The sequence below is a fragment of the Simochromis diagramma genome, unplaced genomic scaffold, assembly GCF_900408965.1.
Source record: "Simochromis diagramma unplaced genomic scaffold, fSimDia1.1 OVJJ01000501.1, whole genome shotgun sequence".
In the NCBI taxonomy this organism is placed as follows: domain Eukaryota; kingdom Metazoa; phylum Chordata; class Actinopteri; order Cichliformes; family Cichlidae; genus Simochromis; species Simochromis diagramma.
This window is the reverse complement of record NW_024387320.1, coordinates 535,274-679,452: the sequence shown is the minus strand read 5'-3', so window position 1 is coordinate 679,452 and position 144,179 is coordinate 535,274. Positions and strand designations below refer to the sequence as shown.

At 37.7% G+C, this 144,179-nt stretch overlaps 3 protein-coding genes and 1 long non-coding RNA gene across 6 annotated transcripts; 2 read left to right on the top strand and 2 right to left on the bottom strand.

Moving 5' to 3' along the window:
* Positions 1-17,559: 17,559 nt before the first annotated feature.
* On the bottom strand, positions 17,560-27,117 carry LOC120717589 (FAST kinase domain-containing protein 5, mitochondrial). 2 transcript variants are annotated; one of them, XM_040005699.1, is made up of 2 exons: positions 26,331-27,117; positions 17,560-21,975 (listed from the first exon to the last, which is right to left on the bottom strand). In XM_040005699.1, the coding sequence occupies exon 2, from the start codon at positions 21,961-21,963 to the stop codon at positions 19,546-19,548; it is 2,418 nt and encodes an 805-aa protein (XP_039861633.1). In that variant the 5' UTR covers positions 21,964-21,975; positions 26,331-27,117; the 3' UTR covers positions 17,560-19,545. The 2 variants fall into 2 exon arrangements, with proteins under 2 accessions (XP_039861633.1, XP_039861632.1); XM_040005698.1 differs by lacking the exon at positions 26,331-27,117 and adding an exon at positions 22,472-22,601.
* LOC120717590 lies at positions 25,680-29,422 on the top strand. Its single transcript, XR_005692237.1, has 2 exons — positions 25,680-25,921; positions 28,007-29,422. It is a non-coding gene; the product is annotated as an uncharacterized LOC120717590 (long non-coding RNA).
* Positions 29,423-53,035: 23,613 nt separating this feature from the next.
* On the top strand, positions 53,036-138,969 carry gpc6b (glypican 6b). Of its 2 annotated transcripts, XM_040005632.1 has the most exons (10): positions 53,036-53,552; positions 74,827-74,985; positions 85,742-86,133; positions 90,512-90,677; positions 106,497-106,627; positions 107,268-107,411; positions 108,397-108,426; positions 134,012-134,148; positions 135,178-135,353; positions 136,653-138,969. In XM_040005632.1, exons 1-10 carry the CDS (start codon positions 53,402-53,404, stop codon positions 136,859-136,861), a joined length of 1,695 nt encoding a protein of 564 aa, XP_039861566.1. In that variant the 5' UTR covers positions 53,036-53,401; the 3' UTR covers positions 136,862-138,969. The 2 variants fall into 2 exon arrangements, with proteins under 2 accessions (XP_039861566.1, XP_039861567.1); XM_040005633.1 differs by lacking the exon at positions 108,397-108,426 and having other exon boundaries at positions 53,039-53,552.
* A 334-nt stretch (positions 138,970-139,303) lies between these two features.
* On the bottom strand, positions 139,304-143,831 carry dct (dopachrome tautomerase). The gene is made up of 8 exons (XM_040005634.1): positions 142,833-143,831; positions 142,257-142,556; positions 141,769-141,869; positions 141,119-141,285; positions 140,805-140,984; positions 140,574-140,709; positions 140,271-140,472; positions 139,304-139,715 (listed from the first exon to the last, which is right to left on the bottom strand). Exons 1-8 carry the CDS (start codon positions 143,116-143,118, stop codon positions 139,540-139,542), a joined length of 1,548 nt encoding a protein of 515 aa, XP_039861568.1. The 5' UTR covers positions 143,119-143,831; the 3' UTR covers positions 139,304-139,539.
* Between the last annotated feature and the right edge of the window lie 348 nt (positions 143,832-144,179).

Sequence of the window (144,179 nt, the reverse complement as noted above, 5' to 3'; positions counted from 1 at the left end):
GAAAAAAAAGCTTCACACAACTCACCACCAAACTAAAGGTCTTTAGAAATAATTGATGTATTCCTTCTCGAACATAAACTGCCATTTATCTATGTCCAATGTGCTGTTTAATAATGTATGCCAGGGTAATGTCCGTTTTAGACTGACTTCTAAAGAAATGGCATGCTGTTGGTGGGATAAGGTGATATTTACAAGCCCAGGTTTTGCTTGGTATTGCCAGGATATTTGCAACAACTGGAAACAGTATGTCTGAGACAGGCTAATATTTATGAGGGTTTATCCAGGCTTACGACTGCCAACCTAAGAAAAGTGACAAAATCCTCCCTCATCCTCCCATTAATAGTATTCACACTAAACAGAAGAGTGATATTTTACATCAAGAAAAGAGAAAAGCTTTGGCAATGGGCGAGCTAAAATCCGGTCCTGTGAAAACAGTGAATTTATGTTTTTAGGAGGTTTTCATAGCTCTTGAATTCTAACAATGCCAGACTTGCTGGCTGTATGCATAATATAATTCTCTGAGATTTCCTGCCAAAACGAAACAAATTAAAATTAATGCACTTTTTAAATGTGGGTTCCTCTGACTAACGTGTTTTTCTCCTTCAATCCCAAGCATACTGCATACTTCTGCTGCCTGCAGAGTGGCTCATCTCACATTAACCTCTGTCTGTGCCCCGATATTCAACCACTTCTTTTTTTCCAGCCCCTTCTCCTCTTGGCTCTTCATTGCATCAAGGGCATGTCCTCCTCTATATCTTGGCCTGAAGTGCTGCTGTAATTGCTATAAGAGAATGGCATGCTTGTTGACCTGTAATTTATAGCAACAACACACAAGCCATTGAGAATATCCCTTATTATGTAATGAAGTATGTCACTATACTGAAACATCTTCTTTTTGTTTGTTAGTTTCATGATATATTTATTTAAATGCAGCACACCAGCATGAGCCACTACAAGAACGTCTCCCAGTGATTTGAAAAAGATGTGACCTGAAAGGGCCCTGTTCGTGTATCCTCCTTCAGTTGAGGAGAAGGAGAGACATAAACCTCACAGTGAAAAAGCATCCGTGTCTGAACAATGGTAGTGTTCTTAAGATCAGACACTTGCTTCTACAGAAGCCATTCAAACAAAACTGTAGGGCAAGATTATGCATTTTATTTACAGTCTGGTCTACTTTAAATGGGAAACACACATTCTCTCAGCTAAAGCAGTTTGTAATCATATTTATGATTATTTTGCACAGTCTCTTCTAGATGTGTCACACTTCCAAAATTTAAAATGTCAAGATAAATCTGACTTGGCTGTGAAACTGCTCATTGGAGCTCTATGATGCGTGAGTGGACTATTATAGATTGCCCATGTACTGTGGCACTCTGAATTTAAATGCAGATGTACTTCTTCACTGCTGCATATTTCCCTCTTCTCCTTCCTGACCATGCCATCGAGTCAAATAGACAGCTGGGGGAAGTAGCTCACCCTTGCCTTTAAATGTGTGATTGTTTAGTTTGTTTTGACGAGTAACAGTGAATCAGATCAAACATTTTTAACGTTGAAAAGACTAAGGCCTCTCACATACCGTATGCCTTTTGCACATTTCTCCTTGGACAGAAAAACATCACATTAAAAAGTGCACTTAATAACTGTGTGTAATATTACTCCAGTTATGCATTCTTTATAATAGGCTAACATTCAGTCCATAATTAAACCCTTAATTCAAACCTTCAAGTGGAACATTTTGTACCAGATTTATAAAGTGATAACAGCTAAACCTTAGAAAATTAGTGTCACAAGGCTGTGCTCAGATTTTAATCTCTTTAAATGATGAATTCCCACTGAGATGCTTCTCTTTTGCAACAGAACTGTTAAGTCATCACTGGATTTTTCTTTTTTATTATGCATAATGTCAAGGTTTTGTGGACAATTCAAAAGAGACTTGATCTGCAGTATGAAGGCTGGGTACATTACCAGCTGGTACAAAGGCCTCTTATCTCACCATTATGCTTAGAGGTACAGCACAAGTAGCCTGGGTAATGAACTGACTTTTGTGGTTTATCTTCCATTTATTTGGTGTTATCTTTGACATAGTTTGATGTTGTTTCATTATAACCGAGCCACAAACCCAAAGCAATATAAGCAAGGGCAATATAAGAGCTAATCTTCATTCAAATTCCAATATTTTTGCCGTGGAAAAGGGTCAAGTACAACGAGCTGCTGTTCCTGTTGAGTAACACTGCAGCTGAATAGATACTACAAGTCACAACTAAAAGTGTTGGGACGCTAAGATTTAAATGAAAATAATACAATAATTTGTAAACCTCATACACCCATATTTTGTTCAGAGTGAAAAACAGAAAATATGTCAGCTGTTTACTGTAATACATTGTGCTATTAAATGAAAAATATTAACTCAGCTTGAATTTGGCAGCAGCACACCACAAAAATATTAAGATGGGGGGGGGGTAAAGAAGTAACAGCTGGAGGAACATTTTACAGTTAATTAGTTAAGTTAATTGGTAACAGGTCAATTACATGATTAGGTATAAAAATAGCATCTTCACTTCTGTCACTGCATGAAAAACAGGAATGATTCTGCATGGGAATCACTACATGGGCTCACGAACACTTCCAGAAATCATTGTCAGTGAGCACGGTTCACCATGCCATCCACAAATGCAGGTTAAAGCTCTGTCATGCAATGAAAAAACATATGTGATCCAGAAAAGCAACTTCATCTCTGGGACAAAGCTTGTTTAAGATTTATTGAAGCCAAGTGGAAACTGTTCAGTGATCAGACAAATTGAATTTTGAAATTCTTTTTGGAAAGCAAGACAAAAGCACATGCTGCATGGCTTTGTGGTTGAAGAGTCTGGGTGCTGGCCTGCCTGCAGTCCGGGCCTTTTACCAGTTGAAAATATTTGGTACATCACGAAATGCAAAATATGCAATGAAGACCCAGGATTGTTGAACAGCACACCATTCCTCTCCCAGAACTCCATCATCTGGTCTCTGCACTTCCAGACTTCTACAGAGTGTTGTTAAAAGAAGTGGGGATGCTACAGAGTGGTGAACATGGCCCGCACTCAAATCTCTGGAGACCTGCTGCTGCCATCAAATTCAAAATGAGCTTTTTTTTGTTGTTTTTTTCTTCAGTGTGAACATTTGCCATGCTTTCTTTGTTCTTGTCACGGTTCTGGGTCAATTTTGACCCAGCTTTTTCTGTTTCTATTTTGTTTTTCTAAATATATGATTTGTTGGGGTTTTGAGTTGTGCTTTTGTATTTAGGGTTATTCTTGGTTTTGTTCCCTTTACATTACTTGGTGTTCTGGCCTTTAGTTCAAGTCACTGTCGTCTCTGTTTCATGTGTTATATTCTTTCAGTCAGCCTTCTGGAGTGTAGTCTGCATTTTTGTGATTTGTTTCATGCTTACTGTTTTATTTTGTAGGATTGTGTCTTATGTCAGTGTGTCCAGCTTTGCTCCTCCTGTCTCGTTAGTCCTATTTCTCCAAGCTGTGTCTCCCTCCTGTTGCCCATTCCCTGATTACCACCCTGTGTAAATTAGCCCCGTGTTTTCCTGTGCTCACTGTCACGTCGTACCGTCAGACTTGCCTGTGTGTTTCAGTCTCTAGTGATTCAGTGTCAGTTCATGTTTTGTTTTGTCACCAGCAATAAAGCTGAGGTTTTTGAGTTTCAATTTAGTGTCTGAATCCTGCATTTGGATCCACCTCTCCATCCACCTGCACACAGAGCCCTGACAGTTCTGATATAAATGAATTATTGCTTTGATATTTGGAAATCACTCCAATCTGTTTTTATCAACTTTTTGCACAGCATCCATATTTAAATTGTGGTTGGACATATAATGTACACATAATCCCAATTTCTAAGTCATGTTTGTTCAACATTGCATTTCAAATTTTTTATGCATAATATCGAGGTTTTGTGGACTCACAGAGCAAACTTGATATACAGCATGAAAAAAGAAAAAGAAAAAAAAGTATGGCACACAGCAGCAATTAACAGCCTCCTATCTCAGCAGTGTGCTTAAAGGTAGAGCACAAGTAGCTGTAGATTTGGGTTCAAGGGTAGTAAAATGGCTTGTGTAGAGCATCTTTGCTTTATCTGGTGCAAATTGCATGGATGAGGGGGCTTCCTGAATCTTTTACAGAGTCATGTCTTCTTTAATTATAACCAAGCTGTAAAGTGAAATCGGGCAATATAAGGATGGGTCATATAAGAGCTAATAATTACTGAAACTGCAATATTTTGCTCTGGCACAGGGTCAAATAATGCTACACCCACTGATCTTGCTCAAGGACACTGCAGTTGACTAGACACTATGGGTGACAGGAGAACCTACTGTGGCCTTCATCTCCACATGTTCTTTTGGCATCTGGTTCAGTAATTTCACAGCACGAGGCATGGCTTAAAAAAACTGCAACATAACCCCTGGCATGTCAGACACAGGCTAGTGTCCACTTAAATCACTGTTCTCTTCAAGTTGTTTCATAGAAAAAAATGTAAACACCTTCTAGATATTATTCTGTTTTCATCTCTTTTTTTATCCATGTGTTGCAGTTTCTGAGCTATTTGTACTTAACCTGACTTGGTACAAAATGTAAGAGCAATTCAAGCACCAACGTTAAATTAGGTGTCACTGTTATTTTAATCATCATCATATTTTTGCGAACAGCATTTCTCAGTGCACTTCGGTCACTGAGAAAGGCGTATTTATGTGAGTGCCACGAACACCGGAATAAAGTTGGTGGCTGAGATGCTTTTATATTTAAACTTGAAGATAATTTTTTAAACAGTGTATAGTTCAAGGCATACTACTCAAAACTCTCGTGACAGGCTTATGGTGTACTGTGGTTCCTAAAAGCACTTTTCTGTGTTTCTGTCTCTCTTCCCTCTGAGTATCCTGTGGGATTTACAACAAGCTACAATGGATCCAGACAGATGGCAAGGTGGGGGTGTTGGGTAACCATCTACTGAACCCCAGGGAGTACTGCCATATACAAGCTGTCAAACAAATGTCTTCACTCAGAATTTTATTTGTTGTACTATAATGAGATCCTGAATGTGATGTTAATTTTGCACAATTGCGCAGACATCCAAAAGAAAGTGAATGCAGTGTTATTGCCTTATTGTGTACTCTTGTTAAGAACTTTGTGAATATACTCCCTTATTAATTATTTTCTTGTTGTGCCAGCAGCATTTTCATATCCTCTATGAATGCATCAGGGCAACAAGGCCATCAGGAATTTCCATAAAGTAAAGAAGCAAATAGGTCATGAATAATATTAATATTCAAAAAGAAGCACTTCAAAGAGTGCTAACCCAGTGCCTCAGCATTAACTACATTTGACCATTCATATCTTCCCTCATTAACCACCCTGAGAAGCTTTATTTGCTGAGGGCTGTGTACTGTAGGCTGGTGGCAAGTGCATCAAAACAGTTCTTTCAAGTTTCTCCTTTGTGTTAAGTATCGTGCAGCTACACAGCTCTTAACAAGTCAAAAGACTGAGAAGGCCTTCTGAAAGCATGTGTCAGCTCTGCTAATACTGATGAAGCTCATAACAATTTATGTAAGACACAACTTCAGTGGTTCACTGTTGACTGGATAATTGACAGGCTATTGTTGGTTGACTGCCAAGATTTCCCAAGAGATGTGTCAAATTTGTCCAGTCAACCACTAAAAGACTTCACATATTTTGACAAGGATTGTTTCTTTTTTTTGACAAAAGAGTATGCTTTTAGAATACTTGGAAAGATGTCATAAGAACACAAAACCTAAACAAACAGCAGCCCGGAAGTGTGTCATGCTCTTTTGTGAATAACTTTTTTAACAGTATGTGCTTTCAACCTCAACTTTATATTCTCACATTCAAAACTCCATCATCTTAGTAAATCTTACCGGCTCTCATTTGTTAAATGTTTATTATGTATATTTGCTTTCTTTTTTCAGTAATATGAGTGTCTATCTGTACCATTACTCTCATATTATCACTTCCGCTCCAGCCTAGAGTGAAAATGTGGATATTTAAATGATAATAATGAATATTTTTGAAAAGGCTGGTGTTATTGTTTTCTAGGTTGCAATGTTAGTGTTATAAATCCTTCAGTCTACCGCTTCTCTAATATTTTTCACACATCCATGGTCCTCAGATGATGGATTCTAATGAACTGTGTGGTTTTTGTGTGTGTGTGAAGTTTTTGCCCCCAGAGTACAGGTTTTAAATTGACATTTGTGGATTGATTGACTCTAACAGCCTCAACAGACAGCCAATAACTTTCATACGACACCTTTGTAACAATTATAGCTAACGGATGTATTTTGTGTTGTGTTGTGCAATCATTTACACTTTACCTGTTAAACACTGACATGTTAGCATTGTCACTGTGTGCATTTTTCAGTAGCATTTGCCGTAAAACACAGCCATATAAAGATTATCATAGTTACAGACTCCAAGTCTTGTTCTAACATGTAGTGTTTGCAGAGTGGAGAATTGCTACTGAAAAATGTTTCTTATCTGAGTAGTGCTTTGAACAGCATTAACCCCGACATCTATTTCTCCAAGCAGAGCTTGATTATAAGAAGCACCTGTAGCCGATAAATCTGTCTTGACTTTTTGGTCTTATTCTGGTTGCTGATGGCAGTGATGGTTGCAGGTATGTGGAAAATGGATTTAAAGTGTTTAGAGTACATTTAGAAGCTCTCTTGCTGTTACAGTCTAATCCTTATGTTCGTGAATCAGATTTTTCATTCTCTTTGTGACTGTCTTTAGCTGCTAAATGCCTGCCTGTGGTTAGCAGGATCACAGCATTAAGTTTGGGACTAGTCAGGTGGACCCAGGAAAACAATTCTTTTTCTACTCTTTATAGATTTCCCCTGCTGCTGTCTTGTTTAGACCTTGTTTATTGTATTTCACCTTTATTGTGTTTTAACTTGATTCTTGTATTTGTATTGGCCAAAATACAACCACACAAGTGTTTTGTATTTTAAACTGAGTTTCCCTGTCTTGTTTTGTTTATTTGGCTTTATTGGAGCTCTCAGTTTGTCTTTATCTAGTTTTTCCTATTATTACCATAGAGGGCTATGTTGTTGGAACGCTGGTCATATTTAGTGAGGTCCCCTTCCTACTGGGCACTCTGTGCAAATTGTCTTCTCAAGTGGCCCACAATTAGTTGTATTTATATAGGCAGACAGACAGACAGATAGATAATAAGGGTTCTTTTCCTGGGGTGCAGTTCCCCAGGCAGTATTATTGGTCTTTCATTTTTTGTTACTGTTACTTATTACTGTAACAAGTAACAGTAACAAAACAACTGAAAGACCAATAATACCATAGCCTCTTGTGAGGCTACACGACACTGAAATGATTGTTCACATGAAACAACAAAAGAAAAAGCAAGCAAAAAATAACTGGGCTATTACAAAAAAAAATGACACATAGCTGAGGTTAGCACTAAAATGGGTAAAAGCACATTAAGAGAGAACATTGACAATCCCTGCTGAATCCTGAACACAGCTGGATCTGCAACTGCAGCATCAGCGAACAGCAACTGAGGTGACTGCAAGCCTGACACCACACATCCAAAAAACACATAAAAATCAGGACAATGTTAAGAATAATTCAAAAGGATGTGAACTGTAGTTAAAAAAAAAACGTTTTTTGAACACTTTAATTAAAAGGCTTTAGGATTACATGTCTCCCAAGGCAAGTTTGTGGACTCTAGATAGACCCTTTGAAAATATAGTAGATTTGTATTGCTGCACACACAAAGTAGTAGGCAGGAAAATTGATATTTGCATACACTTTGGAACATCAAATCCACCTGCTGCAGCTGAAACCATTTTGTTTGGTCAGAAGACACGCTGTTTTATGTCGATACCACATTCAGCTTCTCTGAATGGCAAACAAATTAAAATGCAATCGTTTTAAACAGCTGTTGTAATTATTAAAGCAAAACCTCGGCAATGTGAGACAACAAATCAATCCCTACACTAGTTTACAATATGAAACCCATAAGAGCTTGGGTAAATTATTTAAAGGCACTATTTTAGATCTCACAATGTCTGTTAATAATTCATCACATATCCTGCATACTTGAAAACACCTGAGTTTGTGTGGGGCTTTACATGCGTATTCAAAATTCCAGATTTGACACAGAAATGCAGCTAAAAACAGAAGACAAATGTCTTTCTTGTCACTGGATGTGATGAGCATCTTGTGCGGTGAATGAATCGAGGCCTCAGATGAGCAGATTACTGAACTAAATTCCCTCCTCCTCTTCTCTTGAGTGTTTGCGGTGCTGATAGCAATTGCAATCTTGATGGGTTCTTGTTCCCACAGCAAGATTTCTCCCACTAGTTTTAACACAGTTAAACTCCCCACCTAGCCACTGGCTACCAGATCAAAGCAACATTCATTCAGAGGAAAACAGTCAAGCGTGGAAAGTAGCTGCTGTAGAAACACACACCACTTCTTTTACAGTACGCACTACATTTTATAATTAGAACAGAGGATATTAACTACATTAATCAAGGTAATCCCGTGCTCAACCAGCACCTGCTGGGATGATTGCAGATGGCAGCAGCAGGTTTTGTACACCTTGCTGTTTAAAGGGTAATAATGGATCTGTATCACTGAAATACTGGGTGGTATAACTTAAATTCAGGTACTGCAGAGGAAAAAGAAGAACATGGAAAAGAAAGAAGTAGCAGTTTCTCTGGATCAAATATTTCAAAACTGGAAATATATAATGTAGTATAGGTTCCTATAGGGTACAGTGGAGGAAACAGAATTGAATTGCATGGCTCTAGGTGTGAACGTGAGTGTGACTGGTTGTGTGTCTCTCTGTGTTAGCCATGCAACAGACTATCGACCTGTCCAGGGTGGAACCTGCCTGAGTATAGGAAGATGGATGGACATTTCACTTCTTCATTATTCTTAAATACAGCGCTATGGAGGGCTCCTAGTGCTGTTCACAGAGTAAAAAAACCACCATATTAAACTAACATAATCATTTTAAAGGAACTAGTAATTTGTGCTTTGATTCAGAACAGTAGGGTAATATTAAGTTGGGCTTTCCCCTTGTTTTGCACTTAAATTTCACCACATTGGAATACTATTTATTCTTCCTAAGCTTCAGTTTTGTGTGTCATTACTAAACCCTGAAGGTGCTGGTTTAAAAGAAAAATTATAAACCTCTGAATGTATTGATATTATTTATTATTTTTTGTCAATTGCTTAAATATATATAATATAGTTCAATCTTTAAATATAACGTGTTTTTTAATAATTAAAAAAAGCTTTATGTTATATGAATGAACTGCATTTTGCATGCATGTGTTTCTGCCCCTCTCAAAAAACCTGAACTTTTCTGTTCGTGGTGGATGGCAACATCAAATATTGACATTGTGCATTTACCACACTGACATCCTTGGAAATCTGACATCTCCTGTATAATTAAGTTGTCCAGATTAAAGGAAGGAATGAATCCTAATCAGCAGCAGGATATGTTGATAAGCATTAAAGACAGAAACTTGAAAACATCTGATCAAAAGGTCCAGCAGCGTATCAATCCTTAAGAATGACGCCAGTAACTCTGGATTTGCATGCAGTCAAATCTATTTTAAAAACCGGCTTTACAGGCAATTTTATAAAGATGCATTGGCTTGGTGAACGTGCAGAGAGTAAGGGAACAAAAAGAAAAGTGACTCCCCCCCTCCACCCCATTCTGACAGAAAAAATGTCTGTGCAATACAAGACAGCTTTGGAATAGAACCTGACATTTATAGCTAACCTAAAATTATTTTTTCAATCTCTTTTTTGAATGTAAATCTTCCTTTTTTATGTTTTGTTGTTGTGTCGTGACACCTGTCCCCCCCCTTTTGCTATATCCTCTTATTTACTGCTCACTTTGGCCTTTTTGCTGACTGACCACTCATTTTATTCATTATTTATTTTCCAGTACGACAGTAACATTCTGGCACCCACTGTTGCACCGCAGGAAAAAAAATTGTCCTTCTTGCACACCACTTCATTCAAAACGCCCATTAGTCATTGCTTGCCATCAGGCGATAAGGTGGATATAATTCAGGAAGGAAGCAACTTGTTTTTGATTTAACTGAGGCTACCCTTTAACGGAGCTGCACCGACAATACAATACACTCTCACACTTTACATCCTCTATTTCTCACAACGTCAAGGTCATGAAACGGAAAGGCTCTTCAATAATGTGCAGCAGAGCACAATGTTTTGCAATTGTCAAAGCAATGTGAATGCGCTACAATGTACAACTCATCACTTATTTATGAATAGAAGTTGGAACACTGGAAAGATTTTAAATTCCACTAGCCCTTTCATCAACTGTCTACGGCAGCATACTTCTTGATGATATAATGCAAGCAAGGACAGAATTCATTAACCAGCAGCGGTGGGTGTAGCGTTTTCAAGTGTGTGTTTATTAGTGTGCTGCTCTGTCTCTGTAATTACCCCCCTTGCACATCTCAATACCTGATCCCTCAGTGTTAAAGATAATATAATTAATCATTACGCAATTGTTAGCGCATCACTTTAAATGTGTCTATTAGGGTTACTGGGGTATAATTACATGCTAAAATATGAATTTCCATCAAGCAGAAGATTGTTTCCTTATGCTTAAAAGCATGCGGACAAGTTTAATTTCCTCTCAAAGGTTGCATGTTCATTAATCTGTGGTGGACCACTAAAGAATAATATACCTGTGCATTGCATGAGACAGATTACCGTGATGCTTTTGTGATGTTGTAATTCTATCCTCATGCAAACACAAGTTGAAGTCCAAACAGCTCATCCATTGAAGCCGAGAACAGAGAAAAGGGTTTTATATCACAGACATGTAGGATTAAACTTTCAGGGTTCTATGTTTGCTTCAGTTCATGATGTTGCAACATTTCATCATCACTATGTGGCATTTCCCCCTTCTATTTATGACAGCATTAATATTTACAGTCACAGTGATTATCGCTAGTTGTACATCCCCCTCTCTGCCTCTGTGTCCTCTGTAATCCCTTTCCTTTTGTCTCTTGTTTTGTTTCCCTGCATTGCTTTTTCTCTCTCTCTATGTGAGTCATAGCCATGGCACTCCCTTCAACTTTCCCCATTACTGTTAGTGGGGGAACTGTGCCCTGAGGTCTTCCTGCCAAAAACCTTTTTAAATGTTTTTTTTTTTTTTTCGAATAATATTTAAAACTTTTCACTTTTTAAATTATATTCTCTACCAGTTTTTAGAATGGTATCTTTTACACAGCAATTGTGCAGCATTCTTAACTAACTTATAAAAATTAAAATTAAAATTAAAAATTCTAATATACTGATCTACTACACTACTGACAGGACATTTTTAGGCAGCTCCCAATGATAATAATGATGCTGCCATTCATATAGTGGATTGCATTTATATATATATTAATAAAACAAGCATGGTTAATAAATTGCTCTTAGCATCAGGGGTTTTATGCCATAAATAATTTTTAAGAACATAAATAATAGCATATGCTGCTAGCAAACATGTTCAATCCATTACATCTCTGCAAACATTAATTCAACTGAATACGTATTGCAGTGTTTCTTTCAAAAGCAATCAAATTACTTGGATGGCTCATTGTAGTTTCTAAGAATAATTCAGGAGAATAATTGCAGATTCAATTTAATGGGTTGGTTTGTCAGTGGACCCTTTAGTTAGCAAGCCTGAGGCAAAGGCCCCATCATGTGTCCCAGAATTTCCCAAAGCAAGTTAAAGAACTATTTGCAGCAAAGCAGATGAGAAACATGCACGGAATGATTTCTGCTTCTTAACCACACAGAGGCAGTGCACCAAAACATCAAGCAAATAAAGTAAACATTTTACAGTACACACAGTGGAAAAACTAGACTGCCACACACCTGGACCAAAAGCAAAGTGGCAAGAAAGCTGCCTTTACAAGCACTTCGCAACAGTGGGAAGGAAAAACTGCCTTTTAACAGAAAGAACTCAGGCTCAGAGAGGTGCAGCCTTCTGTTGTGACTCCTTAGGGACAAAGACAAATAATACTAAAATGCATTATCATTGCAACAGTTACTACAGTCATTTTTAAGTGTGCTAAGATGAACTTTAAAAATACTTAAAAAAAAAAAAAAGAGTCAAACCTTCCAAGTGCTCTTGGCAGAAAACACTGACAGAAAACTTCTCCCATGTATCTTGATTCTCATTAACTCATCACCGGCAGTATATCTAACTCAGCATTTCAGTCACTCTCTGCTGCTTCCTGGCTAAGTGATAGAAACTGCAGGTCTTTCTGCTTGTCTTGATTCATTTTGTTCTGTTCTTTTTTTCTTTTTACATTTGAACAATTCTGTTAGATTACTCCACCACCTCACCTGCCAGTCCAGCCAAGCTTCTCCACATAGTGACAGCTTCTGTCCTCTTCCCAAGTCTCAGTTCTTCTGCTCCTCTTCCTTCCTTGTCATGGTGACTCCTGCCACCACCATCAGCCCTGTGAGCTCTGCCAGTCCCGTTTCATCTTCAACTCAGCCACCTTAAATATACTGGGTCCAGAAATTGTCACTGACTTCAACACACATGACATAAATGGAGTTCAAGTTTGTCAAAAAGATAAATGGCACACAAGCTTTTGGGTGTCAGCATTCATTATATTTTGGCGACAAAGTGCCTTCAGTATTTCAGCATTTATTTAAAACTGTAAATTGTAAAATGTATACCTCTTCAGTCAAAGTGCCCAAATGGGACACCAGAAATGTCACATTTAGAAGCAGTAATGGTGATAAATGCACTGGCTAGTTAAACAGATGGCATGTGAATGGTATATGATTCCTTCACATCCTTTATCTGAATCCTTTACGTGGCAACTTTGAACCAACTCACAACAACAGAGTGAGCCCTGGAAACAACAAGATTTTCAAAATGAGAGCGTTGCTGCAAAGTTCAAGAGTTTCAACTTGAATGTTTATGATACCGTAGTGATGAGTAGTATTTGGAAGGACATTTTGCACATAAATAATTAATTGGTAATTTCATTGACTTTTGAACATCTCTCAAGGACTTTGATACTTAAAACCTGCAAGTGATCTTTATCCTTGTGTATAAGCTGTTGGTGCACTGAGCTTTTGCTTAATGCGCCCAAAGTAAGGGTGTCATTGATTCGTGCCAAAATTGCAACTCCTGTTCTGTTTGTTGCAGCCGTTTCTCATCTCACCTTCACCCATCCTGCACGATAAGCAGCCCGAATCCTGATATGTGTCAGGCTGAAGTTTCAGTGCTGTGACTCAGCTGTTGTTGAAAGTTTTTAGGCCCTGTTAATCGAAAGAGAATAACTGAACCCATATAACCACGTAAAAAATACATCAGTCTTTTAATTCAATGTGAAGCTTATAAGCTCTTGGATTTGTAGATATTGCTTAAGGCTTTATGATTTCATTGTTCAAAAGCAACAAATGAAAATGTCTTTTACCTTGTGGCAGTTAAAGAACTCACAAAATCTGGTGTTCCAAACGAATATTTTTTTAATTGACTCAATTGGCTTTAATGCTTTTTTTGTTCATTATTCACACGGCAGTTATCTATGTTTTATATTAACAATAAAAATAAAAGGCTACATGTAATATAAAAGATGTCACACCAATAGATAATTATAACCAGTCTCCAGTTCCCCTCAGGTCAAAGGAAATTTTTTGGATCTCTCAGCTCACTGACTGCTCTCCTCACCCTTGGTTCCTGCAGCAACAGTCATCTGTGCACTGCCTGCTTCGTGCCAAAAGGCAGACAGGCATACTTGGTAACAAGCTGCTGAATATATGAAGACTTAGGAGCATGTGTGGTTCCAAGACTATTTTTATTTCTAGAGGAACTTGAACAAACCATGAGCTGCATGCTTTTTTGATAAAAAAGACACCGGCTTTTGTCACATCATTCACAAAATATAGGCTATGTCTATCACTTTGTTGTAATCATTTGTGTGTGGGTAGCCAATTTTACACCCATAAAGTGGCAATCTTCATCAGTGTTTACATAAATGGTATTAAAATGGGGATTTGAAATCGCTTTATTAACAAACAAACAAAAAAAAAAAGTTTCAGGGCCGTTGCAGTGCAGTAAACCAAAACTGACCTTGAAATTCTTTGTGACGTGCCAGCCAGAATTTGCATGATTACGAAGTTTTATAATGCCATGACCCCTTTGCAAATGCCATGGTGCGACTGTATTACAGTGACTCTGCTGTACAGTTCCACTGACTTTGTGAGCTTGCATCAATCCTGCTTTGCGCTGTAATGATCTGTGTGACCAAGTGATGAGTGTAGAGGGACAGCGTCGTGCTTATGCAACTCTGTTTGCGCAAGTGTCATCTTGAACTTATCTCTCACAGGGAGGAAGACAAATAATATTAATTAGCATTGAAACAAAGAACCATTTTCCCCCAGTACCTTACGCTTTTACAAGCTTGCTAAAAATAGTCCCTGCTGTATGATCAAGGAGATTTTAATTGCAACAGCATATGCTTTAATTACAGGAGTTTTTCATTTGCAAATGTTTATTCCCGATGAACTTTTGAACTGAATAACCAAGCTGCATATTATCATTGTTTTGCTTCTCTTGTTCAACTGTTTCCTTGTAAAGGCCCTTCTAGTCATGATGGATCTTTTCTTGGGCTACTTGCAATCTTTTTCTTTGGAAAGGAACAACTAACTGCTACCACCATACATGAGAAACTGACCTAATAGAAATCGTAGCATCCCAGAGCTTTGTCATGTCAAAGGCTGAAACAGAATAGTATCACCTCTTGTTTAGTGATTATTTTTCTCTGTCCATGTGAAACTAAAGCAGAGATGGGAAATATACATTTTACCAGAGGGCCCATACTGACATAGCTAAAGTAAAATTAGAGCCACACATTGTGTAAAAGAGCATAACATGGAATATAGCTACAATGACGATATAAAACAATGTTGAACAACATAAAAACCATCCATCTATATCAGCAATTAAATTAGGCTACATCTTGTCAGTTCTGTGACTGTTACACAGGTGGATGAGAAAAACAGTGGAGTGGATTTGAGTATAGCCTCATTCATTAGCCTCAGGATTTCTTATCATAATCAGGCTTCTTATAGATTTTTTGGAGGGTTGTTTTGCTTCAGTTTTAGAATATTCCTGGGGACGATTTAAGATGGTCCGTGGGCCAGTGCTGGCTTGTGCAATTGCATGGCTTAAAGCTTGTACAGCCCATGAAAAACATTCTCTTTATTTTCTTAGGGATAAAAACGAAATAAATAAATAAAAAATAAAGAGAAAATAAAGAAAATTACACCACACATCAAACAAAATTCACCATGTTCTTCAGGCGAAAACATTTATCTCCTAATAAATGTGGAGCCAAGCAGCAAACCCTCACCTCGTTCACTTTTTTTAAGGTCTATCAATAGCAGCTGAGACGAGGGAGGAATGCAAACACACTATCAGCCGTGTTCCTGAAGCAGTTGGTTAAGCGCAGTCTATGTGTTTGGAATCTTAAAGGCAAGGAGCCACACGTGCTATTGAACACTGAAGAGGTCAGAAAGGAAGTGACAGTGAGAGAGAGTGATACAGAAACACTTAAGACACAGGCAGTATTTAGTCCTTTCAAAACTGTGATGGGGATCATTTGACATAACGCCGCAGGGGAAATCATTTGCATATATCTGGTTAATCCACACCTATTCCCCTCACTTGACAATGTCAAGGAGACAATTCAAGACTCGAGTCTATGAAATAGATTTCTCCCTTGGCTAGTAACTGTAAGGTAATTCATCAATTTTTAAAGAATATGTGACACTAGGATTTGTCTGTTTATACTGAAAGGTAAATTAAGGAATTATAGCAGACAGAGAGTACTATGCCTATGTTGAGATAAGTTAAGAAATGTTGATGGAGCTTAGGCTACTTTCAGACTGCAATGGATTAGGTTGAGAAAAGGAAAAGAATTGAAATGCAAATAAGACGGGATTACTGAGAGAGCATTCACTCTACCAGAGCCTCCTCGATTAACTGCTGAAATACTGGTTGCATTTGAAAAGTGTCTAAGCCTAATGATTATTCTCTCGTTACTTACTTTTGTTTATAGCAGGGTAATGACTCAATAAATATCTTGTTATTGGTGAGATATGAAGAAAGAAATAGGAGAATTTTTATCACTTTGCTTTGACTGTTACTCAGAATTCATTGTGCATAATCATCCAATCTAAGATGATAATAATTGTACTTTTTCCACACAATCTATTAAACTGTGTCTCTGTGGCAGAGAGCGCCTATTTCTGAAACACGTTTGCACCGGTTAGGGTTAACCTGAAAACATTATTTTCGTTATCTCCTTAGATGGATAAAGGATTTATTTGACTATCCAATGAGTTACGTTTGAATCCAGAGAAAATGGTGCTAAATGAGAAACTGAATCATATCAACTTCAAAAGCATGCTTCCTGCAACCCCAGAACTGTGAAATTTGTAGCTGCGGGCATGGCACTGACTTGAAAGTCCCAAAATGTGAATTCTCTTTATAGTTTTTTCAGATCTGTGAAGAAAAGGGAAGGTATTTATTGACTCCTCTCTACCTTATGACAGAACAGCAACTCCCTTTGAATGTGCTTCTTTTATCTTTGATGGGTGTGTAGATTGGGTATATTGTTATAAGCACTATGTGCTGTTGATCGAATGTAAATACATTTTCCTTGTGTGCTATTTTAACTTTAAAATTGTGTTTCCAGTGATCTTATGACATGCACACATTGTATTTTAATTATTTATTTAATGTGAGTGTCTTGCAAATATTCAAATGCTCAAAAATATCAAGCTGCCATGGAAATATTGCACCATTGCTACTCTGTCAGAATGTGATGTTTCCTAAGGGAAGAATGCTCTCTGCTGGCAAGTTTCAGGCATAGCACAATGCTCTCCCTCCATTCATTCACTTCTAATTCCCCCTGCAGGAGGCAGTGGCATAAGAGTGGCCTGCTGCGTCCTCCAGCTCCTCCTGGGACATCGTCAAGTGCTCCCACACATGCAGACAGATGTAGAGTTGATTGAATTTGTCTTTTATAGTGCTCATTTCCGCCCCTGTCACCCCATATCACTCTTCTCTCCCCAGCAAGTGACTTAAAGGATGTGACAGAATGAGAGAGAAAGGAATTAGGGCACTTGCTTGTGGCCTGAGCTTCACTTCAGGTTTATTCTGTTTTCCCCCTTAATTCCTGAAGCGGAAAAATTCAGATAATCACACACTTCAATTTTAAATCTGCTCAGTGCATCTGGGAATTATTACTGTTAAAATATTTCAACCAGCTGTGGGGTTTTTTGCCTTTCTTTTTGGCACTGTCCAACAAAGAGTCCTTGAAGTGGCTTTGTGTTTAGGGCAGCTGGCAAGATTAAAGCACCAACAACATCTTCAGGGAGCCACAAAGAAAAGGAGAGATAGAACGGGAAGGAACAAACATTTTAAGAATGGTCAGCACACCTGCAGTCTCACCACACAAGGGCTCATTTCAGCTTTTTTTTTTATCATGTTCCTAGACACTGATATGTTAGCAAAAACGGGATGGTTTCCGGCATTGCACTGATTTCCATGCATGTCGATAGATTGCAGGAATCAACTTGCAAATTCGTACAACATATATCCAATATGAAAATACTCACAATTTATTCATGTTTTATTAATAATTTTTAACCGTGAAAAGTGATGCATACAGTGTTTTTCCATGAGTGGGATTTAGGAAATTGCATTGAAATGCCATACTGTCAGTAGCAAACACACTCTTGAGTTACAAGCAAAGAAAACAGGAATGTAAAAACTCTGCAATAAAAAAAATCTGTTCCGCAAGCAACTCAGTACTACTGCTACACCACTTTGTGTTTACAGCTACAAGGCAAGAAAAGGTGTCACAGAAAATAGTTCTAACAATTTCTTTCATCCTTAAAAAAAAACATAATAACAAACATGACCTGCGGAGCAAAGCCATTTTAGGATAGCTCGGAGGAGTCAAAAGTAGCTGAATTTGAGAACATGAGTTCTATTAGGAATAATTTCCCAGGTTTAGTGGCTATGTGACTAGTTTATGACTTGTAGACTCAAACTTATTTATTAGGTAACACTGGCTGAAAATTCTGAGCAGCGCTAGATTTACATTAATTCTTCATATTAATGGGCAAATGCTTAAGAATGGTGTATCCTACTACTCTAAAATGTCGTTTTTAAGCCAATCAGGAAGGTGGTTGCACAAATCGTGGCTTAAAAGCAAGTGAATATAGTTGATTTCATAGTTATTAAGCAATTGCTGAGCAGCTAAAGGCTATACATTTTGACTTACTCATCTTTTACATAACTGTACTTAATGTTCTATCCATACAGGTTAATTTCATTCAGGGTCTTCACTCACTTTCAAAAAAATAAAGTGTATTTTATTGACAGTTTAGGTCCATCATCATTTAATGATGCCAGTTTGTCTTGTTAATCTTTTGAACTTTGTTTAAATTTTACTTTAAAGTTGTTGTTTTTTTAAAGTTGAACTACAACATTATAGAAAATGATATCCAACATGAGGCGTTCTTTAAAAAAACTCACCAAAGATGCAAAAGATAATTACATCGCCCACATGATGAATGAATCATAGCTGAATTTCCTACTTTCATGTTGTTTCCACTTAATTTACACTGTAAATGTTTCTAGCATTTGTTTTTGTATGTATTTCTCCTGTTGTGTATTTATTCTTGTTGGCTTTAAATGGGACCTAAAATTCTGTTTGACCTCATGTGAACGGGTGTGTTGAAATGACAATAAAAACCCTTGAATCCTTGAACACTTTTTAATTCACTGTCACAATAGTCTTGAATAAACAAGCTGCTTGCATGAGCAGAACAGTTTTGCTAAGGAAATGAAAGAAGACCCAGATCCATGTTTGAATTTGAAAAAACATGTTAGACATAAAATGCTGTTATTTTTGGTTTTCATTTGCTAAAAGGTTGTGGCATCCCATTTTAATCCTGTCTTTATTAAGTTATATAACAAGTTTTGGCTTTCCAGGTGTCGTAATACAGATTCCTAAACAAGCATTGCCTTTAATTCTGTATTCACAGTGACATATTTAATGTGCAAACTGGGCAGGTTCACACTTGAGACAGAAGAACTGACCTCTGAAAAGACTATCATCATTGATTTGAATCAGGAAAAGCTTAACATTTAAGTAAATACACAAGAACATACAAATGTTAAATGTATTTTATACTACGGCCAGGCATTGAAAAGCTGATGCTTTAGTTTTCATGTCAAGTTTTTACAGTCTTGAAATGTAAATGTAAAAATATATTTTTACAAAAATCTCAACAAAAAACATTTTTGCAATACAAAACATCTTTTATTCTGCAATGTGCAGATATTTTGCACACTGTAAAGATTTTCCAGAAGCCTGGTGGTTATATAGTTTGCAACGGACTCCACATTTTCTCCACTTCACTGTGTCTCTTACAGGTCTGAGAATCATTATAGATTGTCGTAGAGTTTGCAGTGCAGATATGCCAGCTTCTCGGCTCTGCTTTTCCTCAGCAATGGAAACCACTCTTGATAACTAAGCTCTACAACCCTATAGCCTGCTATCTTTAACTGCCTTCTCTTCATGGCATGAAGTCCCAGGAGCTGCTGTGACTGGGAGCAGAAGTGGTTCCTGTTCGAGACCTGTACTGCAATTTTGACTATCTCATTGGAGTCCTTGCGAGAAGACCCAAGGTGACTGGGTTTGGTCAGAGTTTCTATAATATCAGTGGTCAAGTCTAGCACTGTGTCAAAGAGTCTCCCACTTTCATCGGGCCGTAATCTTTGAAGAGATGTAGTCTTCACTTTAGGTGATTGAGCCAAAGGCGCTTTTGTGTTGTTTTTATTTATCAACTGTGCTAAAAGTTCATCAGTTACTGTAACTCCTACATTTAATTTCCCCCAACCCTGATTAGAAGGAAATGTGGATGAGCTTTGTTCTAGAGATGCTTGGTTCACAGGTACAGGCTGCCCAGTGGAGTTGAGGTGCACTTCCAGGTCAATGGAGCGAGTATGGGGAAGGATCATTCTTTTACATACAAACTCCTCTCCACCAAGCAGATCTTTCAGAGCAGATTCTGCCTCCTGAACCTCAGGTTTCTGGCAGACATCTGACTGAGCAAACTTCCACAGCATTTCTGTAACCTCATCTCGAAGTTCACTGCTCAGTCGAGGGCCAGTCCACTGAGGCAACTCCAAAGCTACAACTCCATCTAAAGTGAACAAATCCTTCTTCAGCTCAAGCTGTGTGCATTTCAGTGCTAAGTTGACAAAATCAGGGCTCAAGGCTAATGCAATTAGGTCCTCTGGGAACTGTGAGACAAAGGCCAAGCCTAAAAGACCAGTGAGCAGATGCTCTGGGTATCGTTGAAATTCAGCTTTCCTTTGCCTCAGGGATTCTGTAAGACTTGGATAGAAGCTTGGACTCCGTGATGGGTGAAACCCTAATGTGCCATAAGCCCACAAGAGTTTGCATGAGTCTTTACTTCTGCAGTGTGGCACTAGCAAGGGTACTCTGTCAGCGACAGCAGTAAGGATACTGTCATTACTGTAATGAAGAGCAGAACAGGTCAGTGCCACGTGCATTAGCCCCTTGACACCCATTCTGTGGGCACGCTTAGGAACTTCCTCTGCCATGGCCTCCAGCCATGCCCTGTGATATAAATAACTGAAACGCAGGTACTTCAACACATTCACCATGGCAAAGTCGCTCATCTCCTTCACAAAAGAGAGTGCTTTATCGACAATGCGAGTCACTGCACTCTCAGATATTGAAGTTTGGGATTTAAAGAGTCCTAAGCATATAACACCAACCTCCTCAGGTCGCAATTGTAGCAAATGATGCATGAGAAGCTGCTCCAGAGGACGGATCAAGTCTTTTGGACACTGCCTACCCTCTCCCAATATATACAACAGTTGGACCAGCTCGGGCACGCCCAATTGTCCCAGATGCAGACGAACAGAGTCATAGAGGTGCAGTAGGAACTGAGGTGCCTGCTTCCCTATACAGCGCCACAAATCAGCAGCTAAAATCAACTGATGCAAAGTCATCTGACTGGACCGGCGACTCAGCTCAGTCTCGTACAGTTCGAGTACAGTGTGGGCAGAGGGCATGCCCAGCCACACAAACGACTGCAGCACCTCCAGCAGCTGAAGTTGAGTAAAGTGGCGAAGGTGTTCCACGGAATATCGGAGGAGCATGATGAAGCGCTGGTCACTCCTCACTAACGGCATCTTGTCTGGGTGCAATCGACTGAGCTCCATAAGAAACTGAGACACATCAGATGCTTTCATGCTGCCCTTTAAAACAGCCACTTTTTGGAGCAGCTGCATTGCCTCCTCCCATTTGAGTGGGTGAGGTCTTTGGTTAAGGTCTAGGCTCATTGAGGCATACTCTGGTCTGCATTTGTGGAAGGCACGCGTCTCTACTTTAACATCTGGTAGTACAGGTTTTCTCTGGTAAGAGGACGCTGAGGGGATCTCTGGTTCAGAGCTTTTATTGAAAGCCAAGTCCAGAAGAGTGTTCTTTGAGCTGGAGAGGTGTCGTGAGCAACTCACACTGTAGCGATTGCTCCGTTGCCAGAAAGAAGGTGCGAGAGTGGGTAGACACTGCTCATCTTCATCGTTGTCTGTTTGGCTATGGGAGGCTGCAGAGTTCAATGCAGAGTGATGATATGAAGAAGGGCTGTAACGGAGCCTGTAACCTTCTAAACATACTTCATTGTGCTGCGACAAGATTCTCTTTTCCTCCAGATCATCAGCTTCATCCTCTGGTTTGATATGCACATGCTGAGCCCTGGCAAAGCCTTTTCTCAGGCCTGGGAGGTGGCGTAGCCTGGGCATCCAGCGACACACCACACAGGTAGCCATGGGTGTACCACACTAGAAAACATAGCAAAATACAGCAAAACAAAAGTCATGTGCCAAGTCAAGTAATGTGCCAAGCAAAAACATATCTTACAAATGAATAAATTATACATTGTTTGTATTAAAACCACAGTTAAAAAGATACAGATTCATACAGATGAGCTTCCTTGTTAATTTTTAAAGGTTGAAACTTTAGACACAAACATAAAGCTGCTTGTCAATCGTGACATACACTATTTTTTTGTTATGGTGGCTATAATAATGCACTTTGTAGCTCTTTCCGAGACTTACTACAATACATGATATTTCTCTCTTAAAATTACAGTTTAAACTAAACGATAAACCTAAATTATTTAGAGATTTACATGTTAAAGTAGTCTGTCCATCTGTAAACCAACAGAGGTCAGACACGTTTTAGAATGAGACAGCAGGAAACACGATGCTAATTTAAACTACACTAAACTAAAAGTGCACAAATCTGTATGTATTTTAACCAGATCGTTGAACTGACCTTTTACGATCCAAAAGCAACACGTGCAACGGTGAGAAACCTCAAGAAATCATGGCAGGAACACACAGCATTAGTCTGTTAGAACGACTCTTCTGACAGACCTACGGCAACCCCACCGGAACTCGTGAATTTGATTTTCAAAATAAAATAAACTTTACATTATCAGCTACATTGTTATACGCATACATATTCTAAAACAAATTAATACATCAATTTGAAATATAGAGCACTGTATTAGCACGCCGTAATTTTAATTTAATCCTTAGATTTAATAATAATTGCCTGTAAAAGTACCGTGTCTGACTGTATGATATTATTATGGCAGGTGGATCTAACTTCCGTGGAGAGCAGCGTGTGACCTATGGCAGCTGGGTAGGTTCAAAACTACTCATTCAACGAGCCGCAATGAGAACACATCAACAATAACACAAGTTGTGTTAACTGAAACTAATTAATAATAATTATTACATTTGATGAAAACAAAAAACACCCTACCTGACCTAAGATGTTCGCATACCATAAAAACCATTCTTGTTTAAATCTTATTTTACATCAGTACCCAGTAGTACATAAATAAATGTGATTCTGGAACTAAGAAACAATATAGATATACAACATTTTTTGTGATAATTACTTTTATATTTTATGTTGATTCAATGGTTACAGTACTGTGCAAAAGTCTTGAGCTACCTTATTTTTTAATTCGTTGCTAGGAAATGGGAAAGAGCTTGAAAGTCAGTATTTGGTAAGACCAACTTTATGCTTCAACACAACTTGGACTATTTTTTTTTCTTATTTTTTTCATGTACTGTTCATCTGCTCTAACATTTTTAAGGCCTGCCACTTCTTCTTTTGTGTTCCAAGCTCTTTGGGAGTCAACTTGTTAGTGCAAAAATACTATTTTATATTTTATGTTTTTATATGGCAGATATTATTTATAGATTTTTTTCATATTTATAATTCAACAAAAAAAATGGGAACACATTCTGTGTTTTTTGACAGGCTTCTAGTAAAGAAGAGGCAGAAAAACAATTTAAAAGTTCTTTGCTAAGTTGTCTGTTTTTTGTAGATACAAAACTGCTTCAGCCTTAGAGTTTGGTAACTTTTTTTTATGTTGGAACGATTCAGGACGGAACTGAAAATGAATAAAAAACATCCAATGTTCAAAGAAAAATTTTAGCATATCTTCAGAAAACCTGGCATTTAATTCATTGGAAGCAAAATATTAAGAAAAAAGGGGTAACTCTTTTTCGTATTTGTTGTGTGAGAAGCTGAGCTATCAAACTAGGTTATACTGTAAAACATGTTTTATTTTTAAAATCTATCAATTTTTTTATTTTCTTTTTCCCTTTCTGTTTATTTAGGTATGACCCACGTTAATTATTATTGTCCTGTTTAGATGTTCCATATTTTATTCAAGTGTGTTTATTCTAATATTTCTACACATAATAATTTCTTAATTCCAAAATGTACTGCCCAAGTCTAAAACAAGTTGTATATCAGAAGATATGTAAGGGCCCAGACACTTGCTGCCATTTGAAGTCTTTAAGTTTTTTCACTCTATAGATCCTGTCTTGCTCCTCCTTACTGTTGTTTCAAATTTTTATTCTTTTATTAATAAATTTGTTAATTTCTTTTAAAACAGCAAACAATTCAAGTTCAGTTAACTTGAATTGCTTGCTTTTTACAGATAATGAAAATGACCAATCTAATCAATTTGATTTAAAAAACAAAACAAAAAAAACCATAAAAGTTGGTTGAATAGAAAAATATCTGGTTTTGATGTTTTTCTTTCTCTTAAATGCAACACAACTTGTTTCTGTGAAAGATTCATTCCTAACACTAAAACTGTCTAAGATTCAGTTTAATTATAAAATTGTGGTGAGTAAATTCTAAGTGTTTTAGTTTAGTTTTATCACACTTAGGCAAGCTCGCTGTCACATTTTTACCACATGAGATTCTACATATTCTCTTCAAACACCTCGATTTTAAACAACAGTTGTTGCTGTTGGTAGTTTTTGAAGATTTCCACTATATGCTGTATCCATTCTATGCCTGCAAAAAAACACTGTTAGCAAAATAAAAGATTGATTTGTAATGTTGCCATCCCCATGTTTTTGTTTGCTTGTTTGTTTTTGGAATCCTCAAAGTGAATTTTAGGAAATGTTAAATATGTCACAGAAATAACAGTTGAAGTTAGACTTACACCTCTTTGAAATAGTTATTGTATCTATTTTATTTGTTGTTTTATTTTTCATTAAAGTGCAACATCATAATCGTTCATATGTTTTCAATGCAATGCTTTCTGTCACTGAAATTTACATTTGCATTTCTTTTCTGTTTGAGCAGAAAAGGCAACTTCAAAATCTGTGCCTCCATTGTGTGACTTCACACATGAATGAATCCAGGGGTTAGAGGTGAACTACACTGACCTATGGCTATGTGCAAGACAATTCTCTCATTTCTGCTGGGAACACTTCTTATGTCCTTTGAGAAGGTATAGCCCCAGCAAAAGACACCAAAGACACCATGTAGGTGGCCTTTGGATTCCCTTTGTAAAACTTGTTGCTGACATTAATGAATATTTTTATGTTACTAAATGTTACAGTTCAGTTGTATGCAGAAGCATGGTGGTATAGTCTTTCATTAAAACTAAAGATAAAAATCTATTATAATATCTTTTTATTTATCTAATATTGTAAATAATGTCAAAGAAAAAACAAAACGAAAAAAACTAAAACATAGAAAGTCGAAAAATTTTATCATCATTATTATTCGTTTCATTTCTAGGTTCTGTTTTGGTTACACTGCGTCAAATTCTGGTCAGCTACAAATCTGAAAAGCCATCCCAGAAAATTTCCAAAATAATACGTTTTATGTAGTAAACAGATTTAGCACACAGACGTATACTATCATCCAGTTTAAACAAATTGAATACATTTATTTCTCGTTCGATCGAATTATTTTAAGAATGTATTAAATCTCATAAAACATTTTATTCCACGTGTAAACATCACCAAAATCAAATTAGAGAGCCTTAAGGCGTCCCGTCCAGTGATTATAATGGGAGGCAATTTGATATATTTTTCCCCTATTGAAACGGCTTATCTATGTAACCATAGATAAGTTGTATAGCTACAATATATGAATTAAGTGGGGAAACTTCAGAGTCCCACTTGGAGAGGAAGTAGAGGATTTATGCTAATGAAGGAGTTGAAGCTCCGCTACGCTGGCTGGGAACCGCCCTTCATTCACCACATGGTTAAAAGGAGAGTCTACTCGCGCCACTTTCGCAATCTTACTACGATTCCCAAAATCCTAGCAAATCATAATAGTAGCACATGGTTGTGCACTTTTTTGGAGGGGTTACACGTCTTAGCCGATGTTTAATCTGTGAAGTCTGTGTTCTTTTTTTTAAATTTTGCAGATGTCCAAGAAACTGGGTAAACGGTAAGTCTGAACAAGTGAGTGAAGATGGTGGATTTTTTTTAGTGTCTTATAAGGCGCGTGTTGTTGGCAAGAAACCTGTTGTTAGCCTTTTTTGGGAGATGCGGTAAACGTCGGGAAAGTGAAATGCGCTGGGTTGACTTCGGTACGTGTGTGCGCTCTAACGTATATGCGAGGAGGGGAGAAGAAAGCGTTTTAATGGTCAAGTTTCCACATTTTTAAAACCAAATGTTGTAGGAGCGCATGGCAACCTCTCCTCCATGGCAGGAGAATGAGGGAGATTTGAAAAGCATGTGTTGCCGCTGCTGTTGCACCTCTTGTCGGTACCTCGGGGAAGTGGTCCACACTCGTAAAACGATAAAATTAAATAACCGCTACAAATTTTGGCAAAAGCCCCAAGTTGTAGACTCACGTGCCCGCGCTGTCAGCCGTCTGTTTGTAGAATTTTTAAGTTTTCAGTCATTTCGGGTTGCGGTGGTGTACATTTAAAAGTGCCTCCAGAACAAAGCAGCAGCAGCACATGGGGTTCTAGCAGGCCGCGCGCCTTTGCTATCCCGCGAGCTGCCGAGTTAGCAGCTAACGCTAATATGCCAACAAAAACATTGTGTATTCATAATAATAACATAATTGTCACTAGCTTCGCGGGCTCTCTTATGTTTATTCAAACGCCGCTGTCAGCGTTTACAAGCACCTGGGAGCACGTGTACTGATCTCTAATTAGCATGTGTGAGTTAGCCATACTGAAACAACTAAGTTGGCTAAGACAAGGGGCAATACAATGCTTAGAAGTGGACGGGGAGTGGAAGCGAATATCCAAACATTACCAGCATACTTCGTGAGATTACTAGGGTATTGGATTAAGTGTTGTCTTTAAGGAATACTGATAGGTGAACAAACTTTAATTGGATAATTATCTAAACAACTAAACACACTGTAGCAAGCTACACGCGTTAGCCTGTTTGGCTAGCGCATGCTTACAGCAGACTGTTTTGATGGAGCCCTCGCGTAACTACTAGCTTGTGTGCTGGATTCTGCGTTTTAAGTTTGGAGCAGTTGCGGTTTCACGCGTGGTCCAGACTAGTCATTATAAGCGGACGCCTCACGTGCGGCCAGTTTTAGCTGCGTGTGTGTGCACGGACACTGTAACATCGTCGATGTAGTCCCATGTGCTGTTCTTGCAGTGGCTATTAGGTTTTTTTTTTTTTTTTTTTTAAAACTGTGGACTCCTGGGCGCCATGTTAGCGGGTGGGGGAGGGGTACAGAAATGTGGCTGGAGTACAAGTGTTGGTATCCATGAACAGTCCCGGTTCAGACTCCTGATTTATCATTTAGCTTTAAGGTGTTCGAGGTTATTGGCGTCTCTGACGCCATCATCTCGATTGCCATGCGGGAAGCCTGGCTGCTTGAGATTAATTGGAACAGAGTTTTGGGTTTGGGGGGGGGTTGTAAACGGACGCATGGTGCATAGCTACTCTTGAATAACAGTTTTTGCAGAATGTCCTGAACATTATATTAATGCAACGATTGAAATTGAGTGGGGTGTGCATACAGAGGGGGGAAGTCTTTCACGGAACCTCAAAATATGTGCAGTAATGGCGAATAATTGTCCAAGATTTACAAGGACAATTTAAGCACTCAATAAATGTGCATGTATTTGTGTAATTAAATTAATGATTTCTCCAGCAACTTAAAAAAACTTAATGCCTAAAAGGGTTTATAATATCTTGACCACTAAAAATCGTCATGAAGTTTAGCCTTACAAGGACCATTGTAGTTGGGAGGGAAATGGTCTTTTCTGAGTGAGTTCATACACCACACTAATCACAGTACTCTTTGCCCGTTCAACTTTGTCAAGACTCTGCAGATGTATGAGATCGTTACTGTATACTGAGTTTGATCTTTTGAATTTTTATTAGAGAAAATTACCTACGTCAAAACCTGTCAAACTGCAGCTAACCTCTAACATTTGGTAAACCACAAACTGATAAATGTTAGGCTTGAGTTGGGTATAAACTTTCTTGTACAATGTCTTTGTGTATCTTTTTTGTTATTCCTACTGTTAATGCTACATCTTATTTATCCCTACAGAACCCCATTCACATCTGTCTCCTGGGCAGTCGTCACTGTGGCTTTAAAGGCACAGTAATGCAGTCTGTGAGGAGAACGTCACACGAGCAGTTTACAGTCACTGTAGTGCCAAAGTGCTTACAGTGCAGGTAGTTTTGTTCAATTCTACTGCAGTGAAGGCACTTTCAGCACTCTTCTGATAATATTAACTGAAGGAAGCTGACTTGTTCACAAACACAGCCTTTATGTTGCAAGTCCTAAGTAGACTGAATCCACATACACTTGTAAATAGACATCTGGCAAGACCTTGTCGTCTTGCTGTGAGGCTCAGCCCCCTGATGTTCTGGAGCAAAGCAGCTGTGTAAGAAGCAAACATGCTAAATGGTTGTTAGATGTTGTATATCCTGTCACTGTGGGAAAAGTGCACAGAATTGGAGCAGCTGCTGATTTGTTTTTGTATTTTTATTTTGCTTTATGTATGAGGAGAGGAGTCTTAAAAAATTGTTACCTGGCAAAATGTGACTACTACTAGTGCTTATGCTAAGGTGCATCTAGTGCAGATAGTGAAGTAGACTAGCACCTACTGCCCTAAGTGCTCCTTCTGGCATAAGGGGCTGGGACTCTCATCTGCCATGTATCTCTGTACATGTGAGAGTGAGAGTTTGGGTTTTTTGAAGTATATATTTGCATGGACACTCTTAATCTTAATTGTGGCTGTCCTCCGTTAGTTTTGCATAGTTGCGCTGCAAGAAGAAATAAGTTGTGCAAATCTATGCAAAACTGACGGTGGCCTGCATTTCCATCAAAATCCTCTTTGCGCATCGTCTATGAAAGAACAGTCAGTCTGGTTTCCAGTGCACCTCTGTCAATAATGTAAAGACAAGGTTTCAGTAGTATTAAAGTGCTTATAGTGCAGGTAGTCTTATTACTGTTTAAATTCTACTGCAATGTGAGCACTTAAAGTACTCCTAGACTACGTCGTCTTGGGAAAACTGCAGGGGTAGCTTATGCACGTGGGTCTCTGGTTAGTTTTGCTGGTTTGCTTTCAGCTTTTAAATGTACTGCTGTGCAAATCCATGCAAAACTGATCATAGAACTGAAAATAATCTATCAGAAGTGATCCCTTTCTGTGCAGGTTGGGAGAGGTGGCAATGCTCTGTGCTTGTGTGGTATTGCACTTGTCCCGGCCTGTTGAGGACACTGGGAATTGTTCTGCAAGTTCTCCCAGGATACTTTTTTAAAATCTGAATTTGATTATCTGTTTTTTTTTTTTTTTTTTTTTTTTTTTGATGCACACCTATTCCTAACAAGCTTTTAAACGTAGGTCACTTGAGAGTTGAGGAAATTTCTTGCTTAGAGCACCTTGTCATATATCTAAGGAAATATTTACTCTGTATAATGTAAATACAATACTTTATGAATAAATACTTAAATGACTCCTTTGTTCAAGTTTTTCTTCAAATATGTAATTCATTGTTAGTTTGAGCTTACTTTCAAAATGAGTTTTTGCTTCATGGCACGTCTTAACTACAGGGTGTACCAATTTCAAAGTGATTTAATCCCACAGGGGTCCTTCGGTAATGATCGCTACACACACTGTCAGAAAAAGGGGTTTCATGTGTTTCACGCAGTTGCCAGTAGGTTGTATACCAGGAGCAGCTGCATTAACTCCAGACATGCTTGCAAAAGCATGGAGCAAGTTTGTCTACATGTACACTTACCATGCATACAGAGGGGTACACACAAAGTAGTTTTAGATGTCTACTTGTTTAGAGAAATATGTAAATGGCTGTAAAATTGCATTGCCTTACAAACCTCCTAAAACTTGAGCTTAATATTTGTTCTTTGCCCACTGATTTGTGGTCTTTATGCAATCTGTTTTACAAGAAGTAAAACCATCAAGTTAGCCCTGTAATGACATGTTTATCATGCTTGCGTTCTTGAGATTTTTAAGTTAGAAATATATATATTTTTTTTAAAACTGTCTTGAGTAATTGCGCGAACATGCCATGCAGCAAAAGTATGTATACTTATAATTGCCAGAAGCTTCCACAAACACTAAAGTTTCTCAATTTAAAAAAAAAAAAAAACAAAAAAACAAAAACGCAATTCTGGCAATTACTTCATAGTTCAGGCTTTTAAGGGTTCATGCAAATTCAGTAGTTATATCTACCTTAAATGAAAACTAGATGAAACCAGTAACCTCTTTAATAAAAATTGGACACTTAAAACACAAACTTTGCAACTTTTAAATCTTCCTCGTTTTACTGAGAGTCTTAACATGGAAGTGGTGTCTGCTGTCAGTGTTTTGATATTTGTTGGATTTTTATTATTTGGGGAGTTCAAGTAGAGTTTGCAGTTTTACCATCCTCCAGCAGAGGGAGGTAGCTGTGCATTTAAGTGTTTGCTGGTCAGTGTAAGTGGCCCTGTACTGTACAAATGTAACACATTTAAACTGGAGACATGCAAATTAATAACTCCAAATCTGAAGAAGCATGCGCCCCTTAATGTTCTTAGTTTTCACAAAATTAAGACGATATTGGGTTTTATTTATTTTTTGGTGTCTTGTTCTGCAACGTTTTCTTTTACCTAAACCCCATTGCTATAAATAAGTACTGTGTTAACTGATATCAACTGAGTGAGCGCTCCACTTGTCCTACGGTTCCAAGATCTAGCAGACTTCTGGTCATTGAGCAGAGTTTCCATTATTTGGCATTGTATGGTAGGCTGGCAGAGGGAGCCATTCACTGGAGTGTTCATCTTTCATTATCATGTCCTCTCTACTTGACAGACAAGATAAATGGGAAGCATCCAGAGAGGACATGAACTCAAAGATGCATTTCTGCTTGTCAGTCCGTGCAGATTGCTCTAGCAACCTCTATTTAAGTTGATGTCGAGAAAGTCCTATACCTTTATTAGACACAGAATGCTGCGTGACTGGACTGTCGGGTAAAAAGCAACCAGTGCATTTAAGTTTTTGTCCAGACTTTGAGATCCAACTATAGCTATGGAAATTAAAATAAAACACCAGAAAGAGTACTCGCAATAAAGTCGTATAACTATTGTTTTTTTGTTTTTTTTTTTGCCATACAAGCATGTTGGCTTGTTCCTTGTACAGACTGAAATATTTAGCCTAAAAATTGCTAGATGTTAATACATTTTGACAGTAGCCGTTTCCAGAGGATGAATCCCATGACCTTGGCGGGTTTTGACTCTTCCCTTGAATGCTATCACAGGTTTTATAACTTTGAAATTTGCACAACTTGTCAGAAACTATCTTGGATGAAAAATGGCACTTGTGGTTTTCTTTGGTAACCATTAATAAATGTTTTTTTTAACTTAATTGTAAAACTGATTCCAAAGGACTTCTGCTAATTTGCATTGTGCCTGGAAAGGAAGTTTCCTTATTTCTTCAAATGCAAATGTGATTTTAATATAGTATGACATAGTTGTAGTATGGCAATAGCATGATTTGATTATTCGAGGATGGCATTCAAGTTATCAAATGTTGTTACTATTAGAATGGGAAATGAGTGAATACCTGCTGTTTGTGAAATATAGCAATTGGAAATTAACATATCGCTTTGCAGTTTGCACCTAATCCCCACAGTACAAAAGCTCTCTCTCCTGGATATACCAGGCTTTTTGTCTTCTTGCTTGATTGCATTGTTCATCTTGTAGACCTTCTTAATCTGTATTCAGAGTTCAGCCCCTCTTTCTTTCCCTATCGCCTCATTTATGGAAAGAAATGATAGAATTTTTTACTAGCCCCTTAACCCATTAAAGAGGTATTTTTCAGTCCAGGTTTATTGCATTTTATTGTGAACGGTCTTGCCCTCACTGTCCGCTGCATGAGTAGAAATGACACAGAACACAATACTCAGGAAGACGTTCATTCACTCTTCCATTGTGCCCTCCTTGCGCTTGAATGCCAAATTAAATTCAAGACAAGACAAAAAATAATAATGATAATAATTAAAAATTCCATATGCCATGTTTCCTTGAGGGTCAAAATGGGATGGGAGCCTTTTTGTACCCACTTAAATTATTTTAGTTCCCTGGTGAAATTATTGTAGTAAATTTGTCAAGGATAACAGACAAAGAGAATGTGAGCACTTGAGTATGAGTCATTTTTCATGGAGGTGGGTTTTTCCCTTCTTTTTTCTTTTTCTTTTTTATCAGTGTTTAATACCCCCCAGCTCTCTCTCCTGAGCACAAACTCTTGTCCTGATAGCAGTTCCTAACCCGGAGCCATGTGTGGCTCTCATGAAGGCCACAATTTAGCAGATACCAATGTGATTTATGTCTAAATCCTAACCTGAACAGGTCTGTAGAGGTACTGCTTTCATGGTTATCAGTCTGAATTATTTTAGAGAAACCTAGCTGGCTCCTCTTAGTACCTATAGGGCTAATTGAATATTCAGAAGGGACCCTGTGTGTGTGTTGATGTTATGTCTCCGGGGGTTGTTTAATTCTGCTAACAGACACAAAAAAGCCAGTGTGAGCCATGCTGCTGAGGCTGCAGTTCACTGCTGACATTCACTCCAGTCGGGGTCTGTTCCTTCAGCTGACCTCTGCCTGTTAACTATGGCTCTATCTCAAGGATCATGCCCGACCGGAGTATGAACTCCAATTTTACGCATGCATATTGCACACCACAGCTGTCAATTTATGCTAATGTGCTTTTGAATCAGCCATGAAAAACAATTAATTTTCTGAGCAGGTTGAGGAGGAGTTTTCTCAAGGAGCTTGATCACAATCTTTAGTGCTGGAACACTTGCTGACTATGTGGCTTGTGAAGTGAGACATCGACTGAATTCAGTGTCTTTTTAAGATTGCAAAACAATATCTAGTTTGCTTGATATACTGTACTGTTTATTTTTAGACCTGAAACGATCTTAGCTTATTTACGGCCATATTATCGATATGTTATTTTGGCGCTGAAAACAAACAGATGTGGGTCCAACAGTATTGTGTTTTACAGACACTGCTTGGTCTATTGCTTTGTGTTTAAAAGTAAAGAGATAATCATAAAAACCTTTAATATAAAGTTAATATTATGTTTTACTTTAATTGTCCTTTTATGACCAATCATGAATATTTGGAGCAATGAAAATGATTTGAAACATGGATTTTATTTAATTGAAGAACACATACAGGGCGGTTTAAGGATGAATATGGGAAGCTGTGTGTAAAGTAGAGGGCACAGAACGCAGTGTGTGCAAGAGAGAGCATAACTGTGGCTATTCGGTGAATTGCTAAAGCACACAAAATGTCTTTAACCAAACTGCTTTCATGCTACCAATCTCTGACCTATTTTCACTCACTCTTGCTGTCACCTGTCTCTCATTTCCTGTCCTTAGGGAGTCAAAGTTCCCTTTGGCTTGAAAACCTCTCCAATCTTTTTTCATCTGCCCAACTAATTTCCAGTAGGTCAGCCAGTAAGATGAACTGGCAGAGGTTTCAGTGCCGCAGATGTTAAAGCATCAACTGCTCCACAGTTTTCTGGCCCCGAAGTGTGAGAGGCAATTTCAGGGTTATTAGTGAAGTGACAGCGGTTTTACTGTATTTCATATGTACATCTCCGTGGACACACAAAATCTGAAATTGCATCAAATGATGTAATGTTTTTATGTGTTTTTGAATACAAATGAAAATCAAAAAATTTAAAGATGCTTTTTATGGTGCCAACGCAGTGTGAGAGCTTTATCTTGTCAGGATTATTTTTTTATTATGTATTTAAAGAGGCTAAACTAAACTAAAGAACAAATAAAGTGACGCTTCGGTTTTGGTCATAAAGGGAGAAATGGTGTGGTCAGTCCCAAATAGTCCACCTATACCAACTGTCTGATGTTCAGTGTTATTTATTAGTAGAAAACTTAAATTTTTGTGTTTGCAAAGCCTATTAGCAGTTTTGTTTTTTGCAGGCTGGAGCTTTTTTGATTCTAAACAACTGCTTGCTGCGTTTGGAAAGAGATTGATGAAAGCAGTGAGACTTAACAGTAACACTGTGGGTTGTAAACAGTGTCTGTAAACAGACACTGAGCTAAGCAACACTAAAAGACCACTGAATTAAGGAGAACCACAGAGTTTGGTGGGAAATATCCACATACAAATACTGTTTGACTTCACTAAGAACATTATGCATTCCTATAGCAAATATGTGTTTGGTATTTTCTAATTTTTATGTATTTATTTAGCTAAAGGTTGCACATTAGTATTAGCAGGATGAATGAGAGTGATATACTTCCATGATGGTTGAAGCTGCGTACAGTGCATCCAAAAAGTATTTACAGAGCTTTACTTGTTCGACATTTTGTCAGGTTACAGACTTATTCCAAATTGATTAACTTTTTTTAATTCAAAATTCTCCACATAATCCCCCATAATGACAAAGTAAAAATGTTTGCTTGATATTTTTGCAAATTTATCAAAAGTAAAAAATATATATATATAAAAAAAACCCAAAACATTTACATAAGCATTCACAGCCTTTGCCATGACACTCAAAATTTTGCTCAGATTTCCCCACTAATCATCTGTCAGATGTTTCTATAACTAAGTCCACCTGTGGTAACTTCGTTTGATTGGACATGATTTTTAAAGGCACACACCTGTCTATATAAGGTCCCATAGTTGACAGTGCATATCAGCAAAGTCCAGGAAATAGTCTGTAGATATCTGAGACTGTATTTTATCAAGGCACAGATCTGGGGGTGTATATAAAAATTTCCGTAGTAGAATGAAGATTCCAATGAGCACAGTGGCCTCCACCATCCATAAACGTATCATCCATAAATGCATACATGTACATATATAAATTTGCAAGGAAACATTTTTCACTTTTTCATTATGGAGTATATGGTGTGTAGAATTTTGGGTTGAAAAATGAATTCAGTCCATTTTGGATTAAGGCTATAACATGACAAAATATGGAACAAGTGAAGTGCTGTGAATACTTTCCTACACTGTAGGTAGTTATTATAAGTAGTCCTGAAATTTCATTTTCCACAAGAGAGCAAGAAAAGGAAGACCGGTACTGGTTTAGCAGTTACAGATCGGAGCCCTTACAGTGACATTTAGACAGTCTGGTTCAAGATTTTTATAGTATTTTGTAAAAAGACTGGGTTTTATGTGGTGAATGATTGTATGACACGAAACAGGAAGCAGGTTGTTTTCCCAAAAAAAATACAGCAATTGTTTTTGGAAGGTTTCTCAATGGTATATGGTGCATCAAATGAAAGCTAACAGAGAAATCCATTCAGTGTTTTTCTTCTATGAACTCTGAAGTAAAAATTCTAATTATAACTAAAACCAAACTGTTTAATGGCAAATGCAGTTTTACATTTATTACACCATTCCACTGATGAGATTGAAGCAGCCTAAAACACTGTCACATGTTTATTTGTGATTGAAACATTAGATTTATTAGCACAGGATTACACAGGAGTAAATCACATTTTCTGTTCTGTTTTCTGTTTACTGCATGAGCCAAAAGCATATTCATCTTTTAGAGACAAATAACACTAGGCTTGCACATCCTTGTGCAGGGTGTCTCATGGATTTATAATATTTTAGCATACTATTTGTTCTAATCTACACCACTACTTTTGGCCAACAGCACTGATATAAAAGGCAGAACACCTGGTGGCTCAGACAACTGTGCCTAGAGACATACATTTTTATTTATTTATTAAAATCTATTTTCAGTCAAAGAATATTAAAAGGACGCAGTTAAGTCATTTCAGCCCATTGCTATCTTGTATAACAAAAACATGAAATACAGCATCTCGATTAAGGTACACAACCATTTGTTCTTTAAAGCTCTTTGACACATATGCCCCAGTCTTGTGTGTTCTGCATGTTGATTTGCCACAATGTCTTATCTACTGACATTTGTCATCCTTTGTGTTTATGCATGCTATATAAAATCTTTGATACAGAGATATCTAGGAAATACAACCTTTTGGTCTAAGAAGTGTCTTGTTTTTTGGTTGTTGTTAGGGTTTTTGTTTTTTGGGCGGCTCAGAAGACATATTGCTTTTTTTCTTCCTCTGTCTTCTTAGCAGCGTCTCATTAATTAACAAGTGATGTCAAGGAGGATGAGAAGTGGTCGATAGCAGGAGGAGAAATGGCAACACTTCATCTTGTACTCTTGCCAGGATCATGGATAAAGAACAAAGTGTTTGGCATTAGTTCTATTAGCATTAGTTTTAGTATAATGTTAATGGGTTTTTAGTTTATTTCCAGTCTTTTATAGAAGTGATCAAAAAAGTGAATTTCTATATTTGGTATTATGCAGTATACTTCTAACTGTACACTGGTTCATCTCATCGTGTAAACAACAGTAACTTACTTACAGACATTTAAATGTAACCTAAAACTGTCACTGATGTGATTTCTACATGTAAATGCATATTGCTGAAGACAGGTTTGATCATTTCCAGTAATCCTCCCACTTCACTTGCACTGAAAAGATACATTTACAGTTCCGCTGTGGCCAATGAATCATATAATTTGTCATCACTGAGTGATTCCCCTCTGAGCTAGTATTAGATTACTACGTCTCCTAATTACTCAGTCTGAATTTGCATAATATTTCACTTCTATCGTCTGAAAGTTTACAAAGTAAAGCTGCAAGCAATTATCTGTCACCATCTTCAGTCAGGAGAATTGACTGTTTGACCCTGCTTGTACAAAAATCACACTTGACACCCGTACTCCTGCAGGCAATGTCAAATGAGACAGCTGGGGCTAACTCAGGATGACACACATCACTGACTACTGCTAAAGATGTTCCATTTGTCAGAAATAAACTAATATTTCCTTTCAGCAAAAGCTCCCTGCTCCACTACATTTCATATTTGCTGCAAGGCAGTGCTGAATCTATGCTAGGTATGAAAGACCTCCTGTGGTGCGCAGGAGGACAACCAGGGTACCGTCATGCCCTTTGTCCTAGATGTCTTCTCGCTTATGTTCTACAAAGAGTGTGCAAGAGATTTAGAGCTTCTTGACAGTTTTAATAAGAAACTGGCAATGCTGCCAGACTGAATTCTGACAGGATTTATCACTACTGAGATAACATCAAAATTCATTTACACAGAAATTGCGATTTTAGAAAAGTTGATCGCGTCTCGCCTTAACGGCACAGTGCTCTTTGCACAACATATGAAAATGCAGTACATTGCTATACAAAGACCTCTACCCTGTAATGATGCATCACTGTAAATAATTGAATTTGTTTCATGCATTTCATTGTAATGAAAGAACAGAGGAAATCAAAAAGGAGTGTGTGGGATTACACAAAAACAGAGGTATGGAGGTACTATTGGTGAATTAGTGGGTGGATTGCAGGCATATCTAAACCAGCCGTGCATCAACAATTATCTGTTTTGGGTGGCTGAGTTCAAATTAAAAACAAAACACGTTGTTACTATTAAGGAGGATTTTCGTCCCTAATAATACCTGCCCATTCAACAGATGAGCATCACATTAGTGTACAATCACAAATACCAATATCAATATTTTTTTTCACATTTGAAAAAAAATTCTTTTTTTTCTGAAGTTCTGCAAATAAAGAGTCCCTATCTTAGCCTCCAGCATCCCAGTATAGGTTAAACTGGCTTTGAATTAATGAGCTGGAACAACTACAGCAGCGTCATTTTGGTAATGGAGTGTGGACAGAGAGCTCTCACATTGTCTCAGTGTAACAAAGCAAAAAACCAAAGAAACCAAATCAGTTTGCAATACATTGGCACAGAAAGGTACAAGAAGCCACTGCATTGCATGATTGAATACTTCTGCTTTATTTTAAAGGGTTGTTTTGTACTGTGGTAACAAAATCAATTATTAATGTAATAAAAAATATACTATTAGCGAGCCCTAAAATTACAAATAATGATAACTTAGTTCATATTACAGTGCTGCTTTTAAATTCACAGTCATTTGTTTGTTTGTCTAAGTGAGGATTTAAGTTACCTGATATTTTTATTTCTATGCCATGCTTTTTTAGAACCCTTTATTTTATACAACAGCTTCATTTGCAGTCTCAAAGTAATAGTAAAGTTAAGATTATTTCTGCCTCCTAACCTAAAATGATCTTAATAGGCAATAATATCCACCATTTTGCTTTAAACCCCACTTTAAAACACTACCAAGCACAATATTGTAAGAAATTTTCATTAGGATGTACATGACTTCCTCAGTAGATGTCTGCTCAGATGCATTGATTTGCTTCCTTAATTAGCTAGTTTACTAACTGGCTCATTCATTTCAATTACTGTCAACAACAAACTTCCAGAAATATTGATAATACCCAATCTTAGCTACAACTGGAAGTCAATAAATGGATGTTTTACGTCTTAATTCTATTATTTTCCTCTCACTGAGTTACATTCTTTTCTTTGACCACACAAACATGGGTTTCATCTTTTCATGATCTAGCCTTTGGTTTACATTTACTCCATAATCCACAAAGTGCAAGATACAGGAAGTAAAACTTAAAAGAAAATGTGTGCCATTTTATTTTGGCTGATTCAAAATCCAGAAACTCAAAATAGAATCCCAAACAAAGTCCAAAAGGCAATCAAACATAAAATCCAACAGAGTATCACAAATATCAGAAAGGAATAGTGGTTTAAAAATTGAATTCCACAGGGCAGAAAAGTTAACATAAGACACTGGGTGGCTATAGGACAAAGCTAAACACAATCAAGACAATCAACAGATGCTAAGTAAAACTCAAAACATGACACAAGGAGCACCAACTAACAGAGAAAAACAAGAAATAACAAGAAAACCAACTAAATGCAGACACACGGAAACACACTTTAACTGGATGCAAAGGAAACCAGGGCACGCTAGAATGGTTAATTCAAAACAAAAAAGAAAACTCAAGGTAGTACATAAATGCAGAGTGTCAAATTCACTGAGGAATATCAGGAAATGGATTGGGACTCATGTAGCACCTTTCTATTCAATTTGAGCACTCAAAGCACTTTCTGCTAAGTCTTACTCACCCATATAGCACTTTTTCTGACATTCACTCACACACATTGATGGCTGCATCAGAGCTAACTACTCGTTCAGCATCTTGCCCAAGGACACTTTGACATGTGGACTGAAAGAGCCAGGATCAATCTATCGACCTTCTTATTGGTAGGCAATCCACCCTACTACCTGAGTCACAGTTGCCCCCAGAACTGGATAAATACTTAACAGTGACTACAAATACAAATACAAAAACTAATACTCAAGACTACTACCACTATAGATATAAGAATCACCAGAAAATAAAAGTTTAAAGCTGTTTATATAAGGGTATACCCATGTTTCCTGTAGTGCGGTGATTATGACAGCATAAAGAAGATCATTATCCAAAGTTATTCGTCTTGTATTTAAAGTAGGAATATGTTTGTGTCTCTAGCATAAGCTATAATTTGATTAAAACTTTGGACCACACTAAAACTCATAACATTGAGCTGATAGTGCTTCAAACTTGTCAAGTGTATCAAGGATCAATCCCCCCCCCAAACCCCCATCCATTCAACTTTCATTCATTGAAAGGGTTTTTCATTTTTGTTGCAAGCAGTTTGATGTTTGAAATTGAATGCATTCTTGATGAGGGAAGCTGGGAATTGGCTGGCTGTCAGATCAGCACTATTATCTGCCTTTTAGGTTTGAAGCAAATTAGACTTGGAGTCCCTAAGGTGCCTGGACCCTTGCATGCTGGCAGTGTTGAATTCTCTAAGCGTGTCACTTCCTTGATGGAAATTCACTTTAATCAGAAGAAGATTCACAGCCCCACTAGACTTGTTCACAGCTTCTAGATTTGTTTTCAGGGCATGCCAGAAAGCATTTTTTTTTTACTTGAAACTAAGAAATGTATGAGTGAGAAACATATCTGACCAGTCAGTAATCTCAAGCAGGCCGAAGAAACGTTTATTAATGAAAAATCAAACAAACCAAAAGATGGAGCTGATAGGCCCAAAAATGACACAGACATATTTTGATGCAACATGCGCCTACTTTATAACAGAAATGCCAAACTATGATTGTAAGAAAAGGGAGAATAAAAAAAGATATATAATTTAAAGGAAGATGTGCACAATCATTGTCTGACATAATAATAAATGTATGATAACACAGTTAATGGAGAACCATTTTTATGGACATATTTGGCAACACCAAATACTAGCACACAGGGGACTGGAAATGTCTAGTTTAAATTTTGTTTGTATTTTTTTAAAAAGTTTCAGAAAAATTCAGGCCATTTCCTGGATTGGAAGCTAAATTGTCTCGTTAGTACATCTGCAGCATATGTCACCAAGTTTTCTAAGGTGGTCTTTGATGAACCATATATGTTGCTGTTTTTCCTTTTCTGACCTCATTCAATGAAAAGGGACATGGTCATACAGTGCAAATACTCCTAGGGAGAAAGATTCAAAAGAGTAATCGCATTCAACCAAGTGAATTTGCCTCTGATATTAAATCACATGATTCAACATCAAAGTTAAAAAACAAAAACACAAAAAACACAAACATGATGATAACATGATCACAATGACAGTTTGCACTTTGGCACTAAAAGCAAAGTACAGAACAGGCTGATTGGAATGAATTATTGAATTTGACCAGAAGCAAATACTAGGCAAAAGCTTTACAGTTTATTCTGTAATACCTTTGCTGTCCTGCTCCATCCTTGTCTTCAAGGAGCGTGGTGCAGCGTTTAGAACTGTCACATCACCACAAAAAGTTTCAAGGTTTGAACCTGCTGGCCAGTTTGGGGCCCTCCTGGTCGAGGTTGTTCTCCCTGTAGGTTTTCTGTATTCTGCCTAGAGTTCAAAGACATTCAAGTTAGGCTATTAGGTGATTCCAGCTGTAGTTGTTAATATATGTGCATGGATGATTGCTCATCCCTCTTTGTTCACCCTGTGACAGACTGGCAACATCTTCAGGGTCTTCTAGGGTATGCCTAGTATCAACTGCATCAACTCTAAAGTGGATAAAGCCGAAGATAAATTGATAATAATTATTGTCAAGGTTTATTTTTGGTTGATTTTGTAGTTGTTGTTTTGTTTTGTTTTGCTTTGTCCAGAGACCACGTTGGTTACTGTCAGGTTTGGATTACAGAAACCCAATGGCACTAACCGTGCAGTAGTGTCCTTAAATTGGTTAATGTGATATTTGTACATCATCTGTTGATTTTTATGTGGATAAATTCGTGAGAACCTGTCTGCTAATCAAGTTTCCCAGGAGGGACAAAAATAAATTAATGAAAAGAAAAAAAACACAGTCCAACAGCAATTTTTATATAGTCACAAAGTTCAGTTATATATTTATGCTCATTGGCACAAATTCTCCAAATGTGTTTCTTGTTCATGCAAGAAACCTATCCATTCAATGTGCACTGCCCATTCACTTCAGAGACACACTTTTGACACACTTTTCTTTGGTGTTATTTTTGCTCATTTGCTGTTTCCTTACTTTTTTCACACACCTCTTGATTAGGGGCAGGCAGGATTTGGGTAAAAATACTGCTATTACTTTAAAGCTCATCTTTTTAGGTTGCCTGGGTGATGGGGAAAAGCACATCCCCAAAAACATGGTGCCGGCATGAAACATACTTCCAATTAAAATACATTAGTTTCAAAGTCCTGCTGACTGTCACAAAAAAAGAAAAAAGAAAATAAAGACATTTTATGTCCATGCACAGTAAAAATAGATCACATTTCCTCCTGTTTTCATGACTTTGTGTGAGACCAGGCTGCAATAACAGTCGTAGAGAAAAGGCTGTGTCAGGCTGACATTGATTGCTGGGCTGCTTTAGTGTAAAATACATGATTTTTAAGTGCAGCGATTCGTTTTCTTCTTTTTTGGATTTTGCTTCTTGAAACCTTGGAGGCAAAAACAATCCCACCCACTTTTTTACACATGCTGTTTTCCACTTGTTCCTGTCTCTGTCACAATTCAAAATAAAGCACACGCAATCAGTGTGCTAAGTTGGACATTTTATGATCACGGTTTGGATCTTGGTCTTTCTTTGCTTTCAATCATCTTGTCTTATCTGAAAGTCTAAGCCATCAGGTGTGTTGTGCCCCACAAATTCCCACAAGTAATTGGACTCTCAGTATATCTCAGTATGTTTTCAGAACATCTTCCAGGCACCCAGAATAGGCCAAATCATTATGGTTTCTGGCAGATACAGAGCTAACAAAGGATTAAACCAGAGAGGAGCCAAGGAGTGTCGGGATTTGGTTTGTTTGTCCCAGCTGTGCTGTTTACAACCCCCTGTTCTATAGTCTACTTAAAGACAGCCCAACAGACATCAGAGAGGAGTTGGTGTCCAGGAGTTTTGTCAAGCCTGTCTCCCTCATACTCATCTGCAGGCTCAATGTGTCCGCCTTTGGAGAATGATTGACCACTAGCCTTAGATTGAAATTGATTGCATAAGGGCTATAACAATGAAACGCCTTTGGTATTCTGGCAGTAGCAGTGGAAGAGTGTCAGAGGATTGGGGTACTGCTGTCACTAGAACAACAGGGTTCTTTATTAGCGTATTGTCTAGTGGTCAGATTCCTAAGATCAGAGTGAGCCTTTGATCTTAGAGATACTGTGCTGCTAATTGGGTTGTATTGATCCATCCAGCGCCTGCCCATGATGGCACAGTCATGATGAATGTCAGTCTGCTGTGCTGAATGAAAAACTGGACTAACCAGCTTTGAGTTCAGCTGGGTTGTCTGATGTGCGGTGCCAGGTTCTAGACAGAGAAGAATCAAACATAAGTGGCAGAAAAGACATCATTACCAGTCTGCTTTAAAGTTTTTTGTAAAACTTGTTGCAAGGTTTCAAACTTCTCGGGGTCCATATCAGTCTTGTTGTTGTATAATAAATCTTAAGCTATTCTTCTATGAATGTTCTTGAGAAATAGGCCTTGCATCAGAAGAAAAAGGTTAATTATTAAAATTATGTTACCACATTTTCAAGCAACATTTTCTAATAGTTATAACAGTAATTTAAACAAAAATGTGGGGGGAGGATGTAAATATTTGTTATATTGCCAAGTCTGACAAATATTTATTCCTAGCAGATTTTTTTCTACTTGCCTCTGAAATACAAATCTATTTGCAAAACACTGAAATGATTGATGAGAAGATTAAAGAGTTCTATCTAAGGGAACATTAACATAACCAAGTGTATTAATTTTAACAGACAGCACTTTATATTCTGCTCTTTTGCAAAAGTTGGTTGGTTTGCTGCTGTATTATTCTGACATTGGTGCACAGCTACAGAGTTGTACAACCCCAATTTTTATTGCACATTTCTTTTAGTTGCTCTGAGAAATTTTCAGTACATAATAAGTCAGCAGGGTGCATGTTTTCAAAATTTCCAAGACATTCACTCCAGGAAAACTTAAATTACATAAATGTGCTACACACTTTGGATTATTTGGTAAAATGGTAGATCCATACCATTGAGGCTGACACAGCCTTCATCGAAGAGTATCTGCTACTGATTCATTATGCTGCATTAAATGCCCATGGAGCAGGAAGGGGCAAAGCTTGAAGGATTGTACAGCATATTAAATTTATCTTGGTGAACCTCAGTAGAATGAAGATATCCCATGAAGTTCAAAATGAAGATATAAAATCACAGCTGAAAACAATGGTGTTTAAGTTCCATGCAAACCTGGGAAATAAATGGCAGAATACATTTCTGGCAGTGACACAGAAGATAAAAAACAAGTTAATGCACTGTAACTTACTATATGTAGTTTTATGACACACCTGCCCTTGTCTCTCTGCAGTCCCTAATTCAGTTTGAGCATCATTAAATTTAAATATTAGCACATGTTTTAGTAATGAATCTTTTGATATTTCTCATATGTACAACAACACAGCAGTGTTGTTAAGTGTGGCCATATGTGTTTTTACTTGAATCCACCCACAGTCCTCCTAACTCTACTCCCATTAAAGAGGTCAGCTATGCAATGGCTAGAGCATCCAAGGTGATCATGTAAAGACAACTCATTAAAATAGCCAGCCCTAGACTGTGCATCTATATATGTGCAAAACTACCCAGCTTGATTGCTTTACTCGTGCTGTCTGCTAGTGTTTTCAGGTTCTGTATGGTGGCAGTCCAGATAAAGATTAGACTGCAATCCAATGATACAAGAATGTCAATTAATTTCCTAAGTCTGCAGCCCCAAGGACAAAGTCATTTGCTCTTTGCTTTTTACAGAACTGGACGGGATTTTGTAATTGATGATAATTTAAAAATGTTAGCATTTTTGCTTAAGAGGTTTTCAAAGTATACCACATTGGGTACATAGTTATACTGTTGTCAGTTGTAGCAGACACAAGATTTGTTTTCTTCTGAGTTTTTTTGTACTTTAACTGTTGATAATTCTTCATTGTATAATGGATTCATTTCTCATAGTCAACAAAGCACATGGCCCAGAGACATCGTTGTTTCTATTGCAATGAACAATAGCAAGGTGAACAAGAATGAATGATGAAAATCTGCTTGTGGTTTGAGTCTTTCTGTGCCCCAGGCTTGTTAAAAAAAATACACAGGGCTTCTGTGGACATAAACTTTACATTGGAATCCTTAGTTGTAGATGCAAATATGCAAATAGCACAGTCAAGGATGTCTTCATATAATGAATAATGTAAAGTATATATAATGTCATTCCAGCCATGCTATAGCATTTAGTAGTAAGTTTCTGGTTCTACAAATCCACAACAGGTGAAAATATACCGCAATTTTCTCAATTTCACAGTATTTGGGAGATTTGTAGATATTTCTAACTTTGTTATCAGTTGTGACAGCGTGCTTACTGTTATTAGTGTGACTGTCATTATTTCCCCAGGTGATTCTGTCTGTCTGTATGAGTGTCATCATAGCAAAATGTGGTCCTGGAGATAACCTTCTTCAGCAGGTACTACAAGAGAGGTGCTTTACTGTAAAAACACAATACCTTTCATAAACATCAGTCTCAGTTGCAGTTGGATCAAAATGTAGATGGTGTTTGATGAGTGTGGCCTAAATGAGGACTAAATAGTTTATATCTACCATTGTCTCCCATTAGGACACATTGTTCTGCCCTTTGATTTAATTCATTTCCAGCTGAGTATTTCCTGCTCAATAACATTTAACTGTTTATATAACTTTCATTTTAAATAAAAATCAGGAGCTTAGATTTAGTCTTTGATTTATTTGTCTGACACTTACGCCACATTTTCATCTTAAATGTCAGTTGCACTTGAACTGCTTTTCATTCTTCTGCAGAGACTTAATGTTCTTTAAGTATCACTTACATGTATTTTTAAATTACTGCTGCTTTCATCTCTTACTTTTCAATTGACAAGATAAATGCTTCACTTACACACTTCACCTTGATTCAGTGCTTACAGTGAAACTCCTTTCATCACATCATTTCAGCTGCTTGCTGAGCTTTATTTAGGATCTGTATTTTGACTGTACCTTAAGCTGTCATATGATTTCACATGTTTTATGTGTCCACTGTAAAATGTCAGGAGCTGTGAGTTGCACAGATGACTCTGCATTTTTCTGATTAAACTCACAAGTAGGTTAGAATCTTTTGACACACATACTTTCCCTTCATTGTACATTATACCTGAAATTGTAGCTTCATTATGGTGGATGGTTAAGTTGACTTCAATAGCCTCCACTGTTGGAGAGTAAATGTATTAACTATAGCTACTTATCTTCTCATCTAACTACCTAGTTGTATGTAATAGAGTTACATAATCCAAGCAGAAGAAAAGTCAGTGTGATCTGCTAGAGTTAGTAAGAAAGACATCTAAGATCATGTATTTTGATTTTCATTAAACATTTTCCACAAATTGGAAAATGAACAAAATCATAAACTACATGTGATCTGTTTGTCAGTTAAACATAAATGTAACAAGAATTTGTTTTAAAAATAGGAAATTAATTAAATATTAGCTTGAATCTAATGAAAAAAATTAGTAGTACAAACTGCTTTTTGGGGGGGGATGTGCAGTGTTATTGTAGAACACAAGTTTTATTTTACTGCCTTGCATTTTTTCAGGCTAATCTCCAGTGACACACCTGAGGAAACATATGGAAACCTGTAGAAGATTTAATTGTTCAATCAAATAGTAATACAAACAAAGAATTCAAATACATATACTAGCTTAGTAGTTTAATTAGGCAATTCAAATATTTATCTTAGTTATTAAATTTTTAACAATTTGTAAGTTATTCCTAAATCTCAGTAACCCTGAGCTTTATGTCCCAATAAGACTGCTCAGAGTTTAGTGTTCTTCAGTGAATGTCCTAGCAAAAGTAATTTACAAAGAGCTCTGTGAGTGATAAAACTGAATCAATCTCACCTGGAATTGTGCCCGATTCCAGCGGAGAATCGAGAGTCATGTGCTGAATAGGTAGACCTAGATGAACTGTCTAATTATTTCAAATGCTAATTTAGCTGTGAAGCAGCCAGCATTTGTTTATCTTTCTCTCAGCGGGTGTCCTAGCAACCCCACTTACCCAAACACGGCAGCTTGTTTCACTGGGAGTGGATTAAAAGTTTCTGTCTTCTGAGCATCTGTTCAGTGCAGCAGGAGATGCCATGTCTCCCCATAGCTCCAGACAATTCATGCAAGAGACCATATTCACATCTCTGAGAAATATGAATAGGGACACAATGTTTGAAGGCACAGAGATTTCCAAACTGCGTATCCTATAAAACATTCCACATTTTCAGTGTTTAAAAAAAACATGCAGCTGGGAGATAGACACAAGAGGAAATTCCCAAAACACTTTGCTTTCTCATATGCACTTATTTCCCTGTAGGTTGTCCCAGTAAGGAGTATGGAGTGGTTTGGAAGGTTGAGATGTTCATTGCAGAAAATACTTGAAAGAAGGTGGTTTATAACTGACTCTTCAGAGGCACTCAGTTTGAAGTAAATTGGGTTTAGCTTGTGATTTTTTTCTGTCACTGTGAAGAAAAAAATAGATTTTGAAATTTACTGTTTATTGTCCTCCAAAAGAGCATATAAAGTTTATTGTAAGATAAAGAATGACAGTTTTTAACACGTCATTCCGACAATTGCGTTGCTTTGTTGTCACTTAATAATCATCTCTCAGAGATGAAAATGTCTCATTAGCTACATTATGTCTTCATCTCAAGAAACCACATATTTGTAATAATTGCGTTTATCATATGACTCCAAAAAGGTGTGTTGTTTGAATTCTTGACATGATGAGAGCATTAAGAAAAGAGATTTATCTTATCTATATTAGACCACGGATGGATGCATTGTGTGAAAGTCCATTTTTCAGTTCAGAATTTAGTCTGGTATGAAAAATGCCAGGAAATGGAGTAAAAGAATGTGCAAGACAGTTTTTTTTTTAAAGAAAAAAAGAATTCATAACCCATCCTTTTTCACACCATTGTGTGAGAGGTCAATTCACTTAATGAGTTAAAATGACATCAATGAGTACACGACCTTCAATATACAAAAAAAAAAAGAGGGAATTAATGAATAGCAGGAATGTCAGTGTGATAAATCAATATTAAACACACTTTTAAAGTAATAGCAATTTCACAATGCCATTGTGATTCACTGATAAAATGTCATAAGGTTGAAATTCAGCACTGAAAAACAGCCCTTTATTTCAGTATTACTGCAGGACATATTGTGCTACTAGTGTCTGCTAATCAGAAATGTGCCAAAAATTATACTGGTATTTTTTTTCCTTAGTTGGGTTTTTTTGTTTGTTTGCTTGTTTGTTTTTAGTTATTATAGGCTACAATTAAGCTTCATGTCTTGGCTATGCAACCAAGCTGTAAATCTTTCTCTGGAAACCATCTCTGTTTATGCTCTATTGTCTGCTGTGTATGATAAGAGCAATTTATCTCAATATTTGCACTGTATTAGCTACAAGATGATTATACTGCTATAGCAGCCACATGGCAGTATGATTATATTAAACTGAATGCTGAACAGAAACTCTGAGTTTGAAATGTGAATGAGAGTTGTCAGCCATTAACCATGCTATGCATTACAGCATAAACAGTCGTTTATGTAACCTGTACAAACATCGCGAGTTTGACTTTGCTTTGACTACTGTTTCTGATGATGTTTTTTCTCTGGCTAAATGACATGTAGAAAAGAGTATAATTAGTTGGCTATTTGGTATTAACCCATGACAGCGTTATTATTCAATTAGCAATTTCTGGTCTTTCTTTTAAATTTTCATAAAAAAAATGGCTTGTGGCAAATTGTCACCAGTGTAATGCTTACTATTTTAATTCAGTCCGTGTTCAAATCAACAGTGGTACTGAAAGAAAGAGAGAAAATATTCATTTTAGCCACTATGCATTTTTTTTAAAGTTTGAAATACACTTCTTGTACACAAAATTGTGATGTGACTAACTATAGTGACCTACCCTTATAAAGGCATGTGAAAAAGTGAGCAGCACGTTTCCAATCAGAGGACATCCCAGCAATTTCACTTCAAGGTGAGAACCTGCAATCCTCAGAGAGACTGCAAGAAACCTAAGAGCTACATCATGACAATGATCCCAAGCACCCCCGCAAATCAACGAGAGAATGATTAAAAAAGCAAAGAATTAAGGTGTCGAAGTAGCCCGGTCCAAAAGTCCAACTCAAACAAGGCACTTTCCAGTGAACATTGTTTCAGAATGTCATGAACTTAAGCATTTAACATGCTAACTGAGGCCTGTATAGTCTTAGATGTAGCTCTTGACAGTTTTTGCAGTTTCTCTCAGCACTGCATGTTCTGACCTTGAGGTGAATTTGCTGGGATGCCCTCTGATCGGGAGATTATAACTCACACCTGAATGGTCCAGATGACCAAGTCCAGACCTCAATCCAATTGAAATGCTGTGGCAAGACCTAAGGAGTGCTACGCATAAATGAATGTACACAAACTGAAGCAACATTGTAAAGCTGAGAGACTAATGCAGTCATACAGAAAACGACTGCTTCTTGTTAGTGAAGCTAAAAGTGCTTCTTTAACTTCAGACAACTGAATCATGGTCCCGTACATTAATATTTCTTAATCATTTTTAGACTTTCTACCACTGATGGAAATTTAAATTACATGATTTAAACAAATATTTGAGTATACTCTTTTCAGAATAAGGACAGATGAGACACATGATTGTATTTTTAAAAGCTTTGTCTGGTAGTTTTCTACTTTGTGTTTGATTCAAATCTGAGGCCATATTTTTAGGTCTTCTACAGAAACTGATTGTAAGCTTATTCACATCAAACAGAAGGATGGTAAATAGTTCTGAAATCCTTGAACATGCATTTCATATTTCCTGATTGCATTATGTTGTAAAGTGACTTCTTGCTGTTATGTAATTTGTCGATATTTGTCCCAGAATTTTAAAACATAAACACATTTATTTATGACACAAAATCCTGTACCAGAGATTTTAGGGATGTAGCAATTAACATATTTCTTTGCTGTGTTTTGAGATGATTTTGGAACAAAGTCTTTATATTGCCAGAATAAAAAAAGCTTTCTGAATTACACTACACAGCCTATCAGGAAAGCCTACACTAAACGTGCATGAAAGAAGATTTATATTGGTTGAACCTTGGACGCGACAGCAAATTTCAGCACAATGCAGTGTTTTTATCCAACTAGAATAATTGAGGGATCATAGAGATATTGTTGTTTTTCCTCATGTATTGAGGATTTGGAGAAGATGTACATCTAGCTTGTACATTGTGGTCGTGCCAATGAGTCATTTAGTCTGACACATTGACAGAAATCTGCATTCATCTTCCTGAGATTAAGTGAAGCGTTCGCTTTGCTTGCCACATATTTGATATCAAATCCATATAAGCTGTTCCTTACCCCCTTTCACGTTTGTGAAAATTTGTGGACACAGCCAAAAACAACAGTCAGGCTGTTTTGATTCAAGGCATCAGCTCTGAGATCCCAGCACTTCTTATTGTACCGCCTTGTTTTTTTGTTTTTTGATTTTTACAGAGAATAAACATGGATTTTCTCATCTGTATGAGGAATGTGAACAGAGCCTGAGTCGATATTGGGGAGAAATCCGAGTGCATTAGGATGTAGGGCAGGTAGAACAATTTAACTCATATTGAAATACATATTTTTTTGTTGTTGTCATGACTTGCAGGTAGGTCAAATATTATGTAATGTGCATTGGATAGTTTATCTGCATTCTCCATATCAATTTCCATTCAAAAACATAAACCCCTCAGTGCTTCTCTAGGGGGGAAAAAATCACTTGTCAGTTTCTAAACTTTTATTACAGTCAGACCCTTTTTGTTCCAATCTTACCTTAGCTTATCTTCTTTACCTAATGGTGCTGATTTATTTCAGTTTTCTTATCTTAGAAACTGTGCAGTATTGACAGAGCTAATTAAAGATTGTAGCAAGTGAAAATAAAAAGTCAATTCACAGGTCTTAGCAATACTATCCCAGCTACCATACAGTGAACAGAAAAGTACACAAAACATAATTAAACAATACACAAACTCACATAAACCATCATCATCCCAGCCAGTCCCCACTGGTTACAAGAGCATCTTTATTACTTACCATTTTAACTGAAAGATTGATCATCAGTTGATTCACACTGTGCAGGTTAGAATGAATGTGTACTGGTGGAACAGATGGAGACAGGTGTACAATCTCTTCATTTGTTAGTTAATTGTTTATGAACGCCGCCTTAAAATAAATAAATAAAAGTTAATGCTTTTAAATAAAAGCTTTAATTTGGAGGTGGGATAGGACACGATGAAAAGTCCTGTAATAATGTTGTGTAATCGCCATATTAAAAGGAAAACAAATGTGATGGCCAAGGTAAGAGGTGAATATGTGGTGCTCTCCAAGGTGCTGTACGTGCAGCTGTCAGTGGCAGAAAAAATGTCTAAGCCTCTCACTTTAGCTTGCACCAGGTGTTAGTGTTACTTATTAGCAGCAGCTTATGAGACAATATCTTAGCTGCAGTTCAAACACTGAACTCACCTGTGTATGTGTGATGTGTGTTTTTGTCTCTTGGTTGCGAGACTTAAGAGGTTGTTACTATGCCTTTCTTCACCTTCTAATGTTCTCATAATAAGCACTGTCGGTGTCACAGCACTCAGTGTTTCTCTTCTATTAAGTTCTGTTTGTTTTGTTCTGAACCGTTTGTGTGACAGTATGCCAAAGTTATACTTTTGTCACCTTGACGGCTGAAGTGTTTATTGTTTCGACAAGTAGGTTCTGTGATTTTGACAAGATAATAAAGTTAAATGCTACTGCACTTCATGTTCTTGGTGTTTGGAGTTTTTTAAAGTTGTATTTTAGGTTATCTTTTGTGGGGTTTGTTTCCATGAGTCTATGTCCATGAGTTTTCAGTTCATCTGACCTCTCCTGTATCCCCGTTTACTGTTATCAAGTCTTAGTCTCTGTGGTAGGCGTTTTTCTGTGTCGGTACTTCCTGTTTGTTTTGGTAGCTCTTGTCCCATGTGCCTTGTATTTACTTTTGCTTCCCTTGTCTTGATAATGTCTGATTAGATTCAGCTCTGTACCTGGGTGTTTCCCGTATCCTGGATTACCTCATGTTTCTATTTAAAGCAGAACTTTGGCTAACTTTATGTTTTGTTGTTTCCCCAGACAGTGTTTCACTTTGTTTTTACGTATGAACTCTGATTAGCCAGAATAAATGGCTCACTTTTTACTTGCAGTCTGCCTCGTCCCATGTCCAAGTTTTTGGGTCCACATTTTAATGCTTCTATGACATCATGTTTACTACTCTACATCACTGGCTGGTTTGGGAATGCCTTGAAATCCCAGAATAACTGTGGTAAGTTAGAGCAGCATATTACTATGTAGTTAGGAAACTTGAAAGCCATCTTGGTTGTGATTAATTCTTTATTGTATTAAAATTATTCATCTGGATGAAATCATCCCCTGGGTTTCAAAGTTGGATACATTAAAGTGTGACATGTCCAGGTCAAAATGTCTCACTATAAAAGTAGAGCACAGAATTCATGAAAGGAACCACTAAAGGATGAAGAGACTAACGACTAATTCTATCATCCCTTTACTGAATGTCAAAACAGGGGGACTACATTTGTTTTTGGGGAACAGTGTTTGACCAGTTGCAAACATAAAAGGGAGTACAAGTGTATTTTGATGCTGTGATTAGCAGTGTTTTTATTATGCAACTTCTCGGAACCTCTCAAAGGACATGATCGACATGAACATACATTAAGAATTCTAAAAAATAATGACCGTCTTTCATGTGGGAAACTGAATGTGGCCTCATAAAGCCAGAATACAGGCACTTTAATCAGTAAAGCAGAACATGCCTCAGTGTTGCCCTTAAACCTGAACCCCTTGGATTTGGATATTTAATTGAAGATCTTCCAGTGCTACCATCTGAAACAAGCCGGTGTCACTTTTAAAGAACTTTCGAAATGTGGTAACCCATCCCACTGGAATCCTTTGCATAGTGATGGGAGCCATGTTAATCCACTGTTGAGCTACCCAGGGATCAAGCTCTTCCAAAATCAATAAAACTGTGAAAGCTTGCCTTCTGGTCTTAATCAAATCCTTTACATTCGTGACTTATACAGTTTGATACTACAGAACCTGATAATTTGCTTCTGTATCAGATGAATGTAGTGAAAAAATATCAACATTTGCATTTTCTAAGCTCAGCAGAACTGCCACCTCCCCAGTGGAGCATAAACGTGCAGGCCAAGTAAAGGTTTGTTAAGTTGCAGATATTAGAAAAAAAAAATCCAAGTGTAACAGACTGCATTCTATAATTCACACTCACGAAAAACAATGGGATATACCCACAGGCATTTATGGCAGCGATTCAATTTTAAAGTCGGCTCCATATCTTCCCATTTTTAATCCAATAGCACCTACAGGATGTTTTATGTATTTGTTACTTTCTACCAGGTTGTATCTCATATGCAGGTGCCGACCTGCTACACTGGATGAGGCTCGATTCCACTCCACGTTTTGTGTCCCGCTTTTGCCCTGCCGGTGCATCTGAACACACAGCGCTCTCCTCCACAGAGCATTTCCACTTCAACGCAGCTACAATGGGCTTTCTTTGCTGAGCGAAGTTGAGTCAACAAGCCGGGAAACGCGCTCCTTGGATTCATGTGGCACCTTTACGCTCACAGCTTTCTTTTCTACTGCGCCGAGGGACTTTCAACTGAACTCGGTGGCGATACAAACCCGTTGTGCTTTGGGGGATGTGTTAAGAGACTATAGTTGAGTTTCAACCACTAAAAACGACCAGTCATTAAGTAGTCTACCTGCGAATCTGCTGCAGGAGGGGGGAGTTTTGCCAGCAAGCGGGACACTGCAGAGTACCTAAACAGTGAGGGATCTGTACAGAAGTGAACGATGCTCAGCCTGGAGACCATCATTTGCACTTTTTGTGTGCTGTCTGTTGCGGCAAGAGCCGAATTTAAAGCGAGGAATTGCAGCGAGGTGAGGGAGGCTTCCATCGCGAAAGGCTTTGGCTTCTCACATGTTCCCCATCAGGAGATCCCAGGTAAGGGTGGACTGAGTTACTGGCTCACGACCTGCCGGTTACAGCATCCGAAATGATCGGGAATATGCAGCGACTTTTACAAAATAAAATAATAATAGTAAACGCGTCTGTGTTAAGTGTTTATATCTGAGAGGAAAAGTTAAAAATACTCAGCAGTCCTATTGCAACTCATTTAAGACGCTAAATCGTTTTAATGCTGCAGGGGTAGGCTACTGCGACTGCACCACGTCCAACTAATCGGTTCCAGCTTTTCAACCACCTGTCACTCACAAAGTACCTGCTGTGATTTTCACTCACTGAAGTTAACTTTATACAAATGATGTGAGCTACTTGATTTCCAAAACGCTCCTGACTGACTACCTGGGGGTAGTGAGCTCCCCACAGCTGTTTGGAGAGATCTGCTCTAATCGGGAACCCACGCATGTAAACTGCCTGAACGCATAACTACAGGCTTATTTAGTTATATATATATGTCATACCGGCTATCCTGCCCTATCAATGCCGAGTGTGAAATGTGTCTGCATGTCTCCAGTAGAGGTTTCTGACGGTGAAAACCAAGTAAGGGAGCCCAGTGAGTGGACAGCTGTACAGATTAACTCTTGTCCTGTGAAAATTGGGTGATTAGATAAAATGAAGCTCATGCAATGCTCAAGCAGTAGACCACAACCGCTGCTCACTTCATTTGGCATTGCATGGTTTCTGCCACAAGCCTAATAAGTAATTATCTTAAATATACCTTGTGTGAAATAAGGCAGGCCCGATGCATCCCTACTGGCATGTAAAACTGCAGATTTTATGATGTTTTGTTGAAATCTTTCTTGGTGTTCTATGGGCTTGATTACGGTACACATTACACACATGATTTGAAAAATGACTTAAGGTTACAGCGTCAGTGTTTCACCACAGCGATACTTAAATTAAATCGGTCTGTTTTTCAGGCATAGTTTGGATATAAATATCATTATGTCATCAGAACAGGAGTATGGATGAGAGGCAGTCTCCCCTTTCCGCCTCTTTCATTGAATTGTCTCTCCAGGTCGTCATTGTTATGCTTCAAGGCCAATTATTCTTTCTATAAATCAGGGAATCTGGCACAAGTAAAAGGCTGCATATTTGATAACAGGCACACCTGTTCAGAGACGGGTTGAATAACTAACTGATTAAATCCGTTGGATCTGTGTCTCTGACATCACAACTAATCTCTGGAATGAGTGGAAAAAATCCAATCTGTCTCTTTCCTGAATTATGTCACCCTGAATAAAAGTCTTTTGATCTTCTCTTTGAATGAGTCACAACCTTACATGTCTTCGGGAGAAACGCTTTATCAACAACTCAGCAAATTCGCACAGTGATAGACATGTCCTCTGGGCTCAAAGCTCATTGCCTCTTACTCATGCAAACAACTTTCAAGCCAAGCCAGATCTTGCCTAAAATAAATTTGCAAATTCCTTTTGATTAAAAGTTGATTAAAATCGTAACATTGTCCTATCAATAAATAAATAAATGAAAAAACATTCAAGTTGCTTCTTAGCAGAAATGTAGTAAATGCAGAGAGCTTTCTTTTTCGCTATGTAAGTTTATATTAGTCTGAACTGATTTAAAATTTAATCTCGTGGCTGGCACACGACTTGTTTGCACTATTTTACTTAATCTCCTGAAAATAGAGCCTTTGGTTTAATAGCTGATTTGGGGATAAATGACATCATTTGGACTATAATTGAGTAATATAGCTTATTAAAATATGTGTATTTTTTTTTAACATTATAGACAATCCTGTGGTGCTGTGCACTGTTGCCTCACATCTAGGGTGTACTGGGTTTGAATCCACAAGCTTACTTTACTTTACTTTACTAAGCTACTTTGGGAAGGTTGCATGTTCTCCCTGCCTATGTATGGGCTGTCTCCGGGAACTCCGGCTTCCTCTCGCACTCCATGAATATGAGCGTTAATGGTTTTCTGTCTCCCTGCGTGTCAGCCTCATGACAGACTACCGATCTGTCCAGGGTGTACCCTTCCTTTAGCTCTAATGACAGCTGGGATAGATCCCAGCTTCCCTGGGGTTAAGAAAATGGATGGATGGATATATTTTTATGAAATTCACTTGGCAGATGTTGTTAATAATGCAGCATTATCTGCTTTTAGCTTCGGCCCCTTTTTAGTTATTTAGTTTTTTCACTGAAATGTCATTCATTTATATTACACACATGATGTAGAGGTAGTGGTGTAGTCAATGAGTGTGTCAAGGGCACATTACTGTTCACATTTTATGATTTGTGGAGTTGACAGATTGCAAATGACATTAACACCAATTCACAGATTAATGCGAACTTAAATACTGTTTTTGTGCAATTCGTGATGACTTGAAGATCTGTTTAGGACGGACGACTTGATCATTAAAGTTACAAAAATTTTTAAGTTACTTTAGAGCTTCAAAAGCTTCCTGTTTTGCTGTTTGTGCCAGTCTCACAACTGCCATCACTTTCTATTTAAATCACTGACGATTTAGGGGAAATCTCAAACTTATTACTGGTCCACCTCCACAAATGGTGCTTTCACTGCTGCTGCATGCTGTGCATTTTTTGTTGAATGGTCTCACTTGGCGGTTTGATTTTTTGAAGTCTGTGACAGATGGATGTGTGTGTGGTTTTGCTGCTTTTGATGTGATGCCGTTAGAGACTAGAAAACATATTTGGGAAACTGTATTTGTAAAGTTATGTTTTTATTAAATTAGATTGTACTTATATTTAAATGAATCAAATTAGAATACTATTGAAATATATATCTATTACTTTTTTATATTACCCAAACTTTTTCTATAAGATTGGCCAATATGAGTAATTCACTGCAACCACTGCAAATATAATAGAGTGAAAATAATAACCGTGAAATATCAGGGTGCTATTGTGAGAGTATTTCTGCACTACTTAAAATGTTGAAATAACTACCACGTCTTCTCCTGGAGTTGAAATGAAAAGCTTAGTACCCCAGATTTTCTGTGTGTGTGTTTTCGTATGTGTGTGTTTGTGTTTGGGCTCAATAGAGGAACCAGGTCAGGGGGAATGACAGCACTGGAGATGGTGTTATTGACAAAAATGTTGTTATGATCCAAAGCCTGAAGGCTCAGCGAGTACAGTAATTCCACAAGACTTAACCGATGATTCTTTCAGCTGACCAGACCGGGCTGGAAGCTAGTATACTGTGAAGATATTTAAAATAGGAATGAACTTGTGAATTTCAAAGTCTTTGGAGTGTTTGCACATCTTAAAATATGAATCACCCTCTCAGAAGACTTTAATTATATCTGTTTAATTTAATTGCAAGAAAATTAATTATATTTTGCCTCTAAAATCCACTTTTTTATTGCTTGTTAAAGTTAAGACCTGCACTCAGTCTTATCTGCTGTCTCAGTTTCCACTCAGTCGATTACCCAATGTCTGAGACGTGGAGGGTGAGTCATATGGCAGACTGCGGGATTCAATGGAACTTCTTAGGATGTCATATACTATGCTATCATTTGACGTCCAGCTCTGTTTACTGCCAGTCAGGAGATGGAGGTGGGACAGAAATAACGGGTGGTAATATTTTATGTGATCTTTGGCTGCCTGCGAGAGGCAAATGATCTCTACTGAAGCATGTAATGTGCACAGGTCTTCTACTGTCATGTAATGGGATGGAGGGGATTAAAAAGGGCTAAATGGCAGTGCCTGCAAAGGGAATGGCCAGGTGACTTTGTTAGCCCCTGCAGCACACTCCACTGTTGCTGTGATGTATTGTGAAATTATTGCGACCTTCCTGCCAGTCACACATGTTGAAATAGATCTGGGGGTGAGGTCCTGAAAGGGATAATGGCTTCCGATGGCATGTTTTACCTTTTTTACATTTTACTCTACAAACATCGAAGTATTTGTGATAAAAATTGTGGATAAATGGACTTTTGAGATCCACGAGAGTTGTTTTGTTTGTATTTGGTAGCCCCAGGCTTTGAGTGTATATGTTGCTAACGTAATGTAAATGTGTCCCACTGAGAAGCAGAGGGGGGCACTAACAGGGAAAAAAAAAAAAAAAAAAAAATCCAAACAATCATCATTTTTCTCATGGCAGAGGGGAATTCTCGCTGTCTGCATCCCTATGTCATCAATCATACTTATGGATGCCAAAATGGCCTCATGATGGGCTCTCTCTGCGGGTGTTTCCTGTGAGAGCTGCAAGAAACTGTGTCCTGCAAGTCTTTTAGGGTTGCAGCGCTAAAAGCATAACACCACCAGAATCAAAGTACATCAAAATAAATTTAAGAAATGGAAATTTCTAAAAGTTTTTTATGCAGAATGCACAAAAGTACAAACTCCTGGCCCTGAAGTGGATTAACACACAGTTGTTGTTGTTTTTAAGTGTTAGCCTTATACATAAGTTTTAATACTTTATAAGCTTAACACTTTAAAACAGACAAAACATACTCCAAGTGCAACTCAATCGGTTACACAAATGTGCTGTAAATGTAAATGTGGAGACAAAAAAAAGTGATGAGCAATGTTGCAGTAGACTAAAAATATTTCCGCTCATTTTCCACAGCAACTTCAAAATTCATAAAGCACTGAACAACAGCAAGTAGCGCAAAAAATTACTTCAACATTTTCTGCCGGAAAACATTTCTAGGAGAAATACTCAGAAATGTCAGATGACCGTACCAGTTATGAGGCTGAGGTTGCTGTGGATGCACGGGTCAAAAAAAGGACTTTTATTTAAAAGGGTTTGTGTCCCCATCCATCCATCCATCCATCCATTTCTGTTGCTTATTTGGGTCCAGACTGTGAGAGCAGTAGCCTAAACAGAGTCACCCAGAACTTTCAGCCACTTCCTTCAGCTCTTCCAGAGACACATTAAGTTGTTTCCAAGCTAACTGACAGGTGGAGTCTCTCCATGATGAGGCCCCAACCTAACCTGGAATGATCACTCATAAATCAGCACCGACCTATCGATTTTGGCGATCGTGGCTCAAGAGTTGGGAGTTCGCCTTGTAATCGGAAGGTTGCCGGTTCGAGCCCCGGCTTGGACAGTCTTGGTCATTGTGTCCTTGGGCAAGACACTTCACCCGTTGCCTACTGGTGGTGGTCAGAGGGCCCGGTGGCGCCAGTGTCCGGCAGCCTCGCCTCTGTCAGTGCGCCCCAGGGTGGCTGTGGCTACAATGTAGCTTGCCATCACCAGTGTGTGAATGGGTGGATGACTGGATGTGTAAAGCGGTTTGGGGTCCATAGGGACTAGTAAAGCACTATACAAATACAAGCCATTTACCATTTAAACTTGGTTGTTTTAGTTTACTGTCATGGACTAGACTTGTGTGCTGTCCAGGTTGCATACTGTCGCTTGTCCCATGACAGCTGGGATAAGTTTCAGCCCCTCCACAACATTAATTTGGATAAGCCATTAAGAAGCTACTTTCAGCTGCTCCCTTATTCACAAGGGGTTGCCACACTGGGCAGCTCTGCATATTTGATTTCGTAGATTTTTACACTGGATGTCCTTCCTGATGCATCCCCCAATGCATTTATACTAAGAAACTTGATGGACTGATTTTTGTTCTCAATACTGTTCTCCAAGAGCTAACTTAGTTGAATTTAGGGCAATACTATTTTATTAGTTAAATAGATCCTTTCACAGGTTTGCCTACATTTCATAAATCATTTCAGTCGGATATGAGAAAGAACTTCTGGCAGAAAGACTTGTTTCTTGCATGTGCACAAGCAAGTCCCAACCAGGTGTCCCATTGAAAAAAAAATCCTTTGGTGTCTGTGCTTCTTGTCACATGTTTCTCTGTTTGCTTGCCTTGTGAGTATTTATAGCACATTTCTGTATATGCTTTTGTTGAGTATTCTTGTAGCTTATGTCTTGTAAAATTGATAAGGATTGTTTGTTTGTGCTTGTGTGGTTTATCTATTTGTGTATTGCTTATTTAAAGGGAACTATTTGGATTTAAATTGGTACTGCATGTTTTATTGAACAGTTTTGTTTTCATGCATATAGTCTTTGTTTTAGCACCATCATCGTTTGACATACACAATATTTATTTAGTTGTGTGCAAGCCATTTTTTTCTTCATATGCACTATTCAAGAGGGCTGCTTGCACAATCACCCTCATAAAGCCATGCACTGAGTTTATTGTATCTGACCAGCAGTCCAAGACCAAGTTATTTTATTCTGCCTGTATGGAACCTACAGTTTATGCAACAATGCACTCCTCTCAGATTTTGATGAATTTTGATGTGTTTGTGTTTCTTCAGGAAGGAGGGGAACTGATGTCTTCAGGGTTACTGATATTTTTTTTAACACCAAAAGTACTCTTTGGATAATATTTTCTAAACCCTAATCCTGTTTGTGACCCAAACTTTCTGTTTATTTTGTTTGTGGCCTCCAGCAGGGTTTATGTCCAACTTTCTGCTGCTCATAACTCCAGTTGTTGAAATTTTAATACATCCTACACATTTAAAAACGAAACGGGGTTCAGGTGGCAGATATTAACAATGCTGTTTGTTTGACTAATTTACAGTCCATATTATGTGAATAAGTAAATGATTGAGATATTTCCAGGTACAAGTCACTTTTTATTACTATGTAGCAGAAACCTGTTCATTTTTTTTCCCATTTGTTTTTTTTTTTTTTTAATGTAGTTTTAGTAAAATGTACTGGGTTATTGAAGCTTGTCCAAATGCTGTAAGGCTGGCATGCCTGGTTTATATTGCTGACACACAGCTGTTGTCGTATACATTACTAAAGGAATATGCTGCTGCCTCGGGGAATTAACATTTTCTAAACTTATTTAAAATAAATATGTGAAAAACAATACACAGATTCTCGTGAAATGGCATTGCAATCATCGTTTAATGGTTTCAGAATCATTTGAAATGTGGACAAATGAGTTCTCCTGCAAGAAATGAATGGATGTTATTTTGATCTATTAGTTCCTGTCAACAACTGTCCAATTAAATTCTAACCTGGAGCCACAATGAAAGAGCCTTTTCATTTCTGTTTTAAGAAACTGGCATAAACACATTTTCGCTTGTCACTCATGCTGTTTTTTTCTTTTTGACCATTATAGGCTACCATTTTGGAGATCTGTTTACACTGTTTCCTGTAGTTGACAATATTTCATTGTCTCTTTTTTAAGACATTCACAGATCACTTTCTGAAAACAATCCTCTGGATCAGTGTGTTTTTCACTGACATTAGTATCAAAATTCTGGCGTTGTGACTGCGGCGTATAGCCAGTACATTTTCCCAACATCACATCTAACTGTCAAAACTTAGCCATCATGAAACAAAGCTAACGCGAATGCCTTGTTGCTGCTGTTGGATCTATCTTTAGCAACTTCTGTCTTGTTGACAGCGTCTGACTAGACATGATGCGTAACTGGAGTCTATACTTGCTTTTACACTTCTCTTGAGGATAGTTCAGTGTGGTGTGTAGCAAGCCACCAATGGAAGCTATGTACTTGTGCAGCAGAGCTGTATCCTTTCCCTCTCAGGCAACCAGGCCACTGGGTAGAGGACACTTACACTGTAACAAGGTATAATGACCGGTGCCTGTATTCTAAACTGTAAACTGAGTGAAAGGTAACGATCAGTGCAGGTCTCAGGGCCTTGAGGGTCTCTAAACAGCCACCAGCTGCTACCTGTAGTGTGTTTGTGTGCCATGCTCCACTTAGCAAACTGATGCAGACGAGAGAGGCTTGCCTCCTCACTTCTCATTCTCAGGGGCTTCTAGGCATGCATAGATCGAATATCCACACTGGATTCCTCCACTAGACTTTTTATTATGCACTCCTCAATAAATGTCAAAGCTAGACATAGTGCTACATATGCTGATTATGCTGCACTTGTCATTCCTAAATGTGCCGTACACAGTATTAGGGAAATCCATACATTAATTTTAACTGTAATGATATTGGTGTACTTTGCTGAAGGGTATATGGTACATAAATATCCCCCAGCTATTACCCTCAAGGTCAAACATATTTTTTTATTGCATATGTATAGTAATATTTTTATTCTTGTTAAAGGTTTTTGTAAAGATGAGTCTAGTCCTTGTCATGATTTACTTGTATCGAATTTCCTTATTAATGCTTGTGTTTTTTTTTTGTTTTTTAAAATTATTATTATTTTGTAAAATGTCATAAAGTGGTTAAAAAATGCACACTACATTCCCCACTGAAAAGTCGGTACAGTTTTGAATTATATTTGAGAAATTCTCATGTCTAAAAAGCTGGAGGCACTTTTGCTTCATTCACTAAAATTTACTGAAAAAAACTTTAGTAGGCAACAGTTCAATTGTTAATCTGAAACTGTAGTCATCTCCAATCTTCCCAGAAACCAGATGAGCAGGAGTTTTATATTAAAATGTCAAGTTAAAGCCCAGTTTCACAAACAATCTGTTAGAAAAAAATATTTATATAAATGTGGAAAACCCATCTCTTCACAAGTTTTCCAAAGCCTTTAAAAAAACAGGTTGTTTTTTCTCCACTCCTATATTTCTTTCCTGAAAAATATTTTTTATAGTACATTTAAAAACATTTCAATATGAAAAGCTATACCTTTGAGTCAACGTTTGGCTGTTTTATCACGCACGCAGCCTTGCACATGGCATGTTGCAGAGGAATAGTTTGACATATTCAAAATATATATATATATATACTGACACATTTGCTAGGAGTATGAAACCGCTCCAACATCTTTATTCCTGTCCTTTTTCCCTTCACGCTGACTCTCCTGAGGATGAAGAATACCATCATACCATTGTACTGTGCTGCTTTTATTGTAGGCTGTTTTATGTCAGTGAGAATTCATTTCCTCTTGAACCTGTCCTCATTCACCCAAGGACATATACCCCTCTGTATCAGCATCCCCCAGTTATTTAAAACATGAACATGCCTTTCATAATAACTTCTGACATGACCCAAAATGTGATAGGAATAATTTCATTCAATTTTTGATTGATGCAAGTTCCAACTTGAGCAAGAAACTTGGCTATTCTGTACACAAAACCCTCTAGAGACGTTATTAAAAGTGTGAAGGTGTGTGGAATACAGCGATTTAAAGATCCATGATGATGTTCATATTCAATGAATATCTCTTGTTGTATAGTTCCTGACGATATGATCTTGTCTTGTCAAAGTCTGATTATGCATTGGTTAAGGGGCCTGTTTCGGTGTGCTGTAGAGAAAGTGGGATGAAGCAGAATGCATATTACATTGAAATTACCAGTATGCATGCCTTGGGTGTCTAGAAGCATAGGCCATCAGCTAACATTTGCTGACATTTAGCTAATGTCCTATTCTTTCAGACATCCAAGGCACTTAACATACATAGCTTGAGTGTAACAGGCATTTGGTTTCTGCTTCATTGTTAGAATGGTGATTTACAGCAACCTTTAAGTCTAACCTATTGATTTACTTTTAATAAGAAGGTGAAACAAGTGAGCTAACTAGATTTGGTTGGGATCACATCTAATGAGCCCCTTACAACATATCTCTTCCATATATGATGCTCATGAGACAAGAAGATAACATATCACATTCATGTATTCACTCACTTACTTTTTTCTTTTTATTCTTTTTTTTTTTTTTAACTCATTGTTGATTCATACCTCCTGAGACATCACAGTAATCAGGGTTATTAATTTGCAGCATCTTGTGCATTGAGTTTGTACTTTGCACTTAACATGATTGTAATAAAAAATGACCACATGGGCAGTCAAAATCTTTGGTCTAAATTTGCAAAAAGATACCTCAGATAAAACAGAATTGCTTAGGCTCGAAGGTGTGAAGAAGCAGTTTATTTAGATTAGGAGGGATTTTGGATTTTAAATGTCTTCAATATTTTAGTGCAGAATTGAATAGTTGACAGCTTTTCCAGTCTTGGATAGATTTTTGCTTGGATTAAACCACCTAAGGAAATGTCAGATCACAGTAAGTGGAGCAGAAATTTATGAAATTGAAAAGAATTTGCTTTATTCCATTTGTCTTATGCCCTGGTGAGTTGTATTTGCCTGAATTTAAACAAACTTACACACAATGATCACCTAATGGGTTTTTACCCAAATGGTGATCGAGGTCATATTTGTTGTTTTACTGATGTTTTTTTCTGTTTTCATAAAAATCGTTACTCTCGGAGCATTGGTGAGATTTCAGCAAATCTTGCAAGCAATGTTCACCAAAAGCTTCTTCACCATAACTGTTTTGTTTTTTTAACATAAACTCATGGCCACAATTGGCAGTTTTACAAAATTTAATTTCTGGTGTATTAAACAATATTTAATTTTAATTGTTTGGCAAAGTTGTTAACATAGGATTCTCAGTGTTGATAAATTTTGCACAAAATGATGAAAAACTTTGATTCCGTCATTTGGTATTTAACAATGTGATTTAGCTCAGCCGCATATGCTGCATATCACTTGCATTCTGTTAGATGAAGATGATCATTATCTTATTGGTCATGATACCACTGTTGGTCCCACATCTGAAATATGGACTTCGTTTCACTATTATGCTATCATCGGGTCAATGGTGTGAAATACAGAATTTCATTTGTCTAATAGCTCTGGCTGCTACTGATCATATACTCGTGAACTCAAGCAGTTTCATTGATGAACAAGATTAATTTGCTGTGGATATATAAGCCTCCTTAACTTCTCAGTGGATTTTAATTCACACTTTGCAAAACATCCAACAAATGACAAGAATATCTATTGCTTCTCTCTGTATTTCAGTCATTAAACTAACCTGTGAATTATGATGGACTGTGAGCCAGATTAGCTACTGTGTCCTGTATCTGCAATAACGAAGTATATTAACTCTTTTTTTTTTTTTAATGAAAGCTTGCTTAACATGGGGGAATAGCAAATATCAGATAGGATTTTATATTAGCAACAATTGTTTTAAAAGAACTAAACATTTAAAGATAACTTGCCAGAAATTCAAACTTGTTTTAACTCTTAATTCCTGTTGGATGTTTTGATTTGACAAAGAAGAAGAAGTTGCAGTGACACAAGCATTCCTGATCTCATTAGGGCTGAGCGTGTCTTTGAGTGTGAATCCATTAAAAGTTTGTCAGGGGGAACCATGGGACACAGCAGATGGCAGAGCACATATGCTCTGGGTCTCTTTGGCCAGGTACACTGAGGAATACTTCAGAGAGTTGGCCTACCTTTGCTTGTGTAACAGGAACTTAGACACTTTAAAACAACATGAGTCATGCGTTGAATTGCGGCATTTCAGTTTGTGATGTCTAACTTTTCTAAAAGCACGTTCTCGTTTTGCTTAAAGCCATGTCAAAGTGTAATTGTGTGATAATTTCATCTTCTTTATATCTTCTCTTGCCTGTGCCCTTCTTAGATAAGTTATAAAGGAAGTAAACAATGTCATTGTATATGTTTGTACAAGGAAAAAAAAACTAAATATTTGCAGGCAAAGTTTAATTGTGTGAGATGCTAGTGAGCTATATTTGGTACAAGGTTGAAGTGAGTTGAAACAGATCTTCAGTATGAAGAGTAATGTGTTAAAATGATAATTTGCTGCATCACTAGTCATTGCAAGGGGAACCATTTTGGACTTTTGATCTGAACACTACATAAAATTGGTCTTTATCAGAGACATAGAGCTTACGTAGGTGTGACTTGAGCAGCAATGATGGGTTTTGACAGGCACCTGTGGAGGTGTTCTGAACAGTAAACAAGGACAACAGGTGCCTTAAGGTATCGCTTTGCTTACCAGCAGAAAGTAAGTAAGCATACAACGTGCAAATATGTAAAACAGATTTAGATAAACAACTGCACTTCTGTCATGTAGGATTATCACACATTAAACCTGCTAAAGACTGCAAAATATATCATAAACATGTTGTACGTGCCTGGCAGAGAAGTTTTGTAAAATGGGAACCCATCTCAGCAGGACGAATGTAGAATTTGAATATCTTCATAGAGCTTCATTAGCACTGATAATAAGGTAGCTAAATTGACTGACACCCCATTTGGTTACAGACACTGAGTGACATGATATAATTATGACTTATGATGACAGCTTGAGTAGGTGTTAATAAATCTGTGTGCATGAATAAACCTATCTCATTATAACTCAGCTGTATATTTTTACCAGGTTTGATGTGTGGCCCAGCACAACTGACAGCCATGTACAGTGCTGTGAAAAAGGATTTGCCCCCTTTCTGATAACTTACTTTTTCAGTATTTGTTCATCTTAAATGTTTCAGATCATCAAGTGGATTTTAATATTAGACAAAGATAACCTGAATAAATACAAAATGCCATTTTTGATGATTACATTTATTAAGGATAAAAAAACAATTCAAACTTACCTATATAAATTCAGTACTCCTCCCCTAAACCGAATAACTGGTTGGGTCACCCTTGGCAGTAAGAACTGCAATCAAGGATTTGCAATAGCTGACAATGAGTCTTTCACATCAGTGTGGAGGAATTTTGGTGCACTATCTTTGCCATATTGGAGGGTTTTTGAGAATAAACAGCCTTTTTAAGGTTATACCAAAGCAACACAATCTTGTTTGATACTGGACTTTGACTAGTCCACTCCAAAAACTTAAATTATTATTTTATTTTATGTATTTAGAATAGAATAGAATAGAATAGAATTCAACTTTATTGTCATTGCACATGCACAGGTACAGGGCAACGAAATGCAGTTTGCATCCATCCAGAAGTGCTTTAGTGATATAGATATATTACAATATATATTAGCAATAATATAGATATGTGAGTATATTACAGAAATGGGTCTATTATGGTATGTTATAATGTACACGGTATGAAGTATGTTGTGAATATTCTATAACTATAAGTATGTACAGGCTGTAGTGAGTACAAGCTATGTACAGGATATGAACAGGATATAAATATGAAAACTATACAGAATATGAAATAATAACTTTACAGAATCTGAGATATACAGTTATACAGAAATGGGAACTATGCAAGTTGTAAACAGTTGTAGGATTAAAGATTATCGAATGTACAGAATGATTATTTACACAGAGCTATACAGTAGTGCAGTTAAGATAAGTGAGGGTGTAGATAGTTTCTACAGAGGCTATATAAAGTGCTAGTGGTTGTGAGTGGTGGTTCAGTCCATGTTATTATTGTGTGTTTGAGGGTACAGTTGTCCATTGTGGGTGCGTGTATGTTCAGTCCATGAGTTTAACGTGGGTCAGATGTCAGGAGGCAGAGTTCAGGAGTCTGACAGCTGTGGGGAAGAAGCTGTTCCGGTACCTGGTGGTCTTAGTCCGGAGGCTCCTGTAGCGCCTCCCAGAGGGCAGGAGGGTGAAGAGTCCATGTGATGGGTGACTGGGGTCTTTGATGATTTTCCCAGTCCTTTTCAGACACCGCTTCCTGTAGATGTCTTTTATGGCAGGAAGTGGTGCTCCGGCGATGCGCTGGGCAGTTTTCACGACCCTCTGCAACGCCTTCCGGTCCGAGGCAGAGCAGTTCCCGTACCAGACTGTTATACAGTTGGTCAGGATGCTCTCGATGGTGCAGCGATAGAAGTTCACCAGGATGTCTGAGGACAGGTGGTTCTTCCTCAGAGTCCTCAAGAAGAAGAGGCGCTGGTGAGCCTTCTTGACCAGCTTGGAGCAGTTGGTCGTCCAGGTGAGATCCTCGGAGATGTGGACTCCCAGGAACTTGAAGCTGCTCACACGCTCCACAGCCGTCCCCTTAATGTGGATGGGTGGATGTGGGTCAGCATTCCTCCTGTAGTCCACGATGAGCTCCTTGGTCTTCTCGGTGTTAAGCAGCAGGTTGTTTCTGTCGCACCACTCAGCCAGACGATCCACCTCCTCCCTGTAGGCGGCCTCATCGTTGTCACTGATGAGGCCAATCACCGTGGTGTCATCTGCAAACTTAATGATGGTGTTGGAACCATCAGCAGGTCTGCAGTCGTGGGTGAAGAGGGAGTAGAGGAAAGGGCTCATCACACAGCCTTGTGGTACACCGGTGTTCATTGTGATGGTAGATGAGCAGTGGTTATCCAGCCGGACGTGTTGGGGGCGGTTGGTCAGGAAGTCCAGTAACCATTTGCAGATGAGGGAACTGATGCCCAGGTCTGTCAGTTTCCTGATGAGTTGTGAGGGGTGGATTGTATTGAATGGTGAACTGAAGTCTATAAACAGCATTCTGGCGTAGGTGTTGTTGTTGTCCAGGTGTGAGAGGACAGAGTGCATTGCGATGGAGACTGCATCCTCTGTGCTCCTGTTCTGGCGGTATGCGAATTGGTGGGGGTCCAGGGTGGGGGGGAGACAGGATTTGAAGTGTGCTAGGACCAGTCGCTCTAAGCACTTAGTGATGATGGGGGTGAGTGCTACTGGGCGGTAATCATTGAGGCAAGATGGGTTGGAGTTTTTGGGTATCGGGACGATGGAGGTGGATTTGAAGCAGGCCGGTACCACAGCGTGGGCCAAGGACAGATTGAATATGTCTGTGAGCACTCCTGCAAGCTCCCCAGAACACGCTCTGAGAACACGCCCGGGGATGCCATCAGGGCCTGCAGCCTTGTGGACATTGATCCTGCTCAGCACCGCTCCTACATCGGTGGGGGAGAGAGTCAGAGGTTGGTGGTCTGGCGTCATGTCTGCTTTGGTTGTGGTTGTGGGGTTCCCTCGCTCAAAACGAGCATAAAAGTTGTTGAGCTCGTTGAGGAAGGAGACATCAGAGGATGCGGGGGAGGGTTTGGTGGTCCTGTAGTCTGTGATGGTCTGGAGTCCTTGCCACATGCGTCGGGGGTTGGAGTTGGAGAAGTGTTCTTCTACCTTCTTTTTGTAATGGTGTTTGGCTTTTTTGATGCCCTTCTTTAGATTAGCCCTGGCTGTACTGTAGGCGTGTGCATCTCCTGACCTAAAGGCGGTGTTGCGGGCCTTCAGGAGGAGACGAACATCCCGGTTCATCCAAGGCTTCTGGTTGGGGTAGCCATTAGCCATTCAGAGGTGGACTTACTGCCATGTTCAATCATTGTCCTGCCACATAGCTAGAGTGTGCTTGAGCTTCAGGTTAGAAATTGATGGTGGGACATTCTCCTACGGGATTTTCTGGTAGAAAGCAGAATTCGAGGATTCATCAATTAGGTCCGGTCTTCCAGGTCTCGAAACACCAAAGCAGCCCCAGACCATCACACTACCACCAACATGTTCGATTGGTGTGATGTTCTTTTAATGAAATACTGTGTTAGTTTTATGCCCTTTTATATGGTGTAACGACACTCAAACCTTCCAAAAAGTTCAACCTTTGTCATTGTCTCACTTGTCTCATTAGTCTCAGAATATTTCTCCGAAAGTCTTGGAGATGTTTTTTGGGAAATGTGAGATGAGCCGTTTGGGGGAGGGGTTGGGGGGGATGCTGACCTTAAGTAAGATAAGTGAGGCCTGCATTCCCTTGGGTGGTGTTTGAGGTTTTTTTTGTTATCTCCTGGATGAGTTGCCATTGCACTCTTGTATTAATTGGAGTGATTTCTGTAGGCGAGCCACAACTGTTCCAAATATTCTCCATTTGTGTATAATGGCTCTCAGCGTGGTTCACTGGAGTCTTAAACTCAAATAAATATGCATAGAAGTGAGAAATCAGGAATGGGGAAATACTTTTTTATGGCACTGTATGTATGTCTTGTATTTTCTGCTGTTCTTGTGTCCGTGTGATTAGGATCTGCTTCTTGTTAATTAGCAAGAATTGTTCTTCTTGTCTGCACGTTAAATACAGTCTGGTCCCATGGCTAGATGCAAAGTGAAGTACTGCATCCTCCCGTTAGCCCCAGAAAAACAGAGGTTAGGTGTTGAGCTTGTACAGTGAGGTTAGTCAGGGACAAGCCTCTTTGGTTCACCCACCCTGTCCACTTAATATTAACTGACTTGCCAAAGACCAGCTTTGGCTATTAGAGGGAAATAATTCTCCTTCAGCTGCTGAAGTATGGCTTCTTCAAAATTGTACACAGCTTTATTTGGAATTCATACTTGTTACCTTACCAGCCAAAAGTAAACAAAACCCCCCATCTGCATAAGATTTGGCTCAGTGCAGAGGCTGTCCCGAAGCTGTGCTAACATGTTTACTGGAAGAACATTTTCATTTTCACAACTGTTTCCAAAAACAGCCCTCATGGGTCACAATAATATTCTATTTTTCTCTGTGAAATAAGGGACAAGGATTGATAGAAAAGCGGACAAAGAATGTGAAACTCCATTACAGCACAAATCTAAATCTGAAGGACAGCGATGTTACAAAAATGAATTTAATGGCAAGTTTCTGCATGTTTCTGTATATGTGTGTGAGGGACTCGGAGAACCATAGATTTAACACAAAATATAACAATACGAAGTCAGTGAGTGGCTTCCACCTCACCACCTCATACTAGTAACACCATATAATATTAGTAAACATTTACATTAGTAAAGTGTTAATTAATCACTTATAAAGGATAAATCCTATATTAATAGACATTAGCATGTAATTCATAAGCACAGATAAGAATGTTTCAGTCTTGATCTATAAGTTCACGTAGAACATGTTTAATGACACTATTTTACATTTATAAATATGTATTGGTTAAAGTATGCTTAATTGTGTAAATGTGTTAATAGAGGTTTTATAAATACTTAATTTTTTATAATCCATAGTTAATGCAAGCAGTTTTAAGTAGGTTATTTTGTGTCACCTAAAGTGAAATAAGGGAAGTATGCCTTAAAATGAATTTACAAGTGAAACTGAAAGGACAGCAAGTAGTACCTTAAGATGCAAAAGTCTGTTATGTTAGCAGCAGAAAGTAAATGACACAGTTGTACACAGCGCAACAGAAACACGGGGCAAAGGTTGGCACAGAAAACTCAAAAGAGAACAAAACCTAAAAGTTTTATTTCAAATTTCAAGTCCTGTAATGCAGTAAATATAACATCAAGTTCTGTTATCATAATGTGAATAGAAAGGCTAATATAAAATGCAATACAATGTAATTTCCCATTTACATTTTAACTGGATAAAATTTGCTTCATTTAGTCAATTAATGTCTCGCAGCAGACTGCAGACCAGCACCCGCCTCATCTGTAACACGACATGAGAGTCACTGGCATGCATGATGTAAGTTTCTGACTGATCTGATTTTGATGGGTGACAAAGAAAGAAAAAGATTTTCCCAATAACAGTTACTTCGTAACATTTATTCATTTGTAGTATCTCTTGGGCAAATGGCTGTGACTGCAAGAGGAGCTCCGCTATTTGAAAAAAGCTGAGTGATTTTTCACACATTAATGCAAATTACCATTCAAAGTAATCTTGCAGTAAGTTTACTGTACATGCCACTGTCTGAAAGACAGAACTGTCAACTCACATCTACTGTAATGATTTCAGCTGAGGACAGGATTCTATTTTTCTAACCAGAGACCAACACATCTGCTAGAATCTAACAAGATATTAAGTTAACATCTTTTTTTCTTTAAACACAGATTTTAAAAGTGCAGCAGAGCATAGTGAAATCCAATTACAATGTCAATCAACTATGTGAAGGGGACATCTTTCTTTTGTAAAGATCTTGTGATGCTGAAATTTTTATTTTATCCTGTTTTGTTCACTGCAGATGGAATGAAGTTTATTTAAAAAAAGAAAAAGTATTTTGTATATCATTTTGGAAAGCATCCTAATTGTAGCTGCAGTGCCTAAAACTTTTTGAGTTTGCAGATATAAAATGGATAATGGGCTCAAATGAAAATCTAACCACTAGGCTCCGGAACTGAATTCTTACAATAATCTCTGGTATTTGTGTTCACAGTGATAGCTGTGTTCTGCTAACTGGCCCTTTTATTTGATTTAGGGAAGGAATGGAGAAAAAAAAACTGCTGTATTGGTAAATTTAATGTGGAACTCGAGCTGATGGTTTCAATATTTTGATGCTGTTGACAACGTATCTTAAAAAATAATAACGCATGTTACATCACACAAGAGTGGGGTTTTTTTTCTGTTGTAAAAGAACTTTCTGGCCCATACTCCATCCTTTGTGTGGCTAATGTGTGTGTGGTCTGTGCTCCTGTAGATAGATTATCTGTGAAGCTACAGGGCTGTTTTAACCTTGACTAGGAAGGTCATGGCACTTTGCTGAGTGGTGAAGTCCCTTGAAAGCTCCTTCCCATATGTTGATGTACGACAGGTTTATTTTTAAGTGATGTTTCACTCTGTTGAGACTGCTGGAGCACACAGTAGGGTTGTTGTGTCAAGATGTATTTTTTCCCTCTTCTTGACATATCTGATAAGAAGGCTGCACTGGAAACACAGGACTCTGTTGTATGATGCTATTACCATCTATCTTGCAGGGTCTTTTTAACAATGGTGTGTAGTAATGAAGACTTTTGATCCATGTTTTTGTTTATTTGTTGATATCACCTGCTATTTAGTCAATACAGGCCTGACAACTGAATGAAACAAGTAAAGTGAGTGAGGCATGCAAAGCTAAGAATGAATTTCACAAGTAAGGTTTGCATAAGTCTCTTTCCTTGCAGCTCTTAGACTGTTGTTTGATTACACCGTGTTCAAATATTTACATTCTGGCATTTATCGGTGCTGTTCTGTTATTTTCACAACATGTTCACAACGTGTTCCTTTTTTTTATCAGTACCATAAAATAAAATTATCTTAAACTGGAGCAATTCAGTTGCTGATGTAATAAATACATGGAAGTTAAATATTCACCGTGGTGGTTATATTTTACGTGGGAGCTGAGTTCTGGGAGGTTACAAAGCTACTCCTTGCTTTAGCAAATACATGCCCACAAAAAAACACACACCCATGGTGAAACTGATGAAACACTTAAAAGTGAATTCTCATACCCTGTAGATAGTTTATCTTTACACTATGTTCTTTGTGTGGCTATTTCATACAAACTAAGTAAAGTAATGTTGGTTTCTTGAGCATGGATGTTTATTCTTAACCTTGAGGTCATATGTGTAGCAATATATACAGCTTGTAACTACATCTCCATGTGTATGCTTTAAAAAGAAACTGCCTCTGTTGTGATAGCAGCTACAGTGAATTACATTGTAATAATACTGTATCTACTTTCAAAAATAGTGGCTGTGAAACACTGTGAAAGCGCCAGAAAAATGCAGCTTTTGTTGATTCTTACTTTGTCACACTCTGTTCTCACTAGGTGCGGGAGTGGGCCTTAAAATTATATCACAATCTTTCAAGAAAATTTGGGATAACTTGTGGTTGTGATGTTTCATTATTGAATCATGACCGGTTTACATTGTTATAGCATTTAATGTGAATGGTTACGACATTGTTAGACAAACACCAGAAGCCACCAATTCTTTTTCTTTTCTTTTTTGTCTTTTTGATGAAAGTAGGTTCTGTCGCAATTTTACTGATGTGACTGAGCTACACAAGTAAAAGTTCAGAATTAGGAGGTAGCTTTGTCAAGCTAAGCTAATGTTGTCCTCTTGTTTGTAGTGTTCCCCAAGTATTTCAGTTTATTTGATAAAATAGGTGCAATACTTGTTTTCCCCTGTATCGATACAAGTGCAAACAAAATGAATACCCTTTTCAATCCTTCTTTTCCAATGAGCTAATGTCAAATGAGCTAATGAAACACTTCCTAATTTGAAGTGGGAATTTATTAAAACCCCAACAGCAAAGCAGCATTATAGCATAATAATAGTGAGACGGTATATTTACAGAAGATTATTCTGTCCCTGGAATGATGTATCTTTGGTTTAATGATGGTGAAGCTAAATGTTGTTTTCACCTTTAATGGGAATAATTGACAGTTGACAGTAAAGTATTGTACTTTGTTGGAAGTTGCTGAAATGGCCTTTTTACTTAATCGTGGTTGGAGGCTGAGACGAAGCTCTTGCTGTCAGACATATCTGGTCTTTGCTTATTGTTGTGAACATATAGGGAATATATACGCATGGTAGTGCTATATCTTTGACATCATGGTATGACACTTATATATTATGAATATGTACCATATCATATTATCACAGACAATATAATGTGGCACAGCCCCAGTTGTCACCTTTTTGCAGGTATTACTTGATCTGGTTTGAGCTGTAAAGGCTACACAGTACATTCTTGTTGGTATTCTAATGGCATTAAAGTATGCTTAAAATCCTAGTTATGAATGTTTCTATGAAACACGTTCTGTTCTAGACTGAATCTTTCATTATCTGTGTCTGTCTTAATATGGCTGCTTGGGGAAATGAAGTGATGTAGGTCATTAACGTGATATTCCACTCAGAATTTTTACAATTATGTAATGTGCAAAGGAATATTTTAAAACTATGGAGTATCTGATTTAACTTTAATTAGCCCTTGTCAATTAAAGCACTTAGTGTCTCTCAGACAAATGAGAAACCCCATAACCAACCAGTCAGACCTCGCCAGCAATGACAAAAACATAGTAACAATAGTACTGGTTTATCCTTTAAATAGGTTATTTAACCTATTTAATGTTTAAGCAGGGGGAATTTTGCATTAGAGCATGTGAAGTCTAAACTTTTCTCATTGTTGGTCCTTTTAATTAGATGGGACTTGTTACTCTGGTAACCAAAAAAGCTTCTTTTTGCTTAATAGTTTTTGATGCAAAGGTGTGGCTTTGCTTCAAAAGTTGAACCACTTTAGCCTTACTGCTTCCTTGGCTAGTTTGTGGAGACAGAAGATTGTCCAGGTAGCCCTTCAGAGAATTTGACACCCTGTAGCTCCTCATCTGATTTTTAGGGGTACGCTGTAACATGTTAGAGTGCAACATTGTTCCAACCACCATGATTTTTTATTCATGCGCTTCAGTTGTCCTGTTTTTAAAATTTAACTAAGCCAATGATGTTTTGGTTGTTGAGTTTTTAAAAATATGGCATCAGAAGATACAGTAATTTAAAAAAATGCTCCAACATTATTTAACCTAGTAACACTTAGTTTATCATATGTGATACATGAGTTTTCTTGAATTTCTCAGACTTCTACAGCATCAATGTAATTTTTTTGTAACTAACTAAATTGCACAATACATTTTTAAGCAATAAATTAGAAAAAAAACAAACCAAACAAAATAACAATATTTACAAAATACAAATAATAATAATGCTAGTAATAATAATAATTTGCAGGCAATTATTTCATGGTTCAGGCTTTAAAGGTTTAAGCTTTGGTCATTACATTGGTTTACAGTGCCTATATGTAGCCTACGTTTTGGTTTGGAGAGAAAAATATAGCTTTTTGTGTGTCATTTTTTTGCAGGGACACATCTTCGTGTATGTCTTCAGGGAAACACATGTTGCACCGAGGAAATGGAGGACAGATTTGGCCAACAGAGTAAACAAGACTTTGAGAATCTGGTTGATGAAATGAGTCACATACTGAGAAGCACCTTTGTTTCGAGACATAAAAGATTTGATGGTAAGTCCTCTTTGCTTAATGCTTTAATTTAATTATTTTTTTCTTATTTTCTTTTCTTTTAAAATTTGTTTTAATGGTCAGTCACTAGAGAACAAGTGCTGCGAAAAGGAAAACCAAAGGCTTGGGACTGTATGTGTTAATTTGAAAGGGTTTACTCCAGTTCTTTAGCTCTCCTCCCTGAAGAGGAGACGAGATGTGAAAATCTCATTAATATGCCTTGGAGTGGAGAAACCTCTTGCTGGATTAGACAAACATGGCTACTTGCGCTGAAGATTGACAGCTTCAACAGCAGCACAAAGCCAGCTTCTGCATTATTAAGGTTGTTTGGTGGTCTTGTGCTGTATGTGATCTTGTCCTAGTCCCATTGTGACTTTCTTGACCACTACACGTTTAATAAGTTTTTGTATGGGACGAGATGTGCTCATTACTGATCCAAGCCTCACTCTGCCTCTCTACATGTCCCTGTTGGTGTTCTTCTCTATGGGGTCAGCTCCTTCTAGTTACAATTTAATGAGAAATAATAATCCTTTCAACTCTCACAAGACCATGTGGTTAGCAACAGCTTATCACTGTGGACAATGGTGACAGGTAGAAGAGGTGGAGAAGTGTAGCCACCTGTCAACACTGTCATTAAAATAATAATAATAATAATAATAATAATTATTATTATTATTATTATTATTATTATCAAAATGCTAATATTAGTAAAATAGTTGTTATTATTTAGAAATCCAACATAATGCCTTTCATTACATAGATATCTTTAAAGATTAAAGACTTCTTTTTATCTCCAAAGAATTGATGGGCCAAAAATTTCCATGTATAAAAGTTGATTAAAGAATATCTAAGAATATTAGATTGTAATGGTTATTGGTAGTACTTAAACCTTAGCAAATACAGTATATGCTCACACTATACAAAAACAGGTACACTTTGTCAGTACTGGGCTTGACCTCCGTTTATCTTCAGAACTGCCTACAAGGTGCTGGAAACGATCCTCAGAGTTTTTGGTTCATATTGACATAATAACATCACTCAGTCGCTGCAGATTTGTTGGCTGTGCTTCCAGCATGGGAATCTGTCGAATCTGTGGTTTAAAGGATGCTAAGTTGGTAATTAATGGCCCAAAGTGTACCAAAATGGCATTAAACACACCATTACACCACTGCCATTAGCCTGATCCATTGATACAGGGCAGGATGGATCCAGATTTTCATGTTATTGGCTTCATGTTCTGATCTAGACTCATTGGACAAGGCAGCATTTTCTTTTATTGACCAATTTTAATGAGCTAATGGATATTAGCTTCATTGTCCTTTTCTTAGTTGACAATAGTGTCACCCGGTGTGGTCTTCTGCTGCTATTTGCTTTAAGGTGCTATCTCTGACCCCAGCTGGTGGTGGCAGATGGTGCCCTTCCTTGAGAATGGTTTTGGGTTTAGGGAGTTTCTCCTTCCCGCTGTCACTCATCAGTGCTCAAAGGGGGTCATTGATTGTTGGGGTTTTCTCTGTTTTCTTTGTATTATTGTAGGGTCTTTATCTTAAGATATAACTGTTGTGATTTGGCACTATTCATAAATAGCACTGTTGAGAAATTGAATTGAATTGATTCACCTTTCCACCTCATTCTGATGCTTATTTGAAATTCAGCAGTCTTGATCATGTCTACATCCCCAAATAGGAGTGTGCAACATAGCCTTAAAATGATTTCAAGATATTTAAAGAAATAATGATATTTATGATGATATGCAGACAATAAATACTAAAAATATGTGACTGATCCCTGCAGGCATTACCTTTTTAACCCTTCTTTTCCAGCGAGTACAGAAGCGTGCAGAACAGTGTAACATAATACAACAAAATAATCTAACCACCACAGTATTTTCCATCCAAAGTTGACTCTTCTCATCATGTGGAGTGTAACCACTTAGTGCTCCAGTGATACTCCATTGAATCATTTGTTTCACACCACTGTATCTAAAACACCAGATGATTCTTGTTGCAGTTAAGGATGTTAATATATTGTGTCTGTTACTGTGATGAATAATTAAAGCTGCTTGCAGCCACGTCTGGCAACCTTGACTAAAATAAAGGAAGTGTCTTTGGTAGTAGTACAAGCAAACTTCCCCATAGGGGTAAAAACTGCATAAAAAGAGACTTAAAATAAATGCAGAAACTAAAAGGTGCAAAATAATAATATAAAAATAACAAAAAATAAATATATATAAATAAATTTTTTTTTGCCATTAAAGGCATAACAAATTAAGGCTTAAGCAATCTTTAGTAAAAGCCCATTCAGTATGCCTCTTAAATAACTTTGACATAAATTATCTGCTACCGTGCATGTAGGACTACATGCACAGGTCCTGGGTCTTCAACGTAAATGGCAAAACTCCAAGTTAATTTTGAGTTTTATGTTCAGGTCGAGCATTTTTTAGGTGCGTTCCTCTGTTCTTGACAGCACTACTTGACTATTTGTCTTAATATATGAATTTAACTGTAAAGCAGCAGTCTCTTTGAAATTTGAATGTCCAGGGATCACAAAGTCAGAATTAGTCTCAGAATTAAAATTTGTTGTTGAGTATTTATTTTACTACCATGAGTGCAGCCATCGAACTGATGCTACACAACTTGTGTTTGTTGTCGTGCCTGCCATAGATGCACAGGAAACAGCTAGAAAACAGACTAAGCACAACATTGATAATAAGGACAATTTTAACAACTATGCATCCTAATGGACTTAAAATATATGCTAAACTAAAGTCACCGACATCACTATTAATTACTTGCTGTATAATATGTTAATGTCCACTAAATGCATGTAAATTACAACATGGGTAAAGCCTAATTTCTCAAAAGAGAGAGTAATTATCTAAAAAGTTTATTCAAGTAAAGATTGAAAGCATGCATTGTAATATTTTGCGACTGGAATGTATTCAAAGTCAACAGTGGATATTGGTTGAGTGATTTAAGTGTGCAATTTAATATTCAGCAGTCAATGTCATGTCGTTCTGTCTTCATTCTATTCAAAATATTCAACATATTATATGAAACTAATGCTATTGGGTTACAGCATGCTACTCTCAGATGATTCCACTGGTGCCCAGAAACTCAATGTCACAATGATGTCTGTTTATTTATTTATTTTTTTCCAGGAATACACTTCTTGAGCCCACATGTGATTCCTGGAAGCATGCATAAATAAATAAGTGTTATTTTGATCATCCCCTGTCAAGATGGTGAATATCATGAGGAAGGGAAATGGGGTTTGTCCAGCAGCACTTAGATGCATGACTCCGGGCACCCCTTGTTCTCGTGGGGTTTGCGGCCAATCTCCATAATTTCATTAGAGTCAAAGCAAATGCTGTTTGCAGGTTTTTGAAGGAGACTGTGTGTCAGATGAGGGTCTTTACTGATAAACTGTTTAGGAAATCTGAGATATTGTTTGCTAAATTAAAAATTTTCCCTTACTGTTTGTTTATGTAATCAATTTAACTAGATGATTTAACTAACAGATCAGCTGCTCAGGCACATAAAAACTTGTTTTATAACGATTGTATAATTCATCCGTGTTCCCAGAGGTGCGCTTATTCATTATGAAGCAGTATTACCTAAATAACAAGATACTGAACCAAAGAATATAGTTAAAGATCCAAACAATAAAGAGATTTTAGTTCACTTGAATGCCCTTTTTCTATCTTTTCAGAGCTTTGCTTTAGGTTTCCGCCTACAGAGAGTCGGTGTATTTGAATATTTTTTTCATTTTATGCAGACTGTGATGATGGTTACTGTAGCAGATAGTAGTTGGGCAGCCCACACATTCCTGACACCACAGCCTATGTGTCACAATAAGAGGGTACGGTCTCAACTATGCCAAGACTCATCCACTCTGAAATGTCTGCAAGAGCTCAGGGGCACGGTACACTTGTATCTAAAAGAGAAACAATATCATCGGTGCCAAACGTGCAGCAGAATTCCTGTAATTTAGTAATAAATGCTATTATTATAATATTCACTATAATCCATAAAATAAGACCAGAGAAAATAACTGGTCTAAGAAACCAGACAAAGCAAATGCTAGCACAGAGAGTTCTTTTTTATCTCACTCATTAAAGTCCAACGTCAGGGTTTGTAATTGTTAATCAATTCTTGGCCCTGCTGACCACAAACACCATGGTGCTGAGCATCCTAGCAGAATATTAATGTGGTCCATCCTCTGCAGTTTATCCGATATGAACGGCCTCGCACATTGTGTGTGGTACCCATTGATATCAGTTGCATTGTCACAGCGTTGTTAAATTTTTACCGTTATATATAAAAATGTAAACTGTATTTTTATGCAGTCAATGTTGAGGTGCCCTTGACCAAAGCACTTAACCCAAAAAGACTCCTGAGAAAGTGCCAGCCATATAAAACAGTACTGTGTGGGCAGCAAACAGGTGTGGTTATGTGACTAGATGACTAGATCTTCTCTGTACCTGAGATTCTGCCAGAGGCCCCTTTCTGTTTATTTCTAATAGGGAATTTTTGATCTCATTTCTGTAATATTGTAGGGTCCTACTACAGTACAAAGAGTATAGATGACATGACATGAGTGTACAGATGAATTGTGAACTGACACTATATAAATTAAATTAAATAACATGAAAATACTGCATTATGTCTGCTTCTTAAGTTATGACGTATCCATCTTCTGAAAGTACTATCAAAGTTTCTGGTGTCTAAGTGATGAGTATTTGTTATTTTAGGTTATAAAAATAAATAAATAAAAATTGTTATTCTAACCCCATACAGCTTTTTAGTAGCCCTTTTTTAATAGCACACCTTTAACTAAGCTTTAAAAACTCAATACACACCACAACCCCAGGGCTCCTAGTTCTCCAGACACTGATATTTTAAAGCATCAATAGTCCATTCTCTGCCTGGAAAACTTTTTTGGTATTGACATTTAACTTAGGATACTTCTTTGTAGGAAATTGCTCAATAACGTCTTCTTTACTTATATTCTGTTGTGGATGCTTCTATGACATCATCCATTTTTGCCAGCTAGACAACTCCCCACCCCCCATGTGATGTCCCTCCCAATCAGGCATTAAGTATACTCCTTATCTTTACTATTAATAAAGACAATTTAACCTTCAACCTAATGCTTTTTGGGTGAAGGTTAAATTGAAAGACAATACTGCGCCTAGGGTAGCTGGTAAGTATATTTGAGAAAACTATGCTGATCCTCTGTTAGATTTATAAGTCTTTAGACCCTTTGACTTTGTCATAATTTAAAGTCATCCCTTGGTGTTTGCTTTTGGCATCTGAATTCAGATGTCTCTGTTTTGTCAGGCAAGAAAATACGTCTTTTACATGGAAATGTCTTCAAGTGCAGTTCTGATCAGCAAAGTTTCTAGTCAATTTAGAAATACAAAAAAAGAAAAAGAAAAAAAAGAAATTGCTCTTTAATGCATTTAAATCATGCAACATTTTATATGACCTTATGTTAGAGTCCATATATCAAATCCCTGTTAACGTCTATGAGCTAGCACGCTAACTAAAGGGTTTGATACAGTAACTTTAAAAAATGAAGAATAATCCCCTGACATTTAATAACATTAGACCTTAGATGATATATTTGTCTTCAATTGGGTTATCATTTACCTTTTTCTTATTTTATTAATAAGAGCACAGGGTGACCATAAAAGACTGGCCATAAAAATTAACATAGAGAAATGGAGACATAAACGATCAACCTGTCATGTTCTCTACAGCAGCATAGCACTCAGAGCAGCGTTCTATAGACTGGCACTTCCTGTCAGGCCGATCAATGACCCAGCTTTTGACAGACATGGAGAATCTAAAATGCAGCAAAATTGCTAGTTTCATGTACAATCATTGGAGCTCGAGGAGGCTGAATATCATACTGCTTGTGTTATATTATGCTGTTTCAACAATCACAAAGTGAGAACTGGGCTCCTTCTCTGACTAACTATATTGCCGTGAAAGATGCTAGGTGAACTGTGGGAGATAACAGCTATTTGCCCTGCTGTGTGAGGGTCAAGAAATCGTGTATATTTGTGTAGTTTATAGTGTGTATCTTTGCTAAAAAATGACATAGAGTTGTGGCAAAGTGTTGCTTGCAGTAATGTGACAATCAGAAAATATTCCCAGTTCTAAAGTGATGTAGCTAATTTCTTTCTTGCTTTCTTTTTTATTGGTATGTGACTTTGAAAGCCATTGCCCCACTGTATTGTTTAGTGTTTATTCAATTCCTGCCTTGCCAGAGTGAATGCATTTATAAAATCTTGTAATTTCCATATAATTTTAAGCAGCTCCACATGTTCTCTGCAGAAAGTGTTTTTTGTGAGTGGTTGTGGTTTTTTTGTTGAAATTACAAAATTCTGAGTGGGGGAAAAACAAAAACAAAAAAAACATCCATCTTAAATTGCACTCTACTCTGAGACCTTGTTTATGCCTTTATCTAGTTATGTCTAAATATCTCTAATTTCTTTTTGACAGATGACAGATGAGTCCACATTTTGAGATATACTTCCCAGATTCTCAAAAAGCACCAAACCAATTAGAATCACTGTGGTAAAAAAGTATTAAAGTTGTCTGCCATAACACTGCAGGTACACCCTGCCGGTAAAACTTAGGCCCCTGAAGGTTCTTATCTATATCAGATGTTACCATGTCGTCATGTTTCCTAGCAACTACTACCAATGGGCTTAAAAGACTTTTTTCAGCATTTATGCACCTGTAACACCTATAAGCATCACATTGTTTTATTTCACACCGATAATAATAATAATAATAATAATAATAATAATAATAATATGACAGCATCAGATTGCCTGGCAACCACTTAGCAACAGACTAAAATGACCTTTCTTTGGCTTTATGCACCTGTAACACATTATAAAAGGACCACATCAGTTTAGTTACAACAATAACATCTCATTTATAGCCACAAAAATTTAATTAACCATGCATTGTAACCACCTAGCAATGCGCCAAAATAAGTCGTTTTTCGTTCCTTTTTGTACCTATGAGACCTTATAAAAGCATAATGTCGTTTTTATTTCATGATAGTAACAACTAATTTAATTTTCCACAAAATTTGAATTATACATGCCTAGCAACCACTTAGCAACAGGTTAAAATGACCCATTTTTAGCATGTAAGCAAAATCTACCAACCCTGTTTGGTTTTTTTTTTATCATTGATATTTATTTATTTATTCATTTGTTTATTTCACTTTTGCCAACAGCGCAAACAGGCCAAACAGTATTGTAGCATGGATGTGTACTGGTTTATATAATTTAACATATCAGTTAAATCCCAATTACTTTTGGTTAAAGTTATTGTGCTCAAAATAATATGACGCTGAATGTGGCCCAGTTAAAAAATAAAAAGTTGGTTTATGTATGTAGACTCCAATACAATATATTGCATGTACCCAATTGAAGAAGGCTGAAATGTTTTGGAAAGCCAACCCCTTTTTCCTCCTCAGCTGGCTGGTCACAGTTCAGAAGACTGTAGTAATTAATTCTGCAGGCCACTTCCCCTGAGGGTTCTCACAGTAGATGTCATCCGATCCACAGCAAACTCCTTTGGTTATGTGTAAAGACCAAATGAAGTCGACTTCAGAGTCTCTGTTGTCTCCAAAAAGCTGTGGTCTGCTTAGAAATAAAATTCACAAAACTTGCCTTTTCCACCATCTAGTTCAGAACCCTGAAACAGGGATGCTGTGTTTCAAGATTGCTGAAATAGACTGCTGACATCTAGGAGGCCATCCATCAGTAGGTTTCTGCAGAAGCACAGAAACAGATGCTTTCTTTTTATCACAAAGAGAATGGCTGTGTGTAACCTCTGCACAGCTCTGTGCATATACTGAGGAGCTGGAGCCAAACGGAGCTTTATCAGCAAAATGTAATGAACTCTGTGTAAGCTGGGAGTATTTGAATCACTGCTGTCCAGCATTTCAGCATCATTATTCTCTGTTTGCAGCTAATGCAAATGATTATTTGGACAAACGTCTTAGTAATATATGTTTAGGATTTATGTAAATTCTCCAGGTAATTTTTACTCTTTGACATTTCACTATGGTTTTCATTTTTTGTCATGAAACATGGATCCCCTCAAGAGTTTTCACTAATTACATTATGATGTCTTTTTTAGCCTAATATTTCTGCTGGTGATTTATACCAAGGCCATTCATAATGAAATTATTCATCGTAATCACTCCATTGCAGAGCTTAGAATTATATCAAATATAATGTCATATTGATTATAAACACTGTTTTAATTAAATTGGTTATGTTTAATTAGTCTCTCAGCAGAACGTGGCTGTATAAAGGTTTGTTTTTCTCATTTTCATGATTTTAAGTAGAATTTGTTTTGGCACTGTCATTAATCTATGTGCACATCGCTCAGCATCACTGACTGTTCTCATTACCACAAACACATTACTGAAGCAAAAATCATGCTTAAAGATTACCATATTTAAATGACTGCTAACTGTGGACATTTATTACATATTCTCAAGTATACTGAAAAATAACCAGACTTTGGCTAATGTCATGAGTCCTGCCTACTGTAAGTTCTAATATAAGATGTGTTAAGTAAATTAAAAAAAAGAAATGATATCTCCTTAGGCACCAAACGTGTGTGAAAGTAAGCTAATGTTGTCAGATTCCAGGGGGAGTATGACAGTTAATACTCACTGGTGCCTCATAAGATGTGCTAATGAACAATAATTAAATCTGATGAGAATAAAGAAAGCAAGTATTTTGTGAGCATGCACTAAATGAAAGACAGTTTTTTTTTTTGTGAATACATTAATGTAAGATAAAAAAAAAAACCCTCTGCTCTTCAAGTTCAAATGATACACACCAAAACCCTGCCTTTTTAAGCCACCATACATTAGTCTTTAAACGATGAAATAATATCATAAAATAACATTTTATTTTCTAAAAACCTTGCAAATGACGCGTGTTTTCCATATTTTACTTTCTGTCAGTGTGCATCTCGGGTACCTCTTGATGTAACTAATCAGATGTGACTTGGTGTGGCATTATGGAGAGTCGGGTCATTTGGTTTCTCTGCTGCTGTAATCTGTAATTTTACCTGCATTGCTGGAAGCTAATGACCACTTCAAATCCATTACGCTTTTGTCTGGGCCATTGTGATAAGTGACTCTAATGTGCATGGCTTGGGGGGAGAGGTGTAACCTAGCTTTTATGATAGCTCGAGAGCATACAGATTTAGTAGTCTACATGTTCATAATAGTCCACAATACTGTTTAAAATAAAACACAAATAGTAAAATTTCCAGGAATCAGTAGCTGGTGTGACGATATTAGGATCCCAAACGTGTAGTTTTGCTGCTGGGTTTGTCCGCACCTCGCTTCCTACCATCTAAAATCTAAGATCTAAAAGTACTTTTAATCAGTATTTTTATATGAACAATAAATTAACTGATAAATGTGTAAAATGAAAGGTGTGTGTGTGTGGGGGGGGGTTCTTCCAGCCACACAATCTTGTTTTTTTTGTCTCTTTTTATTTCACATTTTGATTCAGTCTGTGTCCTCTCATCAACCCTACTCCAGATGCAGGATGCAGCTGCTACTTTCACTGACAAATCACAAAAGTACCACATAAGACAGTATGCAGCCCACCAGAAGAGTTATGCATTTTGTCTGGCACATGGCTCCAAAGAAATCCAAGTGCAAGACTCGTTGCTCACATTTTGCCATGTTATAACTTGGTGATAATATGGTAATATTGTTCATACAGCTCTTTCTGCTGCCTCCAAGGAGCAAAATATATCAGCTGATACACTTAAGAGTTCACGCTTCTTTAAAGCTTTGGGTTGTACCCATAAAGCCCACTTAGGAATATAAAAAGCTTTCAGTTTTATTGAATTGGAGTCTGTACTGAATCCTCTTTTGACTCTCTTTGCAGTTAAATGTACAGGTTATTTAAATTTTCATTCTGGCCCTTCTATGCCAATTTTATTGTTATTTGTAGCAGATGGTCAGAAATATCATCTAATCCCACTTTCTGGCATGTCACAGAGGTCATGAGACAAACAACAAGTGAAGTCTAAAAAGGAGAGTGCAGACTCATGCAAATGCTGCAGTTGAACTGCATTGTGCTGTCATAATCATGATGATGGAAAGTTTATTGCATTTCACAGTGGTATGCTTTTCACCATATAGAGAAATATTCATATATGCAAAGTGTTTTATCTGAACTGCAGATTCTTTCTGTCAATGAACAGTACAGGAAGGTGTTTTGGGTTTACATGAGTGATATGGACAATAAAGCGAATACAGAGTTTATTATTTTCCAGAAATATATAAGGGAACTTCCCTTTGTCATCAAAAAACGAGTTTACTGCAAATAAAAGTCAACAGAGCTGTGATCTCAGTTCAAAATGAAAACGGCATCAAACGCTATAATTGATTTCTTTGTTTGTTTTATTTTAGTGTTTTCTGGCTGTTGTCATATTTGCATTGCAATCAAGCAGGCTTCCTTTTTAAGTAGCGTTCTAGATTGCAATCAGACACATTTAATGTCATTTTGCTGTGTTTCTGTTTAATTGTAAATGCAGTGAAGGTTCCCAGTGCATCTTGTCAAACCATGTCTATGTATGACATGTACAGAATAAACTGACACCACCGTACAGAATAAACTGAGACCACCGTCACACATGAAATAAAATTGGACAGTAATAAAGGCTTTTTCTGTTTTCTTCTAATCCAGAATTTTTCCTGGAGCTGCTGGAGAACACGGAGAGGTCCCTGAATGACATGTTTATGAGGACTTACGGCAAGCCTTACATGCAGAATGCAGAGGTCTTTGAGAACCTGTTTGCTGAACTGAAGCGCTATTACACTGGAGGGAATGTTAACCTAGAGGAAATGCTTAATGACTTTTGGTCACGGCTGCTGGAGCGTATGTTCACACTGCTCAACTCCCAGTATGTCATCACTGAGGACTATCTGGAGTGTATCAGTAAGTACACCGACCAGCTGAAGCCCTTTGGAGACGTGCCCAGGAAGCTCAAGGCTCAGGTTACCCGCGCATTCATCGCTGCACGCACATTTGTCCAGGGGCTCTCCGTTGGCCGGGAGGTAGCCCAGAGAGTGTCTAAGGTAAATGTTCTTAACCCTTTAAATTCTTTAAAAAGCACACATTTGCCCTAGTTTTCACATGATCAAGTTTATCCCAGATATACTTTCAGAGTAATTCGGATTCTCTCAGGGTATGTCTTCAAAAAATTTAGTCCTCAAGGTGGCTCGTTCATGGAGCTGTCTAGAAAACATTGTTGAAGGGTATGTGGATTGCTCAGGAGAAATTCCCAGACAACAAAAAAGGCGAGAAAAGAAATGTCTGCTATCGCTGTTTATTGCTCTCTTGCCTTATATTTGTTCATCCAGTATATAGAAGTCATTAATCACACTGTTGCCTGTGTATTCAGTTTGATGCAAAGCAATCTGTATGCAGTTCCTGCAATACCATACTGCCCTGGGAGTGTATGTAGGGCTGATCATGTACAAAGTGAGATTAAAGGGAAAGCAAAAGGCTAAGCCTTGGATTTAGTCACGCTTAACAACAATGTTGTTTCTACACTGTCATTTGGGTTCAGAGAAGCACTGATTCACAACATTGCGAATCCACAGCCATCCTCTTTGGCTTCTTTGCTTTTTGTTTTTTCAATACAGTCTATCAGCTAGATTTGATTATCATGTCTATTATGAATATTTATAGAGCCACTTCCCAGTAGGCTATATAACTAAAAGTTAATGAAAATATAGGAGCCTTGAATAATGAGAAACAGAGGGCAAATGGAGAAGACACTGCTGTACTCTTATAAATCCACCATTCATTTGGTCTGTTAAATCCCACCATACTTGAGCATTAACCACGTTCCCTTCCTTTCCCCTGAGGTCCCACCCTCCCTAACAGTAGTGGCAGTGAGGAGCATTTAGCCACAGAAGATGTGTTGTTAGTATGCATTTAGAGTTGTACCCTGCAGTCCTTAGAGCCCAGCGTGTCCTAGCTTCACCTCTTGACATTTCAGTGGGACCTGAGATCCAGGTCATCTGTCTGGGACTGCAGCCCTTTGATCCTCAGGGTATAAAGTCATCACGAGAGATTGGGTGTAAGCATAATAAAAACAGACACCATGCCAGAGGTGTCTGTTTCTCAGCGCTGCTAAGATGTGACATCCATACTTATTGCTCCTGGGATATACAATATATTGAATTAAAGTAGGTGATGTAGCATTTTATTGCTTTTCACAGCTTTGAGGAAGCGCAAACTTGTGTCTAGATCTCATCAGCACAGCTCAGACTTGTGCTATTTGTAGTGAATACAATTTAATAATCATTTTCCTAGTTGACAGTTTTTAGAATATCTGAAATGTCATGCAGGTAACTAAAAAGAATACTTCCATTATCTGAAAACAGTCTCTGTAGTAATAAACTCTACAGAAACAATTTGCTCTTTTGTTCTGGAAAAAAACAAAAAAATAAAAATAAAATGATCTCTGTTTTTTTTATTTTTATTTTAAGTCACAATATTTTAGTTATTGTTAAAGGAAGTCACGTTGGAACTCTTATACACAGCAAAGTGTAAGGATGGGTGCATTCTGAATATGTATTATTTGATTAACAACAATATTTTGATTGTCATTCAAAGCAATATTGATGTGTTTTCTGCATGAATTGTTTAATGGTTATAGAGAAAGAGAAAATGCACCTTTCTCTTAATTGCTCCAAATCTAAATTTGTGGAACGATGAGGCACCACTGTATTTTTCTGAAATTGTGAAAAATTTAACTTTTAAAATGTTTTTTTCAATGAAATTGGTAAGTGAGCACCCATAAATACTGCTAATTCAAACATTACTAACAGTGATTATTTCTCCTCACGGCCTTGTGATCTACAAGAAACCTTTGTTGACTGCCCTGAGCTGCTGCCTTACACCTGTGTCAGGTGATACAGATGCTGGCAGAAGCATTTTTAGAATATTCAGTGTCAAGTTTTGTATTTGACGCCAGTTGTCTGCGAGTTGATGTGTGGGGGTTGTCTGCTAGTGAGGGCAAGTATGTCTATGTATAACGTGTTTTTCTTACGTGCCTTCCTCTCTTGGTGATTCTTAGCACTGCACTGTGAAAGAAGGGGGTATGAAAGAAGCAGGGCTTTGAAGCACATCAGCTGTTAAGACATATCACTGAGAGCTTCTCTAATTTGTAGACTTTGAAAAGGTCAGCCATGTTTTGTGTCTAGTCCAGGCTTTGACTTGTACTTACTTGGCTTGAGTGAATGTTCAAAGGCAAAATGGCAAAATTGCAAGAGAGCTGACCACAAATACCATTTTTTGATTCACTGCACTTAGCTGTCCTCACAAAGTAAATAATAAAAAATATATATGAAAAAGAAAATGAATGGGTAAACCTTAATTTTTAAGATATTTTTTGTCAGGGTCCTGCTTACACCTGTGATCTGCCAGTTCCTCAGAAGCCTTACTTTTTGCTTGAAATCATTTGCCGTGGACTTTGTAGTACAGTAGTTCTAAATTCTCAGTTTGTCGCTGGCATGTTGCTTATGTTGTCAAATCTTCTTGTTACATAAAACATAAGGTACTATTGTGGTATGAACACCTTCACTTCCCAATCCTTTCATGTTCTTAGCACAGGCTTTTGTCCAAATCAATTTACAATAAGTGCACTCATTTTACACAAAACAACAGCTAATTTTGGTGAAGACGTCTTTGTGCATCGCTTCTTTAAAACAAAAAGAGCTGTGATGCTGCATTATAGCTGCTTTTCTTGTATTTTTAATGCAGTGAGACAATAATAAGTGTTAGAGTGTAGTGTAAAAAGGCACTTTTTCCAGACTAAAAGGTGTTTAAGATTTAAGAGTCTTGTTAGTTCATGAAAATAGCTCATTTAACTTTAAACATCTTAACAGGTCTTCAGAGTGCAAGTAACTGCATATGTGAGAGTAGGAATAATGAATGCTCCATATTAGAAATAATGTCATCAAATGTTTTTTAGCAGATCGCATAGTGGAGTTTGTATTTGCTATGAGATCTATTTCCTCACTATGATTTCAAAAAACACTCACTAATGACATTTTGCACTTTGGTACTCCCACAGTCTGATAAATGACATAAAATAGAATATAGCAGCTGATGATCCAGCTGATGGTCAGCTGTCTTCTGTAGTTTTTTTATTGTGAGTATTACTTCACGATCCTGTGAATGAGAGCATTTTTCATTGTAGCTAACTTCCCGCTGTTTGTCAAAGTAGCCTAAAGGTTAATTATCAACCAGGGGTTCTTGTACTAGAGGGTACTTCTGCAGCTTCCAATGGGCATCTGGAAGGATTAGTAATTTCCAATCAAATCAAATTAACATTTGGAACATGAGAGGTTGTGGTAATGAAAGGTTGAATTCACTTCATCTGGCAGGGATGTGTGGTTTTGTCTGGGGGAAAAAAAACACATGATGCCATTCCATGGTATCGTGAGTTATCCTCCTGCTATCAGAAGATATACTGGTGCACTGTGGTCATGAAGGGTTAAACATGATCAAGAACAGAACTCAGAGAGTCTATGATATTTAAACCATTCTCAGCTTGTACTAAGGAACCCTCTACACCATTACACTGCCAACAACAACCAAAAAGTTGCTGCCACGTGATTGGCTGATTAGATATTTGCATTAAGAAGCGACTGAATAGACGTACCTAACAAAGTGGTCAGTAGTTGTATGTCATAATTTGTCCTATTAACTTATTAAAATAACCCTGTTTTTGAGTTGCATTGGTTATCTGTTAAACAAACTGTAGTGAAAAGCTGAAACAAACAAAGGTGCATCTTATCTCTTGCTTCACTGTTTATCATCTTCAATATCTATACATGCAGTCACTGTAACATAATGCATTTCAGAGGTGTTTAATTGTCTGTTTCTTGCAGCTGTTAGCCTATTACTATCGATGCTTGTATGTGTTTTCATACATGGAGACAGTTTATCAGGTTATCTATGAAAGCAGATTTTTCTACTTTGCCACTTTTGTCTTCTTTATTAGTTTGGATTTTTACTTTTTCATTAGTGACATAACCTTACATTTTAAAATAGAAATTATATTCCATAGAGTGGGGAAATAGATATTTGACTTTGTTTAAAGACTTGTGGTTTAATTGCAAGCCAAATTATCCTATGTGAAGTGTTCATCGGCAGTGACTGATTGCATAAGAACGTTCTTTAAAAGTCTTCAGTCAGCAAAAACGGTCTCTCTCTAGGGCCTTTGCTGATTAATAACTGAAACTTTTTTTGACAATAGGACAATAGCATCATGGTAAAACTTTGCAAAAGTTTTCTACTGGACAGTTTTCTTGTTATAAATTACTCAAAATCCTTTAACTGGCACAGTTACTTCAATAAAATAGATTTATAATTACCATATATTTCGTAGGTGCTACTAGATACTAATGACCGCTGTCACATTCTGTGTCCTTGCAGGTTAGCAGCACTCCAGCATGTATTCGAGCAGTGACAAAGATGCTGTATTGCCCCTTTTGTCAGAGTATGCCAGGAGTAAAGCCTTGTAAGAATTACTGCCTGAATGTCATGAAGGGCTGCCTGGCCAATCAAGCTGATTTGGACCCAGAGTGGAACCAGTACATCGGTGAGTCTTTTCAACCACTTCCCCAGCCATTTTTATTTTAACCTCGACTCTGCTGTTCTATTATTTCTAAAGTAACATACCAATTAAATGTGTTGCTATAAATTCATGTCTGGGCGTATGGTTTTATAATATGACTGAATTGAACTAATGGATGTGGGAGAAAAGCAGAGAAAGCATGTTACATCACATGAGCACTCACAGTAAAGCAGATCGAAATTTTCACTTACACCATCACTTTTAGCTTTTCCTTTTTGCTGCTATACACAGGGTTATATTTTAATTGCATACCAAAAAGTGACACGAATTGCTTTAAAGCTGGACAGATAATAGTATGAGTTGAATAATCTTTTAAGCTCCCTGGTGTAGACCAGAGAACTGTAACTGTGCTTTGAAAGCAGTTAAAAAAGTAAGCTGAAAGCTGCACACTGGGGTGTTGTTTTGGGTGACGTAGGCAAAAGCTGTAAACCTTTTAAATTACAGAGAGTAACTGGATTAAATGTTAATATTACAAATATTGCTTTGTTTTGCTCAAACCTTAATCTTAAAGCAAAGATGCTTTAGGCACGGTGAGACCTATGTGTTCAGGAAGCAAGAGGAAAAGGCCGGAATAATTGGAATTATGTGAAGTGGCCTGGTAATGGATGCTTATATTAAACATGGCCAAAGTTTCACATAATGAGGTCAGCATATATGCAAGTAATATATAGTGTATAGTATAGGCCAATATGTAGTGTAAAACAAAAGCTTAGACTGTTTGCACATAGGTTTTTTGGCTCTTTTGGCTACTGGATCTCACTAATGGCAGGGTTACTCTGCAGAGTACCACCTGCTGTGCAAACCTTCTGATTCCAGTGAGCAGCCAATTAGAAGAAAGTTAGCTTTAAGGAAGTGTGGGCATAGGGAGGGGTGCTCAAAACATTTTTTTTCCACAAGAGTCTACGGATTACTATGGCAATAAGCATAATAGACCCATTTTAAGGAGCACTTCCAATACTGAATATTTAAATATAACAAAATTCATAGCACTAAAATGTTTGAATCCACAGTACTGCACAAGTCTTGAATCAGTCATCATTTCTTTTCATTACTAGGAAAATGGAAAATAGGTGCAGCTGCATATTGAAACATGCAAACATCCAGAAAAATACAGTATATGAAGCATAAGTTTAAGTTTGTGCAGTTTTAATGAGCTTGAAAGTCAACGCTTTGTATCACCACCTTCATTCTTCAACACAGTCTGAACTCTCTGAGGCAACCTGTATTGTAATTTCTTTAGGTAGTCTACAGAAATAGTTCTTGAGGCTTCTTGGAGGACATTCAAAGCTCTTCTTTGGATGTTGGCTGCCTTTTCTTTCCATTATCTGTCAAGATGATCCCAAACTCCTTCAGCAATGTTCAGGTCAGGGCTCTGGGGAGGTCAGTCTATGGCTGAATGTCATAGACTGACCTTGTGTGTTTTTTCTATCCAGGTGTGATTTTAGTCAATTGGCAATGCGTTTATCATTGTCATGCTAAAAAATAAAGCTAAACAGACACTTTCCAGATGGTATTACATCCCAGGTTAATCTGAAAGTGCATTTCTTGCATTAATAATTCCATCAGTTTAGATGGAATTAAACACAGCTGGATACAATGCAGCTCCAAACCATCATAGAGCCTCCACCATGTTTTACAGATAGCTGTGGACATGCTGGACTGAAAATTCCAGCATCTTTAGATAAAGTCTGAAAGATGTTTAGAGGGCCTGTAGAACTACTTGAAAATGACAAAAAAGTCTGGCTCAATACAGAGAAATGAGGTATGGCTCAAAACTTTTTGCACAGTACTGTGTGTGAATTAGAGTTCCACACAGTTAAAGTTCTTGAAATGAAATTAGACATTACATGTTCTGTCTTGGTGTTTTTTCTGTGCTTTCACAGCATTGAACTCTTGATGTAGGTAGCACCATAATTTCATTGAAATATTATTAATTAATTAATAAAATATTGAAAGGCAGCTTAGGTCAAAATGCTGACTGCATCAGTATGCAGGGATATACAAATCCTTGTGTTGCATTGCAGAATTGGACTTTCTATTTTTAGAGAGGCTGCAGCTGGTGCCGTGTCATTATCATATTTTGACAACATCACTTTCATTGACACTTGCTGGGCCTTTGGATAAGAAAGTGCTCTATTTGTCATTCTTCTATCATGATTCCTGTGTGAAAAGATTTTATTCATGGGATTCTGCTCTCCTGCTGGGCTAAATGGTGACTTGTAATGGGGCAGACATGCTCCACAGGAAGTGCCAAGTTTTGTGAAGTTATGTTCCATAGAAAATTGTTCAACTCAGAGTCAACGAATACAAATAGAAATATAATATTTATATATTTATTTTGGTATTTGATAGAATGCCCAGCATGATGGTTCCTGCTGTCAGCTAGATAGGCTCAGCCCATTGGCCTGAACAAAAGCTACAGTATGATGGCGAAAATGTGACAAAGCTGTTGTGAGCAGGAGATAGAATAATGGTTTCTACTAAGAAGTTTGTATTGCCTTTTTTTTTTGTACAAGCTATTAAGTCTTCTGTTTTCATCTTGGTGCATGCTATACATGACTCCTATCTATTTCCTGAGATTAATATTTAAAAATAATCATATTCTTTCTGTTTTTACTGAAAAATATCTCTGTATTTTAGGTTTGGGTAATTGTCTTGCTTTAAAAAAATGAAAATAATCAAATCCTCTTATGATAGGGCTGGTTGATGAATTGATATATGAACAATATATTTAGTAAAAAACATGAGCATATTTTTTTTCGTTTTGCACTAATAAATAAATCCATTACAGATTTTGAGCCCTAACACTTAGGTCATTCTTGTAAAAGTTTTTCTTTTTTTCCAGTTCACTTCAGTTCTTGTGAGCAGCTCCTCATATCTTGACACTTAGAAGTATTGTACTGACATTGTAGTGCACAACCATCTGGTCTAAGTTGTGACCTTGATTTATCTACACAAAGTTTGCCAGTCTTTGTGAGATCTACTGGGACTGTATGGAGCAGCAAATCAAAGCAATGAGCAGCTCAAACAGACTGAAAGCTGCACGAGTAAAAGCTTCAGTGCTGATTCACAGTAAGTCCTTCAGTGCTACGTTACAGAAAGTCGTTTTATTCAAGAAAGTATATTAAGCAGTAGATATTGAAGATGATAGTTTAATTTAGCAGTAATTTAAATGTTGTTGAAAAATTGCTTAATCTACAAAAGGATTCCACAATGATTATTAGGATTATTTTGTAAATCTTTGTTAATCACCACAGTAGATTCAAAATCAAGCATTTAAGAGATGATTGAAGTGCAGACTTTAACCTTTAAATCAATGGATTTTTACAAAAGTATCGCATGAACTGTTTAAGAATAGCTGTAATTCAAGGAAGCACTCTTATAACACTCCGACTGAGAGGTCCCTGATATGATGCTTTTGCATCATATCAGGGACCTCTCAGTGCACATGAAAAAAATGTTCTGTGGCATCAGTCATTCATGTGCAAAAAATAAATAAATTTGGATTTATTGACGTTTTTTGCACCTTGCAGTGTCCAGCAATATGGGTTTTGCAAATACCAAACAATCCAAACACTTTCAAATCCACATCAAATCACATTCACACTTGCACCTATGGGTATGTAATGGGATTTTCTTAACATCATTATTTTTGCCAACCTTTTTAGATCAACTTTGACTTAATTATTAGTTTATTTTTAAATCTTTTAAAGCTTACACTATCTGTCAGCAGAAGATTCTAGACTGAGCATCTTCCACACTTTTGATTTGTTGCAAAAACAAGCCTGTGACCTTTCACAGGGGGTGGTGGAGATGCTGAAACTTGTTATCGCCTTTGGTAAAAAGGCAAATGCCTCAGAGAAAATGCCTCAGCCTTCCTACTTTAACAGACTGGGCTTTACCCCCAGAGTGTTTTCCCTTTACTGAACTGAATTCATAACAGTTGAACCAAAAACTACATTAGTTATAAACATTCAAGACATGTGCCTGGATTTCATACCAGGTCATATCTTGATTGTATCTTAATTATCACAAGTAAAACACTGAATTCTTAATCTTTTATCATGACTTTTGTGTGTGTTTTGTCACTCTTGACTTGTGTACATACAATATTCACTAAAACATTTATTTTTATTACTAAAATTAGCTATATCATAGGATCTAAGTGAAATAAAAATATAAATGTATAAATAAATTGCAAATATAGTGTACATAACAGTTATGCTATGAACACAGACTCACCAGCCAAGATATTGGGTATAGCTGTTCAGTCAATTGCAAATATCTGATCATGGCTGAGCATGTGTTACAACCAAAGTATCCAAAATGCTATCTCTGATAGCATAACGGGCTGAAATTTGAAGCTGATGGGCTACAGCAGCAGAAGACCACACCAGTTTTCACTGCTGTCGTCTACTAATAAGAAATTGAGACTACGATTTGTATTGGTTCGCCAAAGTTGGACAATAGGAGATTGGAAAAATATTGAAATCAATGATTTCAGTCGAAGAATTTGGATAATGTCACAAACACAAAATCATCTTAAACTGGTTTCTTGAACACTGCAATAAAATCACTGACGTCCATAGATGCCAGATCTCAGTCTAATAGAGCTGAATGGGAGATGTGCATCATGGACATGTAGCTGATAAATCTACAGCAACTGAGTGATGCTATCATGTCAATATGGATGAAATTCTCCAAAGAAGGTTTTCAGAACCTTGTTGAAACAATTAAGGCAGTTTTGAACGCAAAAGGGGGTCCGACACAGTACAAGCAAGGTTCACCTGAATAACTGTCCGATTAATGTATATGAATAAATTACATGGGGTACTGTTTGTATGTAAGTTACTACCATATTTTTTTGGACTATAAGGCGCACTTAAAATCCTTTAATTTTCTCAAAAATCGACAGTGTGCCTTATAATCCGATGCACCTTATTGTCCGAAAAACACGGTAATTTTATTTATGTTATTGAAAGCACTGCTGTTTATCAACTAATAGAAAAATTATTTATAATTTCAAACTCGTCGCTTTTACTTAATCAAAATAACGAAACTGATTATTTTGAGGTTCAAACTAAAATATTGTTTAGGAATCATGACTTGCATCTTAAATAGTACTTTACTGAGGATTGTTCACAATTTTCAAGCAACAAAAATAACTTTTGCCTACAGCTTGTGGGATTTTTGACTGAGGATCCAGTATTGAATGATCAAAAATTAAACACTGCAGGTTGCCTATTGGTACCTTTGCTCCTGCTGTTGCTGCAGCCATTGAAGCTTAGTAACGTGTGAAATTGTTTGGTAAGAAACATCTGTCACATTTTATAGTCGACAGAACAGGGCACCATCACAAGCTGTAACAGCATCACAATTTCAGAATGCCACATATATTATTTATCCTAGCTGTCAATCTCTTGTTAATCTCAATCAGTGCATTTTCAAAACCATGCATCCTGTTCAGGGTCACAGGAAGTTGCCAAAATGAAGCCTTGGAATGTAACAGAGAGATTTCACAAATAAATATACCCACCCCCACTGATAATATAGACACTATTTCACTTTACCTGAATTTCTTATCAGCCAAAAACAGGGAGAATTGTAAAAATAATATATAAATTTTTTTTAAAAAAATGATGTTTGTGTTGCATTTGCACTGTCTGGTTTATCGAATTTTACTAATAAATTACAACATGAATGTTATCTATTGTTAGTTGCCAGTAAGACTGCTTTCTTAAAACAAACAAGTCTGTTGGACTTCTAAATCCAATAGAATATCTACATTTACTTCACTAAAAAAAATTAATTTCTAACATGGCGCCACTTAAATTTCACAGTTTTACATTTCTGCCATTAATTTTGTAGCAATGTTCATTCTGTCTTTATTAGAGCACTTGTCAATTGGGTTATTGTTCCCTGGTGCAGATTAAATGCCAGTTCTATATCTTTTGGCTCTGACATTTCATGCTCATTATGGGATGAAAGATTTTCAATTAGCTTGAAGTCTAACCACAAAAAACGGTATTGACTCGTCTCTCGGTGTTAAATTGTCAGGAAGGTTATTTCATGTTCTACACATGCAGACAAATTACTGTAATATGTAATCCCATGTAGATGACAACTATGCTATTACTTAGAAATAAGAAGCTTTGGTTTGAATGAACTCAGATCACCTTCTGCTATCACATACTGTTGCGGACTTCAAGCTGCGATATTCATCTTGATTCTTGTGGCATCTATTCAGACCAGCTTTATGTTCAAGATACTGGGGAGGTGAGAACTAATCCAACCAAAGAGTGAGAAATCCTTTACACCTGGAGGCTGTGCCCTTGATAGTGACAATTTTCCTCACAACACTGCAGGAAATAACACCCTCTGATTAAATAAATTCAAACTCGTGACAGAAGTTGAGAGAGAGAGAGAGAGCGAGAGAGAGAGAGAGAGAGAGAGAGAGGAAAAAAAGGCCAGTTCACAGCCTTACCTCCATTTATCTACAATATGAGTGTGAGGCTGAGAGTGACTGTTATGGCATCGCCAGAAGCAAACTAAAACAGATGTGTGTACGAAGAGCAGCTGCACTGCTCCTCGGAAATGTGAAATGTTTAGAAAGCGCTACTTTTGTACCGCACTTTCACAGGAGGAGAGAGAAAAAATAACTGGTTCAACTTCCTCGCTTTTAGATGTTTGCTTTGATGTTATGTTTGAAAACAATTATTTGCTGTTAAGGCTAGAGTATTAAAAAAGTGACAGGAAAAATTGCCCTCCACAATCATATTTTTCCTTTATATTTCTGAGACAGTGGAATGCAGATGCATCCCAGTGAGGAGATCTTGAAAGTTTTCTCTCCTTTACACAAATAGCATTGAACATGTGCTTGCTGTGTTTGCCTCTAAGCAAGAGATTAATTAGACAAGTAACTAAAATCTGACCAAGAGACTTAATTTAGAGGCTAGAGCTTCTCACAAGCTCCGCTAATATCCGATTTAAATATGTTGATATCATGTTGTCATTTCACATTAATTTGGAAAGATGCTGTTCTTAGAACTTCACTTGACAGAACATGAACATAATATTTTTCATGTAGGAACTAAATGGATAGTTATGGTTTTAATAAATATCGTTTTTAATGCCATGCTGCGATATCCATTTCTTCTTTAATGTTACGCTGAATAAATCAAATCAAAATAAATCATTCAGTAGATTAAATGGACTCTGCTGCTGAGTAGCCAGTCTCTAATCCGTTTGTTCCCACTGGAGAACAAATCCTTGCTGATTTCTCACAATTCCACTCCTACAGACAAGACTTGCTCACTGCATCCAATATGGGAAAAAAGATGCCAGCTACTTTATCCACACAAAACCTTATTGTTATGATAAATGTAATGAAAAAACAGTTTATTTTGTCAAATAATTTGTAGTTGCTTTCTATACACCATTTATCATAATAAACACGCCTTTTTCAAAAGCAGTCTGCGAGCAATTTGATGAGATTAAAGGTAGGATTAGATTTTAATTACACGAATTAGCTGAAGCATGGAGCGACTGAGGAACAGCTGTCAGGCTGTTCACCACAATCAAAGGCTGCACTGAATACAGTCAGGATGCACGTAGGATGCATAGATCATGCCGCTTTTTAGATAGATTGCCTATTTAGCATTGCTTTGACAGCGTTTATTTGTCTTTGTGCATTTTTTAACTCTTCAGATATTCTTTTTGTTGAATAATGCTTTGATGTTTTTAACTATTTTTTTAATCAGGCTGTCTGCACAAATTGATATCTCCTACTTCTCAGATGTTTTAAATATCAGTCACACAATCGCATGCCCTGGAGATAAATATTGTGCTCTGTGATTTAGATCATGCAATATGTGCCATTATCATATTGTATTATACCTGTGATGGAACCTTGTCTCCCGCATATTGAGATACTTACAGCGACTTGCCACCGGACTAAAGTCAGTCCAACGTGAACTGGTTATCATTGCCAGGTTTTTGTTTTTCGTTCTGTATTTTTTTCTTTCCCTAATCTAGTTGCCTCGATGTTTACTGGCTTCTGTTGCTCGCTCACTTTCCCTCTTGAGAGAGAAATGTCTCCACATTGGAAGTGATCTCTATCGATTCTATCTGCTCATTTCTTTTTAATTAGGTGATTTGTTTCACTTGGTAACTGTATCCAGCTACAAACTGTTTATTGAAATTCAAGACCGCAACAAACCCTTTCTTTTTGTTTTAAAAAAAAATCCTCATGAATAAAATATTGACAGAAAAGGGAAAATAAAATCTGTACTCACCGAGAGTGGACAGCCCATGGCTGAAACTCAGACCACACAAAAAGTTTCTACACACAAGGACACTGAAAAGATTAGAATTTTATGGTCTAACCAGCAGAAATTCGAAACACTGATAGAAATCACACGCTTCCATTTCACTAAAATTAAGCTATTCTATTTTAGGCCAACTGGGTGATGCAAGTTGGCAGCCAAACCGAATGGGTCAAACACAAATCCGACCCGGTTTGGTGACCTCGCCCTAGAATTTGCCCATTGAAAGCATTTTAGACATGGTCACCTTTAGTGATTCGATATTTCTGTTACTCATTGGAATTTAATTTAATGGTATTACTTTTTTAAAAATAGATTGAAGCAACTCTTCATCTCATGTGACAAAGGAAAAGAAAACTGAGCGTTTGAGTGGGCGAGCTGCACTGAAAAAGCTAAAACTCATCTCGAGTAATGAAAATTGTCTATGTGTGGATGCACTATTGCAAATGGAACTCTGTGAATGGTCGTGACAGCCAAGAAATAACCTGTGACTGCAATCTCCCAAGAAATAATATCTTTAATATTAGGAGTCTTTACTTGAGGAAAAGTATTTCCACTTATGCCACACTTGAACGGTTCCATCCATGCAAAAGTGTATGTAAAGAAAAATGAATGTTTTAATATATTGTTAAATCATAACTGCTTATCAACTCAAAGACTGGAAACAAAGCAAACAGCTACGCTTTTCCTGGAATGTTACAGAACATGTGATTAAAAGCATTTAAATAAATGATCAGGTTATTTTTGCGTGATAATAATCGTTGCAGACTTAGAGTATTCTGCATTTTTCAAATGGAAAAAAAAAAATTCATATAGCTCTGGGCTTTTATTAACCTTTTGCCAAAGGGTGCTAAGACAAGCCACAACGATTAGACAGAGCAGACAGCCATTATACATCCATTTAACTCCACAGGTGTAGGTAAATGGCTTTCAGGCACAGCAGTTCTATATCACTGCTGTTCAGGGATGGAAATTAAGACCACACAGGACGAAGGAAAAACAGCACCAGAGCATGCCACTCATCTGACGCACTGATAATAATTTTATTTTTTTACAAATTGGGCCTTGTGAAAAGTGAAGACATTGATAGCCTGTTATATATGAGATCTCTACATATTCAATTAAACTTCAGCTCTCCGGGATCTGAAATGTCAGCTAAATATAAATACCCGTGGCTGAGTTTCACATTCTGATTTTCAATCACCAGTAGCACTGATTGCACAGTCAGATGTGTTATTAGGCACACATCATATAAAAGGTAGTTTTCTGTCTCCTTTTTTCTTGGAGGTCATCGAATAAGTTCTTGGGGTTAGCGCAGAGATTTACAAAAAAAGCAAACTTATTGATTTCTGCTTTTTACTATTAAAAACAAATAGTGTTAAAGGTTTTCATTTCAGGAATAACAATGTAACCGAGCGTTAAAGTACATAAAAATGGCTTATTTGAGTACCACTGCCAACTTATCACTGTAAAAGGTGATTAAAAAATTAAACATAATTAATTATAGAACAGTTGCCTAACTGTTGAAAGAGTTTAACAAATAAACCTTTATGACCTTTTCCTCTAAAATTGCATGTTTCCAGATTAAATCTAAATAATTCTTTATATTTACCAGCTAAACAGAAATAGCTTTGTTTTCCTATTTAAAGTTGCTAAAGATAGATTTTTATTTTAGCTTACCAGAAATTGCAGTTATCTTTAATATTAATCTAAAATGACATTTGTGAATTTTAGTGTCTGTGTGTGTATAAAATGTAGAAACCTAGCTGTGAGAAAACCTTTAAAACTAAGAGCTGAAGACACTATATTACATAATAACTTCCTTACACAGGACTTTCTTCTGACCGAGTATTGACAGCCTGTACCACCCTTGTGTGTCATTTGTCTGCAGAAGTCAAATAATGTAGAACATACTATGCTTTTCTCAAAGCAGCACCGGGTGAACATTTGGAGGTTTGTGTGCACTGGCATCTGTAGGGACATTAATTTACATTCTGTTTTATAGTTATTTGCTTGTCTAATCACTCACAGTTACATGAAGATGTGGTTGAGTGGATCTAATTACATATTCTCTTCCCACCTGTGTAATTAGAAACCTGCAGAAAGACAGGAATTTTGTTAAGAGAGAGAAATTATACTCTCCAGTGTGTTTATAACCAGCAAGGTCTATTATTGTCTTTGCTCAGAGCTGCATGGCCTGTCCAGATCACATCTGAGCATTGTGATGCACCCTGCAACATGAGGCTACAAAGTGAGAACAGGAAAGGCTGGCTTCAACATAATTGTGGGCAAAATACTAGAAACAGTCCAGTCAGCAAACCATACACAAAATTTCATGATATCTCCAGCCCCATTAGTAACACGATCTGATTGTGAATAGCTCGTTATCGGATTGTGTCTCTTAGTGTGATTAGCCATGCAGTACATTGTCAATGTTGCTCTTGGGTTTTGCATTTTAAGTCTTGCCTACTGTTTTAGATTGCTGCCATCATCACTGAACATGAATTATGCTAAATGATTCAGGCTTTGTTTTTGTACAAGACTGAGCTATTTGACTGACTCTCTGTTAGCGTTTAGATCAAAAGACCACTGGGGCTAACACTGAAATGCTAACATATGTCACAATGACATGGCAAAAATGCTGCGGATTAGAAGGCAGTTCTCTGTGTTGCCTGCTAACTGCTTTTCTATAGCGGTTAAAAGGCAAATTTTTGTAATCACCAAATAAACAAACAAAGTACTGCTGAAGGTTAAGGTTCAGATAAAGAATTTCACTTTTTTTTTTAGTTATAGTGTAAAAAAAACACCAATAAATCATTAAACTAAATCCTTAGAGGAGTGAAAAAACTGTACAAAATCAATTAAAAGGGTACAAAACCATTTGCTTTTTGTTCCTCGTGTATCAATCTCAATATGTGAAGTTCATGCATGTATCTGTTTCCCGCTGTAGTTACTGTTTCTCGCTTACATCTCCCCACTTGTGTCATCATCTTGATTGTCTTCAGCCGTGTCTCGTTAGCATCCTGCTTCCGATTCTTGATTACCCTTTTGGGCATAAAAAGTACTGCGTTACCTTTGGTCTCTGTCTCAGTGACTGTAATTCTGTCCTGTCTTTCATCATGTGACTTGTGGTTTTAATTTTGTGTCGCCTTTTTTTGGATATTGTTTTGTTTTGTGTGTACTTTTTGCACTCAGCCTCATAAAAAGGCTTCCTTTCCGTGAATCCTGCCTGTCTCCTGCATCAAAATTTTACATCCTCTACATTTTACTCCAAATTGTGTGCATAGATTTGTCAATCTCCTAAGGACGCTAAGGAAAAAGTCAGGATATTGTTAATCTTGACTGTCTTATCTAATCTTGCACTAGATGTGTACAAGATTGTTTTTGGGGGGTTTTTTGCCTCATGTTAGCAGCAGAGGAAATGATCTCTAGTAAAAGATTTTTTTATTTAGGGTTAAGATTTAGGCCCCAGCTTTCCTAAATATTGCCTTGTGTGCCTTTATAGTCATTTATCAAACGATTAATGAACCAAAACGTCTAAAAGTTGGTAAAGTAGACTACTCTTTTGGGAAAAGAGGGGTCAGTTTTTGTTTTTGTTTTTTTTAAGTAGCCCGTTAAAGACATTTTTAACATTTGATATAAAAAGCAAACAAACAAACAAAATAAAATAAATCATAATACTTGATACATTTTTTTCTTTATGGCTATTAAACCCTGGGCTGTGCACATATGTCTGTGTTCAAGGACTCCTTTTCTTGATCACGACTATGTGTCCAAGGGACAATATGCCTTTTTTTTTTCTTCCTTTCCATTTTTATACTGTTTCATAGCACTATTAGTTGGTTGACTGAACCACAGATGAGGTATGCTTTACAGAATCCAAATCACACTAGAGCCATTTTTCATCCTGTGGAACTCTTCACAGGCAAAGAGCCATAGATGGGCTTGTTCACTTTCCTTATTTGTCCTTGTCTGCTGGAGGTTGCTGCTGGCTGACATAGCCTGAATTTAAGTGGACATCAATCTCGATAAAGAGGCAGAGGCAAGAGTAAGGCGGGGCAAATAAGCATGTTTCATATCACAAACTGAAATATTAACCTCCAATTTGAAGTAAAAATAATTGGCTCGTGCTGTGGTTTCGAGGCATGGTGTCTTTTAGATTTCTGTGTCTCTATCCAGTAAGTCACAGCTGTAAAAACCCCTGCTCAGAATAGGACAAGATATGTCTATTTGCATGGCTGTGTCGTGTTGATAACAAGATTTCCTCTGGCTGGCCAGTAGCCTATCTCAGTGGCGCAAAAGTGATGCAGGGAAAATTTGGCTCAGAGTGGCAGCTGTGCCACAGTGGACTGGACTTCCTGCACTCCTCATAAATGAGAGTCATTAATTCTCCATGTAGGCAGAGTTTTTCACATGTAGCGCAGGAGCCCATCTCTCTATAGGACACAGCTATAGTCCTAGCCTCACTCAACCCAGAACCACATCTTATTCTCCGGCTTTCTTCTTTCCCTGCCTCCCCCCGTGACACTCTCTGCTTTCCCTCAGCTGTGTATAAAGACAAAGTTCCCGGGCTAGCTCTCTGTTTGTTGAGCCCATCTGATAAGTTGCAGATAAGTCACCACTGCTGGGAAAGATTGCCATCGTTTTTGATCCTGGAGGCACTCTTCTTTTCTCCTGTGATGAAATACAAGTTGCTCCCAGTTGGCGCTGCTGACCTAAATTTTCAGTATTTGCAACTGAGAGCTTTTAAGCTTGAATTTAGATATACTTTTACCTGTGTTTGTTTTTGTGAGCAGACATACCTGGGGCAGTTGAATGAATTTGCATTATAATCACATTAAATAACAAACAATATGGAAATGCTACGTTCAGATTTTTTTTTTTTTAAGGAATATAAGGACACAAAAAGAAAGCAGTCAAACTAAACTGCAGTACGCTGTTAAAAAATACTTTTCTAAAAAGGATTGCCATGGCTGCTAATAGACAAACAGCAAAAATATTTTTTCTTTGGCCATTGCAGGTGTTTTTTTTTTACACTTAGACCATATGGTTACACAGTTGTGCACTTGAAGTGCTGCTGTAGAAAACCATTTGGCACTGATGTAATCTGTATATTAAGATCTCAGCAAGAATCACAGGCCATTTGCAATTCACAGTGTAAACAAACAGAGGGGCTCTTCAAAGGCTCTGACTTTGACATAATTGGAAAGGAAATGGAAGCAGAGCTGAGCTAATGTTTCTCAGCTTTTTTCCCCTGCCATTAGTGATCTAAGGTCCCAGAAGAATGAAAAGCTGGACAGGTCTGCTATCAAAGCACTAAAGTGTAATTTAGATATTCTTTTTTTCATTTGTTTGTTTTGTGTGTGTCCGGGGGGGGGTATGTACAATATTTGCACTACAGTATGTTTTCTCATGTCTGCAGCTGGCTTTTTGTGTAAGGTCAATTTTTTTTTTTTAATGTTTTCTTTTCAGTCGCCATTTTTGGTCTGTTCCCCATGGAATGTTATCTATTCCTTCACAGTTTGGGAATACATTATTTTATTTTCCTATGATGGGTGGGGCGGTTGGAGTAGCAAGCCAAAAGAAATACATAATTTATTCTTCAAAAACCAACAAGCTACTTTTGGAATTTTGATACAGATAAAATAAACTGTTAAGGGAGTCATGGAGCATGTACAGTGAGACATCATTGTTTCTGAAGTCTCCAAATGACAGGATTATTATATTTAGGTACAAAGTAATTGTGGAGTACTTATCCACAAACCAGCCTTCTGGTTTGTGGATGGAGATGCATGTTCTGTACTGTCTGCAGAAATGGGCCTTTAGCTATGAATGAGTGGTTTGGTGATGTCCAGTTACCTGTGGCACGGCAGTCAAACTCAGAGCTGCCACCGTACAGACTCTAGCACATCGATATAAATCAACATTAGCAGTGTTTCAGTTTACTCAGTGAGCCTTTAAAGGGCAACAGCAGTTTGCCTAATTAGTCTGAGGTACTGTGCAATGTGAACCATACAGAGTTGTACATATTAGATCATGTGAATGCAACATCCTTTTGAAAAGCTTGCAAATATGTTCATTAAAAACGATGAAAACAAGTGCAGATGATATGTTAAGTGTATCATGTTCAACAAGACCCTCTGGCTTGTGTCCACACAATATTAATGAGCCATTGACCTTTTTCACAGCGTATGTAAATAAGTGCTTGGCTTTCAAAAGTTCTATTAAATCAATTACTCATCAGCACTATTCACTACATGGAGCCTAACAGCATTTTGTAGACTTGATTGAGTTGATCTACATAAAAATTGAATTTGCCTCAAGAAGCATTCATGCTCCGTAAGTGTGCTTGCAGTCTGAGATGGGAAGGTGGTAAATGACAATACTGTGCAGCAATCAGAAAAGAAGATGTAGTAGTTTGCAAATTGTAAACCATTTGTGTCCTTTTTGTAAAAAGCTCCATGACAATATAGCAAATATTGTCATGTTTGTTTATGTGCTCATCTGCAGAGATGTAAGCCAAAGAGAGGAAACACATCTGCACTTTTAAACCTGAACGGAAGTGTGTGTGTGCGTGTGTGTGCGTGTGTGTTTTCATAAATAATGAATTAAAAATTCCTAGGGAGGTTGACATATTTTTTCCAGTCAATTAATTGCTTCAATATTAATCAGAGGTAGGCATAGCAAATCAAATTCAAAATTCAAATTTTATTTGTCACCTACACAGTCATACACAGTACGATATGTAGTGAAATGCTTGGACAACTGCTCGTGACCTAAAGAAAACAAAAAAGGAAAAGGCTATGAATAAGATAGGAAATAAATATGAAAAATTAAAAAGGGTAAATTTAACTAGGAAGGAATAGTGCACCATTAGTACAATTAGTACCATTTTATTACATTTTCTGTTGTTTTTCACCTTCTGTGAAAACCAAAAGAGCCCAAAACACAATCAACTGAAAGCAGCTTCAAAATAAAGAGAAAAATATTCAAAAGCGTTTTTTAATTTACCAGTTAGATAAAACTATGCACTGCGTTTGGAAACACAAACCCACATAAACAAAATGTGAGCAGTTATAGCTGGCACCTAAATAAAGACCCATTGCAATTGCACACCACTGAATTGAGCAGCACCGCAATGTAAATGAATTCAGGGACATGAGTGGAGACTTTTCTTTGTACTTGATGATTGTGGTTTCTGTTTTCACAGTGAATTTCTGGCATTGTGTCAATCATACAGTATTTTTCTTGCAGTGTGTTCTTTACTATTATTGGACTGCTACGTTTACCAAGCATGTAAACAGGCCTTTGTAATTTGAGATGGACCTTGCAGTGCAGTCATTTTTTTTTAATAGTTGCTGTACTGACAGTTATTTTTGTCTGTGAGCACTTTACCAACTGTGTGTTTGCACCTTTGCTCTTCTTCCTCCAACACCACACCTTTTTTTTTATATAACAGATGCCATGCTGCTGGTGGCGCAGAGGCTAGAGGGACCTTTCAACATTGAATCTGTCATGGAGCCTATTGATGTCAAGATTTCAGAGGCCATCATGATTATGCAAGATAACAGTGCCCAGGTCTCCTACAGGGTATGTCAATTAGGTACATTTCTCTAAGAACCAAAGTAACACTTCAGACAGGCTGACGAAGTCCAACTTCGTCACAAAATGAGGAACAAGCTTTGCTGGAAGTCATACTGGGCTGTGACTAAGGTGTGGATTACAACACATTCTAATTAAGTCCAAATTTAGGTCTTGTATTTGAATTATATGTTTCAAGTTGGTCAGATAATCTTAGTTCAACTAACAGTAGTTAATGTGTTTCCTGTGTTTTACTGCATTTTTCTTTGCCCACAAAATTGTAGACAGAAAGGAGGAAGAATATTTTTCTGCCTACACTGAATTAGATGCCCGTTCCAATTCAAAACTAAATGCTCAGTTGCCTTTCCCATGCACCAGATGCCGTTTTGTTTATGGCTTAAGTATATGTGGTGTTTTACCAGAAGCCCGTAAAAATTTAACTCAACAAACTTAAATAGCACTGGTCACAGCTCCTAGTCGGATCACCTATCAACATGGTTGCCTCAACTTGACGTAAAGCACTGTCACACCGGTAGTCAGGGGTGAATCATTCACAAGACCTTATCCAAACAGTGTATTTTACCTATTTTCTGCATCCCAAGTAATTTAAACTGTTGACAGTTGGGTACCCATGTTCTTGTAATTGTAGGTTTTTCAAGGCTGTGGTCAGCCAAAACCCGCAGGAATCACTAGGTCTGCTCGTGGTGTTTCGGATGTGTTCAACGCCCGCTTCAGGCCCTACAGCCCAGAGGAGAGGCCTACCACTGCAACTGGCAATAGCCTAGACAGACTGGTAAGAAGACAAAAGCCAATGCTTTCTGTTTTCAGACAAGACACTGCTTCAGTGTAAACATCATTTATCTTTTTGACTTGACACTGTTGATTAAAGCTGGTGATTTGCCATGGTAAGCCCCCGGAGCCGGAAATTAATTCTTTGTACTTGTCCTCCATTCAGACCTTTCTATCGATTTGTGTTTGTTAACGAATCAACAGCTTTACCCAAAGACGGCATGGGAAGGTGTGATGTACTGCATTCACTGCCCTTCTCATCTCCGTGCACTTGGCAAACAGAGAAGGGGAAGAAGGGAGATGGATAGATTTTTGTGAGGCTGACCATATCAATTCCTTCTTGAAGGCGCACCTTTATTTTCTGTCAGATAATCTGTATGTTTGTTCAATAGGATCTTGATACATGAATTTCCATCTCAAAGAACCTTGAGACCTAAAATGCTGCATCGGGGTAAAGGTTAACATGGGGGTGGCAGTCCAATTTGGCTGAGAGACAGCTCTGCTTGTGTATTACTCCTGCAGCATTACTTCCTTTTACCCTTCCTCTCTTATACCTGGCCTTTCGCATTGAATCTTTTCAAAATGTATCTGCTATGCTTGTAATATTTAACCTTGAAAAGGAGAAAATTATTCAGTCTGTTTTGGTGAATGGCAGCCTCATTTCTCATAGTTTTTAAAACCTGCCAAATCGAATGTCTTAGTTCTCTGTGTGAGGTTAATAATAGGTTATTTAGTTAATGGGTACATAATTTGAAAAGCAGCCTTTTTTTGCCATCTGGCTCTTGAAATCCCACAACAACAAATGAGCTATTTGTTTTATTCAGTCCTAATTATGTTTTTTGCACTTTATCTAATTCATTCTCGATGCATTTTTGATGTCTTATATACAGCAGTTGGCTTTTAAGCATTATATGTCCGTCAGTGATTTCTCCCACCTACGCTGAATTAATTAAGACTTTCTGTTTCCCTGCCTTTATGCTGCAAACCAGAGGATTGTTTGGAATGCGATGCAACACAGTGTAAGGTTCAACATTTTATACTTATGTTTTTGCTGGGACCGTTATCTTGCACTGTTTTATGCATTAACTGCAAGGAGAAATTGTGTTGTTGTTTTTTTTATATTGTGTGGATGGGGATGCACACACACTCCTCTAATGCTGTATTCAAAGCATTAGAGATTTCTAGCAAGCAAGCATTGGGACTTGTAAATCCCAGTGGTATGCAGCACTTGGTGTGCTAAGTGTCATACTCTCATTTTCATCTCACAAGGGATTCAATGTCAAATACTCTCATTAAAATGTTTCCTGTGATTTATAAGGTGCTCTAATGCAAAACTCTTCGAAGCTTGATAATGTGGTATATCGTGGCATCAGAAGTGTCAGCTGTTAAGCACAGCGTTTTACAGTTGAGTGGCTAACACCGCAGGGATTGTCGAACACATGCAACGGTGTTCTCAGCTAGTCAAGATGCCTCTCCGAGATCCAACATAAACGTTCATCAACCGCCGCATCTATTCGAGACACATCCTAGTCCAAAACTCTCATTGCTGTAGCTAATAGAGTCAACTCCACAAGGATCCCAACCAGTCAGCAAATGACCTGCTCCGTCACAGCTGACAGAAGGGAGAGCTGTGAAGTCTTGGTGGGGGAGTGTTACGAGCAGCAGCAGCTATAATGGTACAGTGATACGGGGGCACCAGACTGCTCCCGAATAACTAGGCAATAAGCCTCCTTAGAGCTTCTCGCAAAATGGAGCTCAGTGGCAAGGGCTTATTTTTTGACATACTATTACTAAACCAGTTTACATGAGCAGAAAATTCTATTATCAACATGCCTGAGGAATCCATGCTGATCTGGCCACAGAATGCTGCAAATTGTGGGTTTTCTATAATAGGCTGTACCATGTGATGTTTGGCTTATGAAAAATAAAGAAAGATTCTTGACTTATCTTTTAGTTTTGTCCAACTCATGTAAATTGTTCCAGTTCAAAATCAAAACTATACTTGCCACAGATATGTGTGGCTGGGTGAGGTGGGGGTGCTACCTCAGGAGTTAGAGTAGCTCATCTAGTAATCAGGAACTTGGTGGTTCGATCTCTCGCTGCTCCAGTCTGTCAACTGAACTCTCAATGCAGTCACTGGAGTATGAATGCGTATGACTGTTAGATAGAAAGCACATAAGTCTAGAAAATAGTGCTTGTATGAATGGGTGAATAAGATATGTTGTATAAAGTGTTGTATTAAGATATATATATATATATATATATATATATACATACATATCTCTCTCTCTCTCTCTCTCTCTCTCTCTCTATATATATATATATATATATAGATAGATAGATAGATAGATAGATATAGATATATATATAGATATATATATATATAAAAAAGAACCAGTCAATTTACCATATGTTTGCTGTTGGTATCCTCCGATTCAAATGTGCATCATATGAAATATGCCTACTGAGCTATATTGACTCATACTGTGCAATAAAATGCTGGTCAGATTTTCGTGGCAACTTGAGGGAACCAAAACAAGCCCTCAAATTAACTCTAACATTTTCAATATTATTGTGAATTTGTTAACAAACACTTCCAGCAGATATCGAGCAACATTTGCATAATTCAACCAGTTTGATGGGCATATCTTGTCCTTTTAGCTTTATTTTAGATCTCCACTAATTCCCAGTTGGGAATAGCTGTCTCTTTACCACATAACTGCTTCAGTCAGTTGTTTAAGGAGACTTTGTCTGCCTCATGCTTGATGATGAATTTCGAGTTATGTCTGGAATGCGATGCTTCTTGAGACTGAGAATTATGTCTTCATTTGGTATATACTCAAGAACATCATATCAGTATACTCCTTTTTCCATGTTTTGTCATCACTGTAGTAGTCCTAATCTGGTTTTAGACATCCAGGTTCCAAAGTGATCCAAAGAAATGTATTTTAATCTGCCCAACCTAGAATGTGATGCCATTATTCATCAGGCTTATTTCATCTTGCAGTTTTTTGTTCTTCCTGGGGTATTGTTTGTTCTTGGACACCAGACATATATATTGAGCAGTCAGCTGTGCAGTCGGATCTCATAAAATATGAGATTCCTAAAATGTCATTTTAGGAATTATCACTGCAATTTTTTTTTCCTTTTGTGTCTTTTCACAGCAGAAGTGACATCCAAACTTTCCGTTTTTTCATGTGTCATTTCATGTCACAAAATAGAATGTAAAAACCTTAAAATGCACAGACATGAAGTCAGGAGCTATTTATACATAATTCCATTTTAAACTAAAACATTCTCTGGAAAGATCCTTGTGTGAAGTTCTGCTTCAGTTTTTCAATGCTGTGTTGCACAAAAAGCAAGCAAAAGACAGCCACTGCACCTACTGCTGTTAGTAGAATGGCTCTCTTTTGTACCCATATACCCTTATACTCAGAAGCCTATTGATCTGTTGTGATCTTTCCCATCTTTAGTCTTGTGAATCTGTTTGGTTTTGGCAAAACGTTGATAGACAATTTGGAAAACATGAAGCAAGAGAAATGCTGGACAAATAACAAGTGGAAGCAAATTCACATACAGAATCAAAGTGTGTTGATGCAGTTCACTTATTTACAGTACAATGGGGAAAAAATCTATAATAATACCTGGCTGTATATTAAATATCAGGATCTGATTGAAGTCTAGAACTTTCAGAAACAGAAGGTAAAAGCAGTAAAGTCCTTGCATCTCAAGGAAGGAAAAAATGAGTTGTGATGTCCATGAGCTCTAGACCTTCATTCAAGTATTACTAACAGTCCTTATCTTTAAAATTGTCTTTGTTCAATTACTTTTGAGCATTTAAAAATTTCAGAAGATTTATAAAAAATGTTGCAGTAAAGATTAAAGTCTGCTCTTAAATGACATCTTGATTGGTGGATTTGAAATCTACTGAGGAGGTGTGCATAAGCAAAGCTACAAATATTGTGTCATTGTCCAAATACTTTTGGACAATGACACAATATTGACACAATATTGACACAATATACTTTTGATACCTGATTTAGTGTGCAGTGGTGTACCTTGGATGAGTGAATGTGTTTTAGATGTCTCATTCATCTGCTGTGAAGTCCTGCATTTTACCTCCAGCTGTCAAACCTCTAACTGTGTAAAACTGGTTGTTAGCATCCAGCCAGTAATCTAATGTTGGCAAGCGAGACCATGTGAAAAAAAATTGTCCTAAAATGCACGAGTGGATCTGTGACAAAGTGTTTGTTTATTTGTACATTTCTACCTCCTGAGAAGTCTGATGATTCTGTCAAAGTTCTGCAGTTGAGATAACAGCCTATAACAGTAACCGCCTGCAGGTATATGTTACAGTACTCCTGGTTTGTTAGATATGTGTCACTGCTGAGGTTAGGTATAATACATTTATAAATATATGTAAATAGTTAATTCTGAAAACTTGACTGAACACATCGTACAAAAGTTAAACAAAGTCCATTGAACTTAAGTTACCAGGACTTCTTTATAGCCTCTTTTCCACTAATACCTACTCGATTTGACTCAGCTCGACTCGACTCTACTTGGTATTATTATTTTCCATTACAGTTGAGAATCATGGGTCATTATAGCAACACAGCAAAAAGTCCTGTGACGTCGTTTTTATGTGACACAAATACAACACAGGCGATGGTAAACTAGCTGTTCAGTCTGTGGCTTTTTGTCACTCTTGGGGACCGCAGTGTTGGTTTTTGTGCAGCCATTTTCCTCATTGCCAGGTTTCAGAAAAGGAAAAGGTCTGATTTTTGTGAAGGAGTCGCTCTCATGACTCATCGAGTGATGACTGGCCAATCAGATACGAAAAAAGTACCTTGTACCAGGCACTGCTACCTAATGGAAAACACTAAAATCACATCGAGTTGAGTAGGTTCTAGTGCAAATGGATTTATGAAAATCAACTGTCCAGTAGTGTTTATGAAATAATCTCTTACCCTACACTGTATGCTGTAATGCTGCAGTGCTGTACCAAAATACGTTTGTATCACAGTACAACTTTTCCTCACTGAAAGTTTGGTCACAATTCTCTTCACATCAAAGCAAGAAAAGAAAAAGAATACACAAGCACAATAGTCAAACGATAGCAGCCTTCTGTAGCTTGGTAGAGTTGTAAAGCACTTTGGTCTTACTCCAAGATTTTTACAGTATGTGCTGTATATATAAACTGAAACTGCTGCCTTGTTTTTACCTTAGTGCTTAGTGGTGTAAAGGTACAGCTAGCAGCTGTCTCCTGCCATCATTACTGTGGCTGCGTTTATGTGTTCATCTCGCAGCAGGGACATGACTGGGTACCCTGCGAGAACACATCTTTGTTGTCCCACACACTGTTCTCGTTTACATTCTGGCATGAGATAATTACCCACGACAGTGACACTGCTCAGCCCAGTGAAAGTTGACAGCAGTTTAAAGTGTCCTTTGATAACAACTTCTTGTTTAGATTCACTGCTAAGTTTGCAAGTCAAAGAATGAGGAAGGGATGGCAGGGAGTGCTTGTGTTCATTTCTTCTGTTGCCTATAGAGGAGCCTGGAGGAGCAGGCCCACCTCCAGCTCAATGAGCCATGACTGTTTAATTGCCTGACATTCTGTCAGAGCACACACCCTCAAAGCTCGGAGAGAAATGGAGATTTTAAAGTCAAAAGAGGGGATAAAGGCACAACACACTGTCAGGCTCAGAGGTGCATTAAAGATAAGAAGCGGAGCTTTTAATTTGACATTTGTAACAAGTTTTTGTGCAGTTCAATTTAGTGTAGTTTTATAGGTCCTTTTTTGTCCCCTTGTGTAATGCATGGTTCGCAATTTATATGTGTGGCAATATAGCACAACAGTGAGTGCAGGGCACAAACAAGGCTAGACTGTGGAAAGAGCCAGTAGGGAACACTAAAAAATAAAATAAAGCCTTTGATCCATGAGTTTGTGCACATAGTACTGGACCCTGTTTTTGCATAGCTTTCAGAAGATGTTTTGGAAATATTAGAGATTATATTTTTATATTAAAAAAATTAATCCATGCACATAATGACTGATTATTAATAAATGAAAATAATTTGGCAAAAGAAGTCCTCCCCCTCCTTCCCATCCTGGAATTTGTTGAATTTTAAAAACACAAACATCATTTACTTGGTTTATTTACCACAACTCTGAGATTTGTTTGAGCTGGTTCATTTCACATTAGACAAGGTTATTTTGCCACAAGAATCTGACAAACAGAAAGTAAATCGCAGAGTAACAACAGACAGAAAATAGGGGGGAACAAAATACCCTGTTCTGAACTTGAGCGCTCCCTATTTTGCATTACAAATGGCACTTGTAAAATCATGCCTCCACCAATATGTTTGTTTCTTCAACATTCCTTAATATTCAAAATCAGCAATTACTTTTTTGTTTTTTCCCCTGCACACAAACAAAATCGCTTGATGAGTGCACACGTCAAATGGAAAAGCTATAATTGTAAATAAATTATAGCTCCTCTTTTTCTTTCCTCTTTTTCCACCGCTGCATAGAGCAAATGTTTTTGAAAGCCAAAGTCAACAATCAACTGCGGCAGGTGACCCGATGACCGAGTGGTTAGGGAACATAGCACTTGGGCAGCAACACCGCAAGCTATGAGCCTGTGGTTCTGCGAAAATATACTTGTCAGAACTCCTGCATAAGTTGTATAATGGTTTCACTGTGATTAGCTGAAATCTCCAAACTAAATTCCCCAAAAGCTTGGTTAAATGTAAAAAGTGTAAAAACAGATTGCAATGATTTGGAAATCTCACAAGCCCATATTATAGAAAACATGTCACATTTAAAAAGGCATTTTGCTATTTCATGAAAACGGCTAACTCGTGTGTTATCGTTTGAAGTGATGGCTGCAACATATCTAACACAATTGGGATGGAGGTAGCAAAAGGTAGGAAAGCTAAACAGCTGGAGGAGGTCAGTAACATGATTGGTTATAAAAAGAGCATCTCAGAGAAGCAGTTTACCAATCTGCAAAAAAAAAAAAAAAACCAGGCTCCACAAAGTGTCAAACAAATTCAGAATAATGTCAGTAAAATAAAATTGTTGAGACTGACTCCCGGGTAATTATAATGTGCTTTGAGAGGATCATCCTAAACTACTGTTCTGGACAGTCATCGGTCCACCTATGCGGGGAGCTCTGTCTCACCTGCAGCATATTAACGGATGTTGATGATGCTATTTGTTGACTTCAGCTCTGCATTTAATACAGTAATCACAGATGAACTAGCACTGAAGCTTCACAGCCTGGTTACTATTCACTGTGCTGTTGGATCAAGGACTTTCTCTCCAACAAGCCTCAGGTAGTGAGAATAGAGGACAGTACATCATCCACACTGGCCCTGATTACAGGTGCACAGCAGAGTTGTGCACTCAGCCCAGACCTCTTGGCACTATTGACTACACTGCCACCCACTCTACAAATAACTTTGTGAGTTTTGCAGACAACACCATTGTACTGGGTCTCATATCAGATGATGATGAGGCTCATTACGGAGAGGATGTCCAAACAACCTGGTCCTGAACACCAGCATGACCAGGAGGCTCATTGTGGGGTGACTGCAGGGGGTCGACAACACATAACATGCTCCCCTCCTTGTACACGGGGAGGAGGTAGAATAGATAAACAACCTTATGTTCGTGGGCATTCACATCACAGCTTGAATACATGTCACCTGGTAAAGAAGGTCCAGCAAAGGCTGCTTTTCCTCAGGAGCCATAAATGGGATGGGCTCCCCTTGAGCCTGCTGCAAACTTCTGCAGAACCACAGCAGAAAGCATCCTCTGTCTCAGTATGTCAGTATAGTATGGCAGCTGCACGAAACAAGACAGAAAGCACTTGGCTTGGGCAGTGAGAACAGCACAGGGGATTGTGGGAAATCCTCTCACAGACATGGACTCAGTGTATGCTGACCGTGTCCAAAAGAAGGCCAGCTGCATTGCTGCAGACCCCACCCACCCAAGTAATAAACTGTCTGCCTTTTGGAAGAAGGTATAGGACCATAAAAACAAGAACCAACAGACTGAGGGACAGCTTCTTTCCCGGAGCTCTGAACTCTATCACCCCACCCTACCACGCATACAGACACACATACACACCTCACGCTTTAAAGGGCCGATACATGTGCTAGACACTTTGTAACTCCAACACTACATTATAATTGTTTCCCTATTGTGTATATTTGTTCATTGTGTCTCTGTCTTTTTAATCGTGTCTGGTTTTAAGCTAATTACCACACAGAATTTTGTTATGTGACTGCATAATGACAGTAAACAATCTCTGAAAATTCTGTCCTCTAGAGTATGTAATTTCATCAAAAGATTCAGGGAATTGGGAGAAATCTCTGTGTTCAAAAGGGAAGGCTGAAAATCAATATCATGGCCATGACCTTTGGGCCCTCAGGCAGCACTGCATTAAAACCGGGAGTGATTCTATTGTGGAAATCTCAGCGTGGGCTTAGGAACACTTCCAGTAATCACTGTCTGTGAACTCAGTTCACTGTGCCATCCACATTCGCAGTGCTGAAAGATTTAAACAGGTTTTTCAGCAGCATATACTCTTATATAGTTTTCTAGGGAAGACCCTGCATATTTCAGCAAGACAAACTAAGACTAAACTACGTAGTATTTACTGCATCTATTACAAAAGTCTGAGCAATGAACTGGTCTGTCTGCAGTCCAGATCTTTGACCAGTTTAAAAACATTTGGTGGACCATGAAATGGAAAAATATGGCAAACACAACCCAGAACTGTTGAGCAGCTAGAATCCTATATTAGACAAGAGTGGGACAACATTCCTATCCCAGAAGTCCAAACACTTGTCTCCTCACTTCCCAGATGTTTACAGACTGTTGTTAAAACAAGAGGGGATGATACACAGTGGTCCACATTGGCCCTGTACCAACTTCTTTTAGACATTTACCATCAAATTCAAAATTGCAGGTTTTTAATGGTGAATTGTCTTAGTGCAGTCCTTTATGTTTATGACATGTTTTTCTATGGCCTATAGTGAAATAAATATGTATTTATGAGACATGCAAGTCATTGCATTGTATTTACGTTTTACACAGCATCCCAACTTAGTATTTATACACTAGGATTTCTTGTTATTTCTGGATTAACGCAACCATTGAAACCAATCTATCTGATCAGTGTTAAGTGATAGGACAACAAGGGCTACTTTGATGTGAAAAAAATGACTCTTTTCTGTGAAAGGCTTTAAATTTTTTACATCTATGAAAGTTGTAAAATGCTGATTGCCTTTCAGACTATGTTTTTAAAATCATATGCGGTTCATGCATACATGTCTTAAGTTTCACACCTTAAATTTAAGGTGAGCACCCATAAACATTGAAATGGCATGATTCACTAAGAGGTCTAGGTCCGGGTCCCCCCCTGTTCTCCATGAACCTGAAAGATAGGAGGGAATTATGACAAATAATCGTTCTGCACAGTGAAGGTCAAACATTCCAGTGAAATGACAGTAAGCAACACACTGCCCTCACTCCAGCATTAGTTTGTTTCTTTTTTGTCCCCTGTGCTTTACAGTAGGTGGGAGGACATCAAGTTAAAAATTCTTCTAATTTCTTGGTTAGGTCTCCCAAAAAGAAAAGATGGTAGCATGGTGGATCGATGGCTGTCTAGAAGGTTTTGCACTTGTGATTTTGTTTACTTTAGATGTTTAAGTTTCCTCCCGCTAAAGCATGCAGGTCAATAAATAGCTATTAGGTGTGACAGTGTGATTGTCTCTGTTTGTTGACTGTGTGACAAGTGATCTGTCTGGGCTGCTCTTTGTGCATTTAGCAAAATGCACGGGCTGTATCCCTGCATGATTTGAATTAGGAGCATATGAAGAATGTGAATGACTGAATAAAAAATTCAAAAGGCAGCTGTTCAGCTAGATTCTGATGATTTGTCTGAACTGCCAACTTGCATACTAAATCTCTTTTATGTGAAGTGGAAATGGTGATTTAGCTTTTTTTTGCTTTCATATGTAGACAAATGATCAGTTAGTACATGAATAACTTGGAAAGCGAAACTGTGTATTCATGTGCATGATCTTTGTTCTTTGCGTTCCTTACCATGTTCAGCGGAAAACACTGAGTAACATGCATGTGTGGTTTGTGAAGTCACTTGTCAGGGAAATAAAAAAACATAACCACTCCTTTTAAAAAAATCTTGACCCTAGCATTATATTTCTGCCATCCAGGGATATGACAAGCCACTGAAACATTCTTGTTTTGGATACAGCCTAATGGAAGTAAAGTGGGCCTATCCACAGCTCCTTTCTCTGAGTTGTTTTATTTACTGACTCTTACCAAAACCATGCAATTATGTAGATTCCACAGATTCTAGCATAACTGATACTTTCTCTGAGACCACACAAAAATAAATAGTCTGGCAGTGCATATGTGGCATGATACTTCAGGACACTGTTTGACCATAAACGCAACGATTTTCTAGGCAAGGGGTGGCACTCATGCATGAATGTTTGAGTGCTTAAATTAAAGCCCACCAAAAACTATAGCTTGTAAATCCAAGTCACCACATCGGCACCGCCTGACACAGATTTGGTCTAACAAACTGTGACGCTCATTATGTGAAAATGAGCTTCATTAGTGACTCCTTGATGGCTGTTTTGGAAGACCACCTTAACAAGTTCACAAGTTCCTTTTTCCAACTAATTACCTGTACAGTTGACAGTTGCTGTGCGGTGGTGGCTGTTTGTTTAGAAAACAAAGGAGCAAACCAAAAAGAACCAAAGCAGACAACATGTCAAGTAGACTCTTTCTTCATAAAACAACTGTGTTTACAGTTAGTAAGCTAAAAGAGGATGTAACTTTCATTTAGAAGCATGGGACTCTGGTTAGCTTACAAAGTGTAAACATATGGAGTTGCACGGCGTGGACATATTCTAAAATTTACGATGGGCAGAAACCTTTAGAGCCACTGGTAGATGTGCATTGCACTGTATGCTGTGCATGTGCTTTAAGAAACTTTTTTTTTACTTATATGGTAAAACTACGGTGGCCCCTAGAGACAAAGCACGTACAAACTCCAAAACACTTGCAAAATCCAAAACACTTACAAACTCCAAAACACATGCAAGCTCCAAAACACTTACAAAATACAAAACACATGCAAAATACAAACACGTACAAAACAAACACGTGCAAAATCCAAAACACGTACAAAATCCAAACACGTGCAAAATCCAAACACGTGCAAACTCCAAACACTTACAAAATCCAAAACACGTGCAAAATCCAAAACACGTGCAAACTCCAAAGCACTTACAAAATCCAAAACACGTGCAAAATCCAAAACACGTACAAAATCCAAAACACGTACAAAATCCAAAACGCGTGCAAAATCCAAAACACGTGCAAAATACAAAACACGTGCAAACCCCAAAACACGCGCAAACTCCAAAACACATGCAAAATCCAAAACACATGCAAATTCCAAAACACAACGGAAGTGCTCCAGGACGCTAGGGGCAGTGTTGAGCTTTTGTTACCTAGTAACTACACAAGACAGGAAGTACCAATGACCGGATTTGGGGTCTGCAGCCTTAAAGGCCGCATTTTAAGGCCGATTATGTCACAGCGACACGACGAAGACTGTCCCAATTCAAAGGCTGCTCGAAATGCGGCCCTCAAATGCGTCCTTAATTTCCCTGAATTTTAAGGATGGGTCGGTGTAGCCTTCATGGCCCAACATATCCCAGACTTCATAGCGCGGCGGTGGTGTGGATAATTTTGCCGAAAAAAAACGGCGGAAGTGGAGCGGACGAAGAGTAAACTTTCAGAAGTAAGTACTGAATATTATGTCACTTATTTATGCGCAAATGTTTTTATAATGAAGAACATTAAAACATTACTGTTGGCAACATGTCGGGAAAGTTATGTGACATTAGCGACGTTTGTACTAACTTGGTTTTAAAGCCTTTACTTCAAAATATTCGCCGTTCAATAGCTGACTTTAATCTTACAGAGAATGTGATGATTTTATGCGTAATTAAAGTCAGTCATGTCAGTCAGCTGACGGTTCACTCGTTAAGCTGAAAGAAAGATGCTTTAATCACAGGAGTCACACATGTGTCCACTGTACCATCTGGGAACTCTTCTTGTTTAGCACTCGTAATGACACAAAACACTAAATCCTCCTTCTCTGGTGCTGTTTTGTAGCAGTGTCTACACCTGAGACTGTCACCTGTCTGTCTGTCCTGCACTCTCTCTCTGTTTCTTTCTCTCTGATTGTGGAATAAAAGTATGAACATGTATTTATAAGTCACACTTGTGTTTGAATCCTGCAGCTTATCACACATTTGATTTCTATGTGTGACACGTGCAAGTGTCCAGAGTGAGGACAGACTGAGGGACCCACTGCTGCACATCATCTGTGAGGCTTTGCACCCCTGATGATCCACCAGGACAATCTCAGCAGTATGTGAGGAAGAGGAGGAGGAAGAGCCAGCAGCGGCTGACAGATGGAGAGAATAGACAGACTGTTCCCTGTTTGTGAAGGACTGCTAGAAAAGTTTAAAATAACTAATTGTCTGTCCTGAATCAGTCTTATTAGGTAATGTTCAAATAATTTTTATCATTCCCGTGTTTTCAGTGTGGGAGAAAGTACTCAGGGCATTCAGGTTACACACTATGAAAGGCAGCAACAAGTTTAATGTTCAGAAACCTAAAGTATGTATCAGCAGCAGAATGGAACTAAAAATAAATGTTTGTTTCAGTTCTATGAAGCTTTGAGTATTTTGGATTAGTAGCACTGCTGTGTTTGTTGCATCATATTGCTGTAATTGTTTATATGCTTTATATATTCTGAGGTAAGTTGATCTATAGTGTTACATCATATTCTATAAGGATGTTATGTGTTTGTAGACTTTCTGCCCAGTTTGACCCATTTAGCAGAAGTCAGCCTGTTTAAGGCTCTGATATCTATTCTGTATGACTTAAAGCAGTTATGACATGGTCTGATTTTCTCACCCAATAAAGGAATATTTAATACATCAGTCTACTCTTCATTTTATCAGAAACGGTTATCACAGCTTGTACTTTTCTTTTTACACATGTATGTAAGCATTGAGCCAAATTTAGTAATGCCAACATACTGAAGGAACAACATTTGTCTCTTATATATGATACACCTATATATTCACTGTCAATATACATTTTGAACCAGCTGCAGATGTCAGAGTAACAACTGACTGACCCCCACATAAAGTGCGTTACAGTAGTCCACAGGGGAAGAAATAAAAGCATGGATCACGGTTTCAAAGTGCTGCCTAGAAAGAAAAGATTTCACTCTTGCCAGTCGCCTTAAATGATAAAAATGGACTGGTCCAACTTAAAACCTTGGGCAGTAACAACAGGTTTAAAATAAACCTCCAGGGGTTCCAAATGAAAAGAAGAGGACTCACAGGGGCCACTGGGTCCAAACACCAACAAATCTGTTTTCTTTTCATTCAAATTTAAAAAGTTTAGAGCCAACCAAGCTTTAATGTCATCTAGGCATGTCAAGAGAGGTTTTATTCAGATGCCATCCTTCTGCTTCAGTGGCAAATAAATTTGGCAGTCATTCCTATATACTTGTCTTTGAGTGAAGATTTAAGGTGGTAAGACATGTAAATAACTGCAACTTGAATCTGTACTGAAGCTCAGTATTTGACACAGAGTTCATGTTCACTGCTGTAATAGCTAATAATGACTAATATAATAACCATAATATTGGCCATATTATATTTACATTACCAAAGTGATATGACTTTAGTCTTATGAACAACATTAGCTAATTGTTATTTACTAGCTAATCTTAAATGACTATTCAGTACAGAAATGAAGCCCAAAATTCATGTTTTACTGTCCTGTGGTCTCAGCCTCAGATACTTATCAAATCACACAAAGCTCTTGTAGAAACAAACAAACAAATGAAAAAAAATATGTTCTCCTTCATTTCTGTCAAAAAAAGTTGTATGACACGTTTCCAGCTGTTAGTATCATGGTTGCTAGGCAACCTGGGAAGCGCGACGGAGACTAGAGCCCATGTGTTTGCAACAAACTTGCCGTTTATTTTGCAAATCGAGCTCAACACTGCCCCTAGCGTCCTGGAGCACTTCCGTTGTGATTTGGAGTTTGCATGTGTTTTGGATTTTGCATGTGTTTTGGAGTTTGTATGTGTTTTGGAGTTTGCATGTGTTTTGGATTTTGTACGTGTTTTGGAGTTTGCACGTGTTTTGGATTTTGTACGTGTTTTGTATTTTGCATGTGTTTTGGATTTTGTACGTGTTTTGGATTTTGCACGTGTTTTGGAGTTTGCATGTGTTTTGGATTTTGCACGTGTTTTGGAGTTTGCACGTGTTTTGTATTTTGCATGTGTTTTGTATTTTGTACGTGTTTTGGATTTTGTATGTGTTTTGGATTTTGTATGTGTTTTGGAGTTTGCATGTGTTTTGGAGTTTGTACGTCTTTTGGATTTTGCAAGGTGTTTTGGATTTTGTAGATGTTTTGGATTTTGTACCTGTCTTGGTGTTTGCACGTGTTTTGGATTTTGCGTGTGTTTTGTATTTTGTACCTGTTTTGGATTTTGTACCTGTCTCGGTGTTTGCACGTGTCTTGGATTTTGTACGTGTTTTGGATTTTGTACGTGTTTTGGAGTTTGTACGTGTTTTGGAGTTTGCATGTGTTTTGGATTTTGTACGTGTTGAGGAGTTTGTGCGTGCTATTTGGAATTTGTAAGTGTTTTGGAGTTTATACATGCTTTGTCTCTAGGGGCCACCGTATAAAACCACAGTCCTAAAAAGTAAATTTTTAAGCTTGGTATTAGTTGTCAAAGGAGAAAAAAGCATAGCAGATCCAACCAAACCTGACTAACTTGGGTGGATCTGCTATGAGATCCTGTGATTTTTTTTTTTTTTTTTTTTCAGTGAAATCTCCTCCCTTTTCCCAGAAAAAACATTTATGTAGAAGAAAGAGAGAACAATATGTTATTTGCACTCACTGGTCACTTTATTACATACATATGTTTAACTGCTTCTTAGACCAAATGTCTAATCAGGCAATCACATGGCATCACCTCAGCACATTAAGGTTATAGACATGGACAAGATGACTTGCTGAAGTTTAAACTGAGCATGAGTGGTACTGAGTTGTTCAGAAACTGCTGATCTACTGGAATTTTCCCACCTCTAGAGTTTACAGAGAGATTTGTCCAAAAAGGAGAAAACATCCAGTGCGCAGCAGTTTGGTGGAAATGGTTTGTTGATGCTAGAAGTTAGGGGGAAATGACCAAACTGCTTTGAGATGATGGGAAGGCAACAGCCACTCAAATAACCACTCGTTACAACCAAAGTATGCGTACGAGCATCTCTGAATGCACAATACATCAAAGCGTGAAGCAGATGGCTTACAGCAGACCACGTCATGTGGTCTTCTGCTTTGGATTGCTCAAAGGATTGCTGACAAACTGAGGCTGCGTGGACTCGCCAAAATTGTAGAGTTGAAGATTAAGAAAATGTTTCGTGGTCTGATGAGTCTCAACTTCTCTTGCAGCATTTACATGGTAGGGTCAGAATTTGGCATAAAAAACATAAAAGTATGGATCTATCCTGCCTTTAATGGTTCTGGCTGGTGGTGCTGTAATGATGTGGGGTATTTTTTCTTGGTGCCTCTTACTAACGGCTGAGCATAGTTTCAATGCCAAAGCCTACCTGAGTATTGTTACTAACCATTGTTACTAATATCACAAAGAATGAAGGCAGTTCTGAAAGAAAAAGGGGGCTACAAAAGTAAACAGATTTCAACTCAGAGACTCTGCTGCATTATCTTAATGCTAATGTCAGGGGGGGGAGCAGTGACATTTAGTAGAGCTGTGGGATGACTTTACATTATTTATATTCTTTGTCAATTATGTGAATTTGTTTGTCAGGAGTTGTGAATGTTGAAAAAAAAAATAATGAAGAAGCTTGTGGCGCCTTCATTGATTTAAAGATGAAGCACTTAGTTTGCCCTCAGTCACTCGGTTGATTCTCAGGCTGACAATATAAATTTGCGTGGGAAGGCAGAGGAATGACACATTGCTGATATCTGGCTTGTGGCACCACTGTGGACATATTTATTCCTTGAAAAGAGCATTTAGTGCTTTTGGATCTATATGAAGGTTTTTTTTTAACCCAGTCTGTGTGGGTTGTGTTACGTTGTAAATGAGTTTTTCCTCATCCATGGTATACTCTCAATGCCACATTTTAGGTCAAGATGACACATTTCAGATGACCAGTAACCACAAATCCCAAGTTTAACGACAAGCAACAAGTTTGTTGCTCATAATAGCAAGAATCTGACACTGTTGTGAGTGGGAGTGTGGTTCTGATTGCATGGGGCAAACAATACAGCTTTTGAGGGGGGAAAAAGGAAGTTGTTTATGTAAATGTGTAGGAAGTAGAGGCTGCTTTGAGCACATCACCATCACTTCCTATGACTAAATTATATGTAAGATGAGCATACAGAGACATTTCCCATAGTGACACATCTCAATCAGGTTATCAGGCAACTGCAGCTGACGGTAATCCAATGCTTTATGACCTTGATCCTATAGTGATAAAAGAGACATTGCACATGCTGTATCAGGGCAAAAGGTGCAACAACCATAGAATACTTATCATCCATTTGTTACTGTTGTCATTCACAAGGCAACACTAGTAAGGTTGTCAACAGGGTGGAAAGAATAACAATCCTGTGTCTCACTGTCAGCTGGGTTGAACAAAACTTTTAAGCTAAAAATATAAGATGAAGAAGCCGTTTCAGCAGAGGGATTTATTCTTCAAGACAATTTCATAACAATCTTATTGCATACGTAAGTGCCTGTGGGTGTAGGACAAGAGGTATAGATATTTTATTTTGTTTTACTTTCTCCAAAGCCTGAGGCGGTTCAAATTAAATTCCCAAAACGACAAAACTGTGATGTGTATCACAATGTGAGTACGGGGCTTATCAAAGTTCAGAAAAGTACAATTTAGAAGGTTTTTCAGGAGCCGGCTTAAGAGAAAACATAAATAATAAATAATTTGATAAACAAACTCAAAAAATACAAACTCAATTCAGAAAAGATAGATATATAGATATAGATATATATAGATAGATAGATATAGATATGTGTGTAAATGAGAATACAAAATTAGAAGAGCAAAGAAAATCTATACAGAAACTATGCAAACATGATCAGTGCTAGTCCAGTTTGTCCTCTTTTTACCATGCAATACTTAAAAAAATATCAAAAGGACATTTAGAGAAAACGGCTTACAAAAAGCAGCAATTACAGCTAGCAAGATAAAAATACTCTGTCCTGGATTATAGGTATTACGGTATTAAGATACTGCATTGGCTAAAGCCACAGAGTGCCGCGGTGTTGTATGAGAACATTTTATGTGACAAGAAAATCTCCAGTCAAAATTGTATTTTTTTTATTTGCTTTTTGAGCGTCTTAAAACAGCATGCTGTCCTCTTGTGCAGTCATTCATTTTGATAAATGTGGGACCTGACTCTGTTTGGCTTGCTGGTCATGCCACGATGGCCCAGATGCATCCATCTTTTAAGAGTAAAGGCAAAATATAAATATCAATAAAAAGACATTTAGACCACTTAATAATTTATCATTTTACTAAGCTTTAAATGATATACCGTGATCCAATTTTGTCATATTAGTCTTCATTTTTGAACGTAGATAAAGAGAGGAAATGAATACTGGCACAATAAGTTCTCCAAACCTTGTTTTTCACCACCTCTGAGATTTTTGCAGTCCGAAATGCCAAACAAATCCAAATCCCCTGATTATTTGCAGGTCTCAGCAATCCATTATTAACGGCTTGACTTTCTATGAAGTCAATTTTGTGACCATTATATCTCACTATGCTTTTAATATCCCACATATCCTTATTATGGTTTTCTGAGAAAATACACAAAACCAGCATATAAAGGATCCATGCAATGCCTTACATCTGCAATCCAGTTGGATAATTGTTTTAGGGATCTTGGCCAGACGCAAAAGCACAGCTTGTCCACAAGTATATGCTGTATACAAGTTAAAAGGTCACATTATGCTCCATTTTCCTGCAGTCTCAAATCGGCCTATATATGGCAAAGATCCAAACATGACCCACCCTCTGGCGTGGAGATGTACAAATTCCATTACATTTGTGGTTTAGCTTACAAAGATCACATACTTTATACTACCAGATGGGTATAAGATAGTTGCAATGATAGATATGTCATGAGTTTCTGCTGTTACAGACAGCTGAATGTTACAGTGGCTGCATCTGCTGTGGAATTTTTTTTTTTGTAGCTGCAAATGAAATTTACGAAACCATAAACGTGGTTTATTAAACGAAGAGAGGCACAGGAAGGGAAGTCAGTAAAAACCGCAGATATTGGAAAATGCATAGTATAATAAAAATGGGCGCATAATAACTGAGCTAAAATCATGTGGGGGGGGTTATATACTTTTTTGGATGTTATCATGCTGATAATCAAATTGCCCCAATAACTCTGTTTTACAGTTCGTCACTTTTTTAAGTTAAAATCAAAGGTCAGCCAGCCGCTATAATGCCAAAACAGTATTTTTTCCACAAACACTGATTTTATTTAATTCCTTCCATACATTGTCCATTTTCCCCCTCATCGACTAATGCTGGTGCCATAAAGGCTCTGCTACATTTCATATGTGTCAATTCATTAATGAGGCGCACTGGCCCCATTACACTGTATGCTGCTTGCATCTCTGGGGAACAGGGGTAGCAGGGGAAAGCAGGCTTGCCAATGATTGCTCTGTTTTCCATAGTGCATAGCTTCCCTTTAATCATCTCCCTTTTTCAAAGTTCGCCTGTCGTAGCCTTGGGCGAGTCACATGCACAAACTCAACGCCGCTTCATCAATATTCTGTCATTTTTTCCTCACCACGGGATCTTTGTGTGATACATTTTGCTCACTATGATAAACCATATTGCCTAACTGTGTAGTTACCATGGGACTGAGCAAATGGTTTGAGGCAAAAAGACTTAAAATGGGCCATGACAGTCCCGTTCAGTGACAGGATGTAAGTACAACATGAGCTACATCAATAAAGTCATTTATAAGGGAAATACATGATCTTCATGTGTGTGTGTGTGTGTGTGTGTGTGTGTGTGCTTTATGTGCAGAATCCAGTATACACAAACCTAGATAAGGTTGGGCTTTAACAATACCTGTGTATTGACTTATGACTAATGAAGTCTTCAAATGCCCCTATGATCACAACGGATACCAGCATCATTTTGTAAGACATCCTTTTTTCTGTTGCTATTCACAATTTAATATAATCCACTTTACAAAGTGATCAAATCTGATAAATATAGCCTTAAAAGTCTAAAGATGTTGGTTTGTAATTATGCATCTTACACTTTTATTTTTGGAGACAGGTTTTTTTTCCACAAGTTTTTCAAGGTACACAGAGATTCACTGTCACATTGAATTAAAGGCATGATGAATTGTTTCCTCTACAACACTTATGAAGTTTGTATAATGTTGAAAATAAAGTTATGCCTCCAGGGTGCTGCAGAAGCGAGCGCACAAATTCAGTTCAACTTTCAAAACTTAATTTTACAACATAGTAAGACAGCGTGATAGCAAATCTGGTTTGATGCACTTATGCGATTGCATCAATGCAATGTACAGTATTAAATTAAGGCAGACGTTTTAAAATCGGTGTTTCGGCCGCAGTAATAAGTGATAAATATTCATTAGCTTTGTTTATTGCCCCATATCTTCCCCACAATTTCTGTCAGGTATATAATTAAAATGGATCACACAGCATTTACACTATTGTGTGAATGCCAGGTTGCAAATCGAAACAAATGCAAAATAATAGCCAGATTTGTGTAACAATACAGTTTTACTTTACTTCGTGCATTCGCTCTAAGGAAGCAGCATAGTAACGGCGTGACAGCGCTGTCACCAGGAGACGCGCTGCTCTGGTTGAGGCTTTCTTGGGCTGTTCATGTCAAATCATGTTTTGGAATCCTGCTGTGGCAGATTTCAACCAGGACATAATCAGTTGTAATCAAGTTAAACGAGGAGGAAGTTAAAGAAAGTGCTGCAGCCTGCAGAATGATCCTTAAAAAATGGATTTATCATGAGCACGTGGCATGTAGCCCAGCAGTCTGTGGGGTGGGGTGATGATATGACATCACTCCAATGTCATATCAAGCCACATAGCTTGTAAGTGGTTGTGATGTTTTCTAACCATGATTTGCTTTTGGTGTACCATTTTCATTTGTGTTAGCACTGCAAGATTAACAGCGGAGTGATGTCTTTCTGATCTCATCTATTGTGAAGTCACAAAGGGGAAACATTGTTTGCTTTTGCCCTCTGTTGATGGATATTGATTGGATGAAAACAGCCCACATCTATATGCAGTCTGGTAGTTACCTGCTCCAAGCAACACTGCCAGTCACCTTTGAGGCAAATGTTTCCAGACAAGGACAAAGCAGACACAACGATGTGGAGACAACTGCTACTCGAAACATCATCGCAGAGGTCATTTGCTTGATGTGCTTTAGGCTAACCAATGTTATTTCTACTGAATCATTTTAATAATATGCTAAAAGTACTTTAAAGCCAGATGGCAAGCCTTGGTTGAAAGAATCTGCTGTTTATGAGTTGACTTGAACTGATGAGGAGGATTTTATGACATGTTGGACACCAGACTTAATAATCATGTCTAGGGACTTATACCCACAGGGATTCAGTCCCCTGTGACTTGACACCATGACGGCTGATTTGTCAACAGCCTTACCACAAGAGACTGCATTAGTTCCTCAGTGTGACTGGGTAAAAAATCTAACTTGATCACAGTTGTGATGAACATGCAAAGTTATTCTTACTGTGGCCTTCCTCCTTGTGAGAAACTATTTGGTCTGTCCTCAAATTGGTCACTGGTCAGGGAAAGAGACTTGTGGCATGGCCAAGGACTTGGTATGAGCAGAACCGACTCCCTGACCCCTGTAATTGAGATGCAGGAAGAATACTGCATTCGTATCAAATGAAAAACTATTTTAACGCAGACAGGAGGAGCAGTTGCCAGGGAAAATAAGTTGATCGAGGAGTTGTCTGCCCCTTGTGGTTTAGTGGGAAGACCTGCTGTCGAGTCTATGATTAGATTGAACGTGCACTAATTTAGTACAGACTTGCAGCAGATGGATGTGTGCCGTGTCAAACAGTGACGACAACCCCAGATATGTGCTTATGAAAAGGACTGGTTGTTAATTAAGCAAGATAGGTGCTTATTACAGAGAGAGAGAGGAAAGGAGATGTACCAGCTGACTGAAAAGCCAGGGGACACACTCTGCACAGGTCAGCTTGGGGAGCACTGCAAATGCAGTGTGTGTGCTGAGAGCAAAAGTTATGTAGTCTGGCCGCATATTTCTTTTTTACCGAAAGGCACATAGCACGTACAGACATCATTCTACGGCCAGATAAGAGCTTAGGGCCCTGACATTGTGCCGTCACCAGGAGTGTGACTGCAACTTCAAAGCCAGCGACACATCAGCTTTTGATCTGAGAATAGGCAAGGGCGTCTGAAAACCACTGGTCAAAGTATAGTTCACTCACATTTCTGTTCTGAGCTGAAAGATGGCACACAGCTGCCACACTGTTAGAGAGCCACGAGAACTTATGATCTGCCTGCCTGCACACTCAGCTGTGTGCACAGAAAAACAGCATGGGTGATAAATATTGTAAGAAACACTTTAAGTGTGTGCAAACACAAAGACTTTAAGCCCGTTAACACTGGAATCTCATATGCTCATATGGCTGATTTTTGGAAATAATTACTCTTTGTAAACATTTCCTCATGTTTGTCCACAGTGAGCTTGCCAACAGCTTTTTACAGCGAGTAAACACTGTATCGCATATCCGGGCTGTTTGGGCAGATTTCATTTGAGGTGAAAAAGGCAAGTTTAAAGGTGAGGTTATGTTTGGATCATAGCACGCTAAGCTGTGTGAGCTGTAATACATTACAGGCTACTTTCCATTGCTGTTGCTGAATTTATTTTCTGTGGTTTGGTGCTGTTAAAAAAAAATCTCTGCTTATCTTTTCTTGTGGAAATAAGAGCTATAAAGAGACAAAAAAGAACTGGACAATTAAATAAATGCATGATTAACTGCATTGCACACACACACACACACACACACACACACACACACACACACACACACACACAGTGCTCGTTAAAATTCAAAATAATTAAAATGAAAGCTTGGATAAAATGATTCAATACAGAAAGGATAGAGAAGACTGAGCTTATTCTGTATATCAAAGTCGGAAGACACCAGAGGCTTTACCCACAAATCTCCTTTGAATGGGAGCTCTGTTGTAAGGTCACGGGTCAGCTAGGCATGAAAGTTTCACTTACATTTAGAACTAAAGCAAGACAGAAAAAGACCAAAAAGAGTGGGGACCTTGCAGAGTCACAGCGAGTAGGCAGAGAGAGAGAACAACGCAGTGAAGAAATATATGGTTCATCACAGGAAACAGGGCAATGGGGTAAAAGAAGAAAAAAATATGTCTGAGGAGGGAAGTGGAGAGTTGACAGTGGTGCTGCAGTGGTGCTGCATACATGATTAAGCTTCAAGGTAAATATAATTATTTATTTTTTTTGTTTAAGCTAAGGAGAAGATGTTTAAAAGATAAACCTGGTGATGCTCTTTACTTTATTATTGTCATCAAATTCATAAAAAGATCATAACCTACAAAAAGGTTATGAATATTGATCTTGAAGCCAAATCCTGATTTAGCTTATTCACTTGTGCAACGTAGCTCCATTGTATTTTTCGTTTGTTTGTTTCTATTTTAATTAAGACATATTACCTCCCCATACAATTGCACTGGGCAACATGTATCTTAAGAGCAATAAACAGGGCCCATTTGTTGTGGCTGTATATATACTGCATCCTGCGGGCGCAAGTACCCGTTCGTGCACCAAACGTGGATTAATCAGCCACTTTAAATTGTGCTCAGCAAATAAACTCCTGCTTGGGAAACATTTGTAACTTCCCGGTGCCCAGTTGCTGTAAGAAATTCATAAGCCTCTTTTAAAAGTTAAACTACATGCATTTACGTCTCCTGAGTAACCAGCAGGGGAGAGGATAAATGCCACATGCACAGCTGGGAAGTTGGGAAGTACTCAGAGAGTGAGGGACCAAGTAGCACCTGTTTGGTTTTGCACCGTTCATGGAATTCATCAACAAGAAACAATATGCATTAAATGTATTATGCATTTATTATGCACAACGTATTTATATATTCCAAATATATAAGCTGTCATGTCAGCTGTTACCGGTATATAATAATAAGCTTTACTACATTAATAATAACACTGCTGTATAGTTCACATTTATGTATTTTTTTGCCAAAGTTAAAGGATTTATCTTAATTCAATATTGGAATTAATAAACTGTTACAGTTGTTAAAGAAACATTTAAAGACATGCATTTGCACACTGTATCACTGGTAGATCAGTGAATAAAGATACAGCACTGTTCCTGTAAGTAATATATAATATAGATGATATGATGCATAAAACAGGACAAGAGCAAGGCTACATACATCCCTGCAGGATTGGCCTCAAAGACCTTTATAGTGCCTATAAAGAATAGGAAATATATGCCTATATATCTATATATACCACTTCTTATTTCAGTGCAGACAGTATATACACTGTATATTTAAAATTATAGAATACATAGCAAATATATATCATTGCAGGAGAAGATGGTTTAATGGGTTTTCAAATAGCTCATTTAGCTCTGTTTATTTAAATAATTATTTAAAATATTTTTAATGAAAATCAAGAGCTACGTTTCTGCGCTGATCTGTCATATTTAAACCATTTAGAAATTATTCAGAAGACATCATTCAGTGGAAAACATCTGTACAGTTAGCAGCGTTTGAAGATAAGTCTTTTTAGCAGCACTTCTAATATCTTAAGGTCCTTGTGTTGTCGGTGTTTTATATGGTCCTTAAATTTAGAAGTTATTGAAGTCCTGGGACTGAATAATAATCTAAAAATGAATACAGCTTGCACTCCTATTGAGTAAATGCTTCTATCAACTCCCTCATCAGCCCTTATTATAGATTGTAGATATCTCACACTAATGCCACCTTTAGTGTCATTAGGAATTGGAGCAGCTATCACATAGCATGATAATAGTCATTTGTTAGGATGTCACTGAAAACAAATGCTATGTAATATCCTGATGTGAGGCGCCGGGGAGGTGCTGTGTCTGTGATCTTCATTGTGATTTTAATGAGAATGTCAGTGCTGTCAGTAATAGGTAGCAGATTATAAAAAGAATCACATATCTCCGCTCTGCTTCCTCACATACCATGGGGACATGCGTTTCTTCTACACCGTCTTTTGTGTGTATGTGTCTGCGTGTGTGCGTTTTTTGTGTGTGTGTAATTTTGTCTTCCATTAGGCTTTCTGCTGACATCTGTTTGGATGTCATGTCTTCCATCTATGTTTGGCCACATGGAGCTGAACTTTGATGTTAAAGAAGCTTCATTAGCAAACATAATTAGTTTCAATTTGCAAGGTTATTTTGTCACTTTCATTTCCTCCCTGGATTTTTCGTCTACTCACTTTCATCTCACCAGAGCTCAAAGACATACTGCCATCTAGTGGCCTTTGCAGTTGGTTGCATTTGAGGGTTATTTGTTGGAGTGGTAGTATTTGTTCATAGGCAACGTCCAGTTAGACGAGAGGCAGACTTTTCTCAGAGGTTTGTTTATAATTGTGTTAAGTTTGCAAAACCTTTCTCTTTTGCAAACTTAACACAGACTTTTTAGGGGTTTTTTTCAGTTCATGAAGCTTTCAGATTTTTAAAATTCTGTTTCAAATAGGATAATAAATTAGCTGCTGCTTAAAATACCTTTTCACTTGCATCCACGTGAAATAATGGCCACACAATACTTGATAGGGGTATTAATCAAATGTTTTCATATGTCTCATTCCTAGTTCAGTTCCCACTTTCACAGGTTCTGTTTTTTGCCAGCAGATCCTGAGGAAAACTGTGAATCTCACTTGTTAGACTTAACTTAATGTATGAGGTTTAGTCAAACATTGCCAGTCAATCTCTTGTATTGAGTGTAGCCTCGACCCTCTGGGCAGTATCAGAGCTGCTCACTGCTTTGGCATCAGTGTGACAGGATTAACACATCAAAAGCAGTGTCAAGGCCTACAGCAGCGTCACACAGTCAGTACAGCACCTTTCATGTTCTGCTCAGGTTCTCTACAATTTCACGTAAGCCAACAGCAAGTCAGACGGAAAAAGATAATGGGGCCAACCTGCTGCTATCAGGCTTTCCCTCAGCTTCAGTGAAATATGTCAAATTCTGTGTGTTTGATGAAAGATTGGAGTTCAACAGGCTCAAGTCAGGAAACGATATCTGACTTTGTCACATGGCTGGGATGCAAAGGAGCATTTATGTCTGGCATTCAGTTTGAAATGATTGCTGCAAGCCTGCATAGTCTTACTTTCCATGATGCAAACATTTGATAGTCAACAGAGAAGGAAAAATTAAACCCAAATCGTTTGGTACGAGTTCAAGTGCGAAGATGTCTTCCTGAGGTTTATAATCAGCTTGTTAAGGTGTGTTAGTGAGCAAAAGTGAAATGCTTCTCTACCTTTTTCACACGAGATGCATCCAGAGTAACAGTAAGCTTTATTCATTTCACTCAAATGCAAGTTTTCAACCTGCCATTTCTCATCCACTGTGTGTCAGAAATGTCTTAGTTTAATTTAGTGTTTGTATTTTCTCTCAAATGATTTTACAGCCACATACTGTTGTTAGTAACACTGTGGGATTTGGTTTTTTAATGACTAATCATGACTGTCAGTAATAGTAATGTTATAGGAGCTTTACCTTACAATATAAACCACCTTGAGGCAATTGTTGTTATGATTTGATGCTATAGAAATAAGAAATATGAGCATTTGAGAGGACTGTCATGTACTTTTTAGAAAAACAGCACATTGTCTTTTTCATATGTCATACATATATTAGGAGACATAATGCCTTATTGACTTCAATTTGTGTAATTACTTCAATCAGTTTGACTTTGTAGACATTTTCTCTTTAGCTGCTATTTTTTTTATTACATTAACTCTGCAGAGGTTTTAGATACAAAAAGACTGTTTTGAAACATAATGAATAGCTTATAGCTGTTAATAAACGCCATATTAATGTGCAATAAAAATGTAATTCAGTAAATATTTATGACCATCTATTCTTGTAGGTACTGCTGGACTCGTATTTTGTTTAATATTTGGGGCTGTGATGTGAGGAACTGAAGTGAAACTGATTTTTCTGTATTAATGTTACATTGTAAGCATATAAAAACATCAATAACATCCCTGAAACTGTATTTATGATATGTATCATCCTTGATTGGAAATCAGACTTCATGTACTTATACAGGAGGCTTTTTTCCTATCTCACAATGACCCCTGTCCTTGTGTAGGTGGTTGACATAAAAGAGAAACTAAAAGACTTCAAGAAATTTTGGTCCAACCTGCCTGAGGCGATGTGTGTAGAAGACAGAGTGACCGCTGGAAATGCCAGCGAAGAGGAGTGCTGGAACGGACACACCAAGGGCAGGTAAGGGCAACAGAGCCTGAAGCTAATGCCAGCTAACACAAAAGGGTAGAAGTCCAAAGTCTGTTCAACCTGCTTCATATTAAGAAGTCTAAGCCTAGAATTAAGAATCAGATTATGTGCTTTCACCTGCTCTGCAAGAGCTTAGCATGCGTTTTGATTTGAACTAAAAGTAAGCTGTTATCTTAAACATTATAAAAAAAACTTTTCTATGTGGTTTCAATTCATCTCGTGTAAAATATCATTTGCTTCCATGCGTTTTGAATTTGGTGGCATATTTGTGAAATTGTGTTTTTCTTCTTCTTCTTCTTCTTTTGTTTTTAAATGTTCAACCAGCATCTAGATCCATCTGTTATTTTGGTTTCATTTTAAAAAGCTAACATTTGCATTAGGGCTCCAGATTCCCTAGTCATTACTGATCTAACTGAGAAATCGATTTTTTTGCTTTTAATCATTATATCAACTATATGATTTTGAATATTTTAAACTTCTTTAATTGTTTTAATTGATATTCAATGCTATTTTCAGTGGTAGAAAAAACAACATCAATTAAAGAAGTGAAATTTTGCCTCTTTCACCTCAGCAAAATTTCAGACGTGTGTATTTTCCAGAGTGATCTGGACTTATGGAGAACAATTGCTGCTGTGTCAGATGATCTGTGGAATTCCATCACATGACGACCTGCCGCTTATTTATCGAGCAGGAGTGCATTCAGCTGACACGTTTTCCCGAGAGAAATATGTCAAAAGAATGTCAGAACATTACCCTACACGACTGGGTCAAATGTTCATTTTGCCAACATTGTTGTTACCTCAAAGAGCAATTCCCAAGTGCTGTACTGGACCCATGACTCAAAACATTTATGGAATTCGACCATGTTTAGCCTGTCTCTGTTTTTGTTGAGTGAATGCTTCTGATGAGATTTCAGAGAAAGCAGTCTATAACAACTAAACAAAGTAAAGGTTTTCTTTGTTTAGCAACAAAACAGTATCAGTGAAAGCTGTTTTTTTTTTCTTTTCTTTTTCCATCAAGGTACTTTCCTGAGGTCCAAAAGGATGGCCTTACCAACCAGGTGAATAACCCTGAAGTGGGTGTTGACATCACACGCCCAGACACACTCATCCGTCAGCAGATCATGGCTCTGAGGGTGATGACTAACAAGCTGAAAAATGCCTACAATGGCAATGATATCTACTTTCAAGACTCAAGTAAGCGATTTGCCACTTCTGTCATACACACAAATAGAACAACTCACTACTAATAAGCTGTCTGCCTAACCCTAAGGCAAAGGTGATCAGCGTCAGTAAAACTGCAAGCAGAACTAAAGGTGCAAATAACAAAAATTGTATAATAATAATAATAATAATAATGATAATAAACAAAAACAACAACAAAAAAAACTTATCTTCTGCCAGGTTTATGAAATTTTGAGACGTCACACTGAGTGTGCAAAATCACGTTCTGTTTAACTGTACAAATGACACAACTGTCAAAGGAGCTTACAAAGAAAAGCGTCTGGACTTCTTTAAGTTACTTGAAGACGTTTCACCTCTCATCCGAGAAGCTTCTTCAGTTCTAAGGTCAAATGGTGGGGAGTCCCAGATTTAAACCTAGTGGTTTAAACCTGATGATCCTCTAACCGCCTGAGCCAAGGTGTGAAAATGGGTGTGGGTCCCAATCAGCCAGGGATTCGGGTGAGCTCATTGTGAAACCTGGCCCCACCTTATCATGCGAATTCCTGAGGTCAGATGACCCAGGATGTGAGGGGGTCCTTTTGTCCCTCTGTGGGGGGATACTCCCACTAGGTTTAAATCTGGGACTCCCCACCATTTGACCTCAGAACTGAAGAAGCTTCTCGGATGAGAGGCAAAACGTCTTCAAGTAACTTAAAGAAGTCCAGATGCTTTTCTTTGCAAGCTCCTTTGACTACAATGACCTGGATGACTGAGAACCTTCACAGACAAATGACACAATTACACTAATAAACAAAAAATAAAGAATCACAAGTAAATACTCACTGCTAAGTTCATTTTAGCCACTTGGGGGCAGTAGAAATAGGGAGACACATTTTTTAAACATCTTTGCAGATTTTTACTTAATGTCTACTTGATGAATAAAAGTTTAGCATTGAGTCTAATTTAAGAATTGTTTTAAGTCTCCCATAAGTTGATGAGAAATATATTTGAAGCTGAATGCTTGACTGTGTTAACCAGGCAGTGTCTGTTTATTATTTACTGTTTAGCATGCGTGTAGTGTGTATATATTAGCATATCTGAACAACACCGAGTTTATGATACAATGTGCTGACCGTAAAATTAAGACAATTTAAGAGACTAAAGGAAAACAGAGAATGACACATTTCCCACCAGGTGGGTGATAATCATGTGATATTTAAACCCTTTAATTTATACATGAGAAAGTTCCACAGTGTCTGCTGGAGATTTTGAGCAATGTTACACTGCTATTGCAGTGCTGTGCTCATTCTGGCTTGTGTTACGGTATTGCAGGCGATGAAGGCAGTGGCTCAGGCAGTGGCAGCGGCTGCACAGAGGTCTGCCCCACATACATGGACGGTACGGCTGCGACTGAAATCCCCGTGGTGAGAGCCGACCGGAGCGGGCCTGTGGATAACTCTGCCCCGCTCTGTGCACCGTCTGTAGCACTGCCAACCATGCTGGCCCTTTCAGCCTTGGCACTTCAGCGACAGTGGAGATAATGCTAGAGGAACAGGCTAAACATGGACAGCAGGGGTTTGTTTTTTTTCCTTTTTTTCCCTTTTTTTTTGCAGTTTTTTGTATTCAGGCAGATTGGAGCAGACAGCATTCAGACTGCCAGCTTAAAGGCAAGAAGAGTCTGCTCTGAAAAAGAGAGCAGTCAAGCATCATGAGTTCCCACTTTCCCAAAGATTGTGCAGTGCCATCCTTAGACTTGATATGTTTTGGCATCACTTCACCATCTAACAGCGATGCCACCCCTACTAACTCTGCTTCTGAGATTTTAGTAAAGGTATTATTGTAGGTCTTAATGTGGAAAAATATAACACGCACTTTGATTGTTTAGATTTTTTTTTTTTATTGCAAAAAAAATATTGTGTGTTGGAAAAAATGTTGAGAATGTGGTCATTTTATACACGTATTATTTTTTTAAAGCAAAGGATCCTTTGATTTGATCTGAATGGAACATGTGGTTTTAACTGACACCTTATTCCATTGTCATGAACTTATGTGCCAACTATTCATTTCTGATGAGAAGCGTAATGCTGTCATGTTTATTTTTAGATCAAATGCAGCTTCTAAATTGTGTTTCACAATCATTTTAACTGTGTCATATGGAAAGATTGTAGTTAAACTATGTCATGGGTTGGTTATGCATCTGCGCAGCTTTTAGCTATTCTCTTAAAAACCTTTCAGCAGCTGCATTGTGCTTAAAGTCACCGTTAGGGTTAAGATTGACATTTTATATACTAATTTGCCTTGCAGCAAATTCATTATGTGAAAAAATATTCTCATATCAAACTGGATCCTTAGGCTTCAAGAGTAGATAGCCTGGACAGATTTATTATGGAGCAGTTACTCACATTTAGAGAAGGTGCCGCTAATATATGGGTTATGCTGTCAAGGTAGATGCTGCCTCTGCAGCGTTGTGGTGTGCATGTCCTGGTATAAAATATATTTATACCATATCAAATATTGTGATTGATAATATAATTAGTAAGTTAGGGGTTGCACAATGGGTCTCATGCAACCACTAAAATGCAAACTTGTCAGTAAAACTAATCAAATACAAAGAGGTGTTTAAGTGCTGCATACAAGTGTTCTTCTCACAGCACAGAGGAGGTCATGTGAAGTCACTGAAAAGCAGGATTATCTTCTTTAACTGTGTAAATGGACGTTTACCATTTTGCACTCGAAGACGATTACTATCAGTTCTTGGGCTGCTGTAACCTCGATGTTAATTTACAGTAACTAGGGCTTTTAGCATTTTCAAAAAATACTCTAGAAATATTTACAGGATTTTGAGATGATTCATTAATACTGTAAATGTTGTTTTCCCTCTTATTTTTAAGGTTCAGTAACCAAAGCATATTCTGTGTGTAAATGAACACTGTAGGACCAAAACTAAAATACTTTGTGACAGTATTAACAAGTTGAAATTACAAATTTAAAAAAAGAAAGAAAATTATATATACATAGATAGATAGATATATAGATCTATATCTATATACATCTATATATAATAGTTGCAAAAGGTTATGGAAATATTAGGAGAAGAAGCAGCAACAGCACATAGTGGTTACTGGAAATGTAAAGAAAGGGTCTCTAAATTTATCTGGAAAGCTTGAATGGTTGCGTCTGCAGCACAGACAGGCTTGAAGCCGGCCACAGTCACCTGTGAAATGAGAATCTGTGGAGACTGGACAGAGCTGAATGCTTCAGTGAAGTTCCTCACTAGAGCGTACTTACGGAGAATGTGAGAGGCCTGGCCGTGCTGAGGGGGGCGGACAAAACCAGCCTGTATGTACGTCCACTGTTCTCTGAGAGCCCGACAGGTTCATAACCAACAGGCCTGCTAAGCTTACATTTCCAAGGAATTAGCCTGTATTAAGTCCTTTGCGGCATATCACTGAATATTTGTTGAGCTTTTTCTTTATTTCATACGAGTCACTTTTTTTAACCCACATTTATTTCAAGAATATAGAGGAAATATGTCAAAGTTTCATTTAAAAGGACCCATTATTCTACATTTTGATCTCATAAGATGCCCTTTTTATTGTTTTGTATCACTGAACCTTTAATATTTTTGCAATAAAATATTGAAAATGGATGTATGGTCAGACAAATTATGACTCACAAAAATGCTCAGTTTGGGTTTTTTGTTATCTCTTTGTTTGTTTTTCAGAATTAATGCATTGCTGTTTGATTTCAAAACTAATGAGAAAAGGTTTCTATGGGGTTTTAAAATAATTTCAAACTGAGGTTTGAAGAACTAGTTGAGCAAATATGCCTTACTGTTTTTGGTGCAATTAAGATGATTGCATTTTTGTTTTATTGCTGTTCTTGAGAATAAATTCTTATTTAAAAAAAACCCAAAAACAATTTGTAATCATATATGTTTTATATATATTGATGATTGAGATGGTAAATCAGGTTAAAACTGGTTAAAGTAGAAATGCATTTAATTGAAGACTGATTTAAGAGTGCAAGGTACTTGGTAGAACAATCGTGTGATTCATTTGCTAACATGAAATTAGATGCAACAGCTAAAACACAACATGCTATTCAAAGACAAGATTATTATTCTGCTCTTCTTCACAGTCGTGACAGCAGACAGGGTGCTCCATTACTATGAGGTATGTTTGAGCACTCAAGCGCATTTCAGAACAACAGGTGAAATCTAGGCTTCTTCTGTGTACTTTCTATTTGTGAAATCTGCTTTTATCAGAGGTTCAAAGCCTCTGTTTCTCCGCTGACGCAGGTAGAGCACAAAGATAAGGAGAAGTACCAGGAGACCGATGAAGATTCCTCCCAGAGTGGAGCCCAGCACAAAAACAGCCGGTCCTCCATCTGCATCTGTATAGATGAAACAGGAGATGGATTGCTGAAACCTTTGCAGTTGCAGGTTCATTGAATATGAATGAAATCTGTAAATAAGAAGATATTTATTCCAACATAACAAAAAGAGGGTTTTTTTACGTTGATGAGCCAGCGCCATGGATTTGAAAGTGGTCGGCAGTGAGTTGATATTTGTTTTGAAACATGCAATGTTGCCCTGTTTTATTAGTGTTCACTGAAAGGTCACACGTGTCTGTGGCGTATATATAATTGAGAAATTTTGCCAAAAAACGATCCATTAAAACCATAATCTGTCATTTTCAGACTTTGGTCTTGAACCGATCATGTTGGCAGTCTAATTTAGAAAATTCTGTTTATTTGTTTTTCTTTAATAATTGTATGGGTTAGGCATGTCTACTCTTCATGCAAACCCAGGCTAACTCTTTGCTTCATGCACACTGTACACACTTGAGTGAAATCAATCTTTACTCTCACCATTAAGAAATGACATCAATTTTCCAAAAATGTCCACCTATCCCACCGATCAAAGTTTTTCTTTCACTATTTGCTCACCATCCAGGGAAATGGCATAAGAATATCCCAGCTGCTCAGATGGAACATACACTTCCTCATTAGTAATGGAAGGGAAGAAGGGAACCATGTTGTAGTCTCTGTTGTGTCCAATCGGGGCCATCTCATCTGGGAAAGTGGCGTTGGATGGAACAAACCTTCTCATCCATTCATCAAAAATAGCATCAGTGAAAGCATGGAGCACCTGCGAGGTACAAATGACAAATTTCATTTTTATTAAAAATTAAAACAAAGTGTGTCAGAGATTTTTTTTTATCAGAGGAAACCATTGAATTAGGTTTTCACCAGAAAGATGGGGTCATTGGCTGCAGAGTGAGCCAACGAGCTGGTTCCATTGAGCATTGAGTGGACAAGATTGTGAAGGTTGTCAACGGTTTCGTCCAGTTCTCCATCAGGTTTGTCGTACCCTTCGAGAGCATTTCTGTGAGGTACAAACAACAGCATTAATTCATTTGTTCTGTGAAAGAGGTGGCATAAATGTAACATCATTAACAATGGTGAACACTCCACTTTTACCTAAAGCTAAAGGAGGAGTTGGTGAAATAGGGAGGGCTGTCAAAGTCCCGAATTCCAAGACAGCTTCTGACGTCAGTCATTGTAGGCAGAGTCCTGTTGCCTTGCCGGATCATCCCTCTCTGTATGAAACCTTCACTGGTTCCATTACAAAGGGTCACGAGACGATTGTAGTCGTCGAGACTGGAAATAAATTAGACGCACGTAAAGAATTTAAATGTTTCACCAACATGTACCATGAACATTCGTTAATTGGTTACACATTTTTAATACAATTACTGACAATTGTTTCCCTCCAATCAGTATTTTCTTCTGACCTGTTACACACCACCCCCCATCTGGAGAACCTGGACTGGTTACTGATGAGGAAGGGGTTGTCTGGGTTTCTGCCTCCCAGCAGAGTGTCAGTACACACATCACACTCACTCTGCCCTGTGGCAAAGTTCCAATATGGGATTGCAAAATTCTCATTGCCAGTAAGTCTCTGCAGAAGAAAAGGAAACACTCGTGTTTCTATGAAAAAGTATTGCTATATCAGCAACATGGCTCTATAGGGATGTTTTATAAGGCCAACTCTCTCTCGTTTATATTTTATATATATAATTTTTGGGTATACCATTTTTTTATTGTCTTTTTTTTAATGCATGAGAAGTTGTCTTTGGGAAATATTGTAAGAATGATTTGTCTGTCAATTTTTCACCAAAATGTTAGTCATCAGTAAGCTTATTGAATATAACATGCATTAATCTGAGCTTTAAACAGATGTCCCTTTGACAGGTCATTTATGTTTCCTCAGTGAATTTAAACAAGAATTGTGCACGCAATTTAAAAATCTGATGAGCCCAAATTTTAAAAAAAAAATGCAAATTGTTGTGCAAAGGATACACTCCTCTACTCTCCACCACAAAAAATATAATATTTTAAGAGATGTTTAAAAAATACAAAAATAATACAAAATTCCAAATACCTGGAGTTCTCTTTCCAAACTCAGGAGGTGATACCTGTGCCAAGTAATGAATGCTGGCCCTTTGTGTGAGAAATCGATGGCTTTGAAGGGACGACCTGGACCTGGAGGAAAATGAATTGTTTCATTAGCTCCTCTTTAGTCTCACAACAGTTCTGAGCTTAATAAACACTATATCTAATGCCTAAAAATATGAATTTTATAACAAACATATGAGAACGTAAAACAAAAAGTTAAGTAAAAGCATTCCTCTTATCAGTTTATATGTTACAGAATTTTTGTAGTTACAGTAAAAAAGGTCTATATTTGGAATTTGTCAGGCTTCATAAAATTTCATTAAAAAAAGGGGGAAATCTGCTTTGTAGGTATAGTATTTGTCTTATTTGATCAATTCTAACACATATTTTTATTATTGTTATATTCCTGAAAAAAAAAAACCACACATTTAATGGTTGTAGTGGTTTTGTGTAAATATGACCATGATGGTTTACCAAGCAGAGTGTCTCTAACAGAGTAGTAATGCTGCCAGACAAAGAAGTCATAAACGGAGATGTTGGCAATCTGTGGCTCGGTTCCATTTGGTCCGAGGAGTCCGAGCCAGTGCTGAGTGGCGATGACGTAGTCTGGGTGGATGCTGCTCTTGGCCAGTTCCAGAGCGTCCAGGAACTCTTGGAGCTCTTCAGGGGTCAAGGAGTGGATATTCTTCCGCACAACGGGAGCTTTCCTCTGGTCACAGTTTGGTCCGATCCAGCCAAACTTGCACTGGCCGCAATCATAACCTGCAAAGTTACCTGCAACATAAAGAGCAAATTAATTGTCAAATTGTGCACAAACATGTAGTCACAAAACACTGTACAACAAAATAATAAAACCTAAAAATGCAGTTTAAATGCAAAAGATAAAAACAGTTACTACTGCTAAGAATCTCAACAGAAGGCCTCATTAAATAAAAAGCAGACAACAGACAAGGTCTAACACAACCCTTTACCTAGTTAAATCTAAGTCTACTTTAACCATTTACAGATTTAACTTTTCTTATTTATCTAAATAAGCTGGTCAGCACCCACCAGTACATCTGCAAGTCTGATTGAAGAATTTGGTCGGCCACCTCTCTCTGTCATCAACATTCCTTAGTCTGTACGGTCCTCCCCAGGGTTTGGTGTCGGCTCGAACAGCAGTGCAGCTTCCTCTTCCCGACAGTGAGCCACACACATTGGCAGGGTCTGAGCCCACAGCAGGGCAGCACTGCTTGGACAAAATCCCCTCCACTGTGCAGCACACTCGAGGAAACTGAGCCTCTGACAGGTCAGGGCCAAAGAGTAAACAAAGAAGACCAAGACCCAGAGCAATCATGATATATCACCTGTTTCTTTCAGTCAGCAGTGACAAATCAGTTTGTAGATCAAATCTCAGCTGTAATACGCTCAATTAGTTACCCCAGAAGAGTGTGGAATCTCACTCTGCTACGGTTCCTTGCTGTGTATCTTTGAATTAGATTCAGTGATAGGTTTAATATCTACAGAAACAACTCCCGCAGCTAAATCATGTTGTGTTCCAGTTGCCTCCATGCACATTAAGAAAGCCTCTGATTTCTGTTCTTGCTTTTGTAGAGGAGGATTAAGCCACTGGTCTTGTGATGATCACCTGACAGCAGAGCTGTGAGCCACACTAAGATCCGGATGAATTAACCAAGCAACTGCCTGAAGGAACTATTAAGGATATGTATAGAGACTTTATGCCAAAGGACTCCATTGTGATTTTTATTTGTTAGCTGTGGTTGAGTCATATTCAGCTATCCAAATAGAACAAAAATAGTTTTCAAATCAGTTCCTCGACTGCATGCCTAGTAAATCTAAATAAGAGACTAATCACTTTAATCCTGCCAGACGTTTTCTGAAAGTTTTGGAGCTTGTTAGAACAGGTTGGTTTTGAGCTTTTTGCCCTCCACATTTTCACCGCAGGTCTCAGCTGACGTATTTTGTTATCCATGTGATCTGCGGGAAGAACAGCAGTAGAAGTATTACGACGTTGTTTCAAAGAACTCTTTTATCTTTCACACACTATACAGTGTCACTGTCTGTGTGATTCCTAACAAATAAAGAGCATAATGGCACATGACAGTATGAAATTACTGGAAAAGGTTTGATATCCATCCATTCACTTCCACTTATCCTTTTGCAGGGTTGATAATTTGTGCATATTTGATATCAGTCACATAACCAGTGGCAGAAGAACTATGATATTTTAAATACACACGGCAGAAAACCCTACAATCAAAATGCATCGACATTAATTGCTGCCTAAACTTAATACCTGGTTGTGCCACCCTTAGTAGTAACAACTGCAATCAAGCATTTGTGATAACTGGCAAAGCATATTTCACATCGCTGTGGAGGACTTTTGTCCCCCTCTTT

Bases quoted from the DNA above. Each gene is read 5' to 3' on its own strand.
- LOC120717589 (XM_040005699.1), bottom strand. From the start codon at position 21,963: ATGGCTACCTGTGTGGTGTGTCGCTGGATGCCCAGGCTACGCCACCTC.
- gpc6b (XM_040005632.1), top strand. From the start codon at position 53,402: ATGCTCAGCCTGGAGACCATCATTTGCACTTTTTGTGTGCTGTCTGTT. The intron at 74,986-85,741 runs GTAAGTCCTCTT...CTTCTAATCCAG, and splicing joins GAGACATAAAAGATTTGATG to AATTTTTCCTGGAGCTGCTG. The intron at 90,678-106,496 runs GTGAGTCTTTTC...TTTATATAACAG, and splicing joins AGAGTGGAACCAGTACATCG to ATGCCATGCTGCTGGTGGCG.
- dct (XM_040005634.1), bottom strand. From the start codon at position 143,118: ATGATTGCTCTGGGTCTTGGTCTTCTTTGTTTACTCTTTGGCCCTGAC. The intron at 141,870-142,256 runs GTAAACCATCAT...ATTTTCCTCCAG, and splicing joins TGTTAGAGACACTCTGCTTG to GTCCAGGTCGTCCCTTCAAA. The intron at 140,473-140,573 runs GTGAAAACCTAA...TGTACCTCGCAG, and splicing joins CCAATGACCCCATCTTTCTG to GTGCTCCATGCTTTCACTGA.